At 41.3% G+C, this 100,989-nt stretch overlaps 1 protein-coding gene and 1 long non-coding RNA gene across 4 annotated transcripts; one reads left to right on the plus strand and one right to left on the minus strand.

The window, feature by feature from the left end:
- Positions 1-6,901: 6,901 nt before the first annotated feature.
- On the minus strand, positions 6,902-9,489 carry LOC123569844 (uncharacterized). Of its 3 annotated transcripts, none has more exons than XR_012426475.1 (3): positions 9,359-9,489; positions 8,562-8,661; positions 6,902-7,216 (listed from the first exon to the last, which is right to left on the minus strand). It is a non-coding gene; the product is annotated as an uncharacterized lncRNA (long non-coding RNA). The 3 variants fall into 3 exon arrangements; XR_012426474.1 differs by lacking the exon at positions 9,359-9,489 and adding an exon at positions 9,176-9,293; XR_010582649.2 differs by lacking the exon at positions 9,359-9,489 and adding an exon at positions 9,022-9,293.
- A 2,251-nt stretch (positions 9,490-11,740) lies between these two features.
- Positions 11,741-85,039, plus strand: TM9SF2 (transmembrane 9 superfamily member 2). The gene is made up of 17 exons (XM_005586161.4): positions 11,741-12,077; positions 29,205-29,272; positions 31,913-32,006; positions 41,684-41,811; positions 53,624-53,753; positions 54,760-54,884; positions 56,470-56,581; positions 57,714-57,793; positions 58,562-58,670; positions 64,764-64,896; positions 67,846-67,965; positions 70,019-70,076; positions 72,999-73,158; positions 75,164-75,315; positions 76,387-76,498; positions 80,218-80,389; positions 84,339-85,039. The coding sequence occupies exons 1-17, from the start codon at positions 11,907-11,909 to the stop codon at positions 84,404-84,406; spliced, it is 1,992 nt and encodes a 663-aa protein (XP_005586218.3). The 5' UTR covers positions 11,741-11,906; the 3' UTR covers positions 84,407-85,039.
- The last annotated feature ends 15,950 nt before the right edge of the window (positions 85,040-100,989 follow it).

The raw sequence follows: 100,989 nt of genomic DNA on the forward strand, positions 1-100,989 counted from the left end.
GCCACTGTGCCCAGCCACCAAAGTTCATTTTAATAGGATTTGGACTATAAAAAAGACACTGTCAGATTGTCTATATTTCACTCAATATATTTATATCTATATCTATAGTTACATATATATTCTATATATTTATATTAATACATGCATTTAAATGTTCACTTAGACTTTCATCTTACATGTTAGATATATTGCTTTTGTTGGTTAATGTTATCTAAGCACACTAACCTTCTATGTCCAGTATAAAAGAATCACCTGGCTCTATTCATACTGCTATGGTCTCTGGGAAATCTTGTTCATTTTTGAATAGATTGGCAGGACAAGGAGAAACTCAAACATTCACAAATACATACACATAAATACACATTCCTACATATGTACACATCTAGACATATAGATATGTGCAAACATATATATACATATATATTTGAAGTTTATATTTATCATGAAAAAATTCAAATGCACAAAAGTAGATGGATTGGTAAAATCAACTTCCATGTACCCAATACTCAATTTCAGTGATTATCAACCTTTTCACAATATCTATTTTAGTAAATTATTTTGCAGTGTAACATACATACAGAAGAATATACAGATCATAAGTGTATAGCTCGATGAATTATCACAAAGTGACCACACCCAGATAACCACTACCCAGATGAAGACATAAACTTTACCAGCACTGCAGAAGCCCCAGGCTCCCCTACTCACTACATCCTTGTAACTCCCACAAGGAAACTACTATCTTGACTTCTAACATTCCAGATTTGTTTTGCCTGTTTTTGAATTTTATATAAATGGAATCATACAAGTGTTTAACTTTTTTTGCTTAACATCATATTTGTGAGATGGGTATATGTTATTGTGCTTAATAGTAATTTTATGAAACTACACTATAAATTCTTTATCCATTCTACTATAGATGGACATTTGAGTTCTGTTTTGGTGAACATATATTTTAGTGAATATATGTAGGCATTTAAAGCTAGGAGTGGGATTTCTGGGTTATAGAATATGTGTGCCAAACAATTTTCCACAAATGTTCACTCTCATCAGCAGTGTATAAGCATTCTAGTTGTTCTACATCCTTATCAACACTTGGAATTGTCAGTCTTTCAAATTGTAGCTATTTTAATGCTTGTATTGCTGCATCTCATTGAGGCTTCAATTCACAGTTTCTTGATGAGTAATAAGATTGAACATGTTTTCATTTTTGTCTACCATTGGCTATCTACAGAAGAAGAATATTCGCTGGCTGTATTCAAGTAACTGTTCTCCTATGGATTATCATTGTTGTTTTACCAACTTCATTGAGCTATAATTTACATACCATGCAATTCACTCACTTTATGTGCTCAATGATTTTTAGTAAATTTATCAAGCTAAATTTAACATCACAATAATACAGTTTTTGGAACATTTCTATCACCCCAATAAGACCACTCATGCCCTTTAACATTTAATCCCCCTTTCCACACCCACCTTAAGGAAACCATTCATCTACTTTCTTACTCTATACATTTGCCTTTTCGGACTCTTCTAGGGCTTTATTTCATTTTTATAAATTAACAAACTAGTAATATTATTTATCCATCAGTTTCTGTGTCTGTGGCTAATACAAATTCACCCTTGAGAGATAGGTCTATTTTTAGTGTTCTGACAAGTAAGCTGTCTCCAGCTCTTGAATTGTCCTGGATTCTCCTGGGTTCTGCAGTGTCAATGCTCTTCAGCTAAAGACCACCAGGAACACAACCGTAGTTGGGTTTACTTCCTTGTTGCAGAAAGGGAGAACGCACACCATGAGGAACCACGGGACATCTCAGTAAGAGGGGATTGGAAAGAAATGTGTAAGAATTGAGCTTGTGTTTGGTGGTTTGGGGAGTGTTTAAAAGGGGTGGAGCTTTGCTCTGGATCAAATGCTGTCAGGAAGCAGGGGGTAATTCTTAAAATTGGTTATCTAATCACTCCTAGAAGGAGGGCAGACTAGTCTGAGGCTTAAGTTGTAATTGGTAAAGAAGCAGTAATCACTGTTCTTAGGCAAGATGGGGGATGTTTGGTCATTTTGTGGTTTGGACCACGTTCGGGTTTCAGTGGATTGTTGAAACATGATTACAGAGGGTTACAGGGTTTTTGTCTTGCTACATCAACCTCACAGCACAGCCTTGTCTAATGTTCATGTTCTGTGAAATTGCTTATATTTGACAGGAGAATGCCAAGTCCTATCTGTAAGAACCAGGCCAACTCCTCATGCTAGTGGCTGCTTTTCTCTTTCTCTTTCTCACCAAGATAATGGCATCCAGTGGGTACCTTGTCTAGACAACAACCTCCAGCCACTCACTCCTCTGTACTATATAATTTTGCCCTTTTATTTGACACTTCTACAGAAATACTAGATTACTGGGTAAATTCTAACATTCAACCTCAACTTGTGACATCGTTTATAGATTAATAAATGTTCTGTGTTTCGTCTTATAAGTGAAGCCGTGAACCACAAAATTAGCACTTTGTTTGCTTTCTTTCATGACTCTAGGAATCTTTTAATGAAGCAATATTTGCAGTTCATATAGCTAACAGAGTGTTTCCACACAGAATATAAAAATTCTTATTAAAATGTTTAAAGATTATTAAGTTAAAAATGCATACAAGACTAGACAAAAGCAGAAAGTTGGTTTGTGGGCATAAATTTGGAAGTAGAATTAGTTTTATGACTAGAATGTATCCATCTATATCACAGAGCTACACTCTTGTCTTTCCTGAGTGATACTTTAGTATTTGCGTCTGTGGCTTTCATTTTTCCAGTTTCTGCTGGCCAAAAGAATCCCCCTTCTGGTTGCAACTTCTATACTAGCTTATAAATAGCTTTTATGTTAGCTAAGTTATGTCCTGAGAACCATTGCTTATCCTAAAGCTTAATGTTTTTCATGCCTTGGCTCCAATCTACCATGACTTACATTTATTTTATTATTTTATTTTATTTATTTTTGAGATGGAGTCTTGCTCTGATGTCCAGGCTGGAGTGCAGTGGAGTGATCTTGGCTTACTGCAACCTCTGCCTCCTGGGTTCAAGCAATTCTCCAGTCTCAGCCTCCTGAGTAGCTGGGATTACACGTGTGCACCACCATGCCCAGTTAATTTTTGTATTTTTAGTAGAGACAGGGTTTCTCCATGTTTGCCAGGCTGGTCTTGAACTCCTGACCTCAGGTGATCCACCCGCCTCAGCCTCCCAAAGTGCTGTGGTTACAGGTGTGAGCCACTGTACCTGGCCACTAGTTGCATTTATAAGCCTATTTAAGTTAGGCTTATTAAGCCTATTAAAAGTAAGGATAAGTTTTATTTCCAAGCTGTAATATTTACACTAACAGGGAAGGAGGTGGAGGAGAGGAAAAACTTTTACTCTCTTAATTATGTACTTTGGGCCTATAAATTAAGTTGATAAAAGACATGCAATTAACAGGAGAAAAAGCACACAAATTTTATTAATATTTTTACATGCATGGCAGCCTCACAGATAAGAAGTGAAAACTTAAAGATGTAGTTAAATGTAGGAGATTATGTACCATTTTAACAAAGGGCAATACATTGTGGAGAGGTGACTAGTCAAAAGAAAGGGACTTGGGTTCCTAAGGGCAGTAAATTATGGGAAGGTGACTATGAAATGTATGGTAGATAAGAATTGTGTAGTAAGGTTTGTTTGGCAGATTCAGTTTGGTACCATCTCAGGTCTTCCTGGTAGAGAAGAAGGGAACACTTTTATAAAGGAAAATGTATGTCATCTTTCCAAAGGGAAATTTATTCTCTGCTTTTAGGTGAAAAGGGGAAAGGGAGAGATTTCTTCCTGTGTCTACTGTTTCTCAATTGCCTTCAGCTCAAAATAATCTTTATGCCAAAGTGTCATATTTTTGGGGTGGCATATTCTAATCCTTTCCGGGGTGGTTGATAACTCACGTTTTATCTATTGGGCTATCACAGTTTTATGTCAAAAAATGAAGGACAATGAGGTGATCTTTTTCTTCTAGAAAATCTTCAAAAGCCCATTCATTCACAGGGATACAACTAGTGTTACCGGTAGAGGGTCTTGACTGCAAGTTGTCCAGGTTCTTGGCATTTTGAACAAAGAATTGGACAAAACACACAGCAAAGCAAGGAATGAATGAAGCAACAAAAGCTGAGATTTATTGAAAGTGAAATTACACTCCACAGTGTGAGAGTGGACAGAGCAGCAGATCAAGGGCCCCAGATACACAATCTTCTCAGGTCCAAATACCCACTAGGGGTTTTCCATTGGCCACTTGGTGTTCACCTCATGTAAAGGAAGTAGTGGTCTACAATCAGTCTGATTGGTTGTGGAAAGCAACCAATCAGAAGCTGAAGTGAAGTTACAAAGATCACATGCCTATGCAAACATCTGATTGGCTGCAGAAAGCAACTAATCAGAGGCTAAGATGAAGTTACAAAGTTGCACTTCTATACAAACGAAGACTTGACCTGCAATCAGAAACTGAAGCGAAATTACAAAGTTACCCTCCGAGGCAAACATTCAGGGCATCGCCAATGATGGAGCCATAATTTTGGCTTGCCATTTTGTTTACTCTGTTTCCTTTTTCCTTCCTTCAGGTCACGATTGTTATAAACCATAAATGTGATATAAATAAGCTGATTTTGATTAGTTTGTGGCCCCATCTGTAGCTTTTGGAGCTTATCTCTAATGTCTGGGGCAGATTGGCCAATGAAATGCTGTGCTATTAATATTTTGCCTTCGGGAGAGGAGGGTCCAGATTAGTATATTTTTAAAAGGCTCCCTCCAGCCTGCCATAAAACATGGCTGGATTTTCCTCCTTGCCTTGTGTAACCTCCCTTACTTTATCATAGTTTACTGCCTTAGTTATTCCCTTTCTCATTCCTCCAAGAAATTTATCCTGGTTGTTCATTCCCTTAGGAGTGTTATAGTCCCAATTAGGATCAATAGTGGGAACTGTGTCTGGGCCAGGGTGATTGCCCTGAGGGTTTTGGCAAATAATTCATTGCTTCCGGGTGGGTGGTCTCAAAGATTCCTTCCTTTTCTGAGGGTGTGCAACAGGTTGCTAAAATGAATTGAACATCTTTCCATGAGAGATCAAAGGCTAAGATCAAAGGTTGAAACCCATCTGTAAATTTCCTAGGATTCTCAGAATAGCTTCCTAGCTTTTCCTTACATTGTATATATCAGTTATAGAGAAGGGGGCCTGCACTAGGACTGGTCCCTTGGTTCCTCCTACTTCCCTAAGAGGTAGCAGGGCTGGAGAGAGAATTGAATATGGCGTTCCTCTCTGAATGTGACGGGGATTTAGTAGGGTGTTTGCTCCTGGGTTTTAGCCTCAGGAGCACTTGGCAAGGGGCTATAAAGGGGTGGTTGCTGTTCACCCTGAGAGACAGCTAGCCCTTGTAAAAGGGGGTGATATATAATATCTAGTTCTGCCTTAGCACTTTCCTTTGGGGGGTGGGTTCTGGGAGTTTCAGATTGTTAAGTTTTTGATATTGGATCATAAAAGTCTGTACATATGGGACTTCTGACCATCTTCCTGGCCTCTTGTAAAGTAGGTCTAACTGCAGGATGGTGTCATAATTAAGGCTATCATGACTTTGGACATTGACTGCCCATTGTTGGGGGCTTGGAAGCTCATACTGGGGCCAAACAGTATTGCAAAAAAAAAAAAAAAAAAAAAAATTATACATTTTCCCTTTAGAGTGTCAGGGTCAAATTGATTCCAATGGTGGATGATGTAGCCAAATGAGGAATCCGGTAGAATAGGTCTAGAATTGCCCACAGTGGAATAGGGTGGAATAGATTGAGAGTTGCCCATAGTGGTCTGGAAAAGAGAAGAGGACTTTGAAAAGTAGAGGGCCCATTAGGTGACCCAAACTTCACCCAGGGCATCCCCTGAAAAAAATCTGAACCTAGACTGGAGTTCCCAGGGATGTCCCTACTTTAGGGCCCTGATTTAGTCTGTCAGATGTCTCTGACCTTAAATGGGGGCTGGCACTGCTTTGGGATGGGTCCCTCCACCACTGAGGACCTACTATGAACTTTCCTTAAGGTTTTTCTGTCCCACTTAAAGCAACCCTTTAACCTTTTAAATTTAGACAATAAGTTCCCTTTCATGAATTTCCCCCCATGCCCCACACAGACCACCTCCAACATGCCCAGACCCTCTGACTTGTGTAACTTTTTTGCAGTCTGTCCTTTAGCCAGATGAGTAGGGGAAGGGAAGAATTTAGCATAAGAAGGTTTAAGTTGCCTGAAATGTGTGTGAGTTCGCCCAGGATGAGCTTCTGCTGCCAACTGCATCACACGTAAGGATCAGGGACTATAGCTGGAAGGGACAGAAAAGAGTCCTTCCCTCTTCAAGGCAGGGCAGTCATCCCTGTTCACTCCTTGCCCTCAGACAACACCAGAGAGTGGCCCCGGCCAGCTCCCCTCAATTGCCAAGGAGCTACTAGAAAACAGCCACTGAAAGACTGGAAAAGAAAAAAAGGAAAATAACTCAGAAAGAGGAAAAAAGGAATAGGACTCGGAAAAACAGAAACAAGGAAAAGGACTCGGGTCCCTCACCCCAACCCTGCGGTGTTAGTCAGACGCTTCCACATGGAGGCCTTTCAGTTTCACCAGAGTGAGGCCCTGGACAGAAACTTGCAGTTGTCGCCGTGCTTAGGCGCTGTCCACCGCGAGTCCCGAGTTGGAAAGGAAAAGAAAGAGAGAAAGATTCCCCTGTATGTAGCAGAGAGGAGAAGAAGAAAGGAGAAAAATAAATCCCAAACTTTAGGCTTCCCTCCTACCTGGCTCGCGAGACCAGTAGAGGGTCTTGACTGCAAGTTGTCCAGATTCTTGGCGTTTTGAACAAAGAATTGGACAAAAAGCACAGCAAAGCAAGGAAAGCAGAGATTTATTGAAAGTGAAAGTACACTTCACAGTGTGGGAGTGAGCCCAAGCAGCAGCTCAAGGACCCCAGATACAGAATCTTCTCAGTTCCAAATACCCGCTAGAGGTTTCCCATTGGCCATCCTACTTGGTGTTCGCCTCATGTAAATGAAGTGGTGGCCCGCAATCAGAGGCTAAAGTTACAAAGTTGCACTTCCATACAAATGAAGACTCGGCCCACAGTCCGTCTCATTGGTTGCAGACAGCAAGTTGTCCAGGTTCTTGGCGTTTTGAACAAATAATTGTACAAAACCCACAGTAAAGCTAGGAAAGAATGAAGCAAGGAAAGCAGAGATTTATTGAAAGTGAAAGTACACTCCACAGTGTGGGAGCAGGCTGAGCAGCAGCTCAAGGGCCCCAGATACAGAATCTTGTCAGGTCCAAATACCCCCTAGAGGTTTCCCATTGGCCACTTACTTGGTGCTCACCCCATGTAAATGAAGTGGTGGCCCGCAATCAGAGGCTAAACAGAAGTTACAATGTTGCACTTCTATGCAAAGGAAGACTTGGCCCGCAATCAGTCTGATTGGTTGGGGATTGCAACCAATCAGAGGCTGAAGTGAAGTTACAAAGTTACACTCTATGCAAACATCTGATTAGTTGCAGAAAGCAATCAATCAGAGGTACTTTCAATTTTCCAGCTGCAGCACAGAAAAGGTGGGGGTTTGCAAAGGGAGTGGCCTCTGGGCCTTTTGTTACTTAGGAGTGGAAAGTTAGGGTTTTCCTTTCCAAATGGCTCTAGGAAGTCAGTGAGAAACGGCCTTAGATTCTCTGCTTCCAGACCCTGTTCTCCTACCTCACTAGCAGAGTACAGTGTGCACTTCCTGAAAATGGAAGCTGTTTTGCTAATAATTTTAACTGGACAGAAAAGTAGGGTGATCAGATAAAATACCCTATGTCCCATGGAATAGTTGGAATGTACTTAAATTATTTTTCATTGATTATCTGAAATTAAAATTTACCTGGGCATATTGTACTTTTATTTTCTATATCCGACAATCTTACACAGAAGTCATGGGAAACTCAGAAAAGGTTGTCCAAATTATTCTGGCAGAGAGGAGTAGAAGTAACAAATGCCATTTAGGCTGGGTGCAGTGGTTCATATCTGTAACCCCAGCACTTTGGGAAGCCGAAGCAGATCACGAGGTCAGGAGATCGAGACCATCCTGGCCAGTATGGTGAAATCCCATCTCTACTAAAAATACAAAAATTAGCTGGGCGTCATGGTGCGTGCCTGTAATCCCAGCTACTCGAGAGGTTGAGGCAGGAGAATTGCTTGGACCAGGGAGTCGGAGGTTGCAGTGAGCCAAGATGGCACCACTGCACTCCAGCCTGGTGACAGAGCGAGATTCCGTCTCAAAAACAAGAAACAAAACAAAACAAAACAAATGCCATTAAAAAAATTAAACAAACAACCAACAAAACTGTGGGGCCGGGCGTGGTGGCTCACATCTGTAATCCCCGCACTGTGGGAGACCGAGGCAGGTGGATCACCTGAGGTCAGGAGTTTGAGAATAGCCTAGCTTGGCCAACATGGTGAAACCCCATTTCTACTAAAAATACAAAAAAATAACTGGGCATGGTGGCTGGCGCCTGTAATCCCACCTACTTGGGAGGTAGAGGCACGAGAATCGCTTGAACCTGGGAGGCAGAGGTTGCAGTGAGTTGAGATCCAGCCACTGTACTCCATCCTAGGCAACAGGGAGGCTCTGTTTCAACCAAAAAAAAAAAAAAAAAAATTGTGGTAAAATATACATAATAGAAAACTTACCGTCTAACCATTTTTAAGTGTACATTTCTGTGACATTAGCATATTTGCATTGTTGTGCAGTCATCACCATTCATCCTAACTTTTTCACCAACCCATACTGAAGCTCTATGCCATTAAACAGTAAATCCCCATCCCTCCTTCCCTAGACTCTACAACCACTGCTCTACTTTCTGTCTCTATGAATATAACAGCACCATAGTATTGGCGGTAAATCAGAGTTGGCAAATGCAATCTGAAGCAGAGGAAAGGAGAAAGTCATAACCCTCAAGTTTTACAGTCCCATTAAAAGTATTAGTACTTTGAGAAAAGGACCGTCACGATCATGGAGAGAATGAAGGAAACACTCCATTTCTTTCCAGTTTGCAACTGGAATTGCCACTCTAACTTTCGCCTTTCGGCATGGCAACACCCAGGACACCAACGCCCACAACGCAGGTCCTCCATTTTGTGACCTGCGTGGAGGGCGGGGCAATCTCTCTCCGCCACGCCCCGGCACCGGGTAGACATCGCAGCCAGGTAACCAAGGAACCCAAAGTGAGGCGTTGGCCAGGAGAGGCTGGATCCGGAAGTGAGGGGGCCCCTCCGCCCCGCGTCCGAGCTCCGCCCCTGGCCCCTCCCACCGGACCCCGGCCGACCTAGATGACGTGTCCGAATAAGAGTTGGCGAGGTGCGGCCGGCCTGCCCTGCGCGTGCGTGATACGCGCACCGGTGGAGTCGGTAGCAGGAGTCTGGTGGTCGTTTTCATTGAGAAAGGCTCCGCTTCTCCGGGTTTTTGCTGATGCTAAGCCCGGGGGATTGAGGAAACATCGAGCTTTGGAGTGGAAAGGGTTGCAGACTTTTAGATTCCCAAGTCCTTGTGGTCTCAGTCTCCAGAGTGGCTGCGTTACTGCAGGAAGTCACTCCCCTTTCTTAGGCGCATCCTTGGCTGTAAAAGGAGGTTAAATGCCTCTGGAAAACCTCAGGTTTATTTCAGCTTTGAAAGTCCGGTTCCAAATTTAGATCCAGCAGTCGTGTGGCCTGGCCGGTGATGGTCCTGGAGTACTTTCCCCGCGCCTGGGGTCTCTAGGCTGTGTGGATGTAGAGGTGTGGGATGTAGGGGCAGGCACTTACCCGTGGAACTTACATATAAATGGGGGACTGAGACAGCAAACAAACAAACGTGATCCTTCCTGATAGTGGTACATGTGGGATGCCGAGGTTTAAGCAGACGAGTGGTATTAAGAGATTTCAAGGTTTTTGCCAAGAGTGGAAGCTGAGAGGCTTCTGCAGTAAGAAGTCCAGGGCAACTAAGAATTTGACTTGGACCAGGGTGGTAGCTGTGGGCATGGTAAGTACTGAAAGAATTTAGTCCACAGTTTAGCACCCCAGCCAACGGGACTGAAGGACAGGAGGTAGGGATGAGGAAATGAGAAATTTAGGTTCTCCTCCAGGGTTGGGGCCTGAGAAGAGATGGGCAGCGATGCCGTTTCCTGGAAAACTGGGAGAGGATGTGTTTGGGATGAGGGCACTGAGATATAATGAAGGTCAAGTTTTAGGGGTGTCAGAAAAAGAATATAATGAGCAAAAATGTTAGTTTGTTTCCTCCTCTTTCCTATCTGGAGAAAATGTCTGCTTCCTTTTATTGTATTGGAAATCTCCATGACTTCCAAATACAGAATATTTTACAATTTTCCCCTAGCCCTAAATTCAGCGAATATGTTGATTTATTTGAGTGAGAGGACGTGAAAGGGAAGCCACCTAGGCACAGTTTTCTGTCCAGGCCCTACCGGATTAGTTTTTATTTAAAAAAAAAAAAAAAGGTGCCATTCTTTGGGCCAAGCGGTGTGCTCAGCGCTTTGCCTCCATTTTTCATTTAATCTTCACAACAACCTTAAGATGAACGTTCTTCTCTAATTCCCAGTTCTCTCTTGATTAACTTGGCTACCCCACTATATGGATCAATTTGCAGGGTCCTACGTCCCTTTGAAAATCTGATGAAAGTTATAAACCTTCCCTGGGAAAAAAGTACAAACACCTGCAATAACTTTAAATAGGAGTTCACCGGCCCTAAACTTTTCTGAGCTTACTGTTTCACAAACTTGCCTATTCTTGAATTCTGAGCTGGAGGTTGTGATTCTCTCTTCTGTACTTTAAGATGATGCACTCTTCCGAAGTTTTCGATTGAACTCTAGTGGCCAACTGAATTGACTTTTTCAGATCACTAAAAAGTTTCTCCTTGAAAAATACTCAGAAGATGAAACACACACACACACACACGTGTACACATACACACGCGGACACCATATAGCATCATCAGTGGGAAAAGTGACAGCATCTTGCTAAAGGGTGATCATACCATATTAATCCGATTCGCCAGAACTACTTGCTTCACTGAGCTCTCAGGTGTGCTCGGGTCTTCCTTTGAAGAAAATAAATGTCACCGCTACCCTCTATTCTACTCCCATTTTCCTCCCCACCCCATTTCCACTCTCCCTTAAAGAGATGTGTGCACACAATCACTGCCCAACGCAGGAATGCATCACTCCATCCAATGCTTGGAAACTGTCCGTGAAGATGCCTTTGAGTAGCTGTCTATTTGAGGATTTGTGGCTAATTCCTCCCCATTTGTTTCCTTAGCCTGCTCCCAACCAGGTGTCTCCCGAACTTTTCCCCTCCGCCACCAACTCCGTCTCCATCAGCAGGTGCTTTCTGTCATAGGGACTGGCGTGCCGCGGACAGTGTGATAAAGAAACCGTATGATGGATATGAGAAATTCGTAAGACCCAGCAGCAAACGGGGAGCGGCTGGCGAGCGCTCCACGGCCCCCAAGCGTAGGAGCTCTGGATCGGAATTTGTAATTCGTAATTGGAACGTGAGCGCCGGAACAGCTCTCCCTGTAACCACCCCAGCTGGCGCGCGGAAAACCCGGAAAGTGGATTTCGCCCCCGCTCCCTCCCGGAAACAACTCCTGGTGCCTGCAACCGTTCTCACTGAGCATGTGCAGACGGCGATGCGCATGCTCTGTCGCGGTCCGGTTCGGTTTCTGTTGCGGGACCCAGGGTGTCTCCTAGCGCAACCGGAACTAGCCGTCCCGGGGCCGGCCTCCTTTATCTCCCGCGGCCTTGTAGTGGTCTCCGAGCCTCCCCACCCCTCCTTCCCTCTTCACCCCCTAGACTTGATTGCCCTTTCCCCGAAACAGCTATCATGAGCGCGAGGCTGCCGGTGTTGTCTCCACCTCGGTGGCCGCGGCTGTTGCTGCTGTCGCTGCTCCTGCTGGGGGCGGCTCCTGGCCCGCGCCGGAGCGGCGCTTTCTACCTGCCCGGCCTGGCGCCCGTCAACTTCTGCGACGAAGAAAAAAAGAGCGACGAGTGCAAGGTGGGTGAGGCCTGACGCGCCCCCTGATACACTGTCGGAAGGGGAAGTCGCCCCTATCCGGGGGAGCTGATCCTCGGGTGGGAGTGAGGGAAGGGGGTGTAGCAGTGGGTGGGGTCGAGTTTCCCCTGAAGCTTTTGGGGTCGACCGGGCTGTGGGTGGGGGGGCTCTGGCACAGCCCTTGCAAGGGTAGATTCTGGAGGACTCAGTGGGCCTCAGACTCTCCTCCCGTCTTGCGGGCCAAGTAGCACGAGCAGCTGTATTCAGTTTTCCTGGAACAGGGACCGAGTGGAGCGCCCTTGGAGTTGGGCTTCACGCCTTAGAGCTTTGGAGTTGGATGCATGCAGGTCCACGCGTGAGTGTTCGCTCACAGCCCTGTATCATGTACGCTAAGAAAGCGGGTGACCGACTCCTTGCATGTGAGCAACACTCAGCCTAGTTACAGTTTCCATTAGCTTTTAACTTCATTGCTTCCTGTTGAATTGCATTTTCCTGGAACCTCCTGGTTGGTTAGGAGAGCTTGTTCTTTCTAGGACTTTGATACCTCGCATCACAATTAGAAGTTGGTTCCTTATTTGTGGAGTATAACACCCAGAACCGCACAAACTGCATTAATAAAGAGTTGCTGTAATGGTTGAGCCACTTGATTTCTGACTTTTAAGTGTAAAAGATATTAATACCCAAAAATGATACGAGATCTCACTAGTTTCTCTTAGATAGTTTTAAACATTTAAAAGGGGCAAATGATGGGAGAATCTGGTATTTTCCTAGGGCAAGTCTTGAAAACTTTGATTTCTTACAACATTCACACCCAAGGTTTTCAGTTTAATTGCTAGTAAAAGAGGCGTAAGTAAAGTAACCTGCTTTTAGGTTACATGGTGTAGGGCTTTACAGTATTCATACACAACTATTTTGTTAAGTTTATTTAAAACTTAACATTTGGGGGATGAGGATCTCTTTGAAGCCTTTAATGATTTTAACAATTCAAATAATCGTTCAACAAACTTTTACAATCTATAAATAGGCTTATTTATTAAGTTTGATTTTTTTTAAGCTAGTGTTTATTTTATTACTGCTAGCTTTACTATAGCTGTGAATTTTGAGGTTATTTTAGGGCATTAGATAAGCTATTAAATTTTTCATAACATGTGGTGGTTTCTTTTTAGGTTGTCAGCTGTCCTGAATGACATGTTTATACATCTGTGCAAAACCTTGTATCTGAAAAAATATATAAGGATATTTAAGGTTTACCCAAGTCAGCAGTTGACGTTTCAGTACTTAAGTTTATACTCTGCAGTGCAAGAAACTTTTACTCCTTTTTGAGGAGTCTGACTGAAAGACTGTTGTGCTTCCAAGTGGAAGGGAGATCTAGACTTGCAAGTACACTGGTTTTTCCATTAAATATTTTAGTAACCAACCTTCAAAGCCTAGTATTTGGTCTTTAATTTTAACAGCAGTTGTATATTCTATTCCTAGTGCCTCAAAGATGAAAAATATATTTCCTGCCCTCTAGGAACCTCAAAGTAAGGGATATAAGTTTATGAACAGATTAACAGATTATTGAAATCTGATATACGGGATGATGTCCAAAGTGTTCTAAAACACAAATGAGGAAACTATCTGTGGACTAGAGTCTTTAGGGAAAGTTCTATAGAAGAAGTGACACGGCCAGGCGTGGTGGCTCAGGCCTGTAATTCCTTGGGAGGCCGAGGTGGGTGGATTACCTGAGGTCAGGAGTTTGAGACCAGTCTGGCCAATATGGTGAAACCGCATCTCTACTAAGAATACAAAAATTAGCTGGGCGTGGTGGCAGGCATCTGTAATCCCAGCTACTTGGGAGGCTGAGGCAGGGAGAATCGCTTGAACTCAGGAGGCAGAGGTTGCAGTAAGCCGAGATTGTGCCATTGCACTCCAGCCTGGGCGACAGAGCGAGACTTTGTCTCAAAAAAAAAAAAAAAAAGAAGAAGAAGTGACATTTCAGATGGACTTAGAAAATGAATAAGTGAAACTTACAGGTGGTCTGCCAGTTAGATGATTGTTTTCTCAACAGGTCCTTTGGTAAGTGGCTAGGTTGTGTATTATAGTTGTCTTTTGGTTAATCTTGGGGGGTCATTTTGGATTTTTAATTTTCATGGGTATAGGGATAAAACAGGCAGAGTAGATCATTTTTCTGAAATGTTTGGATTTTTATCTTTATCGCCAGCTACACTCACGTTTGGTCAATGGAAACAACTCTTAGAAGAGCAGGAGGGTGTACTTTCAGCATTTTTCCTACGATATGACTAACTGGTGTAGAGAATTTGAAATAAACTTTAATGTTTATTTTCTTTGCCTTTCAAAGAAGATGCTATAAATAACAGTAAACAGTTGAAATTTGTATTACTTCAATCGGGATATTAATAATTTGTTCTCATCCATTTCGTATTTGTTAAGGACAGTCTTGTATATATTATTCAGAAAAGTGGAAGGAACTTCTTTTAAAAATTAGAAATGAGAGTCGTGAAGTGGAAATGATTCTTTCCAGAGGATGCTGTTAAGTTAGTGAATCTGAAATTGGATAAATTTGGCAGGTCGTTGATGCTGTTACCAACGGTTTTTCCATCTGTAAAATAGGGATAATCATATTTGATTATGACATATTCCCCTTGAAAGGTATTTTGCATTTCTTAGAGGAAAAATGCAATATTTGTCATTGTTGTCATAGTGTAGAGATGAAACAAATATATCTTCAACTTATATATAATTTAGGTAGTAGAGTGTTTTTATGTGCTGTAAAGTTTGTCTCATGCATTTACCTCAGGATGTAAATTGAGAGAGAATCAGAAGAACCCTGAGGATTTAGTAATTTTCTCTCTTTAAAAATTATCTTACGTTGAATTTACTAGCAGAGAAACAGGAGTCCAGTGAACATAAAATTCTATTTATGTTGCTGTAACTTCTGATTAATTATCTTAGCCTTCATAGATACTGTATGTTTTCATGGCCTCCTTTTTTTAACTTATTTTACATGCACATGCATTTGGATATTGAGGTGGTGCACATTCTTACTGCTTTTTATAGCCTATACTATTTCATTTTGTTCCTGTACTATCTATGGTTTGCCTAACCATTCTTACTTGTAGGGCATTTAGATTGGGCCCAGTTTTTCTCTATTATAAATAGCTCTGCTACAGTGTATTTAGCAGTAATTATTTGCATATCCCCAAATATAAAATTCTGGGCAAAGATAAGAAGTGTTTTAGTTCCATGTAGTATTGCCAGATTTCTTTCAACAACGATAGGTTTGATTTACAGTGCCTTTAACTAAATAATACCTTGTCTTGCCGCATTATTTTAATTTTTATTTATCAATTTCATAGCGATTTGATGGTCCCTAAGACTTTTTTTTTTTTTTGAGGTGGAGTTTCGCTCTTATCACCCAGGCCAGAGTGCAATGGCGTGATCTTGGCTCACTGCAACCTCCACCTCCTGAGTTCGAGCAATTCTCCTGCCTCAGCCCCCTGAGTAACTGGGATTAAAGGCGCCTGCCACCCCCTGGCTAGTTTTTGTATTTTTAGTAGAGATGGAGTTTCACTGCGTTGGCCAGGCTAGTCTCGAACTCCTGAGCTCTCAGGTAATTCGTCCACCTCAGTCTCCCAAAGTGCTGGGATTACAGGCATGAGCCACCACACCCAGCCTGTACACTTTTTAAATGCTTTACTTTCATTGCTATTGAAGTTTCTGCGTCTTTTAATATTTTTCATTTATTTGCCTTATTTTGTTAGGTTTTGAAACCATAGTAATAAAAGATTGAGCTATGCTATTCCTTTCCTGTAGAATTCTCTTTACTTTCTTCACATCAAGGGACACTGTGTGACTGAAATAAGTAGAATAAAGGCCTGATTATAAATGAATAGATCTTCCAGGGTAAGATACGCAGTTCTAATTTAGTTTGTAAAAGTTTTGGCTATTTCAGTTAGCTTTGTGCTTTTTAGCTTTAGATCAAATCTTAGTGTGCCGAGTGGCATTCTGATGGCTAAGAGGTGAAGATAGTGAGCAGTTCACCTTTGCTGCTTTTAACTTTCAAGTAATTATTGGATTGTCAACCAGAATTCAGACCTAAGAACTAAAAATAATATTCTCCAAAACTTTAATTCTGCCACTTTTTTACTGTTTGATGGATAGATTATGTTCTCAGATGAAAGATTAAGATTTTTTTTCCTTTGCTGTAAGGAAAAATGACCAATCATACCCCCTAGTGGTTAAAAATAATGTTTAAATGAATTAGTTTAACAACTTTTTAATAAAAAAGAAAATTACTCAGTCATACTTTCCTTTCTTGGTAGTTATTTTTAGAAGCATTTTATAAGTTGCAATTGTATTCTGGGAGCAGTCGTGTATAAATATTGGAATGAGTCAAATTTAAGAAAATAGTCCGAATGTTGATCTGAACAGGCACAGAATAAATATATATGTACCTGTTTTAATTTTACCATAGAAGTAGTTTGAAGATTTTGAAGTATTTAAAGAAAAAAATAGTAATTAGTATGCGTATTTATTGGTATAGTGATAAATATTTATCGATATTTAGTTTTACGTTCTCATAGTTTTCTCTGGAATAAGAGCATTGATTCTTAGCTTCTGGGAACTCATTAGTGTTTGGGTGTTGCTGTTTCAAATCTGAAATCTGGCACTGGGAGGACTTACTTTGACTATGGTAAATACACATTCCAACAATTATTTCTTCTTCCTCTGAAAAGGTATGTGACACTGAGAAAGTTTGCCTTTCAGAAATTAAATTTTTAAGTAAAATTATTTTAAGACTGTGATTGTTTGTTATAGTCAATCTGAGAATTAGAATGAAGAAAGCAACAGAAGTCTATGAATAAAATTGTGTCTTTCTGCATGTGGCCCCTCACCAAGGTGGGTGTAAACTTGAACTTCCAAAGGTGTAAACTGGAACATCTGAAACAAATCACAGACATACATTCCACACCTCACACCCCCAACACAAACACACAGACACACATCAGCACTACAGAGATTGGTCTGTGCACTGTCAACCTTAGAGCCCAGCTGCCCAAACCCTTACTTCCCTATTCTCGCCTGTAGTTTTCTGTCACCATGGTCTCTCAGTAAGTTTTGTAGTTAATTGTAGCTGGTTTACATGTGTCCAACAGTTTCATTCTGTTTTCATTAAAATTAACTATCTATGAAAGGTTTTGGAGGAAATTTGTGAATTTTTTCTTTTTTTGCTCCTCTTCTCACTTTTCAAACCTGTTTACTATGTTTTGTGTGTTTTGTATATGCCTTAGCTAAACTTCATAACATCCCTATGATATTTAGATGAGGAAACAGAAGCTCAGTAAGATTTAGTAGCTGTCTCTAGTATACAAAACTAGTAAGTAGTAAAGCCAGGATGCAAACAAACCCAAGACTGAGTCCAAAGCCTAGGCTCTTGGCCACAGCCTTCTACTCTGAGCACTCTTCTTCTTTGCCTCTCCCTGGGGATCCCTGACCCCTTATCACCCTGGACTTTGACAGTTCCAGAAAACACTCTATATCTATTACATGTGATTTTCATTTTATTTTATTTTTTAGAAACAGGGTCTTGCTCTGTTGCCCAGGCTAGACTGCAATGGTGCAGTCATAGTTCATTGCAGCGTTGACGTGTCTATGTAATTTTTAAGTAGTCAGGTTTTGTATTTACTTCTTTTGTTGATACAGTCTAAAATTGAAATTTTATTTTTCAGGGCTTTGGGGAAGGAACCCAGGTAATTATCTAGGAGATCAATTTCTGGGCATTGCTGGTTGGATAACTCAGAGCTCATAAACAAGCATTTGTGAGTCCCAGCATTGCCCTTGAGACTTTTATTGTGTCTGAATTAAGACTTCCCTTCTTCAGGAATGCGCCACTGTGGACTTCTCTAATGTTAAGGAGTTGAAGCTTCCATAGATTTCCTTTTTTATGGCCTCCATATCTCAAATCCTTTTGTGCTTGTCATTTGCCATGATCCTTGTACAGTCACATTTCTTCACTGAGATTTCTTTCTCCCTTGAAAATCCAGTTGTAGGTGTGGGGTGGGACAGATGTGATGATAGCAGAATAAGGTAGAATAAAAGCAGAAACAAAGGAACCAGGAAATGGGAAAAAGTATAGTCCTGTGGCGTGGCCCATGTACCTTGTTAAAAGAAATAAATAGACTCTAGTTGTGACCACAGCTGTGATCAGGTATGGAATCGGCAGATTAGGACTAGAAATAAAATTGTATATTTGGGAGAGAAATTTAAAAAGGAAGACTCTAGAATTCTAAATAAAACCACTTCATTAAAAAATTTCTTAGTGCAGGATTGTAATCAGTCTTACTTTCTCTAAGTGACTTAGGATTCTGCAACTTCCTTAAAATGTTTCATGTTGTCAAAACTTTGCATGCTTGAAATAACCTAGGTGGGGACAGTTTGAAAGTGTGAATGTAAAGCAAGTAACCCTTGAAGCTCTTTCTAGTCCCATCAGTGATAATCTAGAGTTGTTTGTCTCTATTTAAGGCAAATTTCTGGGAGGAGATGGACTTAACTGTTTTGGATGGTGAATAAAGATGCTTAGAGTGGAAAATGACCTTAAATAAATCAGATATTACCCTCATATAGCTCATGCTATTTTCACGATAAGGAAACAAAGTCAGCCAGGTGCAGTGCTTCTCACCTGTAATCCCAATGCTTTGGGAGGCCATGGTGGGCAGATTGCTTGAGCCTAGGAGTTCAAGACCAACCTGGGCATGATGAAACCCATCTCAACTAAAAATACAAAAATTAGCCAGGCGTGGTGGCATGAATCTGTAGTCCCAGCAACTTGGGAGGCTGAGGTGGGAGGATGTAGGGACCAGCCCCACAGGGTTGGTGGGTTTTTCTCCCTGTGTGTGGAGACGAGAGGTTGTAGAAATTAAGACAAAAGACAAAAAGATAAAAGACAGCTGGGCCCGGGGGACCACTACCACTAAGACACAGAGACCAGTATTGGCCCCGAATTCATGGCTGCGCTGTTTTATCAGAAACAAGGCAAAAGGGGCAGGGTAAGGAGTGTGAGTCGTCTCCAATGATTGACAAGGTCATGCGAGTCACGTGTCCACTGGACAGGGGGCCCTTCCCTGTTTGGCAGCTGAGGCGGAGAGACAGAGAGAGAGAGGACACAGCCTATGCCATTATTTCTTCATATCAGAGGTTTTTAGTACTTTCACTAATTTTGCTACTGCTATCTAGAAGGCAGAGCCAGGTGTACAGTATGGAACATGAAAGCAGACTAGGAGTATGACCACTGAAGCACAGCGTCACAGGGAGATAGGCCTCTGGATAAGTGTGGGCGGGCCTGTCTGATGTCAGGCCCTCCACAAGAGGTGGAGGAGTAGAGTCTTCTCTAAACTCCCCCGGGGAAAAAGGGACTCCCTTTTCCGGTGTGCTAAGTAGTGGGTGTTTTTCCTTGGCACTGACGCTACCGCTAGACCACAGTCTGCTTGGTAACCGCGTCTTCCCAGACACTGGTGTTACCGCTAGACCAAGGAGCCCTCTGGTGGCCCTGCTTGGGCATAACAGAAGGCTCTCACTCTTGTCTTGTGGTCACTTTAAACTATGTCACTTCAGCTCCTGTCTCTGTATGGCCTGGCTTTTCCTAGGTTATGATTGTAGAGCGAGAATTATTGTAATATTGGAATAAAGAGTAATTGCTACAAACTAATGATTAATGGTATTCATATATAATCATATGTATGATCTATATCTAGTAGAACTCTTGTTATTTTATGTGTTTTATTATACTGGAACAGCTCATGCCCTTAGTCTTTTTTTGCCTGGGCACCTGGGTGGCTTGCCACCCACAGGAGGATTACATGAACCCAGGAGGTCTAGGCAGCTGCAGTGAGCCATGATTGTGCCACTGCGCTCCAGCTTGGGTGACAGAGAGAGACACTGTTTAAAAAGGCAAACAAACAAAACACACACACACACACACACAGCACACAGAGATTCAGTAGCTACTCCAAGAACATATAAATAAGCTCTGTCACTTTTTAAAAAAATATATGCTGTATTAGGCTGTTCTTGTGTTGCTATAAAGAAATACCTGAGACTGGGTAATTTATAAAGAAAAGAGGTTTAATTGGCCCACAGTTCTGCAGGCTGTACAAGCATGGCATGGACATCCCTCAGCTTCTAAGGGGAGCCTCAGGAAGTTTTTACTCATGGCAGAAGGTGAAGCAGGAGCAGGCATGTCACATGGTCAAAGCAGGAGTGGAAGAGAGTGTTTTGTTGGACGAGATGCCACACTTTACAAGTAGATCTCACAAGAACTCACTCACCATCACGAGGACAGCACCAAGGGAATGGTGCTAATCCATTCATTAGAAGTCTACCCCCATGATCTAGTCACCTCCCACCAGGCCCTACCTCCAGCATTAGGGATTACAGTTTGACATAAGATTTGAGTGGGAAAAAATACTCAAATCTCATGCCCTTCTTATATTGCAGAATACAATCATGCCTTCCTAATAGTCCCCCAAAATCGTAACTCACTCCAGCATTAATTCAAAAGTCCCAAGCCCAAGTCTGATTTGAGACAAGGAAAGTCCCTTCTACCTACGAGCCTATAAAATAAAAAAGCAAAAACAAGTTACTTACTTCCAAGACACAAAGCAGGTATAGGCATTGGGTAAATATTCCCAGGCCTTGGGCAGCTCCACCATTGTAGTTTTGCAGGGTTCAACCCCCACAGCTGCCCTCAGGTTTTTGAGTGCCTGTAGCTTTTCCAGGCACAGAGTGTAAGCTGCCAGTGAATCTATTCTGGAGTCTGGAGGACAATGTCCCCCTTCTCACAGCTCCACTAGGCAGTACCCTGGCGGGGACTCTGAATGGGGCTCCAACACCACATTTCCCCTCCACACTGCCCTACTAAAGGTACTTTGTGGGGGCTCCATCCCTGCAGCAGGCTTCTGCCTGGGCACCCAGGTTTTCTCATCCTCTGAAATCTAGGCAGAGGCTGCCAAGCATTCTTCACTCTTGAACTCTGTGTGCCCGCAGGCTTAACAGCACATGGAAGCCCCCAGGACTTACGGCTTGTATTCTGTAAATGGCAGCCCGAGCTGTACCTCGTACTCTTTGAGCCATGGCTGGAGCTGGAGTGACCTGGATGCTGGGATCCCAAGGCTGCACAGGGCAGTGGGGCCCTGGGTCTGACTATGAACCCATTCAGTGTTCCTGGGCCTCTGGGCCTGTTTTGGGAGGGGCTGCTGCAAAGGTCTCTGAAATGCCTTTGAAGCCTTTTCCCTGTAGTCTTGGATATTAGCACTTGGCCCCCTTTTAGTTATGCAGGTATCTCTAGCACATGGTTTCTCCACAGCCTACTTGAATTTCTCTCCAGAAAAAAACTTTTTTTTTCTTTGCCACATGGTTAGGCTGCAAATTTTCTGAATGTTTATGCTCTGCTTCCTGTTTAAATATAAATTCCAGCTTTAAATCATTTATTTGACCCTTCAGCTAAGGTAGGCTGTTAGAAGCAGCCGGGTTACCTGTTGAACACTGCATAAAAATTTCTTCTGCCAGATATACTAGGTTGTCACTCTTTAGTGCAGAGTTCCCCAGATCCCTCGGGCATGAATAGAATGCAGTCAAGCTCTTTGCTAAGATGTAACACGTGTGACCTTTGCTCAAGTTCCCAGTAAGTTCCTCATTTTCATCTCAGACCTCAGCAGCCTGACTTTACTGTCCATATCACTGTCAACGTTTTGGTCACAACCATTTAAACAGTCTCTAAGAAGTTCCAGACTTTGCCTCATCTTTCTATCTTCTTTTGAGCCCTCCAAACTCTGCCTGTTTCCCAGTTCCAAAACCAGTTCCACATTTTCAGGTATCTTTATAACAACACCCCATCCTCGGCACCAGTTTCTTTATTAGGCCATTCTTGCATTGCTATGAAGAAATACTGAGACTGGGTAATTTATAAAGAAAAGAGGTTTAATTGGCTCGGGATTCTGCAGGCTATACAAGCATGCACCGACATCTCTCTGCTTCTGGGGAGGCCTCAGGGAGCTTTTACTCAAGGCAGATGAGGAGGCAGGAGTGGGCGTGTCATATGGTTACAGTGAGTGAGAGATGGGGGATGGTGCCACACTTTACAAACAACCAGATCTCACAATAACTCGTTATCAGGAGGATAACACCAAGAGGGATGGTGCTAAACCATTCATTAGGAATCCACCCTCATGATCTAGTCACCTCCCAGCAAACTCCACCTCCAACATTGGAGAATACAATTTGACATAAGATGTAGACAAGGACAGATATTCAAACTTATCACGTGCCTTGTGTTTCCATCTGGATTATAAATTCTTTGAAGGCAAGTGTTCATGAATTTGTATTATTTTATCATCCAAAATGTCTAGTATAGGACTTTGTGGGCATTAAATACATGTGTTGGCTGATTGAGTTTTTCATGGTCTTCAGGATCTGTTGTGAGTGTTCTTTGGTTTTCAAGTATATTGCAAATTCTACTATTTTTTCCTATTTAATAAATTGGCTTCTTCTGAGATAATTGTTCCTGTTCCTGGAACATTTTTCCACCCTAAATTTTACTTTTTTATCTTTATTTCTTACTGTTTTCATTTGGCTTCTGTTGCTTTACAGTGAGACTAAGGTCTACTCTCAACTTTAAAGCCCTTTTTCCAGCTTTTAATTGTGACAATTTTCGAAATTCAAAAAAGTTGAAAGAGTAATGTAATGATCGCCTTTTACTCACCTAGACCACCTAGAATCAAGTTGTTTACGTTTTTTCATACTTGTCTTATCTGTGTATTTATGTTTTATAGGGGTGAATGTCATGACATCTGTGGCGTACTTTCACGTGGTTCAGCTTGAAGCCCTTTCTTAAACCATATAAACTCCCGGCAGTCTCATTTCCTTTCTTCCAATTTTTAACATTTGCTCCACTGCTATATTAGGAGGTTCTCATTCTTATGATACTTTTGAAATTTCTTTCTCTTGCTGCAAGAGTTGATATTTAGAGTTATTGCAAATGTAGCATATTTACAAATTTATTGTAAATGGCTCTCTTCTATGTTCTGTGTTACGGTTGACTTTAATTTTAATTGACTTCACATTCCTCAGCGTGTTTGAGATGATAATTCTTAAAATTTCAGATTCTCACAATTTAGAAAAGGAAGAATGAAAGTGCTATGAACGCCAAGATGAACTGAATATTCAAGCTGTGTTTGATTACTTTGCTGAACATCAAAAATAGGTCCATAATTTAGTGTTGATATCTATGATAGACTTTCTTACAAAAGTAGTGTGGAAAAGTGTCAGAAGAGATAAGAAGGAAGAAATGTAGAGGAATAAAGGCAACAGAAATAAAAAATTATGGTAGCAGCAGTTGAGTTTACCTACTTTGTTTCTGCAGTCCAGCTTTTTAACTTGTTTCCTCATGTTAAAGAAGCAAGGAATCCCTAATTCTTAAGGCTACTATCAGAATTGTGCATGGCAATTATTATCTTCCTTTTCCCTAGACTAGTGAAGATGACAAGAATAATGAATAGGCATTAACAAGGTTCAGAAGGCCGTCTGTCTTAGTGTTCTTGAAAAACACTGGAATAGCCTACTTGCACTACTTGGATGAATGGGAGACGAGAGGAATGAAGAGCCTTTCACAGAAACCCTTATACTAATAAACCTTTATTCAGACTCAGGAATGGCCAGTTTCTTTAAGATAATAGATTACAGCTGCTATGTTTATTATTTGTTATAGTTATTACGTGCCAATTATGGACGACCTTCTGTGTGTACTATTTTCTGTTTTATTATTACATCATTCAGTTCCTATATTCAAAAGCGCTTAGTAAGAGTAGACCTAGGATTTGAAGTGAACCCAGCATTCTGATGATACATTCTGTCTAAGAAGAATTGGAAGCTGCTTCATGAGATCAGGAAGGGTTGACAGATAAGGTAAATTTAATGGGTGTTAGATATTAGATGAAATGCCAAACGTAGATGGATTAAAAACTAATAAATGCAGATAAGAAAATAAGGGAGGAAAGGGTTTGAAAACCCCCCTTGGGCTATGTACTAAAATGGAGTAAGAGTGATAGCAATTGGTTTAAAAGACACCAAGTTACATAAACAGAAGATTAACATGGTTTCTGGAAAAGAAGTTTTCCTGGTTTCTAGAGTTACTGGAAGATTTGCTGTAGTTTTAGAAGGAACCAATGAATTTGATTTCTAAAGTTTTGGCAAGATTGTTTTTTAAAGGTTAAAATGAAATTTAAAGGAAATGTGGCGTGGGTTGGCTTAAGGGCTGAGTGAGGTGGAGTGAGAGAGAAATCCATGGGGAATGCTGACAGTGGAGATTTCCAGGACTGGTGCTTGAGGCTAATTTGGGTTTTAAATTTAGAAAAGAGAATGCACATGAAATGTTTTAATTTGCCAGTGGTACAAATCTCCATATGTAGCATAATGTAAAGCTAATGGAAATATATTTTCAGAAGCTCTCTTCAAGTTATTATGAGACAGCAAAAAGTAAATTAATTTGGTCGTGGACAAATTGAGAAAGTGTATCTGAAGAGAAACAGTTACCATGTTTTTGAGATGATGAGCTCCAAGCTATCAGTTTAGAACATAAGAAGGAAATAAAGAACTGTCCTTGAAGAATTTTAGCTTGTGGGTAGAAAGGCTAATGAAAGTAACAATGTTACTCTATACTTACATGAAACTTTAACATATAAATCTTAAACTCTGCTATGATTCTCCATGACATGCCTTTTAAGAAAGATATGAGAATAGGGCAAGGTCCTGAGAAGAGCAGCTGGCATGATCAAGGAGATAGGTGATTCAGACGATTAAGACTCAAAGGAGATAGGAGAGAATGCAGAAAAGGAGAATAATATTTTCCCTCAATCTTAGATTCTTAGAGCCAAAAGTTGTCTCATGAAACTTCAGAGAGGACATCATAAGCTAAGCAAAAATTTGTATTACTTCATCAATTGGGTAGAGATGGGAGAAACATTTACCCTAAATTTATATGCCCTGAGACAATGTCCTAAAATTTTTCACATGGCCTCAGGCTTTCAAACTTTATGCCTTGTGTTGGACCCTCTGAGATTTGAATTCAAATAATATTGAAAAATACCTGGAAAACAGTGCTGAAGGATGTACTAGAATTCTAATCCAGCTTACTGCTTGTTTTTGTAGGGCCTTCAGGCTAATAATTGTTTTTACATTTTTAAGTGGTTGGAGAAAAAAATCAAAAGAAGGGTAATATTTAGTGATGAGTGAAAATTACATGAGAATAAAATATCAGTGCTGTAAGTGAAAGTTTTATTGGGCTACAGCCATGCTCACTTGTGGATGTAGTGTCTACGACTGCTTTTGCACTACAGCAGTGGCAGAGACCCAATGTCCTATAAAGCCTAAGTTACTCTCTGGCCCTTTACAGGAAAAGTTTGCCAGCCTCTTAGATAGACTAATAAAATTAGCGTCGTTTTTCCAGGAAAAGAAAAGATTGTAGTGACTAGAGGAAAAGCGTTAAATAGATGAAGAGATGTTATATACAGTCATGAACCACATAACGTTTCGGTCAACGACATACCAGTGGTCTCATAAGATGATAATGGAGCTAAAAATTCCTATTGCCTAGTGACATCATAGCCATTGTGACATCATAGCGTAATTACCTTATTTTTTAAAAATTTAGCATAGCCTAAGTGTACAGTGTATAAGTCTACAGTTGTGTACAGTAATGTCCTAGGCCTTCACATTCATTCACCGCCCACTCACCCAGAGCAGCTCCCAGCCTTGCAAGTTCTATTCACGGTAAGTGCCCTATGCAGGTGTAACGTTTTGTCTTTTTAGACTGCATTTTGATTGTACCTATTCTATGTTTAGATGTGTTTAGCTATACAAATACCATTGTGTTACAGTTGCCTGCAATATTTAGTACAATCACATGTTGTTTAAATATGTGATGGACCACACCATGTATATACCCGAGGTGTGTAGTAGGCTACACCATCTAGATTTGTGCAGGTATGCTCTGTGATGGTCCCATGACAAAATCCCCTAATGACACGTTTCTCCGAACACATCCCTGTCATTAAGTGACACATGACTGTAAATGGTGCTGAGCAGCATGCTGTTCTTTCCTGTGCTGTTCTTTCTGTTTCTGGTCTAACACGGAGGCCGTTAGCCTCCTGGGACTATTTACATTTAATTAAATACAACTTAAAATTCAGTTCTTCAGCTACATTGACTGCATTCCAAGTGTCCAATAGCCACATGTGGCTGGTGGCCACCATATTTGAAGAACATTTCCATCATTGCTTAAAACTCTGCTGGGCATGGCTGTGTCATAGTAAATACGGTACTTTGTGCCAGGTGCTGCTCTTGAATCTTCTCAAAAACTTCTTGAAGTAGGGATTATTATCACTTCTGTTCTACAGATCAGAACGTTGAGGAACAGGGAAGTGAAGAAACTTGCCTAGAATCACACAGCTGGTGTCAGGCAGCATTTAAGCCCAGGCAGCCTAGCCTCAGAGTCTTGCTTAATCATTTCGTGCTGAGAAAGGTTGAGAGTGAGGAATACGCTTAATCGTAGCAAGAGGGACATGGCTTATGTGTTGACAGTGCTGTACAGATTTTGAAACACAAAACTTAGAAAAGTTGTATACAGTATAATAGCCACATTCCTTCCTAGAAGGAAATCGAGAGATAGGAACTGGACTAGTGTTTTGGAGACCTTTCAGTCTTCATTAGGTTAAATGGATCATTTGAATTCTGACTTATCTTCATAGTAGTGTTGACTCTTTCTAATTAGTGGAAATTATTTTGGCAAAGGAAGCCATTAAATGGGAATTTTGCCTTCACAATGGTTATATGTATTTGTGTTAATTCAAGCATGCTGTATTCTACATGATAGACTACATATAGTAGTTGCTATAGTATCATGTCCTATTACCTTTTTAGCTGTGTTGAAGGCTGTGTTGCTGTTGAGTTATAATTTCACTTGAGTAGAGGTATAGGGGCCACATGTGATACTGTGTTTGGTATTACATACAAAGGCTGATGCCCTCCGTTGTATAGCATGAATATTGGGTGAGCATTTTAGTGGATGAACACTTCCTTCTTCTGAATATTACTAAATTTTTTTGGTTTTATTTTAACAAATGCATAGATTTCATGTGTCAGGCACTATTTGGAGTACTTTATAAATGTTAACTTATTTAATCTCCATATCCCTATGAGAGAGATACTGTTTTTTTTTTTTTTTGAAATGGAGTCTTGCTCTGTTGCCCAGGCTGGAGTGTAGTGGCGCGATCTTGGCTCACTGCTACCTCTGCCTCCAGGGTTCAAGCAGTTCTCCTGCCCCAGCCTCCCCGGTAGCTGGGATGACAGGTATGTGCCACCACACCTGGCTAATTTTGTATTTTTAGTAGAGACGGGGTTTTGCCATGTTGACCAGGCTGGTGTCAAACTCCTGACCTCGGGTGATCCGCCTTGGCCTCCCAAAGTGCTGGGGGGTTACAGGCATAAGCCACCGCACCTGTCCGAGAAATACTGTTATCCTCATTTTGCAGATGAGGAAGCTAAAGCACCCATGAGGAAAGTGACATGTTTAATAGTTTGACCACAGTCACACAATTAGACAAGTGATAGCACTGGGGTTTGAACCCAGGCAGTCTGGCCACAGAACCTGTAATCTTGCCTGCTGTGTTTTGCTGCCTTTCTGGTGGCAGTGGACTATTGATTTGTTTTAATTGTACACCAACCATCTCATCTTGGTTTGGGGGATATTAGCAAGTGTAGAGGATTGTTGACAGCACTAGTAACTGAGATCAAAATGACAAGTGTGGCTCTGTGGCACTCCCAGAAGCCTCATGACTAGTCCACAGGCAGTATACAGCTCTACCTCTATAAAATAAATACTTGTCCCAGCTAAATAGCTCTTAGTCATTTTTGATTAGCACCAAAAGTATTTCAGGGCACACATGACTTGCTGGCTTCCTCAGCTGGTAAATTCTGTCATGAGTAGCCTGAGCTCCTTTTTTGAGAGGGTGGGTCAGTGTTACGGGTCCTGCAGAACTTCAGCTACCGCTGGGAGAAATTTTGGAAGCTTCAGTAGGAAAGTGTAGCTTAAAATTAGCCTATATTTCCCAGGAAGTTGATACAGCTTATCTCCCTCTACCCTGATGTTCAGCTTGATCTGGTTATTGCCACCTTCTTCACTGCTACTACCTTGTACTTCATTGTTCTTAAATTGATGGAAGAGGTCCTTCAAAGTTAGCCTATGTGGTCGTTGTCTATCCCCGTGTGCTTAAGAGTACAGATGTGCATGGAATTGTATTCCAGTATAGTTAATCTAGAAATATCTAACCAACTTGGCAGCATTTCTTGGTTGCTTGCTGTGAAAATGCTAAAAATTGTGTTTAAAAATAAAAATTGTTGTGCTTCTGAGTGTAATACCAAATTTGGAAACCAGATTTTTAAAAATAGCATCTATATTAATATGATAAATGCTTTTAGTTAAAATATCTTAATAATTTTTTAGAAAATTTAGAAAGCATTTAAAAACTATTGGAGACATTTGCAACTCTGAAAATTATTTTATTGTATTTTTAAAATTAATTATTAAAAAATTTTTTAAGACGGAGTCTTGCTCTGTCACCCAGGCTGGAATGCAGTGGTGCCATCATAGCTCACTGTAACTTTGAACTTCTAGGCTTGAGTGATCTTCCTGCCTCAGCCTCACAAGTAGCCAGGAATACAGGCTCGTGCCATTGTGCCCAGCTAATTATAAAAATTTAAAAATTTTTTTGTAGGGACGGGCTCTCACTATATTGCTCAGGCTAGTCACAAACTCCTGGCCTCAAGTGATCTCCTACCTCAGCCTCCTAAGGGGCTGGGATTACAGGTGTGAGCCACCATTCCTGGCCCTATTTTAGTATATTTTAAATATATATAAATCCACTCAGTGAATGGATTTGTAAGAGAATTGTTTAAAGTTGACTGGAATTATAACATTTTACATTTCACACATTGTCAAATTCTTTTTCCATTCTAAGCATGACTTAAGGCTTTATGTCCTGTTGTTTATATTCTAATTTTGTGTTTCCTTATTTTCAGGCCGAAATAGAACTATTTGTGAACAGACTTGACTCAGTGGAATCAGTTCTTCCTTATGAATACACAGCGTAAGTTTTTCAGCTTGGTTTTTATATAAAATTCAGGATTTTGTACATTGAGAACTTTGTTTTCTCACAGTTGTGGACAAATTGATATGCATTTTTAAAATGTACACGGCCTGAAAATATTTTTTAAGGTGTACTCTTCCAAGGTGTGGTTAAAAATGTGATCTTTGTTTTATATTTCTTTGTAATACAACAGAAGCACTGACTAAACAGTGAATTTCCTTTTTTATCTGACTGAACAAAAAGGTATTTTGTTTTCTTAACATTTTAAAATTATAAATAGCTCCACATATTTTTAAACAAAATTTTTATGTCCCACATAATCAGTTCCCAGAAATAACTACTTTGATGTCTACTTCTCCACATTTTTTTCTCTGAATAGTCTAATCTATATAATCACATTTATTCATTTTTGTTTTAAACAGAAGTAGATTCATAGTATTTATATTTACATTTATTTTTATGTTTTTGAGACAGAGTCTCACTGTATCACCCAGACTGGAGTGCAGTGGTGCGATCTTGGCTTGCTGCAACCTCTGCCTCTGGCATTCAAGTGATTCTCCTGCCTCAGCCTCCCAAGTAGCTGGGTTTACAGGCGCATGACACCACGCCTGGCTAAGTTTTGTGTTTTTAGTGGAGACGGATTTTACCATGTTAGCCAGGCTGGTCTCAAACTCCTGGGCTCAAATGATTCACCCACTTCGGCCTCCCAAAGTGCTGGGATTACAGGTGTGAGCCACTGCACCTGGCCCATACTATTATTTTTGATTGGCACCTTGTTTTTCTCATTGAATATATTGTGGGCATCTTTCCATGTCAATACATAGCTACCTCACTCTTTTTAGTGGCTGCTATTATTTCTATTTTAGAATTATATAGATTCTGGCCAGGTGCAGTGGCTCACGCCTGTAATCCCAGCACTTTGGGAGGCTGAGGCGGGCGGATCACGAGGTCAGGAGATCGAGACCATGGTAAAACCCAGTCTCTACTAAAAATACAAAAAATTAGCTGGGCGTGGTGGCGGGCGCCTGTAGTCCCAGCTACTTGGGAGGCTGAGGCAGGAGAATGGCGCTCCAGCCTGGACGACAGAGCGAGACTCTGTCTCAAAAAAAAAAAAAGGAAATTGTATAGATTTCATGTACAGTTAGTTTCACTAATTTCCCGTTTACCAACATTTGATTATTTCCAGGTTTTTTGTTTGTTTGTTTTTGAGACAAGGTCTTGCTCTGTTGCCCAGGCTGGAATGCAGTGGCGCCATCATGGCTCACTGCAGCCACAACATCCTGGGCTTAGGTGATCCTCTCATCTCAGCCTCCTGAATAGCTGCGACCACAGGCGTTTGCCACCATGCCTGGCTAATTTTTTTTTTTTTTTTTAAATTTTTTGTGGTGATGGAATCCCACTATGTTGCCCAGCCTGGTCTCAAACTCTTGGGTTCAAGTGATCCTTCCACCTTGGCCTCCCAAAGTGCTGGGATTACAGACATGAGCCACTGTGCCTGGCCCAGTTTTTTGATATTGTGAAAAATGCTGCATGAATATCCTTTATTCATTTGACCATTGTATACTATATTGGGTCTAAAACCGTTCCTAAAATTTTGTTGAATCTAATTTCTCTGCTATTTAAGAGTTTTAAAAGAAAATAGTTTGCTGTGGGGAAAAGCATACACAAAAAAGTTAAGACTATCCTAAAGAATTAATATACTTAAATATGTCTAAGAAAAGATATTTATAGTCTACCCAAAATACATGAATGGGTAGACTATAATTTAATTATTGGATACTTAAATTTTTTTCTAGTTTTTGTTTTGTTAAACATCTTTAAATCTTTGTGGGTATTTTTAGGAAAAGTCAGTGGATCTGTTATATACAGTAAATGGAGATTCTTAATTTGGGAACTTCAGCCGCAGTATTGTTTTTAATCACCAGAGATCCACCTGCCTCTTTAGGAATCTCAGTAATCTGTTACTATTACCGTACTGATCTCAGGTATTCCCCATATCATTCCAGGGTGAGCACAGAACTGCCCTTTAATTTTCTGTGGCAAAGCTGAAATTAAGCTGTAATGTTTAAACAGAACTTTATTAAAGTCAATTAGTAATACAAGGGAATTACAACACAGAGAATCTTATAGGTGACTGACTACATCTTCTCTACAGCACTCTTCACAGGGAGTCTGTTTAGCCATACTTCACATGTTGGGATGTGTTGGCCAGTGTACTGAGATGAGACAGAACTGCAGGTAGACTTGACATACATTACTGAAATATCATTTTTAATTAAAGGTTTGAATTAGATATAGAAGGGAGATAAGGTATGCAAAATTTGTTTGGATAATAAGGATCTAAATCATTTTATTATTGGAGTGAACAAAAATAAATTATAATGAGTCAATTTAAAAGATCCTGTAATATGCACTCTAATAAGAGAATGTTATTTAGAAAACAAAATATTCGAAGGCATAATTTTAGGTGTTTTTTATGGGGGGAGATGTGGTACATAGGACTTGGGGTATGGATAGATTTCTTACTCATCTACTAGAGCTACTAGAATGATCAGTACCTAATCTGCTCTCAAGATTGGCTAGGTGTTTGATATTTCATCGTCCCTTTTATGTGTAAAAATTTAAATATTCTTCTCCCAGGTTTGATTTTTGCCAAGCATCAGAAGGAAAGCGCCCATCTGAAAATCTTGGTCAGGTACTATTCGGGGAAAGAATTGAACCTTCACCATATAAGGTTTGTATTTAGTGTTACGTAATAATTATTTACTTACAGCTTTTGCTGTTTGTTATTTAAGAAAAGACTGAGATAACTCAGCTATCATTGCTAAGGAGGAGTTCATTTCTCTTTTTCATCTAGGAATAGTTTCTTAAAATCATAGTTAGAAGGATCCTTCTCCTTCTCATAATGTGTCATTTATAAGTCTGTCTTAATGAACATTCATGCAACTAATGTTATGAAGATAAGACGGTGGCTTAAGGGGCAAGACTCAGACGCTCTGCCTCCTTTGCAGAGGGTCCTGAAACCCACCTTCCAGTCATGAGGGGTTGTCCCAGCTGCTCTATGACTGTTTCCCTCTGTTTTCCAGCAGTATCTAGAGACACTCTCTGTTAACACGTATAATGCTTCCTGGGCTCCCGCATTGGGATTTTTGGAAGCTAACCTTTCTTTTCTTTTTTTATTTTTTTAAGGCAGAGTCTTGCACTGTTGCCCAGGCTGCAGTGTAGTGGTGAGATCTCAGCTCACTGCAACCTCCGCCTCCCGGGTTCAAGCAGTTCTCGTGCCTCAGCTTCCCGAGTAGCTGGGACTATAGGTGCATGGCACCATGCCCAGCTAATTTTTTTGTATTGTTAGTAGAGATGGGGTTCCACCGTGTTGGTCAGGCCGGTCTCAAACTCCTGAACTCAAGTGATTTGCCCACCTCGGCCTCCCAGAGTGTTGAGATTACAGATTTGAGCCAGTACGCCTGACCTGACCTTTCTATTTTGATGATTGAAAATGTATTTGGGGCCGGGCGCGGTGGCTCACGCCTGTAATCCCAGCACTTTGGGAGGCCGAGGCGGGCGGATCACAAGGTCAGGAGAGCGAGACCACGGTGAAACCCCGTCTCTACTAAAAATACAAAAAATTAGCTGGGCGCGGTTGTGGGCGCCTGTAGTCCCAGCTACTCGGGAGGCTGAGGCAGGAGAATGGCGTGAACCCGGGAGGCGGAGCTTGCAGTGAGCCGAGATCGCGCCACTGCACTCCAGCCTGGGCAACAGAGCGAGACTCCGTCTCAAAAAAAAAAAAAGAAAATGTATTTGGGCCGGGCGCGGTGGCTCAAGCCTGTAATCCCAGCACTTTGGGAGGCCGAGACAGGCGGATCACGAGGTCAGGAGATCGAGACCATCCTGGCTAACACGGTGAAACCCCGTCTCTACTAAAAATACAAGAAAAAAATTAGCTGGGCGAGGTGGCGGGCGCCTGTAGTCCCAGCTACTCGGGAGGCTGAGGCAGGAGAATGGCGTGAACCCGGGAGGCGGAGCTTGCAGTGAGCCGAGATCACACCACTGCACTCCAGCCTGGGGCACTAAAAAAAAAAAAAAAAAAAAAAAAAAAAAGAAAATGTATTTGGAACATCTTTGGTACATTTTTAGAATACCAGTTAAACCAAACTAAGCACAATATAAGGTGTTCTTTTCAGCATATGTACTTCATCATCTCTCAGAATTCTTCTGCCTTTAAATCTGTTATCTTTTAAGCCTATTATCCTTCCACATTGCATAGTCCCTGTTTGTTTTATATCTATTCTCCTACTGTACAAAGAACAATGGTCTTTTGCTTTTAGAAACATTAGTTTATTATAATAATGTATCACCATATAAAAAAATTAAATGTTGCAGAAGAATAATAATAAACGTGCAGTTCTACTTCACAGCTTGTTATTAAAATTTCCTGAAAATTTTCATACACCTGTAAGCTTATATTAAATAGATTAGATATACTTATTTGTTTTAACATACTATGTTCCACACTTTGCATTTTTCCTTTAACTCTCTACCATGGGCATCTGTCCACATGAGAATGTGTGTTCTAATGGCTCTAACTTGACTCCAGGTTTTATTCCCCAGCCCGACAGCTTCCTCTCCTGGCTTCGTGTCTCTGCTATGGCTTAGACCTCATACATATCCACCTTCCCTGCTTTCTCACGAGGCACCCCTGTCTCCCTCAACATTTTATTACATGGAGCACAACATTTATTACCTGTCCAGCAAATCCCTAAGCCTAGGTTCGTCTCAGCAACCATCTTACTCCCTCTAGCACCTGCATCTACGCTGTGAAGCCCTGGGGGAAAAGAGGCATCGCTGTGCACATTTAATCCACTGCAGGTTGAGAGTTTTTGACTGTAAATATATCCTCTTCAAATACTCTTTTTTTTTCTTTTTTAAGAGATGGAGCCTTGCTCTGTCACCCAGGCTGGAGTGACGTGGCACAATCATAGGTCACTGCAGCCTCAGACTCCTAGGCTCAAGTGATCCTTTTATCTCACTCCCCTGAGTGGCTAGGACTACAAATGCATACCACGACATCCAGCCAATTTTTAAATTTTTTATCAAGACAAAGTCTCACTCTGTTGCCCAGGCTTGTCCAGAACTTCTGGCTTCAAGCAATCTTTTTGCCTCAGCCTCCCAAAGGGTTGGGATTATAGACATAGATGTGAGCCACCACCTGATGCCTTTCAAATACTTTTTTTGTTGTTGTTGTTGAGACAGAGTCTCACTCTATTGCCCAGGCTGGAGTGCACTGGCACGATCTCAGCTCACTGCAACCTCTACCTCCTGGGTTCAAGTGATTCTCCTGCCTCAGCCTCCCAAGTAGCTGGAATTACAGGCGTGTGCCACTATGCCCAGCAAATTTTTGTATTTTTTGTAGGGATGGGGTTTTGCCATGTTGGCCAAGCTAGTCTCAAACTCCCGACCTCAGATGATCTGCCTGTATCGACCTCACAAAGTGCTGGGATTACAGGCATGAGCTACTATACCTGGCCCCTTTTCAAATATTCTAATCTGAAATTGTCTACCCTAAAATTGCCAGTAACTTTTAAAGTTTCCTAAACACAGTAGATGCAAAGGCCCTAATGGGATGAAGTCACTGGGGAGGAAGGAACTCAAAGTGTATGGACGTGGTGCCATTGAGCAGGGCAGGCATGTAACTTGTGAAACACCACCTCCCTCTTGGGATGTTTGGAAGATTACTTTGAATGGTATTGCATTCTTCTTATAGCAGATGGCTGTTTTCAGGCATGCTTATTAAATTTTACAATCTTAAATACTCCAGTAGCCTCTCAGCCCCATCTCTCTATTTAGTTGTGTCTTGGCCTTGAGAAATGATGGGTGGAAAGAACATCAGTAATGCCCTTAGAGAACTGGGAAGACAGCAGGAGTCCCTAGCAGGAAACAGAGGGAAACCCAGCAAAATGTTCAAACCATGGAGAGGTGTTGTCCCTTGGGGCAGACTTTGAAGGCAGGTTACTCCCCTTAATAGGACGTCATTGGGCACATTTCGGTTTCTGTGCAAGGACTGTTCCTTGCTCATACACAGGACCCTTTTGGGGGCCTAGGACTTTTCAGATTTAATCCTTTGTTGTAGAAGTTGAGGTTAAATAGAATAAAAGGAGAGCTTTAGAATGGAGAAAGATGTGCACACAACATTTTCCCTGAGTCTCGTGGAATGTTTTAGGATCAGTATCTGTAGTAAAACACATTCTCTAAGCCTCAAGTTTAAAGGGGCAGAGCAGGCACGTTTTAAGGCCAAGGTGTAGGTAAATAGAAACATGGGACTCCGAAGATTTTTTTCCAAGCCAGCCATAAATGTATTGACTAGTGTTTTTCATTTCACTATTTGTTCTTTATTTTCAAGGATTTCTCTCTGTCTCTCTGTCTCTGTCTCTCTCTCTCTCTCTCTCTCTCTCTCTTCTTTCTTTCTTGTCTTTCTTTCTTGTCTCACTCTGTGGCCTGGGCTGGGCCACAGCTCACTGCAGCCTTAAACTCCCAGGCTCAATAAATCCTCTCACCTCAGCCTCCTGAGTAGCTGGGACTACAGGTATGCCCACCATGCCCAGGTAATTTTTATTTTTTGGAGAGACAGGGTCTCACTATGTTGCCCAGGCTGGTTTAGAACTCCTGGGCTCAAGCAGTCCTCCTGCCTTAACCACCCAAAGTTCTGGGATTATAGGTGTGAGCCACTATACCCAGCTTTATCTTATTTTAGATCTGCCATAAAAACTGAGGTAACAACCAGCAACAAAATAAAATCCCAGTCTGCTTTGCCATCTTTTATATTTGACTTCTGTTTAGCTCAGGAAAACAACAGTGCAAGACACTGTGTGTATTACGTGAAGCTGGAACCACATTTCAGAGGACCATAAAATCTCATCTGAGATCTAAGCACTCATATTCAGTAACTCAGTTAACATATTTGCTCCATACCTTTCATGTGCCAGGCACTGTGATGGGATACAGCAGTGAGCTGAACAAAAATCTCTGTCCTCATGGATCTTTTATGCTGATGGGGAGAAGGAGACAAAATAAGTTACCAGAATATATGTTTCAATTACTGATGAAAGAACTATTGAAAATCTGGGAAGGTGTGTGGGGAATTTCTAATTTTAAATAGGCTTACTGCAAAGGTGAATTTAAAATCTTAAATTTAAAAAGCCTTACCGAGAAGGCGACATTTGAGCAAAGACCTGAAGCAAGTAAGGGAGTGAGCTACGTGAATATGAAGGGGAGGTGTTCTAGCTGAAGAGAGGCCCCAAGGTGTGCAACTTGAGCAGGCGAGCAAGATAGAGCATATTAGGCAGTGAGCACAGAGAAGTAACAGGACCACATTATAGAATGACTCAGAGGCCACTGTAAGGATTGGCCTTTACATCTGAGCAAGATGGTTAGCTAACACTGGAGGGTTTTGAGTAGGCTTCGATTTTACCAGGGTCACCCTGGCTGCTGTACTGAGAATGGACCATGGGGATGCGAGGGGAGAAGCCAGGAGACCAGTAGGAGGCCTTCTCCCTCATTTAGATACGATCTGTCTCGGGAGGGGTGAGGGGGTGGGAAAGAGGTCAGAATCTCTAAATCTGCCTTTGTTTTGAAGAATTTGCCAAGGGATGGGATGCGGAGTGTGGAGTTTCTATTTTCTAAGATGGGACAGTGTGGGAAGAGCCAGGTTGGGAAATGGGGAAGAGTTAGTTTTGGATGTGGCAAGTGAGAGGTGTTTATTAGGTGTCCAAGCAGAGATGTTGAATAAACAGCCAAATACATGCTTCTGGAGTTTGGAGGAGGGCTTCGTCCTGGATATACACAGTATATATTTGAGAATCATCTGTGTATAGATGGTATTTACAGTCATGGAATTGAAGAGATCCCCAAGGGAGTGGGTATAGATGAAGGAGACAAGATTCAAAGAGGCGCTCTTCTGACCTGTAACACCAGGCGCCCCAAGGGCTCCTGGTATTGTATTTTTAGTAGAAGTGGGATTTTACCATGTTGGTCAGGCTGGTCTTGAACTCCTGACCTTAAGACATCCACCCCTCTCAGCCTCCCAAAGTGCTGGAATTACAGGCATGAGGCTCAGAACCTTGGAGCACCTGGTGTTATAGGTCAGGAGAATGGCGAGAGTCTAGCAAAGGACACTGAGAAGGAGCCATTGATGAGAAAGAAGGGTAACAGGGAGATTGTGGTCCCTGGAGGCCAAGGCAAGAAAGTGTTTCCAGGAGGAGGGATTGGTTGATTTGTCACTGATGGGTCAGGTGAGATGAGGACGGATGATTGACCTTGGGTTTAACCTTCAATGTGGAGGTCGCTGATGAGAAAGCAGCCGTGGTAGAATAGCCGGGTGGAGAGAGAACGGAAAGGCCAGTTGCAGGTGGGCACATCTACAACTGTCTTGAGGACTTTTATTTTACTGGCAGTGAGAAAAAGAGTGGTAGCTGGAGGATGGCATGGTTCAAAGAGGACTGTTTTTGTTTGTTTGTTTGGAGACAGAGTCTTACTGTGTTGTCCAGGCTGGAGTGCAGTGGTGCAATCTCAGCTCACTGCAACCTTCACCTCCCAGCTCCAGTGTTTCTCTTGCCTTAGCCTCCTGAGCAGCTGGGATTACAGGTGCCTGCCACCACACCTAGTTAATTTTTGTATTTTTAGTAGGGACAGGGTTTCGCCATGTTGGCCAGGCTGGTCTCAAACTCCCCACCTTGGGTGATCTGCCCATCTTGGCCTCCCAAAGTGCTGGGATTACAGGTGTGAGGCAAGGTACCCGCCCCAAAGAGGACTTGTGATGGATCTTTAAGCAAGGCATGTATGTGGATGAGTATGATCAGTAGATATACGAAAAATGATGTTTTAGGAGATGGAAGGATTGCCATGGGTGTCCTTGCTCTGGCAAGAAGGGATGGGACCCAGTGTGCTGGTGGAAAGGTTGGCCTCAGTGAGCTCGTTCATCCGTGGTAACTGGAGGGAAGGCAGAGACATGGGGTGTGATGCTGGGAGGTAAATGTGGCAATTGCTCCTGATTCCTTAGTGAAGTAGGCAGCATGGCCACCCCACCTGTGAGCGAGGAGGGAGGCAGCAGTCAAGTAGGATCCAGGAGAGCGAATAGAGAAGGAGTGTGGAGCAGCTGCTAGGCTGCATCAGGGACCCTCTGGCCAGCTGATGGTTTGAAGTAACAGCAGCCAGCGTGCTTACTTATGTATCTCCAGCTATTTCCAGCTGTGCTGCTATGAGTTGGATTTAACCAGGTTTGTGGTTTTAACAAGTGAGTACCAAAAAAGTGAGAGAACACAGGATGTGAGGACATCCTTGGATGTTATGAAAGATGGAGATACTGTTGAGCTTGGAGTTTGAGCTTGCACAGGGGGCATGTAAGGCCACAAAAGGAGTAAGAGACAGTGAAAAGACTGTAGGATCTGTCGATTCAAGTGGCATCCAGAGCTTGTTGGAGGTGAGGAACATTTAAGCCAGTGAGTTGGAACAGTGGGAGGAGGTGCTTTGACACTAGGAAGCTTGAAATGAAGATAACGGCAGGGACTCCTGTCATTGTTAAAGGCAGGGTGAAGTGCGACCAGAGGAGCGAGTCCTTTGAAATAGGATGAAGACCAGAGTTGCTGGAGGAGAGGGCAGAGGATCAAAAGGTCATTGTTTTCAAGGATCATTTATATAAATGTTGTAATCACCAAGAATCAGGAGCCAGGAGGAGTGTTGGAGTGACAGTGTGTCTGGAGCTGAGGGCCGGTGACCTGGGGTTGGTAGATGACAAGAACAGGAAGGAGTAGGGGCGGTGTGGTCTGATCACATGGGAGTCAAAGCTAGAGGTTTCTGGAGGAGGGAGAATGGTCTGGCCCAGTGCTGGGGCCTATGAGAGAAAACAGGCACCACTGGCAAGACTCCAGTGAGGCAGCGTCCCTCATGGACAGCCAGGTTTCCATCAGAACAGGCACCAGTATTCTACTGGTGACACATGAGTTTCAGGGTATAGTGGAAGGGTTTAAGCAGTTGGGGTGGGGATCCATTTTGGGATTCAAATGTGAGAATGGAAGGATGACATGGAAATCCTGGACTTCTGGTGGTGACTAATATTCAGAGGGGTAAAGAGCATAATGGGATTATCATTGCCAGAGCAAGGATACCCATGGCATAATGAGTCCTGCCCATTAGTCCTGATGGGCAGTAGTCCATTCTCATGCTGCTATGCAGAAATACCAAACTGGGTAACTTGTAAAGAAAAGTGGTTCAGTTGACTCATAGTTCCACATGACTGCGGAGGCCTCAGGAAAACAATCATGGCAGAAGGGGAAGCAACCATGTCCTTCTTCACATGGTGGCAGAAAAGAGAAGTGCAGAATGAAGCAGGCAAAGACCCTTATAAAACCATCAGATCTTATGAGAACTTACTATCCCAAGAACAGCATGGGGGACCCCCCATGATCGAATCACCTCCCACAGGTCCCTCCCCCAACACGTGGGGGTTACAATTCAGATCACAATTGGAGATGAGATTTGGGTGGGGACACCAAGCCAAACCACATCAGTCCTGATGGTCTCAGGCTGCATGGGGGAGAAGTCTTGCCAGGAGTGTGCAGCCTTCCATGATTTTCCTCAGATACGGACTTCGATATAATTTTTCTGCTATTTGCTAAAAGCTGGTGGTGAGATACGTAACAGTAACTGTTGTTTAGTGAATACCTGTTTTCATCAGTCAGCATGCTAGGTGTTTTGCACACACATTTCTGTATCTGACAACCCTGCAAGGCAGGTCCTGCTCCCATTTTACACATAAGTTAACGGAAGCTGAGGCAGGGTTACGCAGCTTTCCCTGGTCTCCTAACAAGATGGAGCTGACCTGTACCCAGGTCTGACTCTAGATTGATAAAGCCTTTGATTTTCAGAATTATTCCAAGGAGAATTTTAAATCCTCACTGAAATAATCCAGGAAAAATTATAATCCCACGTTTTCCCAAATAGAAAGAGAACAGTGCTGTGCTTGTGTGTTATAAGGAGGATTTGTTTCCCTTGGGAGCTAAGAATATTTAAAAATCCTTAACAAAACATAAAATACAATTCCATCCATAACCAAACATGATTTAAAATATTATAAAATTCCCAACTAAACACATGACAGGGAGAGGCTGTAGGGTGTTGTGCTGAAGAGCATTTTCTCCGGAGCTCAACTCGCTTGGCTGAGATCCTGGCTATGCCGATGCTCAGTTGTGTGACTTGGTGCTCCAGTTTTCTCCTCTGTAAAAGATGGATAAGCGTTGTTTGGAGGATTACGTGAGGCTTGATATATACAAAGTATATGGAACACAGGAAGCACTAAACAGATGTTAACCTATTACTACTTTAAATGTCACCTTAGTCTTGCTATTTCCTTCACAATTGAACACACAGGTTGACTCACCTAACGAAGTGAGCGCTAGATTGAGGTGTCAGATTTGCCATTTTGGTGTAATACTGTCTCTCTCTGCTTAACTTATTTTAAGTTTGGTACCTGTGCTTCTGATTCCTTAGTATGTATACTTTTGTTTTTCTATTTTTCACTTTTTAGGAATGAATCTTTAAGGTTCATATAAGGTTTAAAATATCAACTAGCGGTACAAATACGGCTGTATTGGAAATAGCAATGCAGACAGAATGAAAGCATTGGCTGACAGGTGGCAGCAGTGGACTGTGCTTAAACATTCACTTAGCTACTTCACTGCACCTGCTTTAGGGATGTTACTAAATACATACATACAAAGAGTGGGCTGCGTAGAAGTGAACCATGCAATTTTTTTTTTTTACCACCTTATGTAATAAAGTTTGAATTTATTAAAAGATACAATTATGGCTGGTTGGTAAATTTCAGCCTTCTGGAGTCATGTTTACCTTGATTTTAGACATCGGAATGTCACTTTTTCTTATATTATCACATGCCATCTTGTTCACTGCTGAATCTCTATCACCTGACACTTAAGGAGGGCACTTAACATCTATTGATTATTTGAACATAAAAATTTGTCTGCTTGTTACTAGAAAGCCATCAACTCCAGAATTCCTAAGACATGACCATGGGATATTACTAGGAGAGACTAAAGTTCCATTTTTGTTCTACATGGGATTTTTTTTTTCTCTTCTAGAACTAACTTACGTTTAAAAGGTAAGTCGACTGATATTACCAAAAAGAACGTATCAAAGGAAAACTTGATGACAAGTCTTTAGAGAAACACAATAGGAGTAACATTTACATCTGATTGAGCTATGAGGAATTTAAAAATTTATTTATTACCAATATTAATCCACTAAGTAATTTAATGGGGCTAGCATTTTTACTCTGTTTGTGATATTGATATGAAGAACCTGGATATTTTTTCTGAATTTGCTTTCCACTTCCTTTTAATACAGTTTACGTTTAATAAGGAGGAGACCTGTAAGCTTGTTTGTACAAAAACATACCATACAGAGAAAGCTGAAGACAAACAAAAGTTAGAATTCTTGAAAAAAAGCATGTTATTGAATTATCAGCATCACTGGTAAGGCATGAATATTTTTGATTTTGGGGTTTATCCTTTCCATATGAAATCTTTGTTGCATTGACTGTATAACTTACTTGTAAGATTGTGTAAAATATGGCAAATTAATTGATTTCCTCTTTTTGTTACTAGTGGTTGTAGTTTGATGTAGTGGTTGTTGATTAAAGATGACAACATCATTTAAAGAATTATCTTTTAACCGTGTTTAGATTACTGTAATATCTGGTACTTCTTTTGGTACACAGATCTGGTACATAGAGTAGTTATTTTTATTCACATACAGACATACCTTGGGGATACTGAGGTTCAGTTCTATTCCACTGCAGTAAAGCAAATATCACAATAAAGTGAGTCACATAAAGTTTTTTGGTTTCCCAGTGCATATAAAAGTTATGTTTATACTACGTATAGTCTATTTAAAGTGTGCAATAACATGATGTGTAAAACAACTCTGTAAGTACCTTAATTAAAAATACATTATTACTAAAAAAAAAAAAAGGCTGACACAAAGACATGAAGTGAACACATGCTGTTGAAAAAACAGCACTGATAGATTTGCTCAATGCATGGATGCCACAAACCTTCAGTTTCTAAAAAACACCGTATCTGCAAAGCACAATAAAGTGAAGGGCAATAAAACGAAGTCTGCCTGAATAGTGAGCAGTAGCATATTATGCTTTGGGGAAAAGGGCCTGGGTCAGTCTTCCGGTGAAAACATTGTTTTATACTTGTGGGCTATGAAAAAAATCACAGGAAAACAAACCTTAACTTTTGTTTGATAAATAGCATCAACTTCTATTAAAACGCTTACATTTTGCTTAGCCTTTTATTTTGTAAACATGACATAACATTAACAAATTCTGTGCCAGTTTGTATCAGAATCAAAAAGCATTAAAAACTGTCTTGTTTTTCCTTCCATAGTAGTATGTACTTATCATACAATATTCAAACATAGAATTTTTTTTTTTTTTTTTGAGACGGAGTCTCACACTGTTCCCCAGGCTGGAGCTCTGTGGCGTGATCGTGGCTCACTGCAACCTCTGTCTCCCGGGGTCAAGTGATTCTTGCACTTTAACCTCCTGAGTAGCTGGGATTATAGGTACCTGCCACCACGCCTGGCTAATTTTTGTATTTTTAGTAGAGATAGAGTTTTACCATGTTGGCCAAGCTGGCCTCGAACTCCTGAACTTAAGAGATCCACCCCTCTCAGCCTCCCAAAGTGCTGGAATTATAGGTGTGAGCCACTGCACCCAGTCAAACATAGAATATTTTTAAAGACTTTCAAAATCCAACATTTGAAGTACAACCATTACTATTCTTCTGAGTAATTTTTCTGGGAAATGCCTATATTCTATGGGGTCACAGTTTACATATGTTTTGCCTCTTCCAGAAAGTGTAAGATGCTTTTAGTGGCAAGCGGGAGGGCTGTCTTCGCGTACTTCCTTTTGGACGTTTGTCCTGTTGGTATATTAGATCACATCGTTTGTTCACGCCAGTGAGGTTAGGAACCTGACCGGGTCCTGTGGCCTCACATTCCCTCCTACCCCTCAGTTTTCCTCCTTCTCCACCCCACCCAACCCCCATACGTATGGAACCCTGGGTCCTGTGCACAGCCGTGAACTAGTCTGTGATGGAAAGGATTCGTTCTGACTGGCCAGACCTGGGTAACATCTACCTGAACCCCATAAGAATGAGTTCCCTGTAGGCTACTAGGGCTCTGTTGGAAGGAAGGAGACAGTGCTGTTAGAAACCTGCCTGTTATGCTTGTGTTAGCTTCTTTCTCATCTGACCCTCAGTGCAAACAGACACTTTAAAACCTCTTTTGTCTCCCCATTTCTTTGGTTTCTGGTAAATGAAGAGCTTTTTTCCCCTAAACTACCATAGGAATACTGCTTATTTGCTAGATCAATGCGTATCAATTGCATATCAACTTGGGATATGTTTACTTTTTCATAAGTAATTGAAATTTTCCTTGTTGTTTTTCTTTGTAATCTTCTAAATAATATTTAAACCTCAGTTCTTCTCCTATTAGCCCTGTCCACCTGCATTTACTGCAATAGCTATCAGTTTGTTGACTGAATGAAAGAATGACTCTTAAGCTATGTGGGTGATTTTTTAGCTCTTTCTTCTACCCTCTGTGCTTAGAATACTGTTTAGTGAGCCCAGCGCTGTGGCTCATGCCTATAATCCCAGCACTTCGGGAGGCCGAGGTGGGCAGATCACCTGAGGCCAGGAGTTCGAGATCAGCCTGGCCAACATGGTGAAACCCCATCTCTGCTAAAAATACAAAAATTAGCCAGATGTGGTGGCAGGCGCCTGTAATCCCAGCTACTTGGGAGGCTGAGGCAGGAGAATCGCTTAAACCAAAGAATACTGTTTAGTCTTGCTGCTGAAGGTAATAGAAGCAGTTCTTCTTTAGTAGTCTCCTCACAGGAAAGTACTTAGAGATATTTTTGACTAATTTATGATGCAGTTAACAAAGATTTCATTATAATGCCAAGATGCTTAATAGCAAGAATAGATAAAATAGTGTACAAATTAAGAAAGCATTAGTAAAATTTACTGAACGATTTGTAATCAGTGTATCAATGGCAAACTTAAACTATTCTGCTTTAAAAAATTAACTTGGGAAAGTGCTGGTAAATAATGATTTTGCAGTTGAATCAGAAAAGTTGATGATTTTAAGTGTAACACTTAAATCAGTTCAGTATACATTTGGAAAATGTTGATTCACATTGATTAATTTATTGAAACCATTATTTGAGTATATTATGTCCATGACCTATTTCAGAAAGATTTTACTGTATAACTTGATTTTAAGCATAGACAGTAGAGTTGACACATAAAATCATGTACCCATGGTAATGTATAGTATTCTATTATGGAGTTTGATTGTGAATGTAGCACATTTTATTTTATACTTTGCACTAAGACATGTTGGGGAGAGCATAATCATTTTCTAAATCATAAAGCAATATATGCCAATGAAAACACACAAGCAGTACAAGAAAATATTAAGTAAAAGTAAGTCTTCTGTCACTCCCATTTTCATTTCTCTTCTACAGAACTAACACTATTATTTCTCATGTGTGTTTCTAATTTACTATGCATATGGAGGTATAGAAATGGGTGTGTCCTGTTTACAATAATACAACTACAATATTATTGTACACATTATTCTACAACTTGCTCATTTAAGAAAATATTATGGACTTTTTTGAGGTCAGGTAACCTTGTAAATCTATAACCCCGTCCGTCCTTTTCATAATTTCGCAATTCACTGCATGAATCAATCATAATTTCTCCCCCATGACATTGGAACCGTGCTCTAGTTTATTATTCTCACTATAAAGAACAGTTAATAGTTTCTTATATAAGTTGACTAATACTTTTTATTTTTTAAATTTTTGTTGTTGTTGTTGAGACAGAATCTCGCTCTGTTGCCCAGGCTGGAGTGCAGTGGCACAATCTCGGCTCACTGCAACCTCAGCTTCCCGGGTTCAAGTGATTCTCCTGTCTCAGCATCCTGAGTAGCTGGGACTACAGGCGTCTGCCACCACGCCTGGCTAAGTTTTGTATTTTTAGTAGAGATGGGGTTTCACTTTGTTGGCCAGGCTGCTCTCGAACTCCTGACCTCTTGATCTACCCACCTTGGCCTCCCAAAGTGCTGGGATTACAGGAGCGAGCCACCACTCCCGGCCATGCTTTTTAATTCTTATTTGGGACTTTAGAACATATTTTGAAGATCTTTTTGGCTTACTCTGTCAGTAGCTGCTAAGCTACTTCATGATTCCTGAAACTATTGCTTTGATACCAGCACCAGACACTTAAAACTTTCTTCAGCTGTGCTCTTTGTGGTTTGTGATTATACTTCTTGCCTGAGTTTCCAAATCTTGATGACATTTTATTTATAAAAGTATAATTAACTAGTTCAGAGTACTTACCATTTTTTAGTATCATTGAACCACTGAACTATAGCTTATTGAATTATAAAGGGGTCTTGAAGATACTTTAGTGAGTTTCAATCCCAGATCCCACCAAGTTAGCAAAGGAGAATGATGTTCTGTTTTCAGAAATTCAGAATCGTATTGAATGGTATTAATGTACTCATGTTAAAACTACATAGAAATGCCAACTTGTGGGCTACCTTCTTTGGGTCCCCTCCCTTTGTATGGGAGCTCTGTTTTCACTCTTAAATCTTGCAACTGCACTCTCTTCTGGTCCCTGTTTGTTACGGCTCAAGCTGAGCTTTTGCTCATCGTCCACCACTGCTGTTTGCCGCCGTCGCAGACCTGCCGCTGACTTCATCCCTCCGGATCCGGCAGGGTGTCTGCTGTGCTCCTGATTCAGCAAGGCGCCCATTGCAGCTCCTGATCGGGCTAAAGGCTTACCATTGTTCATGCATGGCTAAGTGCCCGGGTTCGTCCTAATCGAGCTGAACACTAGTCACTGGGTTCCACGGTTCTCTTCTGTGACCCCCGGCTTCTAATAGAGCTATAACATTCACCACATGGCCCAAGATTCCATTCCTTGGAATCTGTGAGGCCAAGAACCCCAGGTCAGAGAACATGAGGGGTTTGCCACCATCTTGGAAGCGGCCCGCCACCATCTTGGGAGCTCTGGGAGCGAGGACCCTCTGCTAACATTTGGCGACCATGAAGGGACCTCCAAAGCGATGGGAAACCTTCTCCCCAAGGCAGAAATGCCCCTAAGATGTGTTCTGGAGAATTAGGACCACTTTGACCCTCAGACGCTAAGAAAGAAATGACTTATATTCTTCTGCAGTACCTCCTGGCCACGATATCCTCTTCAAGGGGGAGAAACCTGGCCTCCTGAGGGAAGTATAAATTATAACACCATCTTACAGCTAGACCTCTTTTGTAGAAAAGAAGGCAAATGGAGTGAAGTGCCATATGTACAAAGTTTCTTTTCACTAAGAGACAACTCGCAATTTTGTAAAAAGTGTGATTTATGCCCGGCAGGAAGCCCTCAGACTCTACCTCCCTACCCCGGCACCCTGCCCAACTCCTTCCCCAACTAATAAGGACCCCGCCTTCAACCCAGACGATCCAAAAGGAGATATAGACAATGAACCGGAGAGTGCAAATATTCCCCGATGATGCCCCCTCCAAGCAGTGGGAGGAGGAGAATTCGGCCCAGCCAGAGTGCATGTACCTTTTTCTCTCTCAGATTTAAAGCAAATTAAAATAGACCTAGGTAAATTCTCAGATAACCCTGATGGCTGTATTGATGTTTTACAAGAGTTAGGACAATCCTTTGATCTGACATGGAGAGATATTATATTACTGCTAAATCAGACACTAACCCCAGATGAGAGAAGTGCTGCCATAACTGCAGCCTGAGAGTTTGGCGATCTCTGGTATCTCAGAGATAGAATGACAACAGAGGAAAGAGAATGACAACAGAGGAAAGAGAATGACAACAGAGGAAAGAGAATGACAACAGAGGAAAGAGAATGACAACAGAGGAAAGAGAATAAATTCACCACAGGCCAGCAGGCAGTTCCCAGTGTAGACCCTCATTGGGACACAGAATCAGAACATGGAGATTGGTGCCGCAGACATTTGCTAACTTGTGTGCTAGAAGGACTAAGGAAAACTGCAAAGAAGCCTTTAAATTATTCAGTGATGTCCACTATAAAACAGGGAAAGGAAGAAAATCCTACCGCCTTTCTGGAGAGATTAAGGGTGGCTTTGAGAAAGCATACCTCTCTGTCACCTGACTCTGTTGAAGGTCAACTAATCTTAAAGGATAGGTTTATCACTCAGTCAGCTGCAGACATTAGAAAAACAACTTCAAGTCCACCTTAGGCCCAGAGCAAAACTTAGAAACCCTACTGAACTTGGCAACCTCGGATTTTTATAATAGAGATCAGGAGGAGCAGACAGAACGGGATAAAGGAGATAAGAAAAAGGCCACCACTTTAGCCATGGCCCTCAGGCAAGCAGACTTTGGAGGCTCTGGAACAGGGAAACACTGGGCAAATCGAATGCCTAATAGCAGTGAGGTCTACAAGGACACTTTAAAAAACATTGTCCAAAGGGAAATAAGCTGCCACCTCGTCCATGCCCCTTATGTCAAGGAAATCACTGCAAGGCCCACTGCCCCAGGGGACGAACATCCTCTGAGTCAGAAGCCACTGACCAGCAGGACTGAAGGTGCCCAGGGCAAGCGCCAGCCCATGCCATCACCCTCACAGAGCCCCGGGTATGCTTGACCATTGAGGGCCAGGAGGTTAACTGTCTCCTGGACACTGGCGCGGCCTTCTTAGTCTTACTCTCCTGTCCTGGACTATTGTCCTCCAGATCTGTCACTATCTGAGGGGTCCTAGGACAGCTAGTCGCTAGATGCTTCTCCCAGCCACTAAGTTGTGACTGGGGAACTTTAACTCTTTTCATATGCTTTTCTAATTATGCCTGAAAGCCCCACTCCCTTCTTATTCTAGCAAAAACAGGGGCCATTATACACCTGAAAATAGGAGAAGGAATACCCATTTGTTGTCCCCTGCTTGAGGAAGGAATTGATTCTGAAGTCTGGGCAACAGAAGGACAATATGGACCAGCAAAGAATGCCCGTCCTGTCCAAATTAAACTAAAGGATTCCACCTCCTTTCTCTACCAAAGGCAGTACTCCCTTAGACCCGAGGCCCAACAAGTACTCCAAAAAAATTGTTAAGGACCTAAAAGCCCAAGGCCTAGTAAAACCATTCAATAACCCCTGCAATACTCCAATTTTAGGAGTACAGAAACCCAACAGACAGTGGAGGTTAGTGCAAGATCTCAGGATTATCATTGAGGTCTTTGTCCCTCTATACCCAGCTGTACCTAACCATTATACTCTGCTTTCATGAATACCAGAGGAAGCAGAGTGGCTTACAGTCCTGGACCTTAAGGATGCCTTTTTCTGCATCCCTGTACATCTTGACTCTCAATTCTTGTTTGCCTTTGAAAATCCTTTGAACCCAACGTCTCAACTCACCTGGACTGTCTTACCCCAAGGGTTCAGGGATAGCCCCCATCTATTTGGACAGGCATTAGCCCAAGACTTGAGCCAGTTCTCACACCTGGACACTCTTGCCCTTTGGTACGTGGATGATTTACTTTTAGCTGCCCGTTCAGAAACTTTGTGCCATCAAGCCACCCAAGCACTCTTAAATGTCCTCGCCACCTGTGGCTACAAGGTTTCCAAACCAGAGGCTCAGCTCTGGTCACAGCAGGTTAAATACTTAGGGCTAAAATTATCCAAAGGCACCAGGGCCCTCAGTGAGGAATGTATCCAGCCCATACTGGCTTATCCTAATCCCAAAACCCTAAAAGAACTAAGAGGGCTCCTTGGCATAACAGGCTTCTGCCGAATATGGATTCCCAGGTACGGCAGAATAGCCAGGCCATTATATACACTAATTAAAATACCCATTTAGTAAGATGGACACCTGAAGCAGAAGCGGCTTTCCAGGCCCTAAAGAAGGCCCTAACCCAAGCCCCAGTGTTAAACTTGCCAGCGGGGCAAGACTTTTCTTTATATGCCACAGAAAAAACAGGAATAGCTCTAGGAGTCCTTACACAGATCTGAGGGATGAGCTTGCAACCCGTGGCCTACCTAAGTAAGGAAATTGATGTAGTGGCAAAAGGTTGGCCTCATTGTTTACAGGTAGTGGCGGCAGTAGCGGTCTTAGTATCTGAAGCAGTTAAAATAATATAAGGAAGAGATCTTACTGTGTGGACAGCTCATGATGTGAACAGCATTCTTACTGCTAAAAGAGACTTGTGGCTGTCAGACAACCATTCACTTAAATATCAGGCTCTATTACTTGAAGGGCCAGTGCTGTGACTGAGACGGAGTCTCACGCTGTTGCCCAGGCTGGAGTGCAGTGGCGCGATCTCGGCTCACTGCAAGCTCCGCCTCCCAGGTTCCCGCCATTCTCCTGCCTCAGCCTCCTGAGTAGCTGGGACTACAGGCGCCCGCCACCGCGCCCGGCTAATTTTTTGTATTTTTAGTAGAGACGGGGTTTCACTGTGGTCTCGATCTCCTGACCTTGTGATCCGCCCGCCTCGGCCTCCCAAAGTGCTGGGATTACAGGCTTGAGCCACCGCGCCCGGCCACTTGTGCAACTCTTAACCCAGCCACATTTCTTCCAGACAATGAAGAAAAGATAGAACATAACTGTCAACAAGTAATTGCTCAAACCTATGCCACTCGAGGGGACCTTCTAGAGGTTCCCTTGACTGATCCCAACCTCAGCTTGTATATTGATGGAAGTTCCTTTGTAGAAAAAGGACTTCAAAAAGCGGGGTATGCAGTGGTCAGTGATAATGGAATACTTGAAAGTAATCCCCTCACTCCAGGAACTAGCGCTCAGCTGGCAGAACTAATAGCCCTCACTCGGGTGCTAGAATTAGGAGAAGGAAAAGGGGTAAATATATATACAGACTCTAAGTATGCTTGCCCAGTCCTCCATGCCCACGCAGCAATATGGAGAGAAAGGGAATTCCTAACTTCTGAGGGAACACCTATCAAACATCAGGAAGCCATTAGGAGATTATTATTGGCTGTACAGAAACCTAAAGAGGTGGCAGTCTTACACTGCCAGGGTCATCAGAAAGGAAAGGAAAGGGAAATAGAAGGGAACTGCCAAGCAGATATTGAAACAGAAAGAGCCACAAGACAGGACCCTCCATTACTAATGCTTATAGAAAGACCCCTAGTATGGGGTAATCCCCTCCGAGAAGCCAAGTCCCTGTACTGAGCAGAAGAAATAGAATGGGGAACCTCCTGAGGACGTAGTTTCCTCCCCTGAGGATGGCTAGCCACCAAAGAAGGAAAAATACTTTTGCCTGCAGCTAACCAAAGGAAATTACTTAAAACCCTTCACCAAACCTTTCACTTAGGCATTTATAGCACCCATCAGATGATCAAATTATTATTTACTGGACGAGGGCTTTTCAAAACTATGAAGCAGATAGTCAGGGCCTGTGAATTGTGCCAAAGAAATAATCCCCTGCACTGCAGGCCATACATTTCAATCCCTGTATCTTTAACCTCCTTGTTAAGTTTGTCTCTTCCAGAATCGAAGTGTTAAAACTACAAATGGTGCTTCAAAGGGAGCCCCAGATGCAGTCTGTGACTAAGATCTACCACAGACCCCTGGACCGGTCTGCTAGCCCATGCTCTGATGTTAATGACATCGAAGGCACCCCTCCTGAGGAAATCTCAACTGCACAACTGCTACTACGCCCCAGTTCAGCAGGAAGCAGTTAGAGCGGTCGTCGGCCAACCTCCCCAACAGCACTTGGGTTTTCCTGTTAAGAGGGGGACTGAGAGACAGACTAGCTGGATTTCCTAGGCCAACTAAGAATCCCTAAGCCTAGCTGGGAAGGTGACTGCATCCACCTTTAAACATGGGACTTGCAACTTAGCTCACACCCGACCAATCAGGTAGTAAAGAGAGCTCACTAAAATGCTAATTAGGCAAAAACAGGAGATAAAGAAATAGCCAATCATCTATCGCCTGAGAGCACAGTGGGAGGGACAATGATCGGGATATAAACCCAGGTATTCGAGCCAACAACAGCTACCCTCTTTGGGTCCCCTCCCTTTGTATGGGAGCTTCTGTCTTCACTCTTAAATCTTGCAACTGCAAAAAAAAAAGAAATGCCAACTTGTTAAATGCCAAGTTTCTTTGCTTTAGGCTGTAATTTTCTGAGTGCATTGTGACAATATGGGTTATTCTGATTAGTAACTTTTGGAATTAATTTATTGGAAAAACAAGTTATTACTAAATGAAGTTTGATTGGTAGAACTGTTTCAGATGGGGTCCTTGGAGGGCAGACTTGGAAGTAAAGGAAAGGAGTTCTTCATGATAAAAAGTTGGGAGTCATTTAGCCTTTATCCTTGCGAGTCTTCTTCCCATTATTCAGTCTGTCAGATAGGAAATAAGAGTTTTAATTTTTTTGATATTAGAAATTTAAATAAATACTATTCATTAACTTAGGAAGACAGTAATTGAAAATCATATTCTTTGGCCGGGCATGGTGGCTCACACCTGTAATTCCAGCACTTTGGGAGACCAGGGTAGGAGGACCATTGAGCCCAGGAGTTCGAGACCAACCCTGGCAACAGAGTAAAATCCCAGCTCTACAAAAAAATTTTAAAAATTAGCCAGGTATGATGGCATGCACCTGTAGTCCCAGCTACTCGGGAGGCAGAGATGGGAGGATCACTTGAGCCTGGGAAGTTGAGGCTGCAGAGAGCCATGATCATGCTACTGCACTCCAGCCTGGGTGACAGAGCAAGACCGTGTCTCAGGGGAAAAAAAAGATGTTCTTTAAGTTTTCTTAAATTTATTTCAAAGGGATTTTTTTTTTTTAATGCTTCCTATTACCAGAAAAAGCTATTATGTCAAGGTATTATATAAATGATATATTTAGGATGTTGGCTTTTATAAAACCTAAATTGCCACTTAATTTCTCATTTTGTAACTAGCACTATAATTTTTATGTAGTACTTTCCCTCCGATATGGTAGCATGAAGATACTGTATATTGCTAGTATATATTCATTAATTGAACTTCATCTCTATCTAAAAAATTAAAGCAATTAACCGATTCTTTAAGCTTCTAGAAAGTCTGAATTATTTATTTTATATAACGATGCATTTATACTTCTAATATTTTATAGTCTTTTCATTGGAACTACTAGCCTGCTGATTATAATAATAAGCAGTTTAATAGCATAGGTGATTCTAAAATTTTGTAAACTGGGTACTATTAAATCGCATTTAAAGGTGACGAGACATGTTTTATTAGGTCATTAAGGTACACCTTGGGTGAATATAGAATCATAATTTTACTTCCTAAGGCACACATTAATTAACAAATAAAACATGCCCTGGAGTGTCGTCTTATGACTGTAATATAGCTGCTATATTTTGAGTAGTTTTTTTATTTGTATCCCGCAGTGTACTCTGGGCACAGGGGGCCACATGCTCGGACTATAATGTAGTTATACGGTGCTACAGAACTTTATTTTCCGCTTTTATCATTTAAGTCCTTTTTCACTATAGAACTTGAAAGATTGGGTTCGCTAGCTTTGTAGCAGTATTTCTTTTAGAAATAACTTGGATTTATAGTTTTCACAGAATTTTTTTGTATAACTTTCACTTTTCTTCCTGGCCCTTTAGTTTAATATTTTCCTGTATCTTGCAATTGTATTCCTTTTTTATTGAATTACCTGAGTAATAAGAGACATTTCCTTCTTTACTGTTTAATAAACTGTTCCTGAGGAACTAGATATATTGCTTTGTGTACCTATTTAGAGCTGTGAGTGTTCTGCTAAAGGTAAATTACAGTGAAGTGTCTAAATAGTACTGTTAAATTAGCAATTACAATAAATTAGTTTATAAAACTCTTTCCTACGTACCATTATCCTTTCAAAAAAGCTATAAAGGTTGGTTTTTTTGGTTTGTTTGGTTTTTGTTTTTTTCCGGCTAGTCAGATGAAGCAGTGCGAGTAGAGAAGGAGCAAAGAAATCTATACTTGGTTGTGATCAATTAGTTGTAAACACCACTGCACTCTGACCAGCCTGTAGTTTTTTCCATCACTGCAGTATATCAGATACTGGCATATTGTTATTGCTTATGAAATAGCACATTTCATTAACATTCTGTGTGGTTTTTGGAATCTTAAGGCATTTACACATTTAAATTTTACAAAGTGATGACACTGATTTGGGCAGTAATTCTTAGTCATGTTTAGTGGGTTCTTTTCTAACTTAACTCTTCTTTCCGTGTGTAGGATTGTGGATAATATGCCTGTAACATGGTGTTACGATGTTGAAGATGGTCAGAGGTTCTGTAATCCTGGATTTCCTATTGGCTGTTACATTACAGATAAAGGCCATGCAAAAGATGCCTGTGTTATTAATGTAAGTTCATGATAAACTCTGCTGCTTTTTAAAACATGGCTTTTGACAGAATTCAGTCTTTACCTGGACAAAAATTGTTATATTCGTTTAATGAGTACAGTTCAGATGTTCTGAAGTACAACTACTTCAATCTTAAACTTACAGCAGATTAATAATGTGTAAGTTGAGCCTTAGAATTGGAATAATTCAGATTCAGTTCAGCGTTTACTGAGAGTGTCTGTTGTATGTTAAGTGCTATGATAAGGTCTAGAACTTTGTTCTAACTCTCATAAATCTTATATATTACAAAATGTACATAGTAGAGTGTCAAAAAAGACTTCATTTTAAGTTAACTAAATTTGTATTGCAGAAGTCAGATATTATACCCTTTTTAAGACCTATCTGTCTTTGAGGCCATTCTTTTATATTTAAAAATAGATTAATCAAATAGAGACGTTACTATAGAAGGTAATTAGAACTAGATGGGGACATATGTTAAAATAAATTTTGTGTAATCAGATCAACCTGATTTAAATCTCTTAATGGATCAGATCCAGTGGAAGTTAGCATGAGCTTAATCATGAAACTGATTATATCAGTTAGGGCTTTTGTGTTGTGCGCTCACAAAAGACCAGAGATACTTGAGTAATTTAGGTTATGAGTTTAGTCCAAACTTACAAGCTTCCAGGCAGGAAAAGTGTTTAAATGTATAAGCTTTAGTGTGCTCGGAATATTTTAAATTTTATTTTGTTTCATTTTAAATGAAAGGCTAGAAAATACTAGATTAGTGTTCTTTTGAATTGGTACTTACTAAATTTTCTGTTAAAAAAAAAACTGTAAGAAGCAGATACCTTCCCCAATTAATTTTTGGCTTAAAAAGAGTTTAAGTATAAAATTGAAACATGTTAATATGAAAGGATTAAAATTCCATTCAAACTTAAATTTTCTTGTTGTAGCCCATTTTAAAGTTTTATGTTTTGACTCTTATGTAGTTTTCTACCTTTAACTTTTAAGTTCTCTTCCGCAGTCAGAATTCCATGAAAGAGATACATTTTACGTCTTCAACCATGTTGACATCAAAATATACTATCATGTTGTTGAAACTGGGTCCATGGGAGCAAGATTAGTGGCTGCTAAACTTGAACCAAAAAGGTAATTATATTAATGATAAAAAGTAAACAAGTATAAGTGAAATTTAGACCCAAAGTATAAGTATTTGGGGCCCAATTACTCCTAAATATTCTGGCATTTCAGGATTGATTTGGCATGATTTGTTACTGAGTTATGGGTTGTCCAGAGAAACTGTACCAATAGTTCTTTTCCTGTCATGACAAGCAGTCAAGCCAAGGTGCCTTTGTGTTTTGTTTTCAATCAGGAGGTTTTGACAGCTTTTCCACGTGTCAGTGGGGAAGGAGAAGTTGAGTGGTTGGGACAGTGTTCCCCTTCATAGTGGAAAGAACACTGCCTCAGATATCTGCAGCTTTCCTCTGGTCAGAGGCCCAAATGAGTGGACACGCACTGTGATTTCTCAAGCCCCTATTCAGTGTTAGATGCCAGTATGAAATACTAGCCATTGAAAGACAGCTCTTCAACTTGTTTGTTATTTTTTATCAGAAACGTACATATCAGTTATTTATGAGATTTTTTTTTAAGTATTTCATTTTTTTCATTACTTTTTCTGCCATTGAATTAGCCTTTTTCTTATGCACTGGTGGTAAAGAAATACATGCCATAATAAGATGGCAGTTAAACTCCGTCAGTATGTATTTTTTTAATAAGATTATTTAGCCAGGCACAGTGGCTCACACCTGTAATCTCAACACTTTGGGGAAGCCAAAGCAGGAGGATCACTTGAGGCCAGGAGTTTAAGACCAGGCTAGGCAACACAGTGAGACCGTGTCTCTACCAAAAATAAATTAGCTGGGCATGGTGGCCTGTGCATGTAGGAGGCTGAAGTGGGAGGATCACTTGAGCCCAGGAGTTCAAGACCAGCCTGGGCAACATAGTGAGACCCTGTCTCTACAGAAAATTAAAAAATTAGCTGGGCATTGTGGCCCATGCCTGTAGGAGGCTGAAGTAGGAGGATCACTTGAACCCAGGAGTTTAAAGCTGCAATGAGCCGAGATCACACCACTGCACACCAGCCTGGGAAACAGAGCAGCAAGACCTTGTCTCAAAAAAAAAAAAAAAAAAAAAAAAAAAAAAAAAGGCCAGGCATGGTGGCTTATGCTGTAATCCCAGCACTTTGAGAGGCTAAGGCAGGAGGATTGCTTGAGCCCAGGAGTTCAAGACCAGCCTGGGCAACATAGCAAGACCTTGTCTCTACAAAAAATGAAAAATTAGCTGGGCATGGGGTGTGGTGGCACACACCTATAGTCCCATCTACTTGGGAGACTGAGGTGGGAGGATCCCTTGAGCCCAGGAGTTTGAGGCTGCATTGAACTGTGATGGCACCACCGCACTCAGGCCTGGGTAAGAGAGCAAGACCCTGTCCCCCCCAAAAAGATTTAAAAAGATTATTTAAATGCTCTTCAAGTATAGTGTTTTCAAAAGTATGTTTATAATTTTGTGCACATATTTATATGAAGTAGATATTTATGCTATTAAATATGACATGAATAAATTTCACCTTTGTCAGCAGCATTTTAAAATACGTACAAAATCTCTAACCTTTCTTTACCTTATTTAAAAAAAATTGTACTTTATCAGCATCTTGCCAAAATGTTTCTTCCCACAGCTTCAAACATACCCATATAGATAAACCAGACTGCTCAGGGCCCCCCATGGACATAAGTAACAAGGCTTCTGGGGAGATAAAAATTGCCTATACTTACTCTGTTAGCTTCAAGGTAAGTCTGTTGTTATCTTTAGTATAATTCTGAAACTGATTTTAAATTTGTACTACTTAAACTAATTAAAATGTTACTGTTTATGCTTGTCAAATAACGAAGCTATGAATGAGCTGATTTTTAGGATAGTTTGTCAGTGTACCAAGCAACATAATCACTCTTGAAACTAAGTCTTAGTTTAAATGAGAATATAGAGGAAGTTGGAGACTTGAGCCTGATTTAGTGTTAAGCATAAGAGATACATATAAGACAAAAGTCAAAAATAGGCATGGAAGACTGGATGGAAATGCCAGAGATATATTCAGAAACCATTTGGGAAATCAACACCATACTTTAAAGGATTTAAATATGAACTTTAAATGGAGAGCTTCCGATTGGTAGATTGTCTCAGAAAATTGAAGGGAATGTTTTCATTAACGAAGTTTCTTAAAATGTAAATTCATTTTTATGAGAATCTTAGTATTCTACTTCTATTTTTTCACCATTTTTAAAATCAGGATTTAAGTATGAACTTTAAATGAAGAGTTTCCAATTGGGAAATTGTCTTAGAAAATTGAAGGGAGTATTTTTATTAACGAAGTTTCTTAAAATGCAGGTTTACTTAGGCAGTGTTCCACCTCTATTTTTTAAAACTTTTGGCAATCCAATATAGTTGTGATGTTTAATATCCCCGTATAATGTTTCATTTTGCAAACCTGGCACAGTAAACAGTATACATTTCTAGATACTAAGAGCTCAGTGTGCCTGGGAAGGCTGGTCTAGTTAGCTTCCCCTGGCATAAAGAAAGAATAATTATTCCATTCCATTCCATTATTTTCTTTAAAAAAAAAAAATACATATAGCTCTAAATGTAGGCATCTAAACATCTAGTTATAATTTAAAGCAATACTTTTAGTGGGTATTACTAGGAATTTTTTTTTTTTTTTTTTTTTTGGCTGCATAATCTTACTCTCATTTCCCTAGACTTTAGTAAATCTGAAACCCTCTGAATCTCAGGACTAACCAAAGTTATGATAATTTAGAAATTGCGATTGTTGACTCAATGGAAGGGCAAGCTTTGAATGGGATTTTTTTTGTTCTTAATGTGTTGTCAGCAGATGTTTACTTAAAGAGATTTTTTAATCTCCTCTAGGAAGATGATAAGATCAGATGGGCATCTAGATGGGACTATATTCTGGAGTCTATGCCTCATACCCACATTCAGTGGTTTAGGTAAGAGTACAGAGTTAGCCTGCTTTTGCTTTCTACTTTTCTACCCTCTGTCCCTTTGAACATCTCATTTACTCTCAAATCCTCTCTACTTTATTCAAAAGTCTGGCCTTGGGTTCAAATCCTGGCTCTCAGCCACTGATTGTGAGTCACGGCAGGTCCCTTAATTTCTCAGCGTGTGTTTCTTTATCTAGAAATACCCACCTCATGGGATTGTTGTGAGGATTAAAGGACATAATGGGACAGAGCATTTGAGGACATTGCCTGGCACATTTAAGAGTGTTCAGAAACAGAAGCTGCTGCTGTTGCTATGACTTTATTATTATCCCCTTCAAACATGATTCAAAACTTTTATCTAGAAAGCTGTTCATGTTGCCATAACCCTCCTTTTCCTATTGCTGTCTGATCTTTTTGACACTCACTAATTTACTGAGTAAAGTTGTTCTTCAGTAAATTTCTTAAGGGCACAAACCAGTCCTTTGTTATGGCAGTGATTTGGGCACAGTAGTTATTTCATAATATTGACCATGTACCAAAAAATTCTAGTTCAAAACAGACTATGAAATGGTATTATGATAAGTATATAATGTTATTTATCTACTAGAGGGAAACATGAAAGAACACAGTTCATTGAATTTGTTGGATTTTAGGTAGCTTTCGTTTTGATTTTGATTAAGACTACTTTAATGTTACTCAGTAGACGTTTTTAAAAGAGTTTTACTGTTCCTAAGATTAAGCTACAGATTACTCATAATATGCTTATTTCTACAGCATTATGAATTCCCTGGTCATTGTCCTCTTCTTATCTGGAATGGTAGCTATGATTATGTTACGGACACTGCACAAAGATATTGCCAGATATAATCAGATGGACTCTACGGTAAGTGGAAACATTTTAGTCTGTAGTGTGCCCACAACACTGTTTATTGTTATTTTGCGAAAAGGTAAAATAATAGCTTTAGAATCTGCTTTTAAAACATTCTTCTACAAAACAAAAAAAAAAAAACCAGAAACAAAAAAGAAATTCTTCTCAAAAGTTATCTTGAATTCACATTTTCAAATAAGAAAGCGATACTTAACAATTAATATTCTTGGCCGGGCGCAGTGGCTCACGCCTGTAATCCCAGCACTTTGGGAGGCTGAAGTGGGCGGATCACCTGAGGTCAGGAGTTCAAGACCAGCCTGGCCAACATGGCAAAACCCCATCTCTACTAAAAACACAAAAATTAGCCAGGTATGATGGCGGGTACCTGTAGTCCCAACTACTCAGGAGGCTGAGGCAGGAGAATTGCTTGAACCCGGGAGGCGGAGGCTGCAGTGAGCCGAGATCGTACTCCAGCCTGGGTGACAGGGCGAGACTCTGTCTCAAAAAAAAAAAAAAGAATTGATCCTCTAGAAATGGAGTCAGCACAGCCTTGGGAGCTGACCTGCTCACAGCCTCCTCTGTGGGAATGGACTGGTGCAGTGGGGGGTGTAGGTGCAGTTACAACTCTGTAAGGTTTCTCTATCCCTCACACATACCCATTTGTGAAACCACAAAGTTGAATGGAATAACTCCTAAGCAACTTTTATTTGTGTGGTTGTTTAATTTTTTAAAGTTAATTTTAACAAATTTGTATCATTTCAACTTTTTGGTATATTCAAAATAATTGCATGTCCCAGCCTCTTTAGTCTCAAACTTTTTAAGTTGCACAATGTTACACATTTTCTACTCTTCATTTCATGGCAGCATAATAAAAGAATTTTCACAAGAATCACAGTAATTTGGAATGAATGCAAAAAACTCAGGTTTTTATGTATTCTCTTCCCCTAGCTTCTTCAGCCTCCTCTCCCCCAACCTCTCTGACCTGTTCTGATTGGGAAAAATATATATGAATATTTATAAGCTTTTTAACATTTGTACTCTACAGTCTCTTTCCTATGATTTTTATTGATTTTATGTCTTATTAAATATTAAAGTGATTTAAAAATACTCTGCTCATAATTGGCTGTTCCAAATAATTGCTGTTAATGGAGTTTTGTCTTAATTTGCACAGCGTCGCCATGTGGAACTGGGCTGCTGGTGACCCTGCTTCCACTCCTGTCCTACTTCCCATCTCTTAGCACAGCAGTCAGAGTAAAACTGCTCGAACGGAAATCAGATCATTTCCCTCCTGAGCACAGCCCTCCAGGGACTTCTCTTCACGCAGAGCAAGAGTCAGAGGCTTTACAGTGGCCTGTAAGGCCCCACATTACCTCAGCACTCTGCTGCACCTGTGCCAGCTATCTTGCTGTTCCTCAGACTGGGCAGACACAGGTTCCCACCTCAGAGCCTTCACGCTCACTGTTCTATCTGCTAAGAATGTCTGCCCCTCATTTACATGGCTAGTTCCCTTACCTCCCTCCGATCTTTACAAAATGTGATCTTCCCATTGAGCCCCTCCCAGCCATCGCATTTAAGTTACATCCTGTCCTGCACACACCCATACATCCTGTTTTTCTGTATAGCGCTTATTGCCGTCTAATGTACAGTGTACTTTCCTGACTTATTTTGTTTATTGTCTGCCTTCCTAATGAGATCATGTACTCCTGAGAGTAGGAATTTTTCTGTTACACTCACTGTGGTATCTGGTGTTTTAAACAGAGCCAAACTTATAGTTGGTGCTCAATGAATATTTCTTGAATGAACGAATGAATGAATGAGTGAATGAGTCACTTCTTGATGTACGACTTACTGATGCATTGCTGGGTTCATGATAGGGAACAGGTATTCAAGGACTCCTCCTGCTCCAACCCACTGCCCAAAACCAGGAGCCAAGGCCAGAGCAGGAAACATTGCACGCCTGAGAGGTGCACTGACCCTGTGGGTCAGGGTTGTTTTCAAGTCTTTAACCATTATGTTTGGAAGGCTGTCTGGTGGGTCATTTGCAAGGAGGTGAACCTCAGGCTCCTGGATTAAGCCTGGATTCTGAAAGGGGGGCCAATTGGTTCTAGGTTAGTGAGAGCCTCTGATTCTGGGCAGAATCAAGTAGAAAACCTCTGGAAAAAAAAAGTGTCCCACATTTAGATTCACAGGATTCTTCTAATTTAAGGTCAATAAAATATGAGCTACTAGTTGGAAATTCACAAAATTTACAGTAAAGGACAGATTTAGACCTCTAGAGATTCCAGATACTGGAACTCTTCATTGCAAATAAAATATATGAAAAAGTAACAGCTCAGAATTTCTCAGAATAGATGAAAAGTAAAAATCCATAGATATAGGAAACACAGTGTATCCTAAGCAAATAAATAAAAATAAATCCACATCTAGATCAATTGTGACAAAACTATAGAACCTTAGAGAAAGGAGAATATCTTAGAGTCGGTTCAAGGGAAAAAAGACTCAGCATCTACAGAGGAAAAACAGTTAGATTGACGATGGAAACCCCAAGACTAAATATCATTAAATTGGCGAGAGTAATTACCTATTTACATAGAATTGTATACACAGAGAAGTCATCTTTCAAAAATGAAGATGAGGCCAAGGTGAGAGAATCACTTGAGCACAGGAGTTCAAGACCAGCCTGGGCAACATAGGGAGACCCCATCTCTACAAAAACAAATTAAAAAATTAAAAATTCACTGGGCATGGTGGCTCACGCCTGTGGTTCTAACTACTTGTGAGACTAAGATGGAAGGATCACTTGGGCTCAGGAGGTCAAGGATACAGTGAGCTGTGATTGCACCACTACACTCCAGCCTGGGCAACAGAGACCCTGTCTCAAAAAAAAAAAAAGAAGAATGAAGGCGAGGTGTTTATCTTTTACAGATGAACAGAAACAGTTGACAATAAGCTGACCTTCATGGAAAGAATTTATAGAAAGCTTGAGCAAATAATAAATAAATGAAGTGAATCCTAAAGGGAGATTTAGAAGGATTGGTGAAAAAGAAATTCCAAGTAAACATTTTCTGTGTATAATGAGTCTAAATGTAGAGGTTAACAAATGTATATGAACAGGAGAAAAACAGATGCTTTACTGAATGGTATTGGGGATAAAGTGGGTGGATACCTGGGGGAAAAAAGGTAAATTCTAACTTTATTACCTAAAATAATGATTTACATGAAAATGAATCTATAAAACACTAGAAGAACATACAGAAAGTTTAAATATGTTTAAACTTTTTTAGTTTAAATCTTAGAGAACGGTAGAATTTTATGAGTATCACAGAGAGACAAAAGCCATAAAAGAAATTATTGCTCTGTGATTATTGTTTGTTCACCTGGTACGTTGGCAGAAATTTAAATGTTTGATTTAAGTCTGTGTTGGGGGACTGAGGACATGAGCACTTTGATACATAATGTATGAGGATGTAAAGAGATACAACCTTTGGAGAACAATTTGACAGTACCTGTCTTAGTTTATAATATAAATTGACCCAACAATTTCATTTCTAGAAATTAATGAATGCAGAAGATTTAATTTTTTTAACAATAAGCATGTGATTTTTTATAAATAGCAGAAGAATATAAACAACCCAAATACCTGTCAATAGGGGACTAATTTTAGAAATTATAGAACATCCATATAGTAGAATACTATATAATTACTCAAAAGAATGAGGTAACCATATATACAAAGAGGAGACTCACCTTCATGATGATGTTAGACTAAAAAAGCAAGATAGGAAAAATGTGTATAATACGCAACCATTTTTGTAAAAAAAAAATCTATTCATACATTTGTTTATATGTGGGTAGAATATCTCTGCAAGAATAACAAGAACCTAGTCCCATTGGTTTGCGGCAGAACGGGGCCTTGCTCCCTGGGGGAAACTTAGTTTTCAGTTACACCTTTTGATATTTTTAGTGCCAGCTTAATAAAAAGTGATCAGAAAATGGCCCCTCTTAATACTACCCCACCTAAAAGAAGAGATGCATGTACTTTTCCTCCCCTACTTTTTAAATAGACATTCTCAAAAGTAAGGAGATTAGTGTACCCACACCCTAGTCCAACACTTAATCAACTCAGGTTCAATCTTGTTTCCATCTATGGAATTCCACTTATGCCCACCAGGTTTTTTGAAGCCAATCCCAGATATAGTTTTAATTCACTTAGAGCCTGCATGTACATTCCTTGTAAATGACCAAGTGGAGTCTACTTCCCAAGTGTAGGAAAGTATTTTGTACCAAGGGGAGGAAAATATTTAGATTTTTACTCTTGCCTTAAAAGTTAGACATTTTATTTATTTATTTATTTATATTTTATTTTCTTTTTTTTTGAGACAGGGTCTCACTCTATCATCCAGACTGGGGTGCAGTGGTGCAATCTTGGTTCACTGCAACCTCCGTCTCCCAGGCTCAAGCGATTCTCCTGCCTCAGCCTTCTGAGTAGCTGGGATTACAGGCACGCGCCACTATCGCCCAGCTGGTTTTTGTATTTTTAATAGAGACAGGGTTTCGTCATGTTGGCTAGAAGGCTGGTCTCGAACTCCTGACCTCAAATGAACCACCTGCCCTGGCCTTCCAAAGTGCTGGGATTATAATCTAGGCATGAGCCACAGCACCTGGCCTAGACATTTTAAAAGCAGGATTAATGCCTCTGTATAATTTTCCACATTTCAAATTTCAGCTGATTTATAGTTACTTAAAAAAATGTAAATTTAATATATTAGCAATAGCATTGTCTACTGCTTGGAAAGATAGTAGTTTGAATGGGGAATCGAGGAGGGATGCCGATTACCCTTGAGGAATGTTGACAGAGGAAGCTGAACAAGCAAGCAAGGGCCAGATTCCAATGGTCTTGTAAGCTGTACAGTTTGAAGGTCATTGAGAAGCTGTTGAATAATTTTAAACTGCAGTGACGCGGCCAGATGTGTGTTTTAAGAAAATCACTTTGAATATTATGTTGAGAATCATCCAGTGCAGGGCAAAATTGGAGGTTTAAAGACCAGTCAGGAGGCTGTTACAGAATTCCCAGAGACGGAGGATGGTGGCAGGGAGGAAGGAGGTGAGTGGACAGATAAATATGGAGGATGTTTGGGAGGTGGAGTGGAGCTGATTGACTGGCTGGCAGTGGAGAGTGTAGAAGCTGAAGAAAAGTCAGTGAATGACCCGAGGTTTCTGGTTCAAACCACCAGAATGGTCCCTCTGGCTGCTGTATTGAGGATCAACTGAATGGTGGCAAGCACAGGAACAGACAGGTTTAGCGTATATTCAGTATTCAGGTAAGATGGGATGACTTGAACCAGGAGGGTGGTGGCATCCTAGGGATATATTTTGGTGGTAGAACCATAGCATTTGTTAAAAGGTTGTATGCAAGGTAGGGAAAAAAGGGAAGAATCATGGATGACTCCAGGGTCTGGGGAACTGAGCAGCTGGAAGGATGGAGTTTTTATCTACTGAAGGAGTCTACAGGAAGAGCAGATTTAGATGGGGGAAAGAGAATCGAGAATCTGTTCAGTTGTGGATAATTCTGTTCAAGATGTGTATTAAACAACCAAGTGAAGCTGTTGAGTAGGTACTTGTGTATGTGTCTGTAGATCAGGGCTGTAGTTTGGGCTGGTGACACACTTATTAATATGTTTACAGCCATGCTTACTGTATTAGCAAAGTAGCTAGAATATGAGAGCTAATGCCATTTTCTTATTGTGGAGATTATTAAGAGTAGGATGAAGAGGATAGAATGTGACTAAAAATCGTCAAGTCAGATCACAAAGCTTGACTTAGAGTAGAACTAGGTAGCAAACACATTGTCTTCGTAAAGTTTCTCAATAAGTATATTTGTAGACCTTAATGTCATAAATTCAAGAAACTGACATATAAGTTCAACAAAGCCATATTAAGCTCCATGAGTCAACCTGTATTCTTCAAAATTGAAATAGATACCAACATTTTAAAAACAAGTTTAAAAAAACCTTTTTTCTGTAACAGCATATTCAACAGTGAACAAACTGTCTATAGTTATCTTGTTGGTACCATAAGACAATTGAACTGATTTCATTCCCCTTTTAGGAAGATGCCCAGGAAGAATTTGGCTGGAAACTTGTTCATGGTGATATATTCCGTCCTCCAAGAAAAGGGATGCTGCTATCAGTCTTTCTAGGATCTGGGACACAGATTTTAATTATGACCTTTGTGACTCTATGTAAGTGTTAACTGAAGTTTTTCTGGCCGGGTGCGTAGTTCATGCCTGTAACCCCAGCACTTTGTGAGGCCAAGGCGGGTGGATGACAAGGTCAGGAGTTCAAGACCACCCTGGCCAATATAGTGAAACCCTGTCTCTACTAAAAATACAAAAAAAAATTAGCTGGGCATGGTGGCAGGCGCCTGTAATCCCAGCTACTTGAGGGGCTGAGGCAGAAGAGTCGCTTGAACTTGGGAGGTGGAGGTTGCAGTGAACTGAGATTGCGCCACTGCACTCCAGCCCGGGCGACAGTGCAAGACTCCATCTCAAAAAAAAGAAAAAAGAAAAAAAAAACCCACAGGTTTTCTAAGTGGGTAGGTAAGCCAGATTATTTCTGAGAGTCCTTTAGGTTCTCAAAATCTAAGTGACTTGGGGCAGGGTTAGCTGCACCCAAAGACTGACTCTTGGTTTCTCCCTTCAGCTCTTCCTAGACCAAACCTTTGTCAGGAAAGCACTGGACTGGAGATGAACAGGTCCTTAAGACCATCAGCATCTGAGTCTAAACAGCCCAGAACCAGGACCATTTAGGGTCTCTTTTACCCAGCCATCGTGGGCAGGCACAGTCTGGTTAGGGTTCCAGGATATTCTTGGCTTCTACAGAGGGAGGAGGGTGGGAAAGAGGGGATGGAGAAGGAAGCACTGTGTAGACCCTTCTCACCTGGAGAGGATTTAGGAAGCAGGATCTCCTTCTCTAGAGAAAGTGAGTGTGTAGAAAAGACCTTCCTTCCTCCATAAAAAGAGTATTTTTGAGCTACCTCAACAACTTCAGAAATTGTATTTAAATTTTTGCCAACTAGGACAATCCTCTGTTTTTTTTTTTTTTTAAATAGATGTTCCTTAGAGGTATTGATAGCCCCAGGGGTTGTTCTGAAACTACCTGTGTGTATACTTAATTCCACTGTCTTCCGGTTTTCTTAATTGGAAGAGAAAAAATGTTTATGAATAGAATTTTCCAAATTTTACCTTTTTTAATGTATTTTACTTTATCGATGCCTACTACTGATAAATAGCAACAAATGAATATACTGGGAGAATTCATAAACCTTTAATAATTTTTTAGTAAACATTTATTTTTTATGTTGATTACATATTAAATACATAATACTATAGTGGTTTTTGTTAGTAAAGTTTTTCCAAATTTTTATGATAAAATTAATTATATAAATGCTTTGCAAAGAGCAGTATCATTTCCAAATGTCTGGCACTGAATAAGTTTGGGAACTACTGACTCACACCTTCAGGCTCAATTTGAAGACTGACTAGAACATCTCTTTTTTTAATCTAACAACTTAAGGAGATACAACTTTGATAGGTAGAGCTAGAATTTGTAACTATGTCATACTAAAAAGAAGTAAGTCATTCTAAAGAGGATAGGTCAGGAAAAGGTGTCATAAAAAAGGTTTGGACAGAGGGTAGGGTGAAGTCACTGGATGACAGAGAGCCAAACTAGACTTAGAGCAGAATGAATACTTGAAGATAAACTTCCGCTTGCTTTCTTTCTTTTTTTTTTTTTTTTTTTTTTTTTGAGACGGAACCTCGCTCTGTCACCAGGCTGGAGTGCAGTGGCACGACCTTGGCTCACTGCAATCTCCGCCTCCCTGGTTCAAGCAATTCTCCTGCCTCAGCCTCTGAGTAGCTGGGATTATAGGCACCTGCCACCACCCTGCTGATTTTTGTATTTTTAATAGAGACAGGGTTTCACCATGTTGGCCGGGATGGTCTCCATCTCTCAACCTCGTGATCCACCCGGCTCGGCCTCCCAAAGTGCTGGGGTTACAGGTGTGAGCCACCACACCCGGCCAACTTCTGCTTTCAAATCTTATTAGGAGCTGCCTTCTGCGACGCTCTAGTCTTTATTGGGGTCAGCTAGAAAAATGAACTTTTAAGGAAGGAAAGTTTCAGAGAATCTAGGATAGAATACGATGGGAATCATTTTCCTTGAGTCCTCAAATAGGAACTTTCTGCTGAAGGGCAGTCCATTTTTCAGGTAGGGGAGGAGAAAGGGGTTGCATCTTAACTGAAATCCTGGTACATCTTCTAAAGCCACCCTGATGTGTTTCCTGCTGATCATGACTCTGGTGCTCGTCAGAGGTGTGTGTGCGTGCTTGCTCACATAGGTGCTTGGTCATGTGTGTTTTGGGGGAAACAATGGGGATTTTCTTGCTGCTGGGTTTAGAAAGCCACCTGAAACTCTTCTTGGCAGTATCCTACTTGCCTTGGGATTCTGAGCACCTTGTAACTTCTGAGCCCCAGCTTAAAGCTGGGAATTTCTATGAATATAATATAGCGTTTTAATTCTCGTTAGTAGGAAGGCTTATATGGGGAAGAGCAAACAAAGCTAACCACATGAATAAGGTAGGGCCAGGGTTTCCGCTCATTGCTGACCAGGTCCTGCAGTAATTTGTGAAAAGCTAATGGCCCTATGAAATCTTTCTCCCTCATTTTGTTCTTTGATTAGGTTCTGTATGTCTCTTATGTTTGAATGTTGTAAGGTTTTGGGTTTTTTTTTTTTTTTTTTTTTTTACCCCCAGAGGACCCCTATATTTTTAATGAAAGAAAAGTGGGACTATTTCATAGTGGAAACATTTTCATTTATGTTAATTTTAAAGGCTGTGCTTGAATCTCAGAAGAGCCAAATGCACTGTTGAGCGTCCAGTCTGATCACAGGAAGGATGAGGTCTTCTGGGCTCCCACAAGAAACTTCCGAAGTGAAGTTTGCCTCACCTGTGATCAGATTGGTGCAGTACATTAAATATTACTAAAATTGAGTAGAGCTGCGTGGTAGGAGAGCACATGGTTTTTCATGAAGTTGTATTTTTTTCTTGTTTGAAAAATGACAGGGTTTCTCTATCATTTCACAGCAAAGGAAACAGTAATAACATGTACAACCTTTCGTGATTTGTGTTTTAGTTTTCGCTTGCCTGGGATTTTTGTCACCTGCCAACCGAGGAGCGCTGATGACGTGTGCTGTGGTCCTGTGGGTGCTGCTGGGCACCCCTGCAGGCTATGTTGCTGCCAGATTCTATAAGTGTAAGTCAAAGCCACCGTGACTGGCGTCTGATCAGGAAGGGACTCTGCCGCAGCTATGGGTCTGACCTGGGTATCAGATGGTGATGCTCTGAAAATAGTGTGCCTCACAGGGGTTCTTAGTTACAATGAGCCTGCTTGGTGATTCCTTTTGTGACATGAGTGACTATCCCAAGATTTATTTGTTTGAAAATGTTTAGTGAAACAAGCAAATTGTGCCACTTAGCCACTATCCCCTCCCTCTTTTTTTCCTTAAGCTTTGGCTTAACAGGTTGGGCTGAACTTAGATTTGCTGTGTTCATAAACGCACATATAGACTAATAAAGGAGAAAAGTATACAAATGAGTATCACTGATTTTTTTCACTAAAACAAGTAGTATATCTAGGTGTACCTTTTCTTACATATGAGAAGTCATACTTACATTGTATCAATTTAATATTTAATAAAAATAAACAGTTTCAAGTAAACAAAGATCTCACTATTTTGGAGAGCTGGAAAGTTACTTTTGTAATTGCATTAGTCACAATCTCTTGTGTTCTTGCTTTCTAGAAGTAAAATAAAGTTCAATGAAAAAAAAAGGGTCAGGGCCAAGAGTAAGGCTGAGATGGGACTGGATGGCTTAGAAAGCAACTGACAGGGTCGGCAGGGACCAGAGCTGGCCTCCTCGGGAATGCCACAGTCTTGTCTGGGATATACAGTGATTCTCCACGGTCTAGCAATATGGAAAACTTTTGAGGTGAAACAGTAGAGTTACATGGACGACCTGAAGGTGGGGTGGGGTAGTCTCAGCCCCAGGTAGAAGATTAACTTAGACCTTGTCAGACACAGTTCTCTCTTGAGTATGTAAAGCCCTGTATGTATGTGTGTTTTAAGTGTGTTTTAATTTCTGTGAATTTTATCAAGTTCTTTCTTCCCCTTTACTAAAGGAGATAGGATTAGGGTCATCATATGGATTTTAATGCATACAAAATACAGTCAGCCCTTTGCCTGCCACACCAGCCTTACTTCATGCCACTCTCCCCCTTTCTCACCATTTCAGCCACACTGACTTTCTGCGGGTTCCTCGGCCAGGCTGCCTGCCTTCCCACATCCCACTCCCATCCACGCTCCTCTCACTAATGCCTCCCCATCCTTCAGGTCTCCCAGCTGCAGATCATGTATTACCTGAATTTTGACTGGAATTGTAGTAAACCCAGAATTAATCATTTCATAACAGTCTGTTTATCAGAAACACTGTGAATTCAAATCATGATACATATATATGATTTTATGTGTATATAAAATTTCATTATTTTCTTTTAGGGGAAGTAGCACTTAAACTTGCCAATGAACTATGTTAAAACTTTTTTAAAATTCACAACTGTTCTGAGATCTCAGCCAGTTTCATTTCTGACTTTTAGACTGGGAGCAGAGGTATACTTTCATTTTTCACTCTAGCTACTTCAGTATTTGAATTTTTTAAATTGGAAAAAACAAATTGGAGAGAGGCAAAGGAGAGTAAAAGATATATTAGCAAACATGTTCTGTCAAATGGTCATAACCCTTCTACTCTTCTTAGTTGCCTCACCTGACACACGCATCTCCTAGGAACCACAGTTCCTCCTAGAAACCACAGTGCTAGAGGAAGAGTCGGCCTGCTGTGGAAATGTAAATGTGTTGCACATCAGGCTTGACGGTTCCTAGTTTTATAACAAATTCTGAAACTGACTGCGAGATAAGTGAGAGTCCCGTGTGCCCTTCTTGTACATAGGCCCGTTGATTGGTACTGGCTCAGGATTTAAGAATTCTTTTGGTTGTGAGGGGGAAAGAAGAACTGATCTTGATGACTTGCCTCTGATTCTCTAGAGCAGGACTTACCTAGGGAATCCCATGCTGTATATCTCGGATTTGGATGATTTAATAAGGGAATATCACATCATATTTGGTAGTACCGTTTTCTAGGAATGAGTACTCAGTGCTATCTGACAGTTTGGCAAATATCAGACTTGTAATATGGATATTTGGTTTGCTTTAAAGAAAAATCTGTATTTATACCACTCTTGTTTTCTTCTATAGCCTTTGGAGGTGAGAAGTGGAAAACAAATGTTTTATTAACATCATTTCTTTGTCCTGGGTAAGTGAATTTTTCAAGAATTACTTTCTTAACATAGTTACATGTTAGTCCCCAAATTTTCAGTCCTTGAGTCTTTAATCCTCTGTGTCTCTAAATCATGTACCTAAGAAAGTACATTTAATTTTTGAAAAGGGGTAAAATAAATATTTTATAAACATTTGCCAAATGATTACCACATGTCTTATCTGGGGAAAGTACCTTTAGACATGAGAAATGTTTTAATTCCTTCTCTTCAAAGTCTTTCTATTTCTTGGTTTTTAGTGGTCAGTCTGACATGTTGTTCTGTAGGGCTGTATTTAAAGCTTTTGACCCAGTCACGGAAGGAATCCGCACCTGAAGATAGTTCAGGCAAGCATATGTTTTCCCGTTTCTATCCAAAGCATTGCTGCTTTTTAGAGTTTATTTCATTAAATAAACGAATATACGCTAAAAATAGAAAATAAACAGCCTCCACAAATCCAAACAAAACAAAAATCCTTCACTCTCTGGAACGGCTTCTCCTCTCAGTTATCTGATGTGGTTCTGGTCCTAGAAACAGAACCCACTTCCTCCCAAGCCTGCACTTTTCTGGTAGGCGAGAACTGACATGTGAACAGGCTACAGCAATAAAGAAAGCCAAAGATGATGAAGTCTAGAAACCAGAACTGTTCCATTTGCAGGCTAGAAATGCAAGCGTGATGGCAGCAGCATTTTAATACACATTTGGGGTAAATATTCTGTCACCCCCACCGAAGATTCACAGTCTTCTCGGTTATGGGTTCTATTCAAATGTCTATGCTTTTCTCAAGCCATGTCCTTTGTTTTCTTTCCCTCTGTCAACTCACGAAGGTAACCCTCCTTACCAAGACTGTGATTTCCTGCAGAATCTCCGAATCTTGCTTTTCATCTTCCATTGCCCCGTTCTCATATGTTCTGCTTATGTGGTTCTTTTATTCCTCCAGATATGCTCATGTCTCCCCTAAAAAGGGATCATAAGCATCTTCTCCTCTTATTTCTTTCTCATTTCTTTTCTATTCTCAACAAAATGCCTTGAAAAAAATAGTCTATACTCCTTTTTTCTCATTTTCTCAGTAAACATTTGCAGTGTAAATCCATGTCATTCATATTTTTCTCCATCATTTTACTGAAACTTTTAAGTTTACCATTTTCAAATCTAGAAACCATTTTGTCTCTGCTTCTCTGTATTGTCTAACATTGGAATACTTTCTCCTTGAAACTCCTTCCTTTTTTGGCTTCATAAAAATTTTCCTGTGCTGGTTCTTCTTTTATGTCTCTGATCAACCCTTCTCTGACTGATATTCTTCATCCTACTCTTAATAGTAGGTGTTTACCAGCAGGTAAATAGAGCGTGCTAAGAACTCAAGTATTCAGGGGCAGGGGGACTTGGTGTTCACCTAGGAATAGAAAGATCATTTAATAACAGGAAATCTAGTCATATAATTCTACATAAATAAACACCTGCATATAATTACTGCAACAGATGCAGTAAAATGGCCTTTGATAATATTGAGCATTGTTTTCAGGTTTTAAAAAAATTTAATAAAGAAATGTTTCCTTGTATTAAAAAGAATCTTATCTCTAATTCAGAACCAACATCACTGATAATAAAACATTAGGGACATTCTCAGTAAATCTCTTTCATGACTTGTTATTTAAGTTCTGTTCCTAGTAAAGGGGGAAACAAAAAGGTAGATTTCATCTTATTATTTATAGATGACATTATTTATATACAAAGAACACCAACAAGTTTTAACTGTAAAACTTGTAGAATTAATAAAAAGAGTTTGGCAGAATGGCTAGGTATCAACTAATATTCGAAGATCTTAAATATCACCATTAGCCAGTTAAATGTTTTAATGGTAGTGGTAGTTGTGCTGGAAGAGGGCTGTATTCACAGAAAACCTATACAGTGCCTAAAATAACCTCTCAAAGTATGCATAATCCATATGAGAGGCCTACAAGGTTATTAACTCGAAAGAGATGGATTTTTGCCATGTTTCTTGATGAAAAGATCAAGCACCGTGAAGGTGTTTAGAGAGTCCAGTGGCTGCTGGGATGGAGAATACAGAAGTAGGCCATGTATCCATGGCAGCTTGCTAGATGTGGCACCCTGAGCCAGAGGAACTGTTAGATAAGTGATGCTGGGACAACTGATTCTCTTCATGAAGGGAGAAAGTCGTCAGTTCTAGGTGGAGTCAAACCTAAATGTACCAGGTGTAACTACTGTGTGAAAATATGGAAGAGCAGCTTCATGATCCCAGGTTAGGGAAGGCTTTCTTCTCTTAAGCAGAGTGCACAAAGGATAAAGGGGAAAGTGGTTGCACTTAAAAACTGTGTGGGGTAAGTACAGTGATTATTGTATGATTACAACTATATTTTTAAAAATGTATTCAGAAGAAAGACCTAACGGAGATTAACTACACACATTTAGATGTTTGGGTTCAGAAAAAGCCACAGACTGTGACAACAAGACATTTAACAAGGAATTAGTAAGTAGAGTATGTAAATAACTCACATACATGACTTGGCAAGACATGCAGGCCAAGTGAAAACCGAGCAGTGCATGTCAGCAGCCCGTCACAGAAGGTAAAACCAAAAAAGCCGGCAAACACCAGACACTTGCTGCAGTTTTCAATAGGAAATCCAGATTACAACAACACAATTGACAGTTGCAAGTGTCATGAAAATATGTAAAGAACTGACTTTCATGGGCTGCTAGTAGGAGTTTAAGTCAGGCAAGCCCAACCTGAAGAGCAATTGGGTAGTTTCCAGTCAGGTTTTACATTCACACATCCTGTGATGCAGCAATTCCACTTTCTTTGTATATATATTTTAGAGACATAGAAGTTGTAATATTCATTGCATACTACTATTGCATTTTGTTATCTCTGGTTTTACCCAAAAGCCTGTTGTGTCTTTCAGGATTGTCTTTGCTGACTTCTTTATAATGAATCTGATCCTCTGGGGAGAAGGATCTTCAGCGGCTATTCCTTTTGGGACATTGGTTGCCATATTGGCCCTTTGGTTCTGCATATCTGTGCCTCTGACGTTTATTGGTGCATACTTTGGTTTTAAGAAAAATGTAAGTATATAGGTGTTAACTTAGGTGAATTTTAGCTGCAGAAATTAGCATATGCCATCTCAAAAGATATCATAGAAGTGTGTAAAGATGTAAACTTGTCCTTTAGGATCTGGATTTCATAGAATATTTTAAAAATAGTAGTATTATTTAGGAGCGTGGTAGAGAGGTTACAGATCTAAACTTAGGTTTCAAAGTTTTTTAAGTAAATAGAAGCTAATATAGATTAATTGGGAAAGAAATGCTAATATAAACTAATGAAAACATTCATTCATTCATTCATTCATTTATTTAGAGATGGAGTCTCATTCTGTCACCCAGGCTGGAGTGCAGTGGCACCATCTCGGCTCACTGCAACCTCCACCTCCTGGGTTAAAGTGATTTTCCTGCCTCAGCCTCCCGAGTAGCTGGGATTACAGGCATGTGCTACCACACCCAGCTAATTTTTGTATTTTTAGTAGAGACAAGGTTTCACCATGTTGGCCAGGCTGGTCTCTAACTCCTGACCTCAGGTGATCCACCTCCCTTGGCATCCCAGAATGCACAAAGCTTAACTAAGTAAGCAGAGAGGGTGGGTTAAGAAGTCACTATAAGAAAAGTGGCTGCAGAGTAAGAGTAGCAAATGTTTGTGATTGATATGTAGCTTTGAAATAAATTGTATCTGCTTGAAATAAATTGTATGTGCTTCCCTGCTAATATTGGATTTTAAGGAAGATCATAATCAGGTTTCAGTCATTCCTCTGGTTTCTCTCTCACCCTCCAGTTGGCCTTCTCTCACTTTGCTGCCCACTTCTGCCCTCAGGCTAAAAGGGAAAAAAATGAAATGTTATTCTTCCGTCTTACCAGTATCCTTCTTTAACCACACTTCGGTATCCCTGTCCTTCTCTGAAAATATCAAGTCCACAGGGTAAAAGAAAGACTGTGTGTTTAGTACACTTGGTGAGCAGGACCCGGAAGGCCCTGGCAGAAGCTGGTGCTTGTTCCACAGCCTCCACTGCACTTTCATGCCTAGCTGCTGAAGGATTTTTTTAAACAACTTTGGCATTTTGTTTAATTTATGACTTTATACCTCAGAAGTAGTGAACTGACAGGGTTTGAATTTTTTAATTACATTGATTAAATAATTACTTGAAATTCCAAAACTTTGCTGGTTTGAAGTTTATAATATTTCTGTTTAATATCAGCGTGGGAAATAAATAAAAGTTTAAAATGTAAGTATTGGAGAATGATATACATGATTCTCTGCCTGTATACTCATGTATCTACATGTAAAATAACAATCTAGTCTGCAGAAGTATGGTCTGAATGAAAATACCAAGTTTTAAATTTTGATTTATCATCACAAAAACTATAGAAGGATATTTTTGAACTTTTTTACAAGAAAATGAATTTCTACATCTGTACTCTTTTCCCCTCTCACGTGGCTGCTTGTGTACTTCAGGTTCCAGTGATTTTCATACCACCATGTAGTGTCATGAAAGGGAGAATAGTTGAGAACATCACCAACTCCTTATGGTCGTAAAGGTTCATACAGCCATTCATTGTTGTCTTCATGTTCTTAAGTCTTAGTAAAATTGAGCAATTTTAATAAAGATGACATTGCCCACCTCCAAATAAAAATACATTGACCAAAATTGCAGAACCAGCTGATTTCTTACAGTACATAGGTAATGAAAATGAAAAGCCTAACTCTACCTTTTTATTAACTATTATTTTCCAAGTATTCTCTTATCTCCTGTGTACTTCTTCCTGTGTCTGAAGCCGTTAGTCAGTGGATCACTGCTGGAGACAGTATTAACTTGTTCCAGTAGACAGACCGAGTACTGTACCTGATGGTACCTGGTTGATGGCTTCTAAAGACAAATTTCAATTTGATGTCTTAAGTAGACTTTATTGCCATTAGTGACAGCTTGGAAGCTGGAAAAAAGCCGGCAAATAATCTTGTGCAGAGAAGAATGTTTAAGACAGATACATAATTATGAATTCTTCCTTCCTTTCTTTACTGAAGGCCATTGAACACCCAGTTCGAACCAATCAGATTCCACGTCAGATTCCTGAACAGTCGTTCTACACAAAGCCCTTGCCTGGTATTGTCATGGGAGGGATTTTGCCCTTTGGCTGCATCTTTATACAGCTTTTCTTCATTCTGAATAGTATTTGGTAAGCTAAGGACAAAGTCTTCTCATTCTTATTACCGTTATATGTAATATTTGCTTTTCGTTTGTTTTTATGGGTTACTATTTGTGTCCTATAAATGTAGACAGTTCTTAAGTAACCAGAAATCTTAAAAGCCAAAAGCTTATTTTTATCTTTTCTATGTGGGAAGAAGAACAGTAGTGATAACAGTTAGTATAATATGAATTGAAGGCTTGTTAATTCTTCCTCTTCCTTAATTCTTATTACTTCATTCTCAGAACTCTGTGAGGTGAGTGTTATCCGCATTTTACAGAGATGTAAATGAGGCTTTGTAAGTTGAGTAATTTGCCTTGTTACACAGCAACCCTGTGACAGAGAATTCACCGAAGTTTCTCCAAACCTGTGTTCCTAACTAACCTGCACTGCTCCGGAGAAGATCCTCTGAGCACTTGTTGGAGGGGATTGATCTAGATGACCTGCAGAGTCCTTTCCAATTCTCAGATGCCTTCATTCTCCGATTCCTTGTTCACATGTAAAAACTCATAATAGTCATTTTGAGCCATTCCGTGTGTGTGTATATATATAGTGTTATATCATGATTGTTAGTGGATCACACTGACATATGTTACAGAAAGTACCAAGGTTGGAGGTTACAGAAAATTAGAACTAAATTTGAGCTTTTTGGTGATTGGAACATATCTTTCCTTCTCAATTGTTATATTAATTTTCCAAATTCAACTGGTTTTATTATATGTGATAAGAAACGGTTACCTATTCTTAGTTGGCTCTTTCTTTTCAGTCAGTGTTTATCAAATATGTCTGGCTCACCAGGAGATGAGTAGACTAGCCATATGTGAACAAGTAGAAGTTTCAGGCCTCCCTGAGCAGGAAGGTAAAGTCCAGTGACACTGACATATCCTTCCTACTCCTCCCCTTCCCCACCCCATCACTATCCCAACCTGTGATAATTCGTCTTGTTCGGTTAGTTGAGAGAAAAAGCAAACCTTTTCAGTTCAAGAAGAATGAAAAGATTGTGTTATGTGTGGTGTCAAATTGAAAATATGTATAGTTTCATCTTGACGTGTTTGATTACAGGTCACACCAGATGTATTACATGTTTGGCTTCCTATTTCTGGTGTTTATCATTTTGGTTATTACCTGTTCTGAAGCAACTATACTTCTTTGCTATTTCCACCTATGTGCAGAGGTATGTATTAGCAGTATTCACTTATGTTAATTTGTAGACAGTATTTATAACTTTGGCATATTGCAATTTGTATATTATTAAAATAATTTCTGTAGATGTATGTTTATTATGATAGACATTGACCTATATTCCTAAATCAAATGCAACCTTCTTTAGGATTAAGATATCCCGGTTCAGTGTATTTAGTTAGAGATTACTATTAGAGACTTTAACATGTTAATTTTCCAGAAACAGTAAGTTGTGCTAACTTTTCACTGTTGTTTTTTAACCAACTTAAAAATTAATACTCTTGTGATATAAATATATATATCATGCCTGAGATAAAAGAATATAAAATAATATATTAAAAACAAATTTAGACTGAACATTTAATAGAAGTAAACTAGTAAGAAAATTCATTAAAAAGTTTCTATAATCACATTGTAATAAGTTCTCTTCATGGCAGCACCAAAATGATAGTATCCTTATGTAATAGTAGAATTGAATTTTAAAGATTTAGGTTGTGTTAAATCTATTATTTAATATGTATTGTCTATATTGGAGAAAAATCTAACTTTATTAAACTTGGTATATTATTCAAAAAATTGAGGTTAAATTTACATAACAGAAAATGAACCATTTTGAAGTGGACAGTTTAATGGCACTTACAACATTTACAGTGTTGTGCTACCACCACCTCTGTTTAGTTCCAAAATATTTTTATCACCCCTAATTAAAGCCCTATACTTGCTAAGCAGTTACTCCTCATTCCTCGCTTCCCCTAGGCCTTAGCAACCAACAGTCTGCTTTCTGTCTGTTTTGCCTGTTCAGACATTTCTTATAAATTGAATCATATAATATGTGACCTTTTGTGTGTGGCTTCTTTGACTTAGCATGTTTTCAGGGTTCATCATATTGTGGTATGTATAGTAGTACTTCATTCCTTTCTTTTTTTGTTTTTTTTGAGACGGAGTCTCGCTCTGTCGCCCAGGCTGGAGTGCAGTGGCATGATCTCGGTTCACTGCAAGCTCTGCCTCCCGGGTTCACGCCATTTTCCTGCCTCACCCTCCCGAGTAGCTGGGACTATAGGCACCCGCCACTACTCCCAGCTAATTTTTTTGTATTTTTAGTAGAGACGGGGTTTCACCATGTTAGCCAGGATGGTCTGGATCTCCTGACCTTGTGATCCACCGCCTCGGCCTCCCAAAGTGCTGGGATTGCAGGTGTGAACCACCGCACCCAGCCACTTCATTCCTTTTTATGGCAGAATGATAAATTTGTTTATCCATTTGTCCATTGATGGGCATTTGTATTGTTTCTACTTGTTGGCTGTTGTGAATAGTGCTGCTGTGAACATTCATGTACAAGTGTTCATTTGCGTACCTGTTTTTGGTTTTGAGGTATATATCTAGGAGTGGAATCACTGGGTCATGTGGTAGTTCTGTTCAATTTTTTAAGGAACTACCAAACTTTTCCACAGTGGTTGTGCCATTTTACATTCCCACCAGCAATGTACAAAGGTTCTAATTCTCCACATCTTTGCCAACACTTACCTTCCATTTTTGAAAAAATTGTAGCTGTCCTCGTGGGTGTGAAGCGGTGTCTCATTCTGGTTTTGATTTGCATTTCTGCAGTGACTAATGATGAGCATTTGTACTTGTGTTTGTTAGCCATTTGTATTTCTTCTTTGGAGAAATAGCCGTTCAAGTCCTTTGCCTATTTTTAAATTTGTCTTTTTGTTGAGTTGTAACAGTTTATTTATTTATTCTGGATAGTAGATCTTTGTTAGATTGTTATTTGCAGTTCTGGTTCTATAGGTTATCCTTTTCACTTTCTTGATAATGTCCTTTGCACAGAAGTTTTAAATTTTGATGAAGTCAGATTTATCTATTTTTTTTCTTCTCTTGCTTATGCTTTTGGTGTCATATCTAAGAATGATTGTCAAACTAGGGCTGAGTATGGTGGTTCACGCCTAACTGTAATCCCAACACTTTGGAAGGCTGAGGCGGGAGGATCGCTTGAGCCCAGGAGTTTGAGACCAGTCTGGGCAACATAGTGAGATCTTGTCTCTATAAAAAATAACAAAATTAACTGGGTGTGGTGGCTTACTTGGGAGGCTGAGGTGGACAGATCACTTGAGCCCAGGAGGTCTAGGCTTCAGTGAGCCATGATTGCACCACTGCACTCCAGAACCGGGGTGGCAGAGTGAGACCCTATCCCCCTCTCCCCACCAAAAAAAAAATAATTATTGCCAAATTCGAGGTTATGAAGATTTACCCCCATATTTTCTTCTGAGATTTATAGCTTTACCTCATGTGTTTAAGTTATTGATCCATTTTGAGTTAGCTTTTGTATTTTGTGTGATGTAGTGTCCAGCTACATTATTTGACATATGGATATCCAGTTATCCAGCACCATTTGTTGAACAGGCTGTTCTTTCCTTATTTAATGGTCTTGGCAACCTTGTCAAAAATCAATTGACCATAGATGTATGGGTTTATTTCTGGACTCTCAATGCTATTCCAGTGATCTATATGCTTTCCTTAGGCCTGTACCACACTACTTTGATTACTATGGCTTTGTAGTAAGTTTTGAAATAAAAAAGGCTGAGTCCTCCAGCTTTGTTCTTTTTTAAGATTGTTTTGACTATTTGGAGCCCCTTGCAATTCCATTTGAATTTGAGGATTAACTTTTCCATATCTGCAGAAATTGAATCGTTGGATTATTGGAATTGTGACAGGTATTACATTGGATCTGTAGATCATTTTGAAGAGTATTGCTGTCTTAACAATGTTTAGTCTAACAGTACATAAACACGGGATGTCTTTCCATTTGCCTAGGTCTTCTGTCATTTCTTTCAGCAGAATTTTAGAGTTTTCATTGTGCAAGTCTTCCACTTCCTTGGTTGAATTTATTCCTAGGTATTTTATTCTTTTGGGTGCTATTTTAAATGGAATTGGGTTTTTTAATTTCCTTCTCAGATTACTCATTGCTGGTGTGTAAAAACACAACCAACTTTTGTATGTTGATCTTTTACCCTGCAATTTTGCTGCATTTGTTGATTACCTGTTGCATTTATTGATTAGCTGTTGCATTTTGTGTGTGTGTGTGCGCGTGTGCATGTGTGTATTTTTAGGATTTTCTAATCTTAGTTTGCTTTTTGAATGTATTTATTTTTCACATATTCCAAAGGGCAAGAGAGATAGTGAAGTGTTCTCTTTTAAAAGGTCTTCTATTAAGCTATAAGCCACTTAAAAGCAAGAAGAGCTATTTTAATCATCTGCCTTGTTTAAATTATGTTAGTAATAAGTGAAATTGGATTCCAACCAGGCCTGAATAGAATAATCTTCTTCTTAATACAGAGTTGACCAGACTTTAATATAATAATATTAATGTCAAACCCTGTAAGTAAGTTGTAAGCTATTTGTACATTGGTTTTCTTTGGGAAGAATAAATTTTGAAATACAACCTAATGCTTTATTATTCATAAACAGTTTAAGCTGCTTCCAAACATTTTTAGCCAGTTTTTAAGCAGCCGCACCAAAGACAATGGGCACTTCTTAGCACCTTTAGTGAGGAGAGAGGAATGGGTGAAGTTCAGTAGGAGAAAGAGCCTGGAACTGATAGCAGAAATTAGATTGGGGGCTGTCTCATTTATTATGCTTGCTTTGAACCTTAGTTAACTACATCTTATCTATTAATTGGAATGTAATTCTTGTTCTTTTTTCTTCACTACCTAGGATTATCATTGGCAATGGCGTTCATTCCTTACCAGCGGCTTTACTGCAGTTTATTTCTTAATATATGCAATACATTACTTCTTTTCAAAACTGCAGATCACAGGAACAGCAAGCACAATTCTGTACTTTGGTTATACCATGATAATGGTTTTGATCTTCTTTCTTTTTACAGGTAAAATTAGAATTTAAGTGATTATTTTTATTTTGTAAGTTTTTAGACAAATAATTTATAAATGTTTATCTTTTTTAAAACCCATGAAGGCTTATTCTGTTAGTGCTCCTGTATTTAGTCCTCCTCTCAACTAGGCATAGTTTGGTCTGCCCACCTGTGAGTTGCATAAAGATGATGAAACAGAAGCCGGGAGAAGGCGGCTAAACAGGGTCATAGTTGTGGTAAGGGTTCAGGGACACGTGGGCCAGTACAGCTCATAGTTTTCCTCTGTTAACCTCTTAAAGGTACACACAGTCTTTTTTTTTTTTTTTCCACTTCAGAAATGGGGTAGAAGCTATAGTGACTTAAGTTTAGGACTAAGTAGAAACTGAGGAGGTGAAGTCAAGATGAGACTGAGAGTAGGTCGGGGATATCAAGGAAAGATAATGGGACATTCCTTAATCTAGAGGATTTTATCTCCACTTTAAAATTCAAGTACTGAATAGGATATAGTGTGTATTATATTGGTATTAATTTTGTATGTGTATATATCTTCTGTATCTTAACTAGATAAAGGTTTTCTGTATCTCAGAGCCCAGGGTGCTTGGTAAACATTTGTGGCGTGAGTGACTGAACTTAAAAAAAAGAATTATAGCAACTTTCTTTGTCACAAGTAATACTGCACGAAGTGTGCATCTGAAATTTTAGCTCATCATGCATGTTATGGAAGAAAATACAGGAGCCAAAAAGAAAAAAAAAAAATTTCTTTTTTTTCCCCAATTAAACCTGTTCTGCTTTTCACTCATCTGTTGGCATGTCAGAGCCTGGAGTCGGGTTTTGAAGCGTCTGTGCTGCTGTCTCAGGTTTAAGGCACTTACATCGATTCTGTATTCCAGGTCATTGATCAGACATGGTGGGATGCGTGTCTTGGTGCTACGTGATAGATTTAGGTCCAGAGCTGTAAATTTTAATCATCTATAAAACAGCAGTAGCCAGTGAAACAAGGAATAACTATTTTTGTGCCCTGTGTGTCCATAAATGCATATAGGGAATAATTTATTCCTAGCCTACACACAGAAACTAATGATCACTATGAAAATCTGTTGTTTTTCCCGGCATATCATACAGAAAATGATAGCTTAACCATCACCTAAATTTTATTGATGTTGATTTTTTTTTTGAAGTGGAGTCTCGCTCTTGTCACCCAGGCTGGAGTGCAGTGGTGCGGTCTCAGCTCACTGCAACCTCTGCCTCCCAGGTTCGAGTGATTCTCCTGCCTCAGTCTCCCATGTAGCTGGGATTAGAGGTGCGTGACCACGACACCTGGCTAATTTTTGTATTTTTAGTAGAGATAGAGTTTCACCATGTTGGCCAGGCTGGTCTCGAACCCCTGACCTCAGATGATCTGCCCACCTTGGCCTCCCAAAGTGCTTGGATTATAGGCGTGAGGCACTGCACCTGGCTGAGTTTGATTTTTAAAGTGTTACATTTTCATTCATTCAGAGTTGAGTTTTGTAATCTGAATTATGGAGCCACATCCCAATTGAACCAACCAGTTAAACCAGTGACTTATAGTGTGTTTCACTTTCTTCAATTTTATTTTTCCTTTAGTGAACAGGTGGAAGGGTTCTGGATAAGGGAGTAGTGAGCCCTTTAAATGCCTTACCTTTCTCTAAAATAGGGTATGGTCTGTATTTGCTTCAGAACTCCAAAGCAATGCCATTTTACTGTATTTAAGTCAATCCATTTTACAAAACAGAAGTAATTATTCTGTCACAAAAGGAAAGAAGCCACTTTTAGTATGTACATATATTCCATATTAAGAACAAAATTGGCTGGGCGCGGTGGCTCACACCTGTAATCGCAGCACTTTGGGAGGCCAAGACGGTGGATCACGAGGTCAGGAGATCGAGACCGTCCTGGCGAACACGGTGAAACCCCGTCTCTACTAAAAATACAAAAATTTAGCTGGGCGCAGTGGCGGGCGCCTGTAGTCCCAGCTACTCGGGAGGCTGAGGCAGGAGAATGGCGTGAACCTGGGAGGCGGAGCTTGCAGTGAGGCGAGATCGCGCCACTGCACTCCAGCCTGGGTGACAGAGCGAGACTCCGTCTCAAAAAAAAAAGAACAAAATTAAGTAACTAAACTTCAGTTTCTTAGAATTGCCTGGATAGTGATTAAATGTTTTTCTCATCTTAAAATATTGTTTGTCATCTTGAAATTTATGCAAGTAAGTACAAGGTTATATAAATATATTGATGTTTTCATTATTGCTTTTCTGAAATTAACCCCAATCCTAGCCTGAATAATAACCCTTTGGAGTATGCAAAAGGTATATTTGTATGTTCTCCAAAACACACATCAGTGCCTTGCACAAAGTAGGGCCTCAGTACATATACAATGTAAGAAGGATGGATATAATGATGTTTGTAATTTCCCACGGTAATGTCCCATGTATAGTCTCTTGATTTAGAAAATCTCCTTTAATATTGTCTCTGAGTACTGCATTTAAAACAATGGTGAAAACCATTGAGACTTTAAGTGTGAAATTTATACAAGGACTATTTATAGCCCCTTATGTGTGCATGTGGAAGGAGTACTATGCTTGAAGTCAGAAAAAACACATTTGAATTCTGGCCACAAATACCATCCATGTGACCATGAGACAGTCACTTAACCCCTTTGAACCTCATTTTTGTCTCATTGACAGAGTGTCCCCAGGATGGGGAATATCACACACCGGGGCCTGTTGTGTGGGGGGAGGGGGAGGGATAGCATTAGGAGATATACCTAATGTAAATGACGAGTTAATGGGTGCAGCACACCAACATGGCACGTGTATACATATGTAACAAACCTGCACGTTGTGCACATGTACCCTAGAACTTAAAAGTATAATTTAAAAAATGAAAAAAAAAAAAAAAACACTTAATGATCTGTTAATAAAGTTCTTGAGACAGCAAAAAAAAAAAGAGTTTTTATCAGGAATGAATACTTCATCATCAGCTGTCTTCCCAGTACTGAGATAATTATGACTATCCTCCTAGCTATTCATGATAAATATTATTAATGTATTTTATATCATAAAACCATATTTTCTGTTCTAACTCTACGTGATTTGACTGTAGAGTTTTTTTCATATATGAAAATAAACATTAGCTAATTTTGCTTAACTAAAAAAAAAAAAAACAAACAAACAAACCGTGTGTCCCCATCTAGCGTTCAAATTCTTTGGAATCTCAACTGATACCTGAAAATCAAGCCATACATTGTTTTCATGAATTATCTCATTTACTCTATATAACAGTCTATGGAGGCAATGAGGACAGACAAATTTCTCTCTAGTTAATATGGTAAATGGGCTTGGAGATGTCAGTGGACTTGCCCAAGGATGATACACACAGTTCATGACAGAGCTGCTGTGTTCTCTGCTGCCATGCTGTCTCTCATTTTCAGCTAGGATGCATTTCTGTTATTATCCTAATCATGTCACTTTTAACATTATGTAAAAACTTACTGAGTTACTTTATTATAATTCTTTGAAGACTGATAACTTCCAATAACTGTACTTAGAAAATATCCCCATTTAATCATTATTTGAACCTGTTTTAATGTATTCATCTCATACCTTAAAAAATTCTAGTAGCATTTTCCATTTTGTTATAAAATATTCTTAAATAGGAAAGGACAGTTGACATCCTTCAGTCTTTTCTATGTAGTAAGGAAAATAATGTGTATTGTAGAAAGCTTAGGTAATCTTAGAGTAGAAAAAAATTCTATCAGTTTTTGTAAGAAACTTGATGTGGTCGTATATTTTTCAGACGTGCTCATAGATCTTTAATATATTCCTGGCGGGTAATAGTTTATAGTTTTGGGACTTTTTTAAGGAACCAGTCATTGTAAGTCTGTATTTTTGTGTAAAGTATGACACTTCCTTTGAAAAAGGGTTTATTTTTATTTTTTCTCTTATAGGAACAATTGGCTTCTTTGCATGCTTTTGGTTTGTTACCAAAATATACAGTGTGGTGAAGGTTGACTGAAGAAGTCCAGTGTGTCCAGTTAAAACAGAAATAAATTAAACTCTTCATCAACAAAGACCTGTTTTTGTGACTACCTTGAGTTTTATCAGAATTATTGGCCTAGTAATCCTTCAGAAACACCGTAATTCTAAATACACCTCTTCCCACATACCTTTCCCCCATGAGATGTGTCTTCAACACTATAAAGCATTTGTATTGTGATTTGATTAAGTATATATTCGGTTGTTCTCAATGAAGAGCAAATTTAAATATTATGTGCATTTGTAAATACAGTAGCTATAAAATTTTCCATACTTCTAATGGCAGAATAGAGGAGGCCATGTTAAATAATACTGATGAAAGGCAGGACACAGGATTGTAAATAGGATTTTCTAGGCTCGGTAGGTGGAAAGAATTATTTTTCTTTGAAGGAAATGACTTTTTATCATGGTAATTTTGAAGGATGATTCCTGTGATGTGTTCACCAGGGGAGTGTGGCTTTTAAAGAAAATCTTGTATTGGTTGTAACTGTTCATATCTTCTTACCTTTCTGTGTTGACTTCATTATTCCCATGGTATTGGCCTTTTAAACTATGTGCCTCTGAGTCTTTCAATTTATAAATTTGTTATCTTAATAAATATTATAAAAATGTCTTCATTGCATCATTACCTATTATATGTTCAAGGAGGTTCTGTAAATACAGATCTATTTACCAAGGGTGTTTTGAAATGATTTATACTATGTTATCAGGTTTTACTGGATTTTGTTAATGTAACACTTTCTGAGTTTGGATCTGAATGGAATTTCAGTGTTTAAGGCATTGTCTAAAATGTTCGCTGTGGGGCAGTAGAGGAGGCTGAAGTCCTGCGTATCTAGACAGATGGATTATCCACAAGTACTTAAGGTGGGCCTTACTGCATTGTCATCAAGGAGCTTCTAGTTTTGACTTGTTTTTCAAAATACAGTATTTTAAGTCAGGTTTTATTACCTGTACATTAGCAGTGACTAGCAAGTCTTCATCTTTAGGATTTCATTGTTTTAATTTAATTTCACAAACAGTTTTACTTCTAAGAGTTAAGAAATGCACTGTCTTTCACATTCATCTCACTAATTGAAATCCATTTATGTAGAATATAGGCATGTGGGGTGATTCAGAAATATCAGTCTGCTTGTATCCGTGAGCATAGTCATTTGTATTTTAGGGTCTCTGCTTGCTGCTTAAGAGAGCAAATCAGATACTGTCGTTAAACTTACAACTGAAATTACTAGCTGTCACTTACATGATGTTGCTGGGTTCTTACTGAATAATTTTTTTTTTTTTTTTTTGAGACAAGAGTTTCGTTCTTGTTGCCCAAGCTGGAGTGCAATGGCATGATCTCAGCCCACCACAACCTCTGCCTCCCGGGTTCAAGCGATTCTCCTGCCTCAGCCTCCCGAGTAGCTGGGATTACAGGCATGTGCCACCACGTCTGGCTAATTTTGTATTTTTAATAGAGACGGGGTTTCTCCATGTTGGTCACACTGTTCTCGAACTCCTGATCTCAGGTGATCCACCCGCCTCGGCCTCCCAAACTGCTGGGATTACAGGCGTGAGCCACCACACCCGGCCTTACTGAATAATTTTATGTCACTGTCGTTTTTTAAGAAAACGGACCTGTTGGTTTTGAAGAGTGAAGGAGGAGCTTTGGTCATTTTTAATATGGAGTATTTAAGATAGAAGAGTTTCTTTTCAGTTTTATTTTATATATCTCTTGTATTTATTTTTTATGGGTAGAGTTCACCCTTAGTATTTATGGGAGATTGGTTCCAGGACCCTTGTGCTTACCAAAAATGCATGGATGCTCAAGTCCTTGGTATAAAAATGTGTGTCCAGTTAGAACAAATAAATTTGCAAATAATCTGTGTACATCCTCCCATGTACTTTAATCATCTCTAGTTTCCTTACAATACCTAATACAATGTAAGTGCTCTGTAAATACTTGTTATACTGTATTTTCCATTTGTATTTTTATTGCATTCGTTTTTTAAAATTTATTTTCAAGCATTTTTGATCTGCTGTTACTGAAATCTGCATATGCAGAACCCTCAGATAAGGAAGGCCAACTGTGATTCTCTTAAGGAGCTGTTGAGATAGGCTGGTTGACTCAACAGAGAGAAGGTTTTACTTTTTAAAAATTCTGATTCAGATACCAGGTTAGTTTTTATTGACCAAAGTTAAGTTTCTTCAATTTTAGCTTTCCTTTAGTGAACAGTTAGCTTAGTGATTTAAAAGTCAGCTGATTGATTTGGTGTAACTTTTTCTTCTTTTTGTTTTGTTTTTTTGTGAGATGGAGTTTTGCTCTCGTTGCCCAGGCTGGAGTGCAGTGGCATGATCGGGGCTCACTGCAACCTCTGCCTCCCGGGTGCAAGTGATTCTCCTGCCTCAGCTCCCCGGGCAGCTGAGATTACAGGCACCCGCCACCGCACCCAGCTCATTTTTTGTATTTTTAGTAGAGATGAGGTTTCACCTTGTTGGCCAGGCTGGTCTCGAACTCCTGACCTCAAGTGATCCTCCCCCGGAACCTCGGCCTCCCAAAGTGCTGAGATTACAGGCGTGAGCCACCGCACCCGGCCTTTTTCTTCATGTATTTAAGTGATCGTATTTCACACGTCAACAGTGGAGAGGCAATTGGGAAAATGAAGTTGGAGGCTTAAAAGAAAAGACTTAGGAGGCAGGAAAGCGGAGGAAAGAGACAGTGACAAGGAAGGCGAGCCAAGTGAGGAGGGCGGTGGAGAAAAGACGCCTCTCCAGGGCTTGGATCCCGCTGTCCTGACGGGTGCGCTGCTGTGGCTTTCCCAGAAAGTTCTCCAGGAAAGCATCCCTCGGCATGGCAGGCGGTTAGAAGCAGCGGTCCGTCTCCTTAGTTTGAGTATATCCCAGGACAGAAACAGTTGTGTTGCGCATGTTGTGAGACCCCAGTGACCACGAATCCCGGGGAGACGTCTTCTCCATGAGCGATGATAGCCACAGGCAGCTGCGAAGGAGGGGGACGTGTAGCCAAGACCGGGAAACTAGGTTACTGCAGTGTTTTCCTGCTGGAGAAATGGGCTTCTGCCATTCCCATGCCTTCTGTCTGCCCAGGTCATTTCTAGAGACCCAGCCGTGCTGCAGGGCCGTCCTGCTCGCTAGCTAAGGGCGGCATTCTGTCTGCAGCTGCCTCCTTGCCCGCCACATCAAGAAGGCCCCCCAGGCTTTCAGGCAGCACCCCAACTCCCTGGTGTCTCCCACAGTTTCTCCAACTGTGCTTTCACCTCGAGCTTAGTTACAGCCTCACCCCGCTTTCTTCCTGTCTATTCGAGAGTCTTTCCTCTACTTTCCCTTCTGTGTTCAAACCTTCCCTCCATGCTTTCCATTTTAAAACACGTCCAACTTGCTGCTAGATTTTTGTTTGTTTTGTTGGTTTGTTTTTAATGAAAACAACTCGTGTGACGCATTTCTCCCTCTTCTTGCCTCTCCCACCTGGCTTTGCCATCGGCTTCTTGCTTTCCGAGGATTCTGCTGGGAACCTTGTTGCCGAGCTCTCCAGCGCCCCCATCAACTGGTCCAGCCCTAATTTTACCAGCTCCTTGGAAACCTTGTGCTGAAAGCCATGTTCCTCATAGTCTGGGTCTGAACCTTCCGCATAGAATCCCAAGGAGATTGTCACAAATATGTCCTTGCCCTGCACGTGTTCTGGAGAAGTGCATTAAAACGGGAGATGCTGCTTACCCACTTCTCTTCCCTGCAATTCCTCCTCTATCACAGTCTCCTCTGGGGGCTCCACTTCTGCCCCCAGCGGGAGTTGCTGCGGCCCTATTCCATCTTTCCCCCTTTGACCTACTTCTTACTTGGTGTCCTCTGTCCAGTTTCACTCTCGTGTTTAGTCATCGCCTCCATCTCCAGTCACAGCACCTGCTTGCTGCACAGCCTGCGAGGTCCTCGCGAACACTAAGCTCGTGGTGTACAAAAGTGAGTGCACCTGCCCTCCGTCCCCAGCTGCCGCTCCCCCAGAGGCCCGGAGGGGCCGTTAGCTGCTTCATCCCCTGAGCGGAGCTTCACAGGTCCCCTGGGTGCCCCTTTCAGTCAGTCACCGAGTATCCTCGAAGTCCTCAGATCCGTGACTTCCTGCCCACCCCCTCCACCCCTGGCGCCTGCGGTGACATCCTCCTGGACCGCTGCAGCGACGCTTGCTGGTTCCCTGCTCTATGCATGTTCCTCTGCAGGGAAACCTAGAGCTGCCACAAACCACACCCCTGTGCTGTCCACCTCCCTCCGTGACCCAAGCCATCCATGTCAAACCACTTGCTCATGTCTATCCAGGAAATTACAAAAAGCCCTACTTGGCCGGGCTCGGTGGCTCACACCTGTAATCCCAGCACTTTGGGAGGCCGAATCGGGCGGATCACCTGAGGTCAGCAGTTCGAGACCAACCTGGGCAATATGGTGAAACCCTGTCTCTACTAAAAAATACAAAAACTAGCTGGCCATGGTGGCGGGCGCCTGTAATCCCGGCTACTCTGGAGGCTAAGGCAGGAGAATGACTTGAATCCAGAAAGCAGAGGTTGCAGTGAGCCAAGATCAGGCCATTGCACTCCAGCCTGGGTGACAAGAGCAAAACTACATCTCAAAAAAAAAAAAAAAAAAAGAAAAAGCCCTCCTAAAGGTGTGACGAAAGCGTAAAAATTATAATCTTAAAACTTCTTAAAACACATAGAAGCGGTTAAGGGCTTCCTTAAGCAAACTATTTCAGACATTGGTCATATAAATTTGTTTTAATACACAAATTCAATTGCACATTGGAATTTGTAACAGATTTTGGTGACAAGTGAAGAAAACCTAAAAGTCTTTCAAATGTAGCTGCTTCAAAGTTCTGGACCACATGCGTCTCATGTTGTCAAATGCCTTGTTTCAGACCTGGTAAAAATATCAAGACAAAGCATTTTAATATAGATCTGTTTTAGGGGTGTGTGTGTCTATGTTTAGAAGCAGGGTCTCACTCTTGCCCAGGCTGGCGTGCAGTGGTGCAATCACAGCTCACTGTAACCTCGGCCTCCCAGACTCAAAGCAGTCCTGCCTCAACCTTTCAAGTAGATGGGACTACAGGCCACCACTCCTGGCTTAGTTTGTTTTAATACATGTATTAGTTTGCAAGGGCTGCCATAATAAAGTACCACAGACTGGGTGCCTTAGGCAACAGAAATGTATTTTCTTACATTCTGGATGCTGGAAGTCCAAGCGCAAAGTGTCGGCAGGTCTGGTTTCTCCTGAGGCTTGCAGACAGCCACTTCTCCCTGTCCCTGTGTCTTCACATGGTCTTTTCTCCATGCATGCACATCCCTGGTGTCTGTGTGTGTCCAAATTTCCTCCTATGAGGACACCAGTCAGACTGATAGAGCCCACCTGTAATACATATGACCCCATTTAACCTGAGCCACCTCTTTACAGGCCCTATCTTCAAACACAGTCACATTTGGAAGTACTGGGAGTTAGGGCTTCAAATATGAATTTTAGGACACAATTTGGCCCGTAATAATGCACTTCCTTCTAAAGATGCTGTATTAACTGAGAACAACAGGATTCTTTTTTTCTTTACCAGAATCCTTTCGGCAGTAAAGTCAAAACCATCCACTAACCCAAGCGCCACAGGGAATTCACTCTAAGATCACTGTTATGTCGGTGACCCCCGCCAGAAGGAACTCAGTGTCTAGCGTCTGGGGTGGCACTCCTCTGACCAGGGCCCCCACACCTGACAGACAAAGCCTGGAGAGTAAAAAGGCAACAAGGGTGTTGGCGCCATAATGAGGCCTCTGCAAGCAACTGCAGAATTATACCCCACGGAGGATAAAGAGTTTTTTCCTGGGCTACGTTTATGTTCTATAATCAGATAATTGTTTTATTTGAGAAGTCTTGCTTTTGATATGACCAAAACTGCTCAGGAAAAAAAAAAAAAGCGGGCTTGAGGGGGTGGATGCAATGGCTCATGTCTGTAATCCTAGCACTTTGGGAGGCTGAGGTAGGAGGATTGCTTGAGCCCAAGAGTTTGAGACTGGCCTGGGCAACAAAGTGAGACCCCACTGCTACAAAAAAAAAAAAAAATCGGCATGATTGCATGTGCCTGTGGTCCCAGTACACAGGAGTCTGACACAGGAGGATCACTCGAGCCCAGGAAGTGAATGCTGCAGTGAGCCCTGATTGCACCACTGCACTCCAACCTGGGCGACAGAGTGAGACCCTGCCTCAAAAAAATAAAAAAAATAAATAAATAAATCTCAGCTGTTTGGAAAGGTTTTTAAAACCTTTTAAAACCCTCAGAAATAAAGGTCTCTCCCTATGAATAGCAGGACATTCTGGGACTTCATTAATATATAAATGTATGTCATTAAGAAAATGTTTTCTCTGGCTGGGCAAAGTGGCTCATGCCTGTAATACCAGAACTTTGGGAGGCTGAGGTGGGTGGATCACAAGGTCAGGAGTTTGAGACCAGCCTGGCCAGTATGGTGAAACCCCATCTCTATTAAAAAATACAAAAATTAGCCAGGCATGGTGGTGCATGCCTATAGTCCCAGCTACTTAGGAGGCTGAGGCAAGAGAATCGCTTGAACCTGGGAGGCAGAGGTTGCAGTGAGCTGAGATTGCGCCAGTGCACTCCAGCCTGAGCAACAATACGAGACTCTAAGACTCCATCTCAAAAAAAAAAAAAAAAAAAAAGTTTTCGTATTTGTATTTTGTATCCTATAGCCCAAGTAGATGGTAGCCATAATTTCTCTGCCTACAGTTCTATATGTAGAAAATCATGCTTTTCTTTCTCAGACAGTTCGATGGAACTAAACCTGTTTTCTATGATTGATTTGTTCTCTCCTTTACTATGTAATTTGAAGTCTAAACACTAAAAATCATTGTTTCTGCACATTCTCTAGCTTTTGGAATTCCACTGGATTTCTTTTTCTTTTCTTTTCTTTTTTTTTTTTTTTGAGACAGACTCTCGCTCTGTCACCCAGGCTGGAGTGCAGTGGTGCCATCTCGGCTCACCGCAAGCTCCGCCTCCTGATTCACGCCATTCTGCTGCCTCAGCCTCCCGAGTAGCTGGGACTACAGGCGCCCACCACCACGCCTGGCTAATTTTTTGTATTTTTAGAAGAGACGAGGTTTCACGGTGTTAGCCAGTATGGTCCCGATCTGGGATTACAGGTGTGAGCCACTGTGCCCAGCCTCCACTGGATTTCTTCACCTCACTCTCTTGAACTTTATATCCACATGTTCCAATTTGATTTTTTTCCCTTTTATTTTTTGACCTAATGATTATTTGACATTATCATTAATAATGAATTATTTGGCCAGGCACAGTGGCTCACGCCTGTAATTCCAGCACTTTGGGAGGTTGAGGCAAGTGGATCACCTGAGGTCAGGAATTCGAGACCAGCCTGGCCAACATGGTGAAACCCTGTCTCTATTAAAAATACAAAAACTAGCCGGGCGTGATGGTGGGTGCCTGTAATCCCAGCTACTCGGAAGGCTGAGGAAAGAGAATCGCTTGAACCCAGGAGGCAGAGGTTGCAATGAGCCAGGATTGCGCCAGTGCACTCCAGCCTGGGCGACAGAGCGAAACTCCATCTCAAAAAATAAATTTAAAAAAATATAATTAATTCCTTTATTTTGTGAAGAAGAAAGCATGGCTCTAAAAAGTCCTGTTATTTCCTTCAGATATTTTTAGCCCAAAGCGTTCTAGGCCTCGTGAATGGTGTTGACCATGATAAATAAATAGCACTATAATAGGTCACAGGTCATTAATTTCTCCGAAAAGAGTTAAATATGAGATATAAGTTGGAAATGATATATTTAAGGATTAGAGTCCACTTTTTTAAAGGTTTTTACTGATAACTTACAATTAATGACATTGTATACATTCGAATTTAAATCAGGTTTAAAAAGTATGCTAAACGTTTTGGGGTTAGCATTATTATCTAAGAAAATCATAGGCTGTCTAGGTCAGAGAGAACAAGGCTCCTCTGGCTCAGGCTAAAGTCAGACAAGTGGTGCCACAGTTGACTAGGACCATTTCATAGAAAGTGGTGAGCTGAGGCAGTGACTCTGTTGACTGGGAATGGCTCATAGCCGGCTCTAAGCTGAGGTACTGATGCTGGTGTGAGCCACACTGCAAGGCACTGCCGCCGGCTTCCTGCTTCAGCAGTGCCAAGGGAAAGGAGCTGGGGACTTAGAACTAATCCCAAGACACCGCCGTGGGGCCACAGCCACACTACAGGGCCCCTCTCCGGTGGCCACCACCGCCAGGACCCAGAGCCACCTTCCAGACTTGCCACTACTCTGCTCTGGATGATGTGACTTGGAAGAACTTTGCCACCCCCTTGAGGAGAGGAGACGTGCTGACACACTGATGACACCACAGAATTGAAGTGGCACAATCTTCTTTCCGGACATCAGTAACCCAGGTGGGAAGGACTGGGAACACCTGGGTGCAATGGGTTCACTTCACGCTGGGGAAATGTGAATTGGTTGTTGCTGGAATTGCACAAACTAGCTCCAGCAAAAATCCCTTCCTACTTTGGCAAACATGCTGGCAGACAGTGACAACTAGATGTAGAGATGCGTGTTTGGGTTAGCTTTCATCATTCCAGAGCCATCCACCGCCTTCGTCAACCTCCTGCCCAACATACCTGTGGTGTGTGTGCACGAATGCGCACTCGTGTGTGCGTGTGAGAGTGTGTGTAAAGTGCAAGTGGAGGTGGCATGAAGGGACACAGGCTGTAGTGTCAGCTGAGGGTGTGTTTCACTCTGGCTCTAGGACCCCTGAGCATCTCAATATAGAGCCCTGGGCCAGAGGAATGTCTCCTATACTGCACTCCTAATACTTTAGAACGCCGACGTTTGCCAGCTCTCCTCCTATCTCAGATATCATGCATATTATTGTCTACCTCTGCTGGCCCGTCCTCCAAAATACATCACAAACTTCTCAAAGGCAGGAAGGGCCCCTTCTGTTCGTCTCTGGTTCACACCCAGGGCATAACAGTACTTTGCACATAGGAGGCACATATTCATTGACTGAAACTAGGACTTTAGATGAGAAGTGATACTGATTTTAAATCTCTCAATCGTCGTTTCATAGGATGATTTAAAGACACCATTTCAATATTTTGTTTAGTTCTCAGACTCTAGGACGTGCTATCTTGATTCCGTAAAATTATGTGTTTTACTGTGTGTCCACAACACCGCCTCGTACGCTTGTTCTACGTTCACTGACAGTTGTTAAAACACATCAGCACTGGCAGAACTTGGCCCGCTCCTCTCCACACTTAGCTGAACCGTTACCCATGGAACCAGCCCAAACAGAAAGCTACAAAGAGGCTAATTGAAATCAGAATGCTGGGTCACTTCTCACTCAAGCAAAACAGATGGCCCTCCTTGCCACACTTCTGTCAAACTTGAGGGGGAATGATAAAAAGCATTCTCAACTCCCACACACGCTGACTGGGCTCCTTAAAGGAATTATACATAGCTATTGAAATGTGGGGTGAGGGGTTCTTTCAAAAATCAAAGCTTGCTTTCCTTTCTTTTGAAGATTTAAGGAAAAGCATTTTAATGGGGATATTCAGTGGCTAAGGCTTCAGCTTAGATTCTGAATATTTTATTTATATTTATTTTAATTCAATTTTTCCTTTGGAATAGGTAAAATTCAAAATGCGCAAAAGAATAAAGAAAAAACTAAGACTCTAGTCATGTCCCAATCACCGAGGACTCTCCCCTGAAGACAGCTACTGTTAACCGTCTCCTAGGTATCTTTCCAGAAATTGAACCTTCTTTTTTTTTTTTTTTTTTTGAGACGGAGTTTCACTCTTGTTGCCTAGGCTGGAGTGCAGTGGCGTGATCTCAGCTCACCACAACCTCTGCCTCCCGGGTTCAAGCAATTCTCCTGCCTCAGCCTCCCAAGTAGCTGGGATTACAGGCATGCACCACCACGCCTGGCTAATTTTGTATTTTTAGTAGAGATATGGTTTCTCCATGTTGGTCAGGCTGGTCTCAAACTGCCGGCCTCAGGTGATCCGCCTGGCTCGGCCTCCCACCAAGTGCTGGGATTATAGGCATGAGCCACTGTGCCCAGCCGAACCTTCATTTTTAACTTAGGTCCTTGAAACCCTCTTATTTGGATTCCTATTTAATGACAGTATTAATGCTATTTAGTTTTAAAACTAGTGTGTGGGCTTGTTTTTTGTTGTTTTTTGAGACACTGTCTCACTCTGTCACCCAGGCTGGATTGCAGTGGTACCATCACAGCTCACGCCAGCTTCAACCTCCCAGGAACAAGTGATCCTCCTGCCTCAGCCTCCTGAGTAGCTGGGACTATGGGCCTGCACCACCACACCTGGCTAATTTTTAAAATTTTTTGTAGAGATGGGATCTCCCTGTGTTGTCCAGGCTAGTCTTGAACTCCTGGACTCAAGCAATCTGCCCACCTCAGCCTCCCAAGTAGCTGGGACTACAGGCCTGTACCACCACACCTGGCTTTTTTTTTTTTTTTTTTAAGTTTTTATAAAGACTGAGTCTCACTATGTTGCCCAGGCTGGTTTTGAAATCCTGGCCTCAGGTGATCCTCCTGCCTCGGCCTCCCAAAGTGCTGGGATTACAGGTGTGAGCCACCATGCCCAGCTGGTGTGTGGGTTTTTTAGAGGCAGCTGTGGATATTGTGTTCTTCCCATGTAAAGGATGTTCAGCACATTAATACAAAGCATTGCTGACAGTGTTACTACATGATGCCTCTGTGATACTGAATAAATATGTACAGCAGCATAAGCCACCTCTTAGGACCTGTTGGGGGAAAGAAATGAGTGTCTACAGAAATGTGAAGAGGAAACCATTGCTCCATATCTCAGCCACCCAGTTAGTACATCATGACAGCGTCTCCAATAAACGCATTGTCAGAACCCAACTAATCAATGCATCATCTAATTTCGCCCGTTGCTGCCCAGAAATGTGGCGCCTTATTAATGATCTCTGAAAAGCAATGTAAAAACAACCAGGGCCGGACGCGGTGGCTCACGCCTGTAATCCCAGCACTTTGGGAGGCTGAGCCGGGCGGATTGCCTGAGGTCAGGAGTTTGACACCAGCCTGACCAACAGGGAGAAACCCCGTCTCTACTAAAAATACAAAATTAGTGAGGCGTGGTGGTGCATGCCTGTAATCCCAGCTACTCGGGAGGCTGAGGCAGGAGAATTGCTTGAACCCGGGAGGCGGAGGTTGCAGTGAGCTGAGACCACGCCACTGCACTCCAGCCTGGGCAACAAGAGCGAAACTCTGTCTGAAAAAAAAAAAAGGCAACCCGGTGTCTGACTGTGATGTACAGGTGCCTGTATGGACACGGGCCTTCCGGTTTTCTCCCAAGAGGGACGCTGTCCCGGAGCTTCCTCCCCCAGCCCCCGGTCTCATCTGAAAAACTGCATTTCGGGAGAAGTCACCCTGAGGTTTAGTTCCACCCCAGCGTGAATTTCTTTTTCTTTTCAAACTCTATCATAATCAGGGCAGTTTTTTAAACCATGTGAGTAACAGTGGAACGAGAAGCTTCTTTTTATATTAAAAACAAAAAAATCAGAGAATGAGTGTGGACAGGTGGGGAGGACAGGTCCTTCTCAGCACCCTCGAGGTAGCTGCCTGGAGGGGGCTCTGTCCTCCACTCACCAGGAAGCAGGGCGATGGCTCCCTTGCTGGCTCTGGGGCAGCCAGCCTGGGCTGGTTTGAAGGCAACGCCCTTTCACTGGGTTCGGGTTAGGGATAGGGTTAGGAATCTCCCCAACCTGTGCTCAGGTGGGGCGGGGCCGGGCGCATCCGTGCCTCAGGCATGGGCATGGGCATCCCATGCAGGCTCCAGGTTCCAGCAATGCCCCTACAACATCCTCCTGTGTCCCCAGGATGGCCCCGGGAGGCAAAGGCGCCTCCTCATGCTGGCTCAAGGGCGGCATTGGTGGAGGCTGCTCTGGGGAGAGGCCAACCCAGCACCGCAGCGCCCAGGGGTTGCCTCGCCCTGTTTTCCTGGGCAAGCATGGTCCAGGTTATTACCTCACATAGAAACGGAAGGAGATGCAGCCTATTTTCAAAGCTCTGAAGAATCTGTGCAATCTGCTTTTATCCTTTCTTACGTTACATTCAGATATTTCATCTTTAGGTTGCTATAGTGACATGTGAATAATTATATGTGAAATTCTGTGGGCAAGCAACAAGCGGTGGAAAGGGAATTGGGTAGAGATGTCACTTACAATAAGCCTGGACTACCTGTGACCCTCATCATGTTCTAGTCACACAGACATAATGCTTTGGCATTGGCAATATTTACGTTGATTTTACCAGATTTGCTATAATATTTAGATTTTCTATACATTATAAAGAGTAACATATTTTTCTTTATTTTCCCCAGTCATAATGGGACCATATGGGCAGGACAGAAATTGTCAGAGGGTGTGACTCACTGGCAGAGGGGAGGGTATCTCCCCCTAATCTTGCTCTCAGGCAGCTCAGCAGGAGTAGTTCATTTTGAGGGTGCAAGTTGCTGATTGGGGGTTGAGGGGGAGCCTAAATCCCTTCCAACCAGAGGAAAGGATGGTTTTACTGTGGAAACCAGTTTGGAGGTTGACCTCATAGACTGGGAGCTGCTGGTTGAGAAGCCCAGCTCCACGGGTTTGCTGCTGAACATTTGAAAACACCAAACACAGGAGAGGATGCGGCAGTTGAAGGGTGACCTACGACGAAGTATGGGGAGGCCTCGGGAGGTCTCCTTTCTGAAGCCATCTCCCTGCCTCCCTGCCATTGTGCCTCTTGCGCTAGGAAAAAGCCAAATGGCCTCTTTTTTTTTTTTTTCTTTCTCCCAGTGTCTCGCTCTGTTTTAACAGCTCAGGCTGGAGTGGAGTGGCGTGATCTCCGCTCACGGCAACCTCAGCCTCCTGGGTTCGAGCGATTCTCCTGCCTCAGCTGCCTGAGTAGCTGGGGTTACAGGCACCCGTCACAACGCCCAGCTAATTTTTTTTGTATTTTTAGTAGAGACTGGGCTTCATCATCTTGGCCAGGATGTTCTTGAACTCCTGACCTCAGGTGATCCGCCTGCCTCGGCCTCCCAAAGTGCTGGGATTACAGGTGTGAGCCACCGTGCCCAGCTGGAAAAGCCAGGTGGCCTCTTGATTGAAGTGGGCAGAGCCCTCAGTTCCTATGACTTGTTTTCTGGTCTGCACTGGGTGGAGCAGGAAGCCAACAGTACCATTGTCTGTGAATGCCCCAGAAGCCCCTAAGGGCAAAGGTTCCCAGTGGATGGGATGCCATGGGGGACATTCCAGAACTCTCTATGGGCAGTTTGAGACCAGCCTGGGCAATATAGCAACTGTCCTGCTGGCGCACAAACCCTCCTGCCTCCAAACACAATTTGATGGGCCCCTTGGCAAAGGCAGTTTTTAGAACCTACTAGGGGACTGGGGCGCAAGGAGAGCCTGAGCCAGGCCACGCCTCCTGGGGGAACATGGCTGAAGCAAGACCTACAGACATCTCCCTGAGGTGGCAGCCCGTGTTCAGAAGCAGCAGATCCAAGTCTCTGTGTGGCTGAGGAGAGGACATCCTGCTGGCAGCATGGTGCTCACCTGTGGGCCCACTGGCAGCATGACTTTGTAATTTCTTGGGCTTTCTGGAAGGTTTTGAGGTGTTGCCCCTGGGCTCAGGTGACCAGTTATTCTCCTAGGGAAGGATGGCCCAGCTTGTTGTTCAGTTCACATAGAAACGTAGGGTGGGCTAGGGAGTCAATGCAACTTCTCCACTTTCTCCCTGCCCTGTCTTTCTCCCCTTCCCATTCCCCAGAGAAAGAGCCAGCCGCAGAAGGACCCGGAACTCCACAATTGTTACATAATCAAAGCACGTCACTCCAAAGGAGACCAGAACCCAGCTCTCCTCCCTACCACCCCAACCCCAGCTAGTCATTTCTTTTTTTAACAGATAATTGTAGATTTATATGCAGTTATAAGAAATAATAGAGGCTGCACACAGTCACTCAAGCCTATAATCCCAGCACTTTGAGAGGCTAAGGTGGGAGGATCACTTGAGGCCGGGAGTTTGAGACCAGCCTGGGCAATATAGCAAGACTCCGTCTCTACAAAAAATAAAATAATTAGCTGGACATGGTGGTGAGCACCTGTAGTCCCAGCTACTCTGGAAACTGGGGTAAGAGAATTGCTTGAGCCCAGGAGTTAGAGGCTGCAGTGAGCTATGATTGCATCACTGCGCTCCAGTCTGGGTGACAGAGCAAGATCTTGTAATCTTGTAAATACATAAAAAGAGCACATTCTGTGGCTTAGCCCAAGAACTGTTATGCACAAGGAATAACTTGTTGGGACGAGCCATTGCCACATTGGCAGGGTCTTCCCGGTCTCTGCTTGGGTACTCTTATTTGTAGGCCTATCAGTTAATATGCTTTTGGAAAATTCTGGGATTTATTTGACTAGAGAAAATGGTAAAGGTCTAGGGTCGATGTTAATTGTGTCCCCTTCAAAAAAGATATATGTTGAAGTCCTAACCGCCCAGTACCTCTGAACATGACATCATTTGGAAATAGGGTCTTTGCAGCTGTAATTAGCTAAGATGAGGTCGTACTGGAGTGGAACAGGTTCCTAATTCAAGATGACTGGTGTCCCTGTAAGAATAGGAGAATGCCGTACAACAGCTTAGACAGAGATCGGAGCCGTGCAGCTGCATGCCAAAGCAGGCCAAGGATTGCCAGCAAACCGTGAGAGGCTGGAAGAAGAGAGAAGGATCTTTCCCTACTGATTTCACAGGGAGCATGGCCCTTGATCTCAGGACCTTGACCCCAGCACTGTGAACAAATCAATCCGTGGTTAAGCCACACAGTGCTGGTATTTTGTACAGCAGCCCTCGGAAACTCATACGGCAGGCAACCAATAATGTCCCAGGTCTAGTAAGTAATGAAATACACTCTGACGTGGGGATAGAATTGAAATAAAAATATCCATCTGAGGGAGCTCTAGAGCCTTCGCTTCCTGAGTCCTAATTTGACTGTAACCTAGAGGATGGACAAATAATAGCTGTTTTCCGGACAGGACTCTTAACCTCCTTTCAGTGGTTTTGATTATTTTTAGTTTCTGTTCTATTGACATTTGGATTCGGAGCACAAATGCCTTTATTGCACTGAATGCCTTTGACCTGAGGTGGGTTTTAGCTGAAAGTGCGGGATTCTGCGTGAGACAACACTGAATGACCCGTTAACCAAGGCAGACCGTTCTCCTGGTCGGGGCCAGGTGCTGGGGACAGTGTGACAAGAGCTTGAATGAAGACAACTCGCCCTCCCTACCTGCAAAATTTCACAATGAGACAGGAATCCTTATTTTGTATTTTTTCAGGGGGCAGGAAGCTGCAAAATATGCTGTCCTCTGGAAATCGCTATCTGGACCAACAACGTAGAAGTTCCCTCAACCTGTCCCTGACTTCCTGCCGCACCTCTGAGCTCTTTGGCTTTTGTAGACATTCGCTTCTTGGAACTCTGCTGACCTTGTGGGTCCCCAGGCGTCACCTGAGAACTGGTTAGAAACTCGAAGTCTCAGGGCCTCCCCAGACCTGAATCAGCTCTGCAGGTGGGGACAGCAGTCTGGGCTTTGAGAAGCCATGGGCGGATTCTGATGCCCACTCGCGCCGTTTTGCTTCTGTGTTTACTCCCCACTACAGAAACGAGGAGCCCACGGATGCTTGAGCGCCAAAGCTTCCATCACGGCTGCCCATGGCTCTGCACTGTCTTCATTCTTCCCTGCTTTTTCATTATGTCCCGTCCGGGCTCATTCCTCCTTTATCCCCCTGTTTGTATGTGTGTCTGCATGCATTCATTCATTCATCCATTCATTCATTCAGCAGGCTCTAGAAAAGGATATCCTATAGTAACTACGGTGGATGAGTCTAGATGGGTCTGCAGCTCTGAATATTTGTTGGTTAAGCTCCAAGGAGCAAAGAAACATATATATTTCTGTGAAAGAGGGAAACGAAGCAATGAAAAGTAAGAGACAGGAAATTGTCCCAACACCTTGGCTCCATGGGGCCTCAGGGTGCCCTCCATGACGAGTAGTGACTCCCAGCAGCTCCCGCACAGTATCAGGCATCCTTTGCCACTGGCTCTAGGAACCCCGGCACACACGTGTCTCGGCTTCTACTGTGACTATTTCTGCTTCTCCTCAATGTTGCTGCTTCCTCCTAGGTTTGGTTGCCACGAGGAAGCTGTGTCCTGGATTTTCTTGTTTTCTTTCCGTTCCGGCTGCCAATACCAACTTCCTCCTCTCCATCTCACATTCAAAGAGCACACAGGGAGGCTCGAATTGGGTCTTTCTACGTCCCGTTTCTGTACAGAGCTCTTGCGTTTGGGTGGGGCCTTTGCACCGTGACCAGCCTAAGATCAGCACCAGCCCCTGGTCCAATCAGCTGTGGCCAAGGCCCTTGAAGCCACAGGCAAGACGCTCCTGACAGTTGTGTGGTTCACAGAGGTTTCTGGGTGTGATGGGGGCTCAGGGAACATCAGCCCCCAATCTGGGTAAGAAGAGAAGTCTGGA

The sequence above is a fragment of the Macaca fascicularis genome, chromosome 17 (genome assembly GCF_037993035.2).
Source record: "Macaca fascicularis isolate 582-1 chromosome 17, T2T-MFA8v1.1".
Lineage (NCBI taxonomy): Eukaryota > Metazoa > Chordata > Mammalia > Primates > Cercopithecidae > Macaca > Macaca fascicularis.

Excerpts from the sequence above, each read along its gene's own strand:
- TM9SF2 (XM_005586161.4), top strand. The coding sequence starts at position 11,907 with ATGAGCGCGAGGCTGCCGGTGTTGTCTCCACCTCGGTGGCCGCGGCTG. Across the intron at positions 64,897-67,845 it reads TATGACCTTTGTGACTCTAT|TTTTCGCTTGCCTGGGATTT; the intron begins GTAAGTGTTAAC and ends TTTGTGTTTTAG. Across the intron at positions 70,077-72,998 it reads ACATCATTTCTTTGTCCTGG|GATTGTCTTTGCTGACTTCT; the intron begins GTAAGTGAATTT and ends TGTGTCTTTCAG.